The sequence below is a fragment of the Balaenoptera acutorostrata genome, chromosome 11, assembly GCF_949987535.1.
Source record: "Balaenoptera acutorostrata chromosome 11, mBalAcu1.1, whole genome shotgun sequence".
NCBI classification, from domain to species: Eukaryota; Metazoa; Chordata; class Mammalia; order Artiodactyla; family Balaenopteridae; genus Balaenoptera; species Balaenoptera acutorostrata.
In genome coordinates this window covers 21,672,326-21,791,666 of record NC_080074.1, presented here as the reverse complement: position 1 = coordinate 21,791,666, position 119,341 = coordinate 21,672,326, and the positions used below count along the sequence as shown (strand labels likewise).

Below are 119,341 nucleotides of genomic sequence, written 5' to 3'. Positions count from 1 at the left end.
TATTCCTTTTCATGGTTGAATAATATTATATGGATATACCACATTTTGTTTATCTATTCATCAGTTATTTGGATTATTTCTACTTTTTGCCTTTTATGAATAATGCCTAAGCCCTGCACTATTGAGATTGCCTTTACTACGTTCATGAGCCATCTTCAATATTTCAAGGATACTACTGGAAACATCCCTTTGGCTCACACAAATGTTGGAATGATGCCATTAAAATGGAAGAACAGGCCATTCCTTTTCTCAAAATGCTCCAGTGGCTCCCTTCTCACTCATAGTAAAAGACAATCCTGAGCACAAACTCTGAGACTTTCTTCAGTCTGTTCTGTGTCTCCTGGTTCCATCCTTTGTCTCAGCTGCCCTGCCTTCCAGTTGATATTCAACCACGCTGGGCATGCTGTCTCCTCGGGGCCTGTTCTCCTTGCTTGCCCCTCTTCACCCAGGGATCTCAATGGATCACTCTGTCACCTCCTCCAGATCTTTGCTCCGATATCAACTTCTTGGGAAAAGAACACCCCTGTACCCACACTGTGCTTTTCACATCCCATCTCCCTCCTTGCTTTGTTCCCCTTAGAACTTATTCTATCTATATATTTTATTTATTTATCTTGCTTATTGTCTATCTTCATTAAAATGCAAACTACAAAAGGGTAAGAACTTTGATGTGTTGTGTTCACTGTTATATCTCCAGCACCTAGAATTGCATCTGCCAGATAATAGATGTTCATTAAATATATGCAGAATGAATATATTTCAAATTAGGCTGCTCAGGCTATCTAAAATATCAAATTTCTTTGTTTTTGACTGGAAGGATACCCATGCAGTATGAAAGTATGTCTAACTCATGCTGATCGAAAGTTCTAATGAGCATAAGTCTTTGACTATACTTATTAGTTTGACTAATGTAAAAAAATACAGGCATTATCACTTAGATGCATCAGTTTATTTGGTAGAAAAAAATTCAGAAACTTTGGTTTATGTGGGGGGAGGTTATGGGGAAAGGGGGGTGCCTCGTGGTAAGAAGTTTGGGAACAACTACCCTAAACAGCTGTCTAAAAGGATCTTGGTTAATGCAGTTGGTTAATTACCGAGAAATTCCAGGAAAAATAAAAAAGCTTCATTCTAAACAAATGTTTATCAGCACATACCATTTGACTGGACTACTGTTCAAAGGTTCCTGTTGCAACTCTTTTTGGCAGCACTTGTGTAAAACTGAGGCAGCAGTAAGTGACAAAGGTTTTATTTATCTCCTGTTATTATCTGTTGACTTTTAAAAGGCTCAGTAACGAACAGCGGCAGATTAGCTAACCCATCAGGAAGAGTGAAGCAATGTCTTGTGAGGCCCAATGTTCCCACCAGCCGCCTTGGAGCTCTCCAAGCCAGTGAGAGAGAACATCTCAACGAACTTTTTATTATATAGTTGTGTGAAATGAGGCTCCAAAAGGGGAAGTAAGCCACACTGTTAAATAAGAATCTGCCAAAGTAAAACAAAACTAGCACTAATTTGAGAGAGTTCACATTAATTGTACTCTGATTACACTGGACATTTTCTATACATATATTACATTGCTTCATCAGTAGTGTGATCTTTGAGATAGATATTATTTTTTCCTTCTACATTCAAGAGACCTGAGACTCACAGAGGTAACTTGCCCCAAACTTTAAGTAAATGGCAGAGCTAGGATTCAAATCTCATTATTTGGACCATGAAAATCTTTGATCTCTTTCTCTGAAGTCTAGCATCTCCAGGTGGGAAAATCTCTTTCTCTAAAAGTGTCTTAGTTCCTGCCTCTTGACATTCACAAATAATAATGATGATGATAATAATAATGATAAGGGTAATGCATATTTACTGGGTGTCTACATTAGTCTAACCTCTGGGATATGTTACAAAAAGGAAGAAAAATTCCTGCCTTTGTGGGAGAAGAAAGACAATGAACATAATATAGAAACAATTTATGTAGTTTTTTAAGAAAGTGATATGTGTGGTGAGGAAAATAAATAGAACAAGCTAAGGGGCAAGATCAAATAGAGTGGTCAGGGCAAGCTTCATTAAGGTAATACTTGAGCAAAGACTTGAAGGAGCTGAAGATGCAGATATCTGCGGTGAAATGTTTGAGGCAGAGAGAAGAGCTAGTGCAAAGGTTCTGAGGTGGAAACATGCCCTATGGGTCTGAGAGACAGTGAGAAGGTCAGTATGATGACAATGGCTAGAGTGACAGCAGAGAATGGTGGGAGGTGAGGTCAGGTGAAACAGGGGCCAGACTGTGCAGGGCCTTGTAGGTTACTGTAAAGACGTTGGTTGGCTTTTACTCTCAGTGAAATGGGGGAGTCTTTGTAGGATTTGGGGTGGAGGAGTGACAGGATCAGATTTACACATTAAAAGTATCCCTCTGGCTGTTGTGGTGAGGAAAGTGAAGGGGGAGAAGGATGGCCACCCCAGGTAGGAGCCTCCTTCAATGATCTAGACAAGAGATGATGATGGCTTAGACCAGAGTGGTAGCAGTGGAGGGAGAGGGAAGTGACTGTGTTCTGGATAAGATTTGCTGAGGGATTTGATAGAGAGAGAGGAATCAAGGATGCCAGTGGCTTTGTAGTAGGCATCTCCCCATTAAATCTTCTAAGCAACATTGCCATAAGGGAATGCAGGGTTCAAGAACCTTCACAATGTGCGTGCGACACATGGCAAAATATTTTACAGCCTGAGGAGGAACCAAAATACTTTAAACTATTTCATCAAAACAATCACTCTATACAAGATACAATATTTAAAATTCTAAGTATCAAGAATCAGAATCTAGTGCTGTTATCTCTCCATTTGATCATGGTCGGAGTTACTTAATCTCTCTGAGCCCCAAGTTCTTTTTCTGTAAGATGGGGATTACTGTTCTGCTGTCTCAGTTGTGAGACAATGTGATCTCTATGGGAGCAGTGACTTTGTTTGGATAACTGCTCTACTCAGGCACTTAGAATGGTGCCTGGCACATAGTAGGTGCTCAATTAACTCAAATGACTAAATGGAAGAGAATGTACTCAAGACTTTTTGGGGAAAAAATATAAGTATGTTAGGTTTATTATTAGTGAACTAAGACAACTGCCAAGACAAGCAGCTTTGGGAGAGGCCTAAATTAACAGGGTAATTACTTTGTTTTGACTTAGCCTGTCACTTCTAGTTGTTCATATAATGGAATAATGAGGCCATCCCCTCAGAGTTTCTAGCCTCTTGTGCTCATATGCATTTTCATAAGCCAGCAGCACCTGGACAACTTATGTAAGAACAGCTTTGATGAGCAGCCTCCTTTTAATTAAGGACATCTGCTTTTCTTTATTGGTCTCATTAGAGAGTTTCTTTGCACCATGAATCTGATCACTGGTGAAGCTGATAACGAAAATAGACAAGGTACATAAAGCCCGGGGGAATTGAATTCTAATCTCAAGTCAATGAGTTAATACATGAAAGCACCTAGAATAGTACGTGGTAAGAAAATGCTCCAGAAGTACTAGTTATTCTTATTGTTATCTGTTTGTTCATTCATTCATTCATTCATTTGCCTCCTCTCTCCCTCCCTCCCTCCCTCGCTCCCTTCCTCCCTCCCTCCCTCTCTTCCTTCCATCCTTCCTTCCTTCCCAATTCACTAGTCCATTCATCTTATGGCTGTTTTCTGACACCTGCTTTGTGGCGGGTCCTGTGGTAGGTGTAGGGCATATGAAGATGAATGAGATACTACCTCTACTCATGAGATATTCACACGAAGCCAATTAGAAAACAAAGCAGAAATGGCATCTGTCCAGCCCATCTTTTTCCTGACATTATATTAATGTAGCATAAATGCCTGAGTGGGTATCCTTAAGTTCCCCAGACTTTTGAAGTCCCCTTTTCTGTTCATTTAGGAATAAAATGTCTCCAGACCCCATCGCATAGGCTGTAGGAAATTCAGCACCCTACCCAAGCTTTCTGAGGATTCCTGTTGGTCACTTCTTACTCCAGTTTCTTCCCTGCTCTTCATTTGTCATCTTGTCTCCTACTTTTTCTGTGCTAGATCTGAATGGATTGACCACAAGCAACCCAAAGCACCACTACTCAAGGTTACTATGGATAAGAGATTTTTGCTACGTGTTTTGTGTGGGTAATGGGAGATGGGGTGTGTAATTTAAGCACAGAGTAGGACTATAACTTCATATGTGATGTCAGAGTGCCTTGAAATTATCAGTCTTTCCTGCAATTCCCCCATTAGAAATGCTCCTCTTTTATACTTTAGCTTGTTGCTCTAAATGGACTCTGTTTTACTCCCTGTAATTTTCGCTTATAACCCCTCCTTCTGGTCCTTCTGGAGACTGGGGTGGGGGTGGGGGGCAAGTATGGAATCAGGAAGACGAGAAAGAAGGTTGTGGTAGAAATCCAGGCAGCCAATGATGATGATGTGGACCATGATAAGGGGAAGTGGTTAGTGAGCAAATAGATTCAGAACTTTTTTGAAGGTAGAGTTGACAGGTTTGCTGATGGATTGGATGTGGGATTTTAGAGAAAAAAGGTCAAGACGGCTCTAGGATCATTGGCTTGAGCAATAGGAAACTTAGAATCAGTAAAAGTAACTCATGTTTAATGCAGGATATCTGGGAAATATCTAAAATATAAATAAGAAAATAATTATCCACAGTTTCTATTACCTAAAGATAATTATTTTTATCTTTAATATTTCCCTGTATTTCCATCTAGTCATTTTTTTCTTCCTTGTTCTAGGCTTTTTTTCTATGAGTGTATATATGTACATAATACAAAAAATATAAATACACATATAGAGCAATGTATATGTATATACACATACAGATATATTGCTTTAACTGTACAGAATACATATTCTGCTTTTTAAAAATTCCTAACGTAATGATAATACCTCTGAGCTATTGATACCCAGCATTTCTCTGTTAGCAAGCAGCATAATACCACCAAACTTCCTTGTAGCATTATTTTTCTAATATTCTGAGTATTTCCCCATGTCATTAAATGGTTTTGGAAGGCATTTTTAATAGATGCATAATGTACCACAGTATAGCTGCAACATAATGTCTTTAGTTACTGCTCTATTGTGGATATCATTTCCATTCTCATGCTATGAAAAATAATGCTGCAATCTTTGTACGTAAATATTTGTGTGTGACTGATGATTTCCTCATGAGAAATCGCTAAACATGAAATGAGCAGGTCAGTATTTTTTAAAGGTTAAAAAAAATGACTTCTTGATTATTGATCATTTCTCAGCATTATACCTAACACATTATGATGATAAGCTGAGAGTTGAAGGTCCCCAACGGTGAGTCACTTAAACACTCACTTATTCAGTTTCTCACCAGGCTTTTAAAACCTGTGCCTGCTTCTCTTCTAACTTTGGTTAAACTGAAAAGGCTAACTATTATTAATCTGTGTTAATGAGCACGAAGAGCATTTGAAAGTCGTGTAGAAACTGATGATTATGAAATCTTTTCATCCACCTCAGTGCCCTGTATTTCGTAGGAGAAGAATTTCCTTTTCCACCAACCCTGTGTCCGTCTCTTTCCTTCTCTGCCCCCAGTCTGGCAGGGCATGGTCCTGGGCCCAATAGTAGATATTTCTAAAACTAAGAGCCAAATCTAAAAATAATGAACATTTTCTTAAACTTACAGCTTCTCCAGATTGTAACTAAGGATGTCACTCAGGATGATTACAAATAACTGAAATCCTGTAAAACTATTGGAGGGCTCCAGGTGTTCAGGCGTAGAAAAGCATGAGGACAAAGTTAGGTCTCTGGCTAAAAGGCAGTCTTAGGCTTGAACAGTAAATCCTTGCTGTACAGTTTGGATTCTGATTTGGCTTCGCAGGGGTGCAGCAAGTGTGGCTATATTATTCACCTGTAATACAGATTCACTTGTTACTGTTGTATTCTATTTTGGATCCCGCCCCCCCCCCCCCCGACCACTGCCCCCCTGCTCTCATTCATACACTCATCTTGTGATGAGTTGATGTTAATTGATTATTTCTGTCATAAGAAACATTACTATGATTCTAAGAGTCAAGGCTGTCCAAAAGGTATGTCCTAAGAGTCAAGGCTGTCCAAAGGAAGTATTACTACCTACCTCATCCCTACTACCCCAAACCCCTTCCCCCATTCTTTCCACCTCATCCCACCCACGCCTCACAGGTAACAATCTTTTTTTTTTTAAAAATTATTTATTTATTTATTTATGGCTGTGTTGGGTCTTCGTTTCTGTGCGAGGGCCTTCTCCAGCTGCGGCAAGCAGGGGCCACTCCTCATCGCGGTGCGCGGGCCTCTCACTACCGCAGCCCCTCCCGTTGAGGAGCACAGGCTCCAGACGCGCAGGCTCAGCAATCGTGGCTCGCGGGCCCAGCCGCTCCGCGGCACGCGGGATCTTCCCAGACCAGGGCTCGAACCCATGTCCCCTGCACTGGCAGGCAGACTCTCAACCACTGCGCCACCAGGGAAGCCCACAGGTAACAATCTTATTAGTTCCTGGTTTATCTTTCCTGTATTTCTTTTGCACAGAAGCATGTATGTTTTCTCGTACACTTCTTTCTTACAGGAAAGGTAGCATACTATATACATTCTTTTGTACTTGGCTTCTTTTTCATTTAGCAATATATCCCGGAGACTACTCATAGTAGTATCAGCTCATAGAAAACTACCCCTTCTTTTTTATAGCAGCATAACATTTCGTTGTGTGAATGTGTCATAGTTCATCCAACTAGTCTCCTATATTTGAGCATTTAGGTTGTTCAGTATTTTGCAGTTGTAAACAACGATGCAATGGATAACCAAATGAGTATATGTATATATATATTTTATTGTTGAAGGTGTATCTTCAAGGTAGATTTCTAGAATTGGGATTGTTGGTTCAAAAGATAAGCACATATGTAGTTATTGTAATGTGTTGCCAAATTTTCTTCGTGAAGAATTTTACCATTTGTATCCCCACTAGCGGGTATGAGAGTGCCTGTTTTTCAACAGTCTTCTTATCAGAAAATGTGGTCATAATTTTTAATTTTTATCAATCTGATAGCTGAGGAATAGTACCTCCCCAAACTCTGACTTCTGTCTCCTCAACTCAGCCAGATTGCCAAGTGAGCTCTGTTTGGCTATATCCTCCCTGCACTGTGGCCTGGAAATTGCCTCCCTGAAGAAGTTTGGCCAATCATAAGGCTCACCTCATTTCTTTCACTTTTCTCAGGGATGATAGTCCTGAATTCTATTATCCATGTATAAAAAAAAAAAAACCTTTGTTTCATATATTTTGTCTAGTTTTCTAGTTGTTTAGGGCAAGAGCATATATTCAGTCTCTGTTACTCCATCAGTGGTGGTAGCGGAAGTTGATCCAATATTCATATGATAAGATTTCCAGACACAGAGGGGAAATTACCAAAGATTATCAAACCAATTGGAAAAAAACTCTAGAACTGAATAAACACTTTGTCTTACACTGAAAGGGCCCAAAGAATTACAAGCAGAATGAATGCAACCAAATCCACTCTGTGAAAATTCTTAACTCTAAAAGAATAAAGAAAAAATGGAAAACTTCTACAAAGGGAGAAAAGAGAAAGGGAAGCTCTCTCTACAAAAGAAAGAGAAGCTGAGTAGTAACAGACTTCTCACTGGCAGAATGCTAAAAGACAGCTGACCAAATTTTCAGAGACCTGAAAGAATTTGATTTTGAATCTAAAATTCTATAACCAGGCAAATTAGAATATGAGTGATAGTAAAATTTTAAGAGAATACTGTGAACAGCTTAATAGGAACAAATTTGAAAATAAAGTTGAAGTGGATGATTTTCTTGGAAAATATAGATTAACAGAATTGATTCAAGAAGATACAGAAAAATCAAATAGACCAATATTCATAGAAGAAATTGAAAATTAACTTCAATATATACCTATTAAAAGGCACCAGGCCCAGAAGTACCTATAGGAAAGTTTTATTGAACTTCAAACTACAGATGGAAAAAATATGAAAATCTTTCTAATTCATGCAAAGAGGCTACCAGACCCAAAGCCAGAAAAGCATAGCGGACCAATGAAGGTCCAGCCAGAGACAGAAACCTTGCCAATTGTTGAAAATGATGGAAGGAATTGATAAGTAGATGTACAGTTGTTACCCAGGTAACCAAAAGGATAGAAAGAGAAGTCTAAGGTATCAGAATTGTAGCAGCTGCAGAAAGCAGTTTACACACTAGGGTGTGAAGGAATAAAGAAAGGAAGTTGAATGTATTAAAATATAGAAGTATAGAGAAGGGTCCCCATGAACGGAAACTCGGCCCTCTGAAGAGAGGCTGCTGCCACACCTGTGCTGGTGTATCTGAGTGGTGGGGATGGAGGGGCGTGGTGGATACTGAGGCTGGTTCTGCAAGTGTTAGAAAAACAACAAACTGGATTCAGCTGTTGATATGGGAAGAAACTGCCCTGGCTGGGTGAAGAAGTGTTGCCAGGATACTGCACACAGGAAAAGGAAGCAGACAGGAAGATCACAGCAAGCTGTCGGGAAGGAGCAAGTCCCTTCTTCCTCTCCTAGCCTTTGTTAGTCACAGACTAAGAAGAAACCAGTTGGCAAAGCAGAAATGTGGTTTGTGGGGTTCCAGCCCCAACATCACAAATCAAAGTATAGAAGAGTGGGCTTGGAGCTGAGAGAGCTCAGAGAGCATACACACAAAAGAAAATTTACACCCGCCCCATTTATAAATGGACGAAAAAAATCTTAACTGAAACATCAGCGTATTGAATCTAGCAATGTAGAAAAAAGTATATATCACAACAAAGTAGGGTTTATCCCAGGAATACAAGGATGCTTCGACATTCAGAAAGCTACTTATTAGCAGATGGAAGTCGATAGATCCTGAAAAAGCATTTGATGAAAGTCAATGCCTGTTCCTGATAAAATCTCTTAGCAAAACTAGAGTTAGAAAAAAATCGTTATATGTAATGGTGATACATCAGAAGAATTCCTACCAAAGTCAGAAAAGAGACAAGGAGGCATATTATCACTGCTTCATTTCAACATTAAACTGGAGGACTTAAAAAATACAATTAAATTAAAAAGAAGAAGGTATAAATATCTGAGTGGAAGAGATGAAATTGTCATTTTTAGTAAAAAGCTGATGTACTATTTTTAAAAATCCAAGAAAAACAATGGAAAAGCTAGTAAGACTGATATAAAAATTCAGAAGGTCACATACATGAGCATACAAAAAGCTAGAAACCATGTCTTTCCTGTGTATCAGTGATGACCAATTAGAAAATATAAAACTCCTGTTTATCTTACAATAAAACTATAAAATGTGTATCAAAAAAACTAACAAGATTTGTACAGAGCAATAAAAACTGTAAAATATATATGAATGAACTCAACAAGAAATGTACAGAAAGCTCTATTAAAGGACACAAAAGAAGGTTTGAATAAATAGATCTGGATGAGAAGACTGAATTTCATAAAAATACCAATTTAATTCAATCCCAATAACAATTACAGCTGGATATTTTTAAAAGGAAAACTAATAAACTGATTTTAAAGTTCATCTGATTGAAAAAATTGGGCTAGAATAAAAAAGTTTTTAAGAAAGAAGAATAACGAGGTTCTCATTTCACCACAAATCTAAACATACTGTAAGGCAATTTAATTAAAATAATGTGACACTTATGTGGAAATAGATTATTTGGTCAATGAAACAGAAGACAACATTTAGAAAGAGAGGCATACATTTATGGAATTTAGTCTATGGTAAAATTATCATTTCAATAGTGTTGGAAAAGAGAGATTATTGAATATTGATTTGGAAAAAAATAAGAAGTTTAGATCATAATTTAACACCAAGTCTCAGATTAATGGGATATGTTTAACTAAGAAATTATTAGGAAAAAAATACATGACAACATATTTAAATCTTGAAAATTAGAACAGCTTTCCTAAGCAAAACATAAACACAGGAGCCATAAGGAGAAAGAATGGGTAGACTTGACTGCAGAAAAATGGAAATTATTTTACCCAAAGAAAGACACTATATTTAAGTTAAGAAATGTATGACTGCTTAGGAGAATGTTTTTGCAACGTAGTTAACAGATATTTAGCCTCAATAACCTTTTCCAATATTAAAAGCAATCTATAAATGTATTTAGAACTTTTAGTTATTTCTCAAAAATGTACTTATAAGCCAGGCACTGTGCTAGCTCTTTGCAGACATGATTTAGTCCTCAGAACAAGAGGACTAATTGGAGTTGATATTATTGTCCCCATCTGGCAGAGAGAAAACTGAGATTCGGAAAGTATAAGCAACTTGCTTAATTTCTCACAGTTTCTAAACGGTGGAGCCAAAATTTCCTACCAATTCTGTTTGATTTCAGAGCTCTTTCCCATGACCTTTTAGTTTACCTTTAACATTTCTAAAATTGCACTATTATCTCATATGAAGTATTCTCTGACCTCATCTTTTATGCTATGGTCCTGCAGAGTATTAGCCCCTTAAATCACCCATAGCACAATGAAAGAATAAATGGATTATATGGATAGTGGAAAGTCAGCAAGTCTACAAATATTTATTCTAAGAGAAGGGAGAGGGATAACCTTATCATCTCCGTTCACAATTAAAAACTTGGCAAAAACAGGAGCTAGTAGGGAAATTTGAATTTGGCCCGTTCTCTGATTTGTTGTGTGGTGTTGTCAAAATTATTCATTAGCCTAGCTTCATGCTGACAAGCGATAATTTCTGCAGGGCCAAGTGAATTTCATGACCCAAACCCACAGGAAACTCTTAAACATGGAATCTGAAGATGCTCACTTTATCTATCAATGAATGACTCCAAACAAATTCTTGATTGGGATAATGTGGTGAAAAAAAGAATGAAGTTCCCAGAATTTGAAAAAAAATACTTTATTTAGATAAAAACCTACAGCTCCCATTTTCTACCTTATCTTTGGCCAAATATTTGAACAGAGTTGCAATAAAGGAGCTAAACTGACAGTTTTCAGTTACATTTCTTTTCATCTATTTCCTTGTGGTGCTGCTAGATTATGACTACTGTTACCTTTGTTATATGGGACTATTAACAGTTCCTGGGCTAATCTTTCTCACACCCCTTGGCAGTTTCCCTTCTTCTCTGTCTGTCATTTTAACATTGGTATTTTTTAGACCTCTACCCAAGGCCTCTTCTGCTGGTCTCATCCACCCTATAGCTCCAGTTACCAGGATGTGCAGGTGATATCCGTATTATTTAGGGAGATTTTGGTGGCAAATATCAGAGGACCCAATAATGACCTAATGATGATATTAAGTACCTCACAGAAGTGAAATCTGGAGATAGTGTGTTCCAGGGTTGGTTCAGGGGTTCAGAGATGTCATCAGGTACCAAGGTTCTTAACACCTTTCAGCTCTGGCATTCACAGAGCCATGTCACCAGTTTCTAGATGGCAGCTGAAGCTCCAAACCTCAGGTTCTCATGTAACACATTTAAAGTGGGAAGGAAGGGAGTTTTGAAGGCAGAAGAGAGCTTGCCTCTCGTGTTGCTCTCTGCTTTATCAGGGAGGAAAATTTTTCCTAGAAGTTCCTCAGTGGATTTCACTTGCCTTAGAAATGAGTCACATATCATACCAGTGACAAAGAGAAATGGCATTACCAGGGTTGACTTAACAAATTTTTATTCATTCTTTTGTGAACTGGGTACATCACTGCCTGAATAAAATTGGAGTTCTGTTAGCAAGGAAGATGGGAGGGTATGGTTGGTGGATAGTTAACAAATCATGTCAAGCATAGCACCCCAAAATCAATGTGTTCAACCCAGATCTTCTACATGAAGTTTAGCCCCATTTATGCAAATGCCTACAAAACATCTCAGACTTCTCAGATTCCATAAACTTATCATTTTTCCTGACAGTCCTCTGCCTAAACCCTGATATCCTGTCCTATTGCATGCAGACCTCCTCCTGCTTTAATGAAATGAATGGCATTGCCGCTCATTCAGTTGTCCAGAACAGGAACTTAGGTGTAATCCTTAACATCTCGTATCCCTTAACCTTCACATTTTAGTCAATCACATATTCCTATCCAATGTATCTTCTAAACATGGCTCAGATCTTGTATTTCTCTTTATCTTCCTTTCCATGGAAGCAAGCAAAATCACCAAATGATTGATCTGCCAACAAACCAACTCATTATACAATAGTTACAAAATTCACAAATTGTGTTTTTAGCATTTTAATAGACCTGTTTACCAGTTTTAATAAAAATTTTGAATTTTAGTTACTGATGGATAACACAAGTTTTTTTTTTTTTTTAATTTTTAAGTGAACTCTGTTAGTGTAGGATCCCTAGAAAAGAGAGTATGGAGCAAAATTTACATACCAATGCTTATTGGAGAAGAGGATGCAATCCTGAGGACACAGGAGGGAGGGAAAAGAAGGAATAAGGTAGAAGGAATTAGGAATAAGGTAGAGAAGGAGGGAAAACAATATAAGTTGGTATATTGGCAAGCTTAGGCACACCTTCTAAAGAAAACACTGCTAGCTAATGTGGGACAGCTCCTGAGTGGTCACGTGGCTTTACAACTTTTCAGAACTGTCCACTCTGGAAGAAGAATAAGGACATGATATTTATCTGCAGTCTTGTTTCCATCTTCTGGCTTATTGGTGAAAACCCACCTACAAGGCATTGAGTCTCCCTCACTTGCCTCTTTATTACCCAGTCCTTTTAGGCAACCACTGCCTGGGAAAACCAGAGTCTCCATGGAGGTCAGCCAGGTTTGGCCTTACACCAGACTTGCTGCCGCTCCTGTGCAGCTGGCGCAGAGGAATCCATGCCTCAGCCCGGTCCTCGTCCCTGGGGAGGCTGAGAAAATTGGAGATGTTAGGATATGAGGTGATGGTGGCAACAGCCGGGATGTGAGCCATCTCTGAGATGGCTCCAGCCTGGGAAGAAGGGCAAGTGGCCAGAGCTGAAGAGTACGTGAGGATGAGCAGATCTGGCATGGTGCGTGAACTAGACATCACATGCTGCATGAGAAACGGATGAAAGGATCCTAAAACTATTTAAAAAGTGACAAAAAAGGAAATAAGTGCATATGACAGAATTCTTTCAGCTACTCTTGATATTTTTCTGGATACTTTTGGATGTCATTTCCACCTTTTCAAAATATGATCATGTTTTTTTCACTTACCCCTTAAATGTCAGAAATCCATAATTTGGTATTCTCAGAATACCAAATTTAAGTTTATATTTATTTTTGCATGGATTAAAGACCCGTATTTGAAAAGCAAAACTTCAAAATTATTCGAATAAGATATTAAAGAATATTTTTATGATTTCAGACAGGAAAGGATTTCTTAATTAGAAGACAAAAGCACAGTTCATAGAGAAAAACAATTGACATTAAGATGTTTAAATTCTGTGTATCAAAATTAAAAGGTAGCCCATAAACTGGGAGAAGATATTTCCAATGCATATAACGAGAAAGGTTTAAGATCCCAAATATATAAAGAATAGCTACAAATCAGCAAAAAATCGAGACAACCAGTGCTAAAATGGGCAAAGAATATAAAGAGACAAGTTACAGAACTGGAAAGCTGAATGGCAAATAAACCTAACCAGTAATCAGAGAAATGCAAAAACATGAGTTACCATTGCACACTCATCATATTGGCAAAAAGTAAAAAACATCTGACTATATCATATACTAGTGAAGATACAGGGGAATAAGTATAAATTGATAGAGCAAGTTTGTAGAGCAACTCAGCAGTCTATTAAAGTTGAAACACTGCAACACTACAATTTTATTTCTAGGTACCTATCCTAGAAAACATTTGAACCTGTGTACTTGGAGTTAGATATAAGAATGCTCATTGCAGCACTGATTGAAATAGTGAAAAATTTAAAGCAACCTTCATGTCCGTCTATGGGAGAATGAAGACACTGCAGAATAATTATAAGATAGAATTAAAACAAATGAATTAGAGCCTAGTGTTGAATGAAAAAGCAAGTTGCAGAATGATGTGCATAAAATTTATTTTAAGTCTGAAAGCACACAGAAGAGTACTGTGTACCATTTGTGATTTGGTATATTATAAAAATGTAAAAATATGCGTAGGAATGATAACACACAAAGCTCATTATAGTGGCAAACTTTAGAGAAGAAGGAAGGAGAATGGGATTGGGGGTTGACAGGGCCTTCAACTACATGTAAGGTTTTCTTTCTTTCAAATAAAAAAATGAACCAAATGTGACAAAATCTAAAGATCTCTTGACTTTGATTGATTAGTGATTCCTAGGGGTTTTAAAAAAGATATTCTGTTTTTCTGTATGGTTGAAGACTTCATACTAAAAACATTTATAAAAGATAAAAATCTAAAAGAAATTAAAGTTGTAAGCTTATGAAATTTAAACAGAAAATTTTAATTTAAATGTAAACTAAATTTATATTCAGAAGCATTCATTGGAAATGGTTGGAAAAAATCTTACCCCATATAAAATGCTAACATTTTTATTTATAACCCAAAACAATAGAGATCCATCAACTTGATAAGAGTCTGCAGAATGATTCTACATGGAAAAGGAAAACAAAAAAGCAATAGAAAGGAAATGAGCAGGGCTTACTCTAATGGATAATCTGATTAGAATGCCTGTCACAGTGTTTATTGATGCTACTGATGTTTGCCAATATCTGTGTAAAGAGGAGTATTAGGATACTGATACTAGTGGCTGACACAAAGAACCAAAATAAAAGTAGCTTAAACAAGGGAAAAGTCTGTTTCTCTCTCATATATAGTCTGGGTGTAAGTAGTTCAGGACCGAAACAGCAGCACGACAGTGTCAGGGACTTGGACCCCTTCTATCTTGTTGCTCTGTCATTCTCAACACACAGCCTCCTCTTATGGTCCAAGATGGCTGCTCCAACTTTCACCATCATGCCCACAGTTCTCCAATAGGAAGAAGGTACAGAGAAAGTGGAGGACATGCTCCTTCCTTGTAAGGACATGACTAATAAGTTACTCCATCAGTTCTGCTCTTATACCATGGCTACACCTGGCAGCAAGGGAGGCTGAGAAAGATAGTCTTTTTCTGGGTGTCGTGTACACAGCTAAAAGTCAGGAGTTCTCATTCGTAGCACATAAAGGGAGAATGGATAGTAGGAAATAATTAGGAATCTCAGATCAAGTGGCAAAAATCATTCCTTAACAGCTGGTACAAAATTCTTCTTAGGGTGGGAAATGCCTTGTTTAGGGAAATATCTTTGAGTTGTTTGGGTGTGAAAATATACGCAGGGCAGAGACTAGAAAGAGAAGATAGAATAAAAGGAGCTTGGCTGTTTCTCTGCATAGGTAAATTTGGATTTTTTTCCTACAGAGAGAAGAGAGGGAGGGGTACCAAGTTACTTGACAGAAGTCTGGACTTACCAGACTTTTATCAAGTCTGCCACTTAAAGAAAGGCTCTATGAAGTTGGGTTTTATATATGGGTATGTGTGGACATCAGGAAGGAGCTGAGTTTCTGTATGAGCAAATATGGTGCATGACAGGGAGACCACTTGAGAAAGTAAACAGTTCACGAACAGAAGTATTCGGAATCACCCCTCAGCTTTCCATTGGCTTGTTGTCCTTGAACCCAATTTTGGAAGAGTTATTTCCCAAGAGCCTTCTAGGTTTTCATAGTGAATGAAGCCCTGGCAGTTCTCTTTCATGTCTCCAGATATGCCCGAGTTCTAGGAAGAGCACAGCACAGGCTCCAGCTGCAGGCTTTGCTAATCCCAGTCTGATCCTGGGGGAGTCCATTCACCCCCTGCCCAAACTTCTGTCACTGGGAGACAACATGCAACATCAAGACTCCACATCAGAACTCTGTATGAACTCATTAAGAATTTTTTTTTTTTACTTTCAACATATCCCCATTATTATTTTTTAACATCTTTATTGGAGTATAATTGCTTTACAATGGTGTGTTAGTTTCTGCTTTATAACAAAGTGAATCAGCTATACATATACATATATCCCCATATCTCCTTCCTCTTGTGTCTCCCTCCCACCCTCCCTATCCCACCCCTCTAGGTGGTCACAAAGCACCGAGCTGATCTCCCTGTCCTATGTGGCTGCTTCCCACTAGCTATCTATTTTACATTTTGAACTCATTAAGATTTGTTTGTGCATTTTGGTGAACATAGTCACAAAGAAGTCCAAACTCTTAAGTGCTGGCCATGACTTTGAAAGTTCTCTAAAAATTGACTCTGGTATTTTAAAAAGTCAATATTTTGTGGTATAAAGTTAAAACTTGTATTTAAATTGTTATTATTTAAAAAGTTATTTGTATTCTAAGACTCAGCTAAACGATATTCATTCATTCATTCACGGTGACAGGTGTTGTGGAAGATAACACAATGTATTAAATATGGTCCTTGCCCTCATGTAGCCTTTCATGAATTGATTGATTCATCAAATATTTATGGAGCATCTGCTATATGCCTGCCACTGGGTAAAAAGTCCAGTGGGGAATGAGATATATGGCCAGTCCTCAAAGAGTTTCCTATGAGTGAGGCAGACAAGGAAGTAAATAATTACATGATAGTAGGATGTATGCTATCAAAGAGGAAAGCTTAAGGTGCTGTGCTTGTCAATAGCAAATATACAACTTTTAAAGCCAGTAATTTGTGGGATCTTTAAGATGAAAAAAGCCTGCAGACTGGGAGAGCCTTCCCAGTTTTCAAAGCATCTGTGATTTCTCTGATATTGTTTACAGAACATAGCCTGAGAAAATCTTTCCTGCTAACAAGCCAGAATTTAGTTTATAATTAGACAAGAGGGCTCAACAACCAGGGGTGATGGAACATTGCCGGGAATCTTGGAGAGGACCAAGGGAAACAGCTTAAAATTATTTTAAATTTTGATGTTTCAAAAATGTCCATTTATTTTCCATGGAAACCAAGGTCAACCCACATCAGAGTGGAATTATTAAGGGTGGAATTATTTGTTGTGTCATTTACCTGCTTTAATCACAAGTAATGATTATTAAACACTTACTATGTGCCAGGCAGTGCTGGATGCTTTATATACATTATCTTGTTTTTTTTCTAAGGAGGATAGAGGGAAAGAGGATGCAAGTGTGGGATTCAAGATTTTGCCTGAATCAGTCTCTGAGTAACCATCTCATCAAAAGGATTTGTGGTAACTTAAATGTATTGATTCGTAGCCCCACTGAGAAATAGCACTAACTTGCATCATTTCCTTTATGTAATTAAGAATGCATTTGAACGAAACCTTCTTGCTGACCATCTATCTATGTAGAATGGAAACAACAGATAACTGTGGGAGAGAAATTGGCTATATAGGTATTTTTAAATCTAATCTGGGCTTTGTGAACTGTAGTCAAACAATTCATTAAAGAAACTGTTTTACCTTGCTGTTCTTTCTTGTCAATCAAAAAATGGGAAAAAAGGTAGAAAAAATAGAAAGTAGCTTCTGGACTTAGAAGGGGATGAGAAAAAATATTTGTAGCTTTATTAAGGCTGTTGGAGCTATTTCCTCTGCCACATTGTGTATTTTTTTTGTAAATTCCCTCATCTTGCTCTCTTAGCTCATGAAACACAGTTATACTGCTGTCCTTGAGTCAACCTTTCTTGAGGAAATCCTTCTTTTATTTATTTTTAATTTCAGTTTATTTCAACTAAAACCAAAAAAAAAAAAAAAAGTCAAACCACAATTCACCCTTTTCTCCTACTCCCCACCCTCTGCCTCTGGCAAATACCAATATGTTCTATGTGTCTATGAACTTGTGACCCCCCCCCCCAAGGTATATATATATATATATTTAATTTTTTATTGACTTATGTTTGATTTACAATATTTACAATATTATATTTGTTTCAAAACATAGTGATTCAAAAATTTTATAGATTATACTCCTCTGAATGTTACTATAAAATATTTGCTATATCCCCTGTGCTATACAATATATCCTTGTATCTTATTTATTTTACAGACAGTGGTTTGTACCTCCTAAAGCCCTACTCCTATCTTGTCCCTCCCCACTTCCCTCTCCCCATTGGTAACCACTAGTATGTTCTCTATCCCTGTCTGTTTCATTTTTGTTACAGTCACTAGTTTGTTTTATTTTTAGATTCCACATATAAGTGATAACATATATTGTCTTTCTCTTTCTGACTTACTACCCTTAGCCTAACACCCTCCATCCATGTTGTCACAAATGGCAAAATTTCATTCTTTTTTATGGCAGAGTAATATTCCATTGTATATGTATACCACATATTCTTAATCCATTCATCCATTGGTAAACACTTAGGTTGCCTCCATATCTTGGCTGTTGTAAAAAGAATGCTGCTATGAACATTGGGCTGCATATATCTTTTTGAATTAGTATTTTCATTTTCTTCAGACATATACCTATGAGTGGAAGTGCTGGATCATATAATAGTTCTATTTTTAGTTTTTTTGAGGAACCTCCATACTATTTTCCACAGTGGTTGGACCCATTTACATTCCCACCAACAGTGTGTGAGTGTTCCCTTTTCTGCACATCCTTGCCAACACTTGCTATTTCTAGTCTTTTCGATAATAGCTATTCTAACATATGTAAGGTAATATCTCATTGTGGTTTTCATTTGCCTTTCCCTGATGATTAATGATGTAGAGCATTTTTTTATGTACCTGTTGGTCATCTGTATGTCTTCTCTGGAAAAATGTCTATTCAGATCTCCTATTTATTTTTTAATCAAATTATAGTTGATATAGTTGCACTTATTTATTTTTGCTTTTATTGCTTTTGTGTTTCATGTCAGATTCAAAAAAATCATTGCCAAGACCTATGTCAAGGAGCTTACCACCTATGTTTTCTTCTAGGACTTTTATAGTTTCAGGTTTTACACTCAAGTCTTTAATCCATTTTGAGTTAATTTTTGTGTGTGCTTTAAGAAAGTAGTCCAGTTTTGTTCTTTTGAATGTGGCTGTCCAATTTTCCCAATACCATTTATTGAAGAGACTGTCCTTTCCCCATTGTGTATTCTTGGCTCCTTTGTCAATATATTATTTGACCATATATGCATGGGTTTATTTCTGGGCTCTTTTTTCTGTTTCATTGATGTATGTGTCTGTTTTAATGCTGACATCACACTATTTTAATTACTATAGCTTTGTAATATGGTTTGAAGTCAGGGAGTGTAATGCCTCGAGTTTTGTTCTTCTTTCTCAAGATTGTTTTGGCTATTCAGGATGTTTTATGGTTTCATACAAATTTTAGGACTGTTTGTTCTATTTCTGTGAAAAATTCCATTGGAATTTTGATACGGATTTCATTGAATTTGTATATTGCTTTGGGTAAATGTACATTTTAACAATATTAATCTTCTAATCCATTAGCATAGAATATCCTTCCATTTATTTGTGTCTTCTTCAATTTCTTTCATTAACATCTTGTAGTTTTCAATATACAGGTCTTTTACCTCCTTGGTTAAATCTATTCCTAGGTATTTTATTCTTTTTGATGCAATTATAAATGAGATTGTTTTCTTAGCTTCTCTTTCTGATAGTTCATTATTAGTGTATAGAAACATAACAGATTTTTGTATATTGATTTTGTATCCTGCAACTTTACTGAATTCATTTATTAGTTCTAACAATTTCCTGATGGATTTTTGGGGTTTTCTATGTATAATATCATGTCATCTGCAAATAATGACAGTTTTACCTCTTCCTTTCCTATTTTGATGCCTTTTATTTATTTTTTTTCTTGCCTAATTGCTCTGGTTAGGACTTCCAATACTATGTTAAATAAAAGTGGCAAGAGTGGACATCCTTGTCTTGTTTCTGATCAAGCTTTCAGCTTTCCATTGATGAGTATTATGTTAGCTTTATGTTTGTCATATATGGCCTTTGCTATGTTGGATATGTTCTCACTATACTCACTCTGTTGAGAGTTTTCTTAGATTATAAATGAATATCGAGTTTTGTCAAATGCTTTTTCTGCATGTATTGAGATGATCATATGATTTTTATCCTTCATTTTGTTAAAGTGGTGTATCTTATTTAATATTTATGAACATATTGTGTGGGAATTCTTAGGTCCTATTTTACAAATGGATAAACTGAGGCTCAAAGTATAAATTGTCTCCATTTACACTGTGAGTGGGTAAAGCTGAGATTTAAACCCAGAATCTGTGATATTCCAAGCCCTGTTCTCTTAGTCCCTAAGCTGCAGTGTGTCCCAGATGCTATCAGTTTTTACAATAAAACATTTTCGTTGTCTCTCATTTATATTTTATACTCTCCTACTTTTGAAAAACATATAATAAAAAATATAACAATAAACATATAATAGAAAAGCAGTTACAATAAACATAAAAAAGAAATCAAAAGCCCTTTGAGGCAGGGACAATATTACACTAAAATAATCACACTAAAGTAATCATTTTCCATAAATGTTTGTTGAATAAGCAAATAAATGAATTGAACTAAAATCAGAGATTTTAAGCTTAGAAATTCCTAGAAGCTAGAGCACGAGGAGAAACATGATGAATTATATGTTTAATATAAGAAAGCATATAACTTTAGTGAAACAAGTTATTGTGTGGACATTAATAACAGGGTGACATAAATGATGATATTGTTTACTGCAGTATTTCAGAAGAAACAGAAATGATCTATATATTAAAGTTATTTTTCTAATGGTTGTTAAAAAAACAGATGATTAATCCTTACGAAGCATTTCTATGAGGAGCTAAGCTAATATACTCTAGATAGGTCTCCTTCTGTTAGCTAATGTGATGATTCTGATTCTTAGTTGGAAGGAAAAGCCCTCTTCCCAGAGATGTTCCAGTACATAGAAAGAGTGTGGTGCTGGAAGGCTGATTAGTCTTGGTTCAAACCCCACTGCTTGAACTTTCTAGCCTTTGGCCTTAGGCAAGCCTCTTAACCAGCTTCAGCTTCCTCAGCTGTAAAAAGGAGAACAGGATCTACTTTGGAAAGTTTTTGTAAACATATTAGAGTAATTATATGCAAAATGGCAGGTCACAATATAACAAGAATGATGATGATTATCTAATTTTCTTTGATTCCTCTCTTTGCAGTCATGGAGGTCTAAATTAAGATTTACTTCAATTCTCTTCAGTTGCTTTTTACTTTTGTACATTTTTTTCCCATTTTGTCTCATTTATGTGAGGTAGATTTGGAGTTTACTACATAATATGCTTCATAAAGATAGGAAATGCATCACTCTTGCGCACTGTTGTTCACCCAGTAACTGGCCCAGAGCAGGGGCTCAATAAATATGCATTAAGTGAAAGATTGAATGAATGAATGAATTAGGGTAAAGTGGGAGGGCTGTTGCTTATAACTACACTCTTCCTCATCATACCATGTACCAAATATTAGAAATATTTGGAAATATTAGGAGTACATTGTACCCAAGGATACAATGTCATATTACATTGTAATATATTCTTCTAATATTATATTGCATCTGATTATGAGGTCTTCTATTTTTGAAGAGGCCGAGGGGTCTGGACCCTCCCCACACCCTCACTGGTCTGACTGATATTCACAGGCTCTGTTTTCTGCAACTGCTGAAAATCTGTTTGATTTTCAGAATCTCCTTCTCCAGCTTACTTTCTTTTATATTTCAGGGGAAGAAGATAAACTCCAGATATGATTATAACTTTACACTTTATATGTTGTTGCTATAGACACATTTTGCTCATTTTACCACATAGATAGTAGCTTTGCTTTTTCAGTATAGTTCACTCAGCAGTTAAGCCCAGAGAAGCCCACATTTGCAGATAGATGGTTTAATATTATGCTAAAGAGCAATATTTTAACAAACTATCCATTAATGGATAAGCCCACAGTTAGTTGTATTTAATCATTGGTGATGGATTCACAGAGACAATACTACCAAAGTGATTCATAGAGACTGGTGTTTAGAACTTCATTTTTTTAATCAATTGAGAAAAAATGTTAACGAAACAGGTATTCAGTACTCATAGACAGGGAATAATAAAATCACAAAGAATGGGAGAAATTTCCAAAATTTTTCTTCAGAGGAAGAGAATGGAAGGAGGTGGCATTGATGAAATTAAGCCCAGTAGTTAAAACCTAATGAGTAGGGAGTCAAGATTGCGTACGAGGAGGATGGAGAATTCACGTCTCGTCACAACTAGGGTACCCACCAGGTACCGGTGGGGAACCACAGACACCTAAGGGCACGGGAGGAACCCCAAGCGACTGGGTAGGACATGGGACATGGGGGGAGTGAGGGGGGAGGAGAAGTGGAGATGGGATGGGACTGGCGCCCCTGAGGGGTGGCTGGGGGAGGGGAAGGGATCCCATGCCTGAAGGGGGAAATTGGGGAACCATTGGGAGGACAGAGGATCAAAAGGGAGCATGGCCAGGTTTCCCCTGCCCACTTGGACCCCCAGGAACCTGCTGAGATCCTGGGCCTGATCCTCTGCCCACCTAGGCCTCCTCCAGCCACGCGGGTCCTGAGGGAGAGGGAGGGAGGGAAGGGGGAGCAAAAGTAAAGGCCCGACCTATGGGACCGGCACCCTTGAGGGGTGGCTTTGGGAGGGGAGGAGTTCCTACACCCAGGGGGACCCACCCATGGTTAGGGGTCCAGCGTCATCGGGGGAGACCCTGGGGGAGATGGTGGGGGAAGAGCATGAAGGAATGGAAGGGAACGGAGCCAGTGCTTTCCCTGTCCACTTAGGCACCAGGAAGCCTGTTGGGTGCCCGGGCCTAATCCTCTGCCCTTGGAGCCTCCCTCCTGCCATGCAGAACCCAAGCCCCGCCCCTACACCCCCACCCAGGGCCCCACCTCTACACTCGGAGACCCCCTCCAATGCGCTGGGCCTAAACCCCACCCACACACCCTCACTCAGGGCCCTACCTCCGAACTCCAGAACTCCACACTCCAGAGGCCCTCCTTTCATGTGCTGCCTCTCCCCTACCGTGCAGGTCCTAAGCAGAGGCCTCGCCCCATGCTTGAACATTGCCCCGCCTAGGTCCTGCCCTACCCTAAACCCCACCCCTGCCTAAGTTTCACCCCGCCTAAACTCCGCACCCATAGCCAAGACTTTTTTTCCTTTTATTTTTTTCTTTTCTTTTTTCCTCTTTTAGATTGGGGTTCTGTTCTAACTTGTTGATTCTTTAAATTTTTATTTTTCTTATTCTTTTATTTTTCTAATTTTTTTTATTCTTTATACTTTGCTAGTGATTTCTCCTTTTGGCTTGTTGCCTCCCCACCCCCCCACCCTTTTTTTTTCTTTTTTTCTGCTGTGGTTTTTTTTTTTTAACATCTTTATTGGAGTATAATTGCTTTACAATGTTAGTTTCTGCATTATAACAAAGTGAATCAGTTATACATATATGTATATCCCCATATCTCTTCCCTCTTGCATCTCCCTCCCTCCCACCCTCCCTATCCCACCCCTCTAGGTGGTCCCAAAGCACCAAGCTGATCTCCCTGTGCTATGCGGCTGCTTCCCACTAGCTTTTTTTTTTTTTTTATGGTCTTTATTATGTTGAGGTAGGTTCCCTCTATGCCCACTTTCTGGAGAGTTTTTATCATAAATGGGTGTTGAATTTTGTCAAAAGCTTTTTCTGCATCTATTGAGATGATCATATGGTTTTTATTCTTCAATTTGTTAATATGGTGTATCACATTGATTGATTTGCATATATTGAAGAATCCTTGCATCCCTGGGATAAATCCCACTTGATCGTGCTGTATGATCCTTTTAATGTGTTGTTGGATTCTGTTTGCTAGTATTTTGTTGAGGATTTTTGCATCTATATTCATCAGTGATATTAGTCTGTAATTTTCTTTTTTTGTAGTGTCTTTATCTGGTTTTGGTATCAGGGTGATGGTGGCCTCATAGGATGAGTTTGGGAGTGTGCCTTCCTCTGCAAATTTTTGGAAGAGTTTGAGAAGGATAGGTGTTAGCTCTTCTCTAAATGTTTGATAGAATTCACCTGTGAAGCCATCTGGTCCTGGACTTTTGTTTGTTGGAAGATTTTTAATCACAGTTTCAATTTCATTACTTGTGATTGGTCTGTTCATATTTTCTATTTCTTCCTGGTTCAGTCTTGGAAGGTTATACCTTTCTAAAAATTTGTCCATTTCTTCCAGGTTGTCCATTTTATTGACATAAAGTTGCTTGTAGTAGTCTCTTAGGATGCTTTGTATTTCTGTGGTGTCTGTTGTAACTTCTCCTTTTTCATTTCTGATTTTATTGATTTGAGTCCTCTCCCTCTTTTTCTTGATGAGTCTGGCTAATGGCTTATCAATTTTGTTTATCTTCTCAAAGAACCAACTTTTAGTTTTATTGATCTTTGCTATTGTTTTCTTTGTTTCTATTTTATTTATTTCTGCTCTGATCTTTATGATTTCTTTCCTTCTGCTAACTTTGGGTTTTGTTTGTTCTTCTTTCTCTAGTTTCTTTAGGTGTAAGGTTAGATTGTTTACTTGAGATTTTTCTTGTTTCTTGAGATAGGCTTGTATAGCTATAAACTTCCCTCTTAGAACTGCTTTTGCTGCATCCCATAGGTTTTGGGTCGTCGTGTTTTCATTGTCATTTGTCTCTAGGTATTTTTTGATTTCCTCTTTGATTTCTTCAGTGATCTCTTGGTTATTTAGTAACGTATTGTTTAGCCTCCATGTGTTTGTCTGTTTTACATTTTTTTCCCCTGTAATTCATTTCTAATCTCATAGCATTGTGGTCCAAAAAGATGCTTGATATGATTTCAATTTTCTTAAATTTACTGAGGCTTGATTTGTGACCCAAGATGTGATCTATCCTGGAGAATGTTCCGTGCGCACTTGAGAAGAACGTGTAATCTGCTGTTTTTGGATGGAATGTCCTATATATATCAATTAAATCTAACTGGTCTATTGTGTCATTTAAAGCTTCTGTTTCCTTATTCATTTTCATTTTGGATGATCTGTCCATTGGTGTAAGTGAGGTGTCAAAGTCCCCCACTATTATTGTGTTACTGTCGATTTCCTCTTTTATAGCTGTTAGCAGTTGCCTTATGTATTGAGGTGCTCCTATGTTGGGTGCATATATATTTACAATTGTTATATCTTCTTCTTGGATTGATCCCTTGATCATTATGTAGTGTCCTTCCTTGTCTCTTGTAACATTCTTTATTTTCAAGTCTATTTTATCTGATACGAGTATAGCTACTCCAGCTTTCTTTTGATTTCCATTTGCATGGAATATCTTTTTCCATCCCCTCACTTTCAGTCTGTATGTGTCCCTAGGTCTAAAGTGGGTCTCTTGTAGACAGCATATATATGGGTCTTGTTTTTGTATCCATTCAGCCAGTCTATGTCTTTTGGTTGGGGCATTTAATCCATTCACGTTTAAGGTAATTATCGATATGTATGTTCCTATGACCATTTTCTTAATTGTTTTGGGTTTGTTTTTGTAGGTCCTTTTCTTCTTGTGTTTCCCACTTAGAGAAGTTCCTTTAGCATTTGTTGTAGAGCTGGTTTGGTGGTGCTGAATTCTCGTAGCTTTTGCTTGTCTGTAAAGCTTTTGATTTCTCCATCAAATCTAAATGAGATCCTTGCCGGGTAGAGTAATCTTGGTTGTAGGTTCTTCCCTTTCATCACTTTAAGTATATCATGCCACTCCCTTCTGGCTTGTAGAGTTTCTGCTGAGAAATCAGCTGTTAACCTTATGGGAGTTCCCTTGTATGTTATTTGTCGTTTTTCCCTTGCTGCTTTCAATAATTTTTCTTTGTCTTTAATTTTTGCCACTTTGATTACTATGTGTCTCGGCGTGTTTCTCCTTGGGTTTATCCTGTATGGGACTCTCTGCGTTTCCTGGACTTGGGTGGCTGTTTCCTTTCCCATGTTAGGGAAGTTTTCGACTATAATCTCTTCAAATATTTTCTCTGGTCCTTTCTCTCTCTCTTCTCCTTCTGGGACCCCTATAATGCGAATGTTGTTGCATTTAATGTTGTCCCAGAGGTCTCTTAGGCTGTCTTCATTTCTTTTCATTCTTTTTTCTTTATTCTGTTCTGCAGCAGTGAATTCCACCATTCTATCTTCCAGGTCACTTATCCGTTCTTCTGCCTCAGTTATTCTGCTATTATTCCTTCTAGTGTAGTTTTCATTTCAGTTATTGTATTGGTCATCTCTGTTTGTTTGTTCTTTAATTCTTCTAGGTCTTTGTTAATCATTTCTTGCATCTTCTCAATCTTTGCCTCCATTCTTATTCCGAGGTCCTGGATCATCTTCACTATCATTATTCTGAATTCTTTTTCTGGAAGGTTGCCTATCTCCACTTCATTTAGTTGTTTTTCTGGGGTTTTTTCTTGTTCCTTCATCTGGTACATAGCCCTCTGCCTTTTCATCTTGTCTATCTTTCTGTAACTGTCCCCACTAGCTACTGATTTTACATTTGGTAGTGTATATATGTCCATGCCACTCTCTCATTTTGTCCCAGCTTACCCTTCCCCCTCCTCGTATCCTCAAGTCCATTCTCTAGTAGGTCTGTGTCTTTATTCCTGTCCTGCCCCTAGGTTCTTCATGACCATTTTTTTGTTTGTTTTTTAGATTCCATATGTATGTGTTAGCATATGATATTTGTTTTTCTCTTTCTGACTTACTTCACTCTGTATGACAGACTCTAGGTCCATCCACCTCACTACAAATAACTCAATTTCGTTTCTTTTTATGGCTGAGTAATATTCCATTGTATATATATGTCACATCTTCTTTATCCATTCATCTGTTGATGGACACTTAGGTTGCTTCCATGTCCTGGCTATTGTAAATAGAGCTGCAATGAACATTTTGGTACATGACTCTTCTTAAATTATGGTTTTCTCAGGGTATATACCCAGTAGTGGGATTGCTGGGTCGTATGGTAGTTCTATTTTTAGTTTTTTAAGGAACCTCCATACTGTTCTCCATAGTGGCTGTATCAATTTACATTCCCACCAACAGTGCAAGGGAGTTCCCTTTTCTCCACACCCTTTCCAGGATTTATTGTTTGTAGATTTTTTGATGATGGCCATTCTGACCGGTGTGAGATGATATCTCATTGTAGTTTTGATTTGCATTTCTCTAATGATTAATGATGTTGAGCATTCTTTCATGTGTTTGTTGGCAATCTGTATATCTTCTTTGGAGAAATGTCTATTTAGGTCTTCTGTCCATTTATGGATTGGGTTGTTTGTTTTTTTGATATTGAGCTGCATGAGCTGCTTGTAAATTTCGGAGATTAATCCTTCGTCAGTTGTTTCATTTTACCTTGTTGCAATTGTTTCAATTATAGTTTTATTTTTCATAATATATTTTTTATCTTTCTAATTTTATTTTGTTTTTTATTCTTTGATACTGTACTGCTCCTTTTTTTCTTTCTTTCTTCCTTTTTTTTTTCTTCTTACCATGACACAAAGCTTGCGGGATCTTGGTTCCCAGGCCAGAGGTTGGGCCTGACGTCCTGTAGTGGGAGTTCTGAATCAAAACTGCTGGACTAACAGAGAACCTCAGACCCCAGGGAATATCAATTGGAGTGAGGCCTCCCAGAGGTCCTCGTCTCAGCACCAAGACCCAGCTCTAATTAACTGCCTGCAAACTCCAGTGCTGGATGTCTCAGGCCAAACAACCAGTAAGACAGGAATACAGCACCACCCATCAAAAAAAAGAAATGACAAAAAAATGTTACAGATGAAGAAACAAGGTAAAAACCTACAAGACCAAACAAATGAAGATGAACTAGGCAACCTACCTGAAAAAGAATTCAGAGTAATGATAGTAAAGATGATCCAAAATCTTGGAAACAGAATGGAGAAAATACAAGAAACATTTAACAAGGATCTAGAAGAACTAAAGTGGAAACAAACAGTGATGAACAACACAGTTACTGAAATTAAAAATACTCTAGAAGGAATCAATAACAGAATAACTGAGGCAGAAGAATGGATAAATGAGCTGGAAGATAAAATGGTGGAAATAACTTTCAGGGAGCAGAATAAAGAAAAAAGAATGAAAATAATTGAGGACAGTCTCAGAGACCTCTGGCACAACATTAAATACACCAACATTCAAATTATAGGGGTCCCATAAGAAGAAGAGAAAAAGAAAGGGTCTGAGAAAATATTTGAAGAGATTGTAGTAAAAAACTTCCCTAACATGGGAAAGGAAATAGTCAGTCAAGTCCAGGAGGCACAGAGAGTACAATACAGGATAAACCCAAAGACAAACATGCTGACACACATATTAATCAAACTATCAAAAATCAAATACAAAGAAAAAATATTAAGAGCAGCAAGGGAAAAGCAACAAATAACATAAAAGGGAATCCACATAAGGTTAACAGCTGATCTTTCAGCAGAAACTCTGCAAGCCAGAAGGGAGTGGCAGGACATATTTCAAGTGATGAAAGGGAAAAACCTACAAACAAGGTTACTCTACCCGGCAAGGATCTCATTCAGATTTGATGGAGAAATTAAAACCTTTACAGACAAGCAAAAGTTAAGAGAATTCAGCACCACCAAACCAGCTTTACACCTAAAGCTAAAAGAACTTCTCTAGGCAGGAAACACAAGACCAGGAAAACACCTACAATAACCAACCCAAAACAGTTAAGAAAATGGTAATAGGAACATATATATCGATAATTACCTTAATTGTAAATGGATTAAATGCTCCAACCAAAAGACATAGACTGGTTGAATGGATCCAAAAACAAGACTCATATATATGCTGTCTACAAGAGACCCACTTCAGACCTAGGGACACATACAGATGGAAAGTGAGGGGATGGAAAAAGATATTCCGTGCAAATGGAAATCAAAAGAAAGTTGGAGTAGCAATTCTCATATCAGACAAAATAGACTTTAAAATAAAGACTATTACAAGAGACAAAGAAGGACACTACATAATGATCAAGGGATATAACAATTGTAAATATTTATGCACCCAACATAGGAGCACCTCAATACATAAGGCAAATGCTAACAGCCATAAAAGGGGAAATCGACAGTAACACAATCTTAGTAGGGGACTTTAACACCCCACTTTCACCAATGGACACATCTTCCAAAATGAAAATAAATAAGGAAACACAAGCTTTAAATGATACATTAAACAAGATGGACTGAATTGATATTTATAGGGCATTCCATCCAAAAACAAAAGAATACACTTTCTTCTCAAGTGCTCGTAGAACATTCTCCAGAATGGATCATATCTTGGGTCACAAATCAAGCCTTGGTAAAGTTAAGAAAACTGATAGGGGCTTCCCTGGTGGCACAGTGGTTGAGAGTCTGCCTGCCAATGCAGGGGATACGGGTTCAAGCCCTGGTCTGGGAAGATCCCACATGCCGCGGAGCAACTGGGTCCGTGAGCCACAATTACTGAGCCTGCACGTCTGGAGCCTGTGCTTCGCAACAAGAGAGGCCGCGATAGTGAGAGGCCCATGCACCGCGATGAAGAGTGGCCCCCACTTGCCACAGCTAGAGAAAGCCCTCGCACAGAAACGAAGACCCAATACAGCCATAAATAAATAAATAAATAAATTTAATACTTGCTACTCTAATTAGCTCCTCTGACATCTCTCTGTATTCACTATTAAAAAAAAAAAAGTTAAGAAAACTGAAATTTTATCAAGTATCTTTTCCGACCACAATGCTATGAGACTAGATATCAATTACAGGAAAAATTCTGTAAAAAATACAAACACATGGAGGCTAAACAATACATTACTAAATAACCAAGAGATCACTGAAGAATTCAAAGAGGAAATCAAAAAATACCTAGAAACAAACGACAATGAAAACACGACGACCCAAAACCTATGGGATGCAGCAAAAGCAATTCTAAGAGGGAAGTTTATAGCAATAGAATCCTACCTCAAGAAACAAGAAACATCTCAAATAAACAACCTAACCTTACACCTAAAGCAATTAGAGAAAGAAGAACAAAAAAACCCCAAAGTTAGCAGGAGGAAAGAAATCATAAAGTTCAGATCAGAAATAAATGAAAAAGAAATGAAGGAAACGATAGCAAAGATCAAGAAGCCTAAAGCTGGTTCTTTGAGAAGATAAACAAAATTGATAAACCATTACCCAGACTCATCAAGAAAAAAGGAAGAAGACTCAAATCAACAGAATTAGAATGAAAAAGGAGAAGTAACAACTGACACTGCAGAAATACAAAGGATCATGTGAGATTACTACAAGCAACTATATGCCAATAAAATGGACAACCTGGAAGAAATGGACAAATTCTTACAAAAGCACAACCTTTTGTTGTGAAGAAATAGAAAATATAAACAGACCAATCACAAGCACTGAAATTGAAACTGTGATTAAAAATCTTCCAACAAACAAAAGCCCAGGACCAGATGGCTTCACAGGAAAATTCTATCAAACATTTAGAGAAGAGCTAACACCTATCCTTCTCAAACTCTTCCAACATATAACAGAGGGAGGAACACTCCCAAACTCATCCTATGAGGCCACCATCACCCTGATACCAAAACCAGACAAAGATGTCACAAAAAAAGAAAACTACAGGCCAATATCTCTGATGAACATAGATGCAAAAACCCTCAACAAAATACTAGCAAACAGAATCCAACAGCATGTTAAAAGGATCATACACCATGATCAAGTAGGGTTTATCCCAGGAATGCAAGGCTTCTTCAATATATGCAAATCAATCAACATGATACACCATATTAACAAATTGAAGGAGAAAAACCATATGATCATCTCAATAGATGCAGAAAAAGCTTCTGACAAAATTCAACACCCATTTATGATAAAAACCCTCAGAAAGTAGGCATAGAGGAACCTACCTCAACATAATACAGGCCATATATGACAAACCCACAGCCAACATCGTTCTCAATGTTGAAAAACTGACACCATTTCCTCTAAGGTCAGGAACAAGACAAGGTTGCCCACTCTCACCACTATTATTCAACATAGTTTTGGAAGTTTTAGCCACAGCAATCAGAGAAGAAAAATAAATAAAAGGAATTCAAATCAGAAAAGAAGAAGTAAAACTGTCACTGTTTGCAGATGATATGATACCTTACACAGAGAATCCTAAAGATGCTACCAGAAATCTACGAGAGCTAATCAATGAATTTGGTAAAGTAGCTTGATACAAAGTTAATGCACAGAAATCCCTGCCATTCCTATACACTAATGTTGAAAAATCTGAAAGAAAAATTAAGGAAACACTCCCATTTACCACTGCAACAAAAAGAATAAAATATCTAGGAATAAACCTACCTAAGGAGACAAAAGACCTGTATGCAGAAAACTATAAGACACTGATGAAAGAAATTAAAGGTGATACAAACAGATGGAGAGATATACCATGTTCTTGGATTGGAAGAATCAACATTGTGAAAATGACTATACTACCCAAAGCAATCTACAGATTCAATGCAATCCCTCTCAAACTACCACTGGCATTTTTCACAGAACTAGAACAAAAAATTCCACAATTTGTATGGAAACACAAAAGACCCCGAAGAGCCACAGTAATCTTGAGAAAGAAAAACAGAGCTGGAGGAATCAGGCTCCTGGACTTCAGACTATGCTACAAAGCTACAGTAATCAAGACAGTATGGTACTGGTCCAAAAACAGAAATATAGATCAAAGGAACAGGATAGAAAGCCCAGAGACAAAGCCACGCAATGTGGTCAACTAATCTATGACAAAGGAGGCAAGAATATACAATGGAGAAAAGACAGCCTCTTCAATAAGTGGTGCTGGGAAAACTGGACAGCTACATGTAAAAGAATGAAATTAGAACACTTCCTAACACCATACACAAAAATAAACTCAAAATGGATTAAAGACCTAAATGTAAGGCCAAAGAGTATAAAACTCTTAGAGGAAAACATAGGCTGAACACTCCATGACATAAATCACAGCAAGATCCTTTTTGACCCACCTCCTAGAGAGATAGAAATAAAAAGAAAAACAAACAAATGGGACCTAATGAAACTTAAAAGATTTTGCACAACAAAGGAAACCATAAACAAGATGAAAAGGCAATCTTCAGAATAGGAGAAAATATTTGCAAACGAAGCAACTGACAAAGGATTAATCTCCAAAATATACAAGCAGCTCATGCAGCTCAATATCAAAAAAACAAACAACCCAATCCATAAACAGGCAGAAGACCTAAATGGACATTTCTCCAAAGAAGATCTACAGATTGCCAACCAACATATGAAAAGATGCTCAACGTCACTAATCATTAGAGAAGTGCAAGTCAAAACTACAATGAGGTATCACCTCACACCAGTCAGAATGGCCATCATAAAAAATATCTACAGACTATAAATGCTGGAGAGGGTGTGGAGAAAAGGGAACCCTCTTGCACTGTTGGTGAGAATGTAAATTAATACAGACACTATGGAGAACAGTATGGAGGTTCCTTAAAAAACTAAAACTAGAAGTACCATATGACCCAGCAATCCCACTACTGGGCATATACCCTGAGTAAACCATAATTCAAAAAGAGTCATGTACCACAATGTTCATTGCAGCTCTATTTACAATAGCCAGGACATACAAGCAACCTAAGTATCCATCAACAGATGAACGGATAAAGAAGATGTGGCACATATATACAATGGAATATTACTCAGCCATAAAAAGAAACGAAATTGGACTATTTGTAGTGAGGTGGATAGACATAGAGTCTGTCATACAGAGTGAAACTAGTTAGAAAGAGAAAAAGAAAGGTTCTTACGAACCTACGGGCAGGACTGAATAAAGACACAGACGTAGAGAATGGACTTGAGGACATGGGGAGGGGGAAGGGTAAGCTGGGATGAAGTGAGAGAGTAGCACTGACATACATACACTACCAAATGTAAAATCGATAGCTAGTGGGAAGCAGCTGCATGGCACAGGGAGAGCAGCTCAGTGCTTTGTGACCACCTAGCGGGGTGGGTTAAGGAGGGTGGGAGAGAGACGGAAGGAGGAGATATGGGGATATATGTATGCATATAGCTGATTCACTTTGTTATACAGCAGAAACTAACACAACACTGTTAAAGCAATTGTACTCCAATAAAGATGTTAAAAAAAAAAAAACCCTAGTGAATAATGATCTAGCTTTCTCTTTAAAATAATACTGGACCTTGTTCTGATGATAATCTGGTCTCTTTGATTAGCATAGGAGCAGAAAGGGATAATGCTTTGAAAATGGGCTTTGTTGAATAACAAAGCATTCACTGTTTTCAGCTTCATCTGTGATACCTGATCCCCAAATCTGATACAGACACACTCCCTTTGCCTGGAGACAGGAAAGAGGGGGCTGGGCTGACAACATCTTACGTCTAAAGTAATTCATCATTCTGCAGTGAGTTGTGTCTCCTCAGAGTGTCACCTTGTCTTACATCCTCCCAATATAATAGATGATGATGAATCATTGTAGTAGGAGTATGAGTTTATTTGTGAAACGTAAACTCCAGAGATCAGTATAGCGAGTTAGCTCATCTTTTGCATATTGCCCCACTCCTGCTTTTAAGACACCAACCTGAGGGCTTATATCCAAGGGGTAGAGTCTGATTAGTTGGGCTGGACCAGGGGAGAAATTTGCCAGACATGTTAAAAGCAACGCTCTCAAAAGCTATAGGCTGCATGGTCCAGGAAGGAAGATTTCAGCCACACCTACAGACATACCGCGGAGGTTTCATATCCAGAAATGAGCAGGTTTAAATCTCAGGCCAGAAACTCAAGTGTGTGGAAAATAGTTCTGTTTTCCATTCTGCCCAAATGCCAAGAAGTTAAGTTTTGGTCATTATTGGGACTCTACCCCGGTGTTGTGTCAAGATCTCACACATAGTCCAAGCTTCACCAACCACGGAACATCACCTGCAGTGTTCACCGTTGCGCTGCCCTTTGCTCCAGCCTGCAGGGAGCCTACAGCTCACTTGCTTCTGTGCCATATTCAGGGTACCTGAATCTTTGGCAAGGTTTGCACTGCTGGGCCCAGAGCCCAAACTTTCTAGAAACCCCTTGAAGCTATTACCTCAGAAGTCCTCCCCGCTACCCAAGACCAAGTCGGGCGTGAGTTCTCACTAATCTTCTCCCACTTTCCAGTCTTGGGAATAGCTTCCCTCACAAGCACTAAGCACTAGAAGAACCCACAGGCGGGATAGCAGTCAACCAGGGCACTAGCAGTGCAGGGGTGCACATGTGCACACCCCTTCACACACACACACACACACACACACACACACAGAAACCTTGAAAACAATTGATATTATTAAAAATCATTAATCAAAAGGAAAAATCCAAATTTCATTGGATTTCTTTGTTTTTGATGTTATGGATCAGTATTATTTCTATTTTGAATTATTTTCAGAGGATGGTGGTATTGGCACCATATTCCTCTCAGTGCGGGTCTCTAAAAGTCTTAATCTTATCTAGAAGGCACTTCTCTTCTTTCTCCATTCTCAGATTACCTTTTTTTTTTTTTTTAATTTTTATTTATTTTTGGCTGTGTTGGGTCTTCGTTTCTGTGCGCGGGCTTTCTCCAGTTGCGGCGAGTGGGGGCTACTCTTCATCGCAGTGCGCGGGCCTCTCACTATCGCGGCCTCTTTTGTTGCAGAGCACAGGCTCCAGACGCGCAGGCTCAGTAGTTGTGGCTCACGGGCCTAGTTGCTCCGCGGCATGTGGGATCTTCCCAGACCAGGGCTCGAACCCGTGTCCCCTGCATTGGCAGGCAGATTCTCAACCACTGCACCACCAGGGAAGCCCCAGATTACGTTTAAAATCCCCTTGAAGAGGGCTATCCTCCAGCAGCTTCTGCTTTCTTCTCAGTTGGATGACGTGTGTGCAGCAAAGAAAGGAAACACACAAGATCTACCTGATGCTTACAGTGGTGGCCTTTTTGGAGGGAAACTGGAGAGCAGGGGGACGACACATGCAAATCATCATTCCATTAATATCCTGTTGCCCTGGTCGTGGTTAGAAGTGATAAACATGATAGAAGTCAAATTTGAAAACCATCTGTACTTAGTTCGTTCGGGACCAAGGGAAGGAATTATAACTGCCAGGTTAAAGGGGGCCTGGGGGATACATGTTTATGGGTGAAATGCCCAACTATTTTTTCTGCCAGTTTATTTCAAACAACAGTGATATTTCTTTCGTTTGCCTTAATTATATAAAGAGCTCTGTCACATTAACTTTTCAACAGCTAAGATGTATTCCTTTAAGAAACAAAATATTTAGTTAATTTTTGTATTTTTGCCACTTGGACCAGGTTTTTTTTTTTTCCTATAGATATATTCTGTTCTACCCTGCCTTTTAAATGGAGAATGCAAGACATAATTTACCTCTCTTTGCAGCTCTTGAACACAATTTCTTACCTGGGCTGTAATACTAATGCACTTTTCTCGTATTTTAAGGAGTGCTTTGGTCTCTTGCATTGATGGTGCCTTTTACTTTGCTCTTACGTTCTTTTCTGGTTTGCTGGTGAGCAGATGCTCTTAGTGGGAAAACCAAGTGACCACAACTGGTGAGGATACCTACCTAATAATAGCGAATAAAGCTCTGGCCTGAGACCTGTGCCCAGCTTTAGTGCAGGGGCTTTGTGGCAGCCATTTTAATGACATAATCAACTTTTACTGAGGATGAGCTATTAAATAAATCCCAGGCACAATGTACTTGTCCTAACTAAAACTTCTTGAGACACTAAGAGATAGATACTCTAATCCCGTTTTTATTGATGAGCAAGTAGACCCCAGAGTAGTTAAGAAAGTTGCCCATTGATGCCCAATGTAGTCAGGAGTCACAGATCTAAGACTTTACACAAGCTTTGCAAACTATGGGTCACAATCCACTGGTGGGTCATGAAATCAATCTAGTGGATCAAAACCAGTATTTTTAAAAATTAGAGCAAAATAAGATAGAAGATATCAAAATAGATGACACATAGAAAGCCTAAGAATTTTCCCACAAACTTCATTTCAGCTACACATTGATAAGTGTGTGTGTGAGTACTGTGCTGTGATATGAAATTTATTTACTACTGTGGGTCACAGTCCAAAAGATCTGAAAAACTCTGTTCTGTACAGCCCCCCTCCAGAGGAGAGGCTGTTAGAAATGTGATTTTGGGGAACATGGCTGACAGTAGAACTCTTCACAGTCGAAGCAGATAGGATGAATAGTCTAATATTTATTCCAGAAAAGTTAGAATTTCATTATAAAACTGTGTACATAAAACTACTGATGAAGCATCTGGGATGTTTGCTTGAATCAAAGAGACCTTCAGGGACCATCCCAAGTAACCATCTAAATCACTTAAGACCCTCATGTTTAATAAACACCGTTTTACCGTAAAGGACAAGAGCTGCAATTTATTCAGAATTTACTATATGTTAGGCCCTGTTCTAACTTTTTTTATATACAGGATCTCTTTTAATCTTTATAACAACTTTGTGAGGTTGGTATTATTACCCACAGCTTAAGATGAAGACACTGGGATGCAGAAAACATGACTGATTCGAACCCAAGTTGATTTCTGCAGCGTCAAGTCTAATTTAGAGGGAGGGCTAGCGATACCCTATCTTCCCTTAGAATCTTTTAACAACTTAATTTTTTCCTGATGGAAAGTTTTTCTCTGAATCTAATTTAAATTACTATACTGCAGTTGAAGCCCTTTTTCTCTTTGCCTCCTTTGTGGCTGCAGAGAACAGCTGGTCACCATCCCACTGACAACGATGCGTCGTCAAGGAGGGGACAATAATTGTCCTCCTTCAGAACTGACAATCTCAGCTCCTTGAACTGTTTTCCCTTGGCCCTATTTTCCCCCAACCCTTCAATTACATCTTTGTTTCTTGCCTGTCCTTTGCGGACGGCTCCACAGCTTAACTCCTTACCCGCACTAGATGTGTGACAGGGCGAGATTCAGGCACTTTGAGTTTATGTTCCTCTGAATTTCCTTAAAATGAGCACCACTGGGCTGACTTCTAATCTGCAGTCAGCCTCAGGGGCCCCTTACAGCCCCTTCCAGGTCCCTCCACACCCAAATCTTAGCTTCCTCCCAACTGCAGCCATGCGTCTGCTCCCAACTGCAGAGGGCCCACAGACCTCCAGTGAAACTTCCCCTCATTTTGTGTTGCCAAAGTCTCAGTCACAGTCTCCATATCTCTGCCTCTCCCCTTGGAATGCCCTTCCCCCACTCTCCAAATATCCTCACAACTTCCCCGTCTTCAAAGGCTCTGCTCAGAGGCTCAGCACTCCCTGATGAACAGGAGGATGGATTCTCTCCCACCTCCAGCCAGCTGCATACCTTCTCTATTTCTCTCTAAGCTCTTTTGTCTTTCTGCCTCAGAATCTTTGTGTACATATCATTCATTTAAAAAATTAATTTGCAGTTTAATTTTTAAAATAGGCAGTATGTACACATAGTATTCAATCCAGAAGGTACAAAAAGCACACATAGCAAACATTTTTCCTAGTACCTTGTCCCCCTAGAGACTGGCAACCAATGTTATCAGTCTCATATGTATAATTCCAGACATAGCCTGTGTATCCAATTTGTGATTATATATATATATATATATATATATATATATATATATATATATATATTTAACAACTACACACATCTTTCTGTACTTTCTTTTCAATTAGTAATATAGCTTGGATACTCTTCCATTGTGAGCTCATAAAGAGCTTCCTCAACTTCATGGCTGTATAATATTCCATTCCATGGCTATACCCTAATTGATTTCACCAATCCCTGCTAAAGGACATTTTGTTTTAAGAGGAGAGGCCTTAGAATCAGATTACCTTGATAGAATTCCTCTCATCACTTATTAGCTATATGACTTTGGGCAAATTACTTAACTTCTCGGTGCCTCTGTTTTTGCATCTGTAAAATGGGAATTACAAGAGTACTTCCTTCCTAGGGTTGTTGTGAGGATTAAATATGTTAATCAATGTAAAGTACTTAGAGTAATGTATGGCGCATAGTAAGCTCTTAATAAATGTTAGTTTTTGCTCGGGTTGTTTCCCAAGTTTTGGTATTGCATTCTATGCTACAGTGCATAACCTTGAACACAGGAGTGATATCCAAATATTTAAGAACACTAACAGCACAAGAACCCACCAATCAGAACGAGGCTGGCCATAGTGCTGAGCATGATCTTGGGGCCCCTGCAATATCATGCATTACCTCTTGAGTTGCCAGGTTGCAACAAGGTCTGGGGATTTTGGGGTAGGGGCTGGATGACAAGGCACAAGTAGGATGCCAGGTGGACTCAGGTCAGCAGTATTTACCAATGAGCAAGTAACAATTTCAATATTTTAACAATCGGTACAGCAGTTCCGGAGCATACAGGTGAATTTAGCTGTGTTCACACATCATTTCACACATCTGTGCACATATCTTTTCAGTGTGCTTTTAATTTGCATTTCTTTTATTATGATTGAGTTTGAACGTCTTTTTATGTGTTTATTGGTCCTTTGTATTTCCTTTTTTGTGTTTCATCTTTTTGTGTGCTTTACCCATTTTTCTTTTGTGTTGTTGATCCTTTTCTTATTGATTTGTAGGAGCTCTTCATATATCATATGACATTCATTCTTTTACTTGACTGTGCCAGAGATTCATTGGTCATCTACAGCAGGCTTGGTGCTGTGCTAGGACTAGGGATACAGAGATTAAAAACAATCACAGAACTTGCCTTCAAAGAGCTTACAGACTAGTGAAGGAAACAGATAAGGAAATAAACCATTGCAGTAAAGAATAAAAAGTGCTTTGAGAGGGGTGAGCCTTGGTTGCTTTGATAGCACAGAGGAGAGAGAACATTTATGTTGACCATGTCTGATTAGGAATTGCAAAGGATGTACAAAGCCTCTGAGTAACAAATGCTTAAACGCTTGTCCTGTGTGTAAGGACTGATGTTTTAAATACCCGGTTGACTCCTCTGTTTCAGACCCATTTCTAAGAAAACCAGCATTATGATTTCATCATATCTGATTCTACTTCATGGTCATGACCTATATCCAGCCCCTGAAACACAAAAGGAATAGTGTAGATACATCCCCACTGTAGAGCTCTAAAAACATACTTTCCTGATGGTAAGTAGCTTTGTCTCCATTGAAGACAGATAGCTTACCGTAGAACTATCATCTAAATATCCTAAACAGGTAGAGGCATTTCCAAATATAAAATGGGCCATGTCCCCAAATGTGGTTCTTTGTTCTATCTATTAATAATCTTTTTAGCAACCTTTGGGTTTTAAATGGAGGTTGGACATAATATAGCACTCAGGCCCAGCACTGACCTTCATCTTTCTATTACATCTTTTATTTCCTTTATTGTGAACCTGCTGTGAATGTTTCACATCTAATTAACCCGTATAGCAGCACATGGCATTAAATGGGTCATCCTATTTTAAGACCTTTTTTTTTTTTAATGAGTTGAATGCAGTTTAGGCAATCTACTCCAGCTGGGGCTGGAACAATGGAACGCAAGCCTTGGGCATAACAAAAGTTCTAAACAGCTTCTCTTATGTGTTGTTCTAGTACACAGCAGAATTTTGAGATGCCATGTGTCATAAACCCTCTAAGCAGCTTGTCCTTCATCCACTGAGGTGGAGAGTCACTGCTTCAGCTCTCAGCAGTGCCAAAGAAAAGAATTCCACTGTCTTATCAGGAGGACTTCATGTTGTCTGAATTAATACACTGGACCAACTATATACTGTGTGGGACTCAGTGGAAGATGAAACTATGGGGACCTTTGTTGAAAAATTAAGAATTTCAAAAGAATGACAGCAGGGTGTTAAATCAAACATAGGGTCTTCTAAGTGAGGGACCCTGTGTGACTGAACAGGTCACTTGCTCATGAAGCAGCCCTGTGAATGGGATGCAGGAAGCTACAATGGACCAGCATAGCACAGCTGATCCCTGCATCAGACCCTTGGCACCACAGATGGAAGGAAACTTGGCTATCATCTGGTTGAATATCCTTATCTTCCAGGTAGGGAAACTGAGGCATAGAGAGATTGGGTTGATAATTTCCAAACACAGCTGGGCAGAGGCAGAGTCAGAGCTATAACCATAGACATAATGTGACTAAAATATATGGAGAAGAGAGCTCCAGACTACCTGTCACACCCTAAAATTGATCATTTCTCCTATTATATAACCATGACTTAGGTTATGTGTACCTTTGAGAGTTTTATCACATTTCTATCAACATTTTTCTACCGGAGAAAGTAAATGGGATGTGTGCCCTTTCTCTTTGCCCTTGGCTTCCTTCTCCACCTAATTATGTCCAGAATCCAAGTCCATGGGCACTGATTCAATGCTCTTTTGACTGATCCCATGCTTTTCAAACTTTCTAAACTTTGACCTTACAACTGTGTTATACTGAAATCTAGGTCGCATCAACACACACATATATAAGCGAAACAGCTCCATTAAGCAGTACTTACCTTTCTACTTGCAAAGGAAATATTTGCTATGCTATTTAAAAATACTATTTCATTGAAAACAAACAAATGCTGGTCATGACCCCCTAAATTGATTTCGGGAACAACAATGGGTTATATCACACAGTTCAAAAACCCTGCTTGAATGTGCGTGTTGATTCTCTACTGGGAGGGGTAGGTGAGGACTGGAGGCATCTCACAAGAAAGCTCTTCTGGAAAAAAGAATCACTAAGGCCCCCACGTGCTGGCAAAGGGGCAAGAAATAGACACATTTGGATCCTATGGGGGGTATATAAATTGGCACCACCTTTCTAAAGGCAGTTTACTATAGCATCTTAGAAACGTGTTCGCTCTGACCAAGTAATTCTACCTCTAGAAAACAAGACCAAGGTCATAATCACCGACGTAGCCAAAGATTTAGCTACAAAGGACGACCAATGCAATATCATTTATAATAGAGGGAAATTAGAAACAATTCGAAGCTTCAACAATAGGGAATTGGTCAAATGAGGGCATATCCCTATGAATTCAATAGTATACCTCCATTAAATTATTTTGTATATGTAGTGAAATATTTAGTAATATCAAAATATTTATGATACATTAAATGAGAAAAGCAGATTCAGAGCCGTATATACCATATGACCCTATTTTCTTATGAAAAGAGAAGACTTGGGTGTATCTATTTTTCATTAAAAGTCTGGAAGAAAATATATCACAGTTTTGATAGTGTATTCTATGAATATGTGGGTTGCAGGAATATAGGTGAATTTTATTTTCTTTAAGATTATCTATATTTTCTAATTTTTCTACATGACCATAACCACTTGTGTAATTAACAACACAACAACAACAAAGGACTCCTCCAAAAAATAGAGGGGCAGGGAAGATACAGAAAGCAAAGTGCATTTGATCTAGGATGAGCGGAGAAACTCATTTGAATCTTCCTAAGTAAAATATAGTAATGTTTTCTCTTATGGGTTACATATTCTACAAAACAGGTTGTAAGTATTTTCTTTTTAAAAAGTTTGAGCATTAGGACTGGCCATCCAGGTTCAGATGAAGGTTCAGCTGCATTCTTCAACATTTACAGGAGGGTTCTCTCTCCAGTGTAGACCCAGTGATTTCAATGAGGCACTTAGAAGCTTTTTTTTTTTCTTTTCTGACATGCCATGTGGCATGTGGGATCTTAGTTCCCCAACCAGGGATCAAACCCACACCCCCTGCAGTGGAAGCGCGGAGTCCTAACCACTGGACCACCAGGGAATCCCCCAGTGAGTCACTTAGAATAGCTGAATACAGAAGTGGGTGGAGTCCCTATAGGGCTTCTAGTTTCTGGAAAATTTCACATCTAATGGGGCCTGCCAGATGCTTCCCTTTGATTTTTGTACCACACATTTTCATGACATTTCATGTTGATCTTTACAATAACCCTATGAGATAGGCATTCTTTTCTTGTTATTATTAGGGGTGGGGGAGAAAATTAATACCCAGAGACTGACTTGCTCAAGGTCATACGGCAAGACCAGTCAAGGTCATATGGCAGGACCAGTCAGGACTCAAACCCAGGCCCCTGACACTAACACCCATGCTTTCGGCACTGCCCCTACCTCGTTGCCCTACGTCTTGAAAACGTTTTCTGTTTCTGAAAGCACAGCTTCTTGAAGGTTGTGGTGCCTTACCAGGGAAAAGCCGTTACTCAAAGCTATAGTGTAAGGACCACTGCAGACACACTGACAGATTCAAAGTTGGGGCAGAGATTTATGCTCACAGCCAGGTCTGAGCCAGTAGGAAAAGAGGCCAGCTTGGTAATCCAAGCTCTCCCTCCTTTCCTTCCTCTGTGCATTTCAGTGTCCCCCTGTGGTCACCACCCTGTGAAGCTGAGTGCCCTGGCTCTGTTCTCTGTCTCTGGTGATTACTCAGACTTCCTAGGCGGGGTTGCACCCTCGCTACACCAATATCCAAAGTTCACCCATTCTACTTCCCTTTCGCTTCAGGATCTTTTACAGTCCCTGATCTGGGGTGAACTCATTCATTAAGGTTGGGGGGAGAAATTTTCGAAAAAAAGAGGGATCCTGGAGAAGATAAGGAAGCCAACATATTAACCAAGAAATAACATCTATGAACGGAGATCTTTTTTTTTGGCAGAATGACTTTTCTACTATATACTCAATACCATTCCAGAGTTGATCACTAACAATATGTTAATGACTACCTTCACCTGTATTCTATTAAGCAATTAATTAAAATAAGCCAGTATTGAGAAGCATTTCATAGAATAAATATTTTGATCTCACTTTGCCTAGGTTGATAGTGGAACAAAATATAGAAGAAAATATAGCAGCTTTGGAGAAAACAAACTTAAATTTAAAGCCCAGCTTTCTTGCTTTGATGAGTCGTTGAATGTCTGAGTCTTACTTTCCTCATTTGAAAAATGGAGATAATACTTCTTAGCTCCTAACTTGTAAGGACAACACGTAAGAAGCCCTCATTCCCCCAATGGTGTGCTGAGTCAGCTTGCCCTGGCTCAGAGAGCCAATGGTTAATTTAAATTTTCAGGTTTTTCTGAACTGGTTGTTAAACACAGTCACTATTAAAGGTTAAATTACATAAACTTATAATTAAATACATTTTAAATCAAAGGTAATAAATACTTAAAACTCATCACATTCTAATTATTTTACTATATTTCACAACTGTCTATGCTCTCATAGCTATTCACATCTATTGTATCTGAACAGTGGAAATCCTAAGTAACAGTGTGCCTCTGTACATATCTTCCCAAGTCTGTTCAGTGACATCACACTAATAGTTTGAAATTGGCCACAATGAGACTATTTACACCATGGATATGAGCAAAATCCACAAGTCAGTACTCCATTTACTGCTTTGGTGAACGTATAACACAGTGTTTCTCAACCTCAGCACTATCGACATTTGGGGCACAATAATTCCTTGTTCTAGAGGGATGTGCTGTACGTTGTAGGATGTTTAGCAGCATCTGTGGTCTCTACCTACGAGTTGCCACTAGCATTCCCTCCAAGTTGTGACAATCACAACTGTCTCCAGATATTGCCAAATATCCCCTGGTGGGCAAGATTGCCCCCTCTTTTCCCCATTGAGAGCCACTGGTCTAAAGGGTTGGCAACCTAAGGCCAGTGGACACAATTTGGCCTGTGGATGTTTTTGTACAGTCTGTAGGCTGTACAAAAGAGGTTTTACATTTTTAAAAGGTTGAAAAATATGACAGAGACCAGATGAGGCCACAAAGCCTATAATATTTACTTTTGGCCCTTTAGAGAAAAAGTTTGCTGACCTCTGGTCTAAGTTATGGAGATGTTAATAATACAGATTATTTACATTGTGAAGAGCACACACAAAAAACTGAAGAAATGTTCTTCCAGTATTTGAAAACTGTTATTTAATTCAGCAAAGAAGCTGTCTGTGTTTCTGATAAATGAGTGAATTTCCAACCTATGTAGTATTGGAGCCGAAAGAGGGTCCGGTTTAATGAATGTAATTTGTGTAAGACTAAGAGTTTAACAGTACATCACATGTGTGATTTCAGGAAAATAAGTGTATTGGGAAGGAATTAGTGGAATGGAATGCAGTTCCGTTTGTCAAATCATGCTTGAACTGCAGCCAAAAATTGGCTACCGATAAAAGAGTTCAGCAAAACTCAATGAAAGCATTCTGTGAGAATCAGTTAGCCACCTGGAATTTATAATTCACAAAATTGTATATTTTATTATTATTTGTAAAACGTGTTATACATCTGTTATATCAGAAAATTTTAAAATAAGTGAGTGTATATGTATATGTGAGTGTGTGTGTGTGTGTGTGTGTGTGTGTATCCCCAACTCTGAGAGCTCGTTGTTAAACACTTCCCAACACATCACTGCCCCTACCTATCCTACCCCTATTTCTTCAAGGCTCCTCCACACTCTTAGTTGAGAAACATTGTCCTTCTCTTTGCTTCATGGGATCCTCTAAGCTACCTCCTGCCTCAGAGCCTTTCCTTAGCCTGAAATGCTCCCTTTTCTCCTCCTCAATACCTTTCACTCTAGATCTTTCAGATCTAGTCCAATCATGCAAATATGATTGTGTGAAATGCTCAGAGAAAACAATAACAGCTAATGCTTATATAGCATTTCTGTGTATCAGATACTCTATGTGTACCAGCACTTTGCATATATTCATTCATTTAATCCTTACAGTAACACCACGAAATGGGTAGTATTTATATTACCATTTCACAGATGAGAAAATTGAGAGATGGAAATGTTAAGTAAAAGGTCTAAGGTCACAGAGTTCATAAGTGACAGAGCTGGGATTTGAACCCAGGTGGTAGGCTCCAGAGTCCGTGTCCTCAACCCTCACCTTCCACTGCAGATGAAGAGAATGAGATCATAACACAGGCTCTCGCCATCCAAGAAGAATTTGTCTGGGAGTCTTGCAGGAGCCTCTCGGGCAGCCCAGAGCTGCAGAGCCCAGTGAATGTCATGGCAAAGACTCTTCAAATGGGCAAGGGAGAGTTTACAAGGGCTGGGTTCCCCCTCTTCCTTGTGAGAAAGGGTGTGGGTGGTGTGCTCAGTATAGAGGGAGCCCACGGGGGTAGGGAGTCTGAGCCTGCAGGACCTATACATGCTATTTAATAAGAGAAGGAAAAAACAGCTTTCCTAACAAATTTGACTGTAGGCCTTCCACTAACTTTACAATGGGGAACATTGGCGTGCACACACACACACACACCCCATGTGTGTGCACAGGCTCACTACTTTGGGAAGTTATCATTTTCTCAGCTCACTCATTGATTCAATTAAAAAATAGTTATACAGGGCTTCCCTGGTGGCGCAGTGGTTGAGAATCCGCCTGCCAATGCAGGGCAAACGGGTTCGAGCCCTGGTCTGGGAAGATCCCACATGCTGCGGAGCAGCTCGGCCCGTGAGCCACAGCTACTGAGCCTGCGCGTCTGGAGCCTGTGCTCGGCAACGAGAGGCCGCGATAGTGAGAGGCCCGCGCACCGCGATGAAGAGTGGCCCCCGCTTGCCGCAACTAGAGAAAGCCCTCGCACAGAAACGAAGACCCAACACAGCCATACATACATACATACATACATACATAAATAAAAAGAATGTAAGCAGACAAGAATAGCATTAAAAAATAATAATAATTAAAAAAAAAAAAAGTTATACAATACTTTGTCCATGAGAAGCACTGTGCTAAGACCAGGGATTGATACAGAGGCAAGTCTGCTACTGTGCTTGTCCTCCAGAAATTTTGTTCTTGTCAAAGAGCTAAGTAGGTAACTATAATGTACAAAGCCAGAGGAATTCAGGGACAATGAGAGAATTATAAATAAAGGATGAGGGGCGTTTGGTGGGTACCATAGGGACAGATGAGAAACAGGGTTGGCTTCAGGGGGGACTCATCATTTGAGATGGGTCTGTGGATATGAAAGGAAGGCTATTCAGGTAAAGGGAAGAGCATATGCAAAGGCTTGGAGGGAGGAGAGCTTGGCACAGGTGGGCAAGAGGTTGGGGGTCTCTGAAGAGACAGGATGTGAGAAAATGCTAGATAGATAGACTAGGGCTATCGGGGTGGAGGGGGCTCTATACGCCAGGCCATAGCATTTAGAGTATATTTTTTAGACCACGGGAATCCATTGGAGATTTTTGATTAGGAGACCGTCTACCAAGGTGCTGGGTACCTAGTGTGCAGATAACCAGTATTTGTTCAATTGATAAACAATAGTGCCTAAAATTTATTGGGCGCTCGCTGTATGCCAGGCACTTTTCTAAACATGTTATGTATTTTAAACTATGCATGTAATTTTCACCACAGCATGTAAGATAGTTACACTATTCCCATCTTATAGACAAAGAAACCAAGACTCAGAGAGGCTGAGTGTCTTTCCCGAGGTTGCAACAAATGGGTAGGTATCTGACCAGAGCCCTACGCTTTACACTGCTGTGCAGTTTGGAAAACAGAAAAAGAAAAGGAGAGATGAGTTATGGGGCCAACCAACAGTGTTCTTTAGAAGGGAAGCTGCAGTAGGCCCAAATTAGCAGAGGAACACAGTGGGTTGGAAATAAGAGACAGTCCAAAGATAGAATCCACACGAATCTGTTACTACTTTTTATAGAAAGCCCGGGAGAGGGAAGGGTCAAGAAGGCTCAGAGTTGCTAACTTCAGTCCCTGGGAGGTGGTAGAGCTATTAAAAGCAATTGGAGAGAGGGAGGGAAGATGATGACAATTCAGTTTTAGATGATGTGTGCAGAAATCTGGGTACTCAGGACTCTGAAAAGCAGCCTACGGAGAAGTGTTTTAAAAGGCGAGCTTCAGGGCTCCCCTGCTCTGTCACAATCCCTACCCAGGGGCTCTGGGAGTTCGTCCTGGGAATCTCGAGGCTGTCCCAAGGTTCCCTTCTATGTTTATATCATTTAGCAGGGGAAGGATTGTTAATGACTAATCTCTGTCCATGAGGAACAGAGCCAAGGCAGAGATGCGGCTGCTGGGTGGGAAGGCCGCCTGTGATCGGCCACAGCTCCTGCTGGAACTCCCTCCTCCTCACCCCACTGTCTCCTGGACGCGCCCCAATGCAAAATCAGATTCTGAGCATTTGTAGCAAAATCACTGGGTTTTGGAGAGGAAGACTGGACTCAGAATCCTCCCAGGGCTTTGAAAGTTCATCGCCAACCTAAGACAATCTGAGTGAGTATCTAATTCCTCTGGGAGCGCGGTATCCATCTCAAGGCAGCAGAGGAGAAGTTGTCATTGGAAGTTTCTCTTTAGCATCAGGAAGTTTGGTCAATGAATGAATTCTAAGTTGGTAGAGTTTGATGTAAATCCTGATAATTTTTTTAAAAGCAAAAGAAACTCTTAAAAACAAAGAAGCAGAAGTTAATGGGTCAAAATTAATTGAAAAATAAGTTGGTTTCCTTATTGAAAAATTACTTAGGAATATCTTTTTAACACTGTGGTTGCCCAGGAGAATCACTGGAGACCGTAAATTTCGGAAATGTCTCTGTTCTGATTCCATAGGCAATTTCACCTGTATAGCGTGCTGTGATTTATCAAATCCTGATGTGAATTGGGAAATATTACTAATGTCAGATGACTTCAGATCTAGGACTAGGATGACATTTAAGCTATGCTTGATTGAAATGAAATTTTTTCCTAGGAGAAGAGTAGGTTTAAAAAGCTTTCTCTTTTGACTTCTACTGTAAACGTTTCTATTGTTTTCCATTTCTCATATTAATATCAGATGGAAATATTAAAATAAGATGGAAAATGTTAGGAAGAACTTTATTATTAAAATTGTCCACGGTCTGAATGTCAGATTCAGATAAGGCATCCCTTTGTCTGCTTACTGCCAAGGAAGTAGACAACTCTTAGGGAAGCCTGGGTCATTTCTCTTAACTGAGTTTTATTTAGAAGGGAGGGGCTGGGAAAGGGGATGCAAATGACTCACGCTGGATTTTTTGTCTGAGAAACTCACCTGAGCTTTAAAGAAATCTGATGATACCACTGATGCTGCCTTAGAACCACCTCAGCGGTATCGACAAGAGAGATAGAAAAAGCCAACGCTGGGTTTTTAGCTGTGATTTTATAAAATGATAGACGTCTTTATCTCTGAGTCACCCCCCCCCCTTCAAATGGTGGACCTGTGCCATTTGCACCGCGAACTTATCTGTTTTGCTGAGAATGTTGCAATATGGCTGATGCAACTCTGAGTTAGCTGATAAAGTACTGGCCAGACTCTCTTGTCCTGAGACCCTTCGTCAGGATTTGCAGCATTGTTTTCCACCACACACCTCTGCCCTCTCGCCCAAGCTGGAGAAGGAAAGTAATGTAATCCCTGTCCTTCCTCTTATTTCCACACCTCCAAAATCTGGCCACGTGTTCATGGAATACTCAATAGTTGTGCTTGGAAGGAAAAGAAGAGAACTGTGTATGTGCAAGAGTGTGTACCAACATGTCACAGGCTTTGCCCAAATTGCCTGTTTCCTTCTCACAATAACCCTGAATGGAAGTTCTTATACTCATTTTACAGATGAGGAAACTGAGGCTCAAAGAGAACAAGTAACCTGTCTGCGGTCACACAGTTAGGAAGTAGCAGGACCTGAATATGAGGGCAGGTCTTTCTGACTCCAAAGTCTTCTCCTTGCTACCCCAATATTGTTGGAGGCTAGGAGAACTTGAAATCTAGAATGATGGGAGAGCAGGTGAACCAGTCCACAAATGTCTCAGCTTGACAGGGGCGATTTGTTAAGACCCAGCACAATTGTGAAGATTCCTAAAAGCTCTTAGGGTATTGTCTAATAACTATACCGGGAGAGAGGGAGTGGAAAGTTTTCAGCACTAACCCAAAGGTCAGTCTAGGAGACCTGATTGGAGACTTCAGTTATCAGCATCTTAAAGACTTGGTGAACCCTCCCTGGTTGTTGTGATCGGCTGCTTGTATTTCCCTTTTGGTGAATTTCCTCTTTATATCCTTTGCCAGTTTCTCCCTTGGATTGTTTATCTTTTCTGCTTTTATTTATAGGAGTTATTTATATATTGTTTGTACTAATTTTTGGCTGTTATTTGTGTTGTAAACATTTTCTCCCAGTTTGTTTCATATATTTAGTTTTGTTTATGGTGTCTTGATTTCTGTCTTCTTGATTTTAGTGTAGTCAAATTGATTCTTTTCCTATTTGTTTCTTGTTTAATGAGTCTTTCTCAATCTCTAAATTCATAGAGATCATAAAGGTGTTTTCCTATATTTTCTCCCAATAATTTTTATCATTTTAAAAATCTTTAATTCACTTGAGACTTATTTTTCAAGAATGATACAAGATAGGACCCTTTAATGTTTTTCCCCAAAAGGAATAGTCATTTTTCTTGACGTTGTTTCTTGAATAGGCCATCCTTCCTCCACTGATTTGAGCTGAATCCACTCACTACAGCACAGAGGACAATGTATGGCCGCTCAGAACACAGCATGTTATTTTCCTCCTATAACCATCCCCACTGCATGCCTTTTGCTTAGTCTAATGCCTACTCCTTTGAGATTAAATTCAAGAACCAGCCCTCCACCCTCAGGAAGACTTCCCTTATTCTCCTAGTCACATCCATGCTTAACACCCACCAGTGATTCCCACTGAGAACACACCAGAACTCCTTGCCATAGTTGACAGGCCCTAGAGAGCCGCTTACTCTCATACCTCATCTCCTACGCTGCCTCTTTGCTCACTCAGCTCCAGCCTCACTGGGCTTTGGCTGTTCCTCCCATGCCCCAAGCCCAGGCCCTTAGCACTTGCTGACCACTCTGCCTGGACTTATTTCCCCCTTGTATGGCTCACTCCTCCTTCTCCTCCACATCTCCGGTCAAATGTCCACTCTTTGGAGAGGTCTTCTAGGATCACCCTCTCTGAAATGTCCAGCCACATCACTTTATCCCTTATCTCCTTCATTTTCTTATTCGCACCACTGGAAGTCGTATTACTTGTTTACTTGCAAATTATCCATCTCATTAGAATGTAATCCCCATGAAGACAGGATCTTTTTTTTTTTCTGTCTCATCCATCACTCTATTTCCAAGACCTAGATCAAAGCCTGATGCATAGTGAAGAATTAATGTATGTTCAATGAATGAATGCCCTCACTCGTGCTCCTGAAGGGACTTGTGCTTACCTCTATCATAGCAATCCCCATACCATTTTTTTTGGAGTATAATTGCTTTACATTATTGTGTTAGTTCTGCCAGAGTGAATCAGCTATATGTATACTTATATCCCCATATCCCCTCCCTCTTGTATCTCCCTCCCACCCTCCCTATCCCACCCCTCTAAGTGGTCACAAAACACCGAGCTGATCTCTCTGTGCTATGCTGCTGCTTCCCACTAACTCTCTATTTTACATTTGGTAGTGTATATATGTCCATGCCACTCTCTCACTTCCCATACCATTTTAATTGGGTTGCCCTTACCTGACTTTTCTACTAAGCTTCTTGAAGGATCATGATTTTTTTTTTTTTTGCCTTTATCTTTCCAGTACCTGACAGAGTCAATAAATGTATATTGACTGAATAAATAGGTGAGTGAATGAATTTACTTGGCATTGATATCAGAAATTGACATTGAAATGCCATTTTTTAAAGAGTAAATGTAGTATTTTTAAGCAAGTGCTCTCTTTTTGAGACCCAATAGGACAAAAGACCACATGCCATACTGTTCATTTTGGGAGATGGTATCAGTTATCTAGTACTATGTAACAAGCCACCCCAAAACTTAATGGCTTAAAATATAATGATTTATTATTTCTTATAATTCTGTGGGTTGGCTAGGCGGCTCTTTACTGGTTTTTCCTGGGCTCATTCACATAACCGATACCAAATGGAGGGTCAAGTAGGTCTCACTCTCATGAGTGGGGCCTTGATGCTGGCTGTCAATGGGGCTAAGGGGAATGGCCCAGTCTCTTTCTCCTAGAGTACTTCATTCCTGGCTTCTTCCTGGCATGGTGGTCTCAGGACATCATTCCAAGAGGGTGAAAGCAGAAGTCACAAGGTTCTCTTGAGGTTTACCCTCAGAAGTAGAACAATTCTATTAGTCAAACCAAGTCATCCTAACAGCTCGTTCAAGGGTGGGAAAATAGACTTTACTTACTTATGAAAGGGATTGCAAAGTCAGCTTTTAGTTTGAGATGGCGTTGCTTTCACTAAAGCAATTTGCTCGAACACTTTGTGGATTTCTTATGAGTCCTTCTGGGACTCATTCCATGCCTGGAAACTTATATCCATAATTTTTGTTTGTTTGTTTGAGACAGACTTTCTACTTTGGACATGTTAAACTACTGCAAAATAATGCTGTGAGATAATGCCCCGACATTCTTAGAAGTTCTTTTACCTGGATGAGAGGGTCTCCGAGGTACCTCCTTACTTTTTTTGAGCTCTTAGCAAAGGATCTTACAGCTGCACCCATGATTTGATATCTACCATGGAGTCATTTCTTACTTTGAGACTCTTATGCCAGATGGCGAGACCAAAAATGCAAAACAGTCTTATTTTTTGACCCAGCACATCCTGGACCTTTCATATTTACTCCAAATTCTGCTTTCAAAATGAACAGTTCCTTCCATAATCCATCTCTCTCTTCATTACCTTATCATGTACAGCTAAAAATACCACCTGACACATTCACCATACTACTTGGAAACCTCCTTAATCTCAAACTGAGCCACAGAGTTACCTGGAGTTCAGTCAGAAAGAGGCTCTGCCACTCCTGAAACCAAACCAAACCAGAGAGAAACAAACAAACAAACAAACAAAAACTCACAGGTTCTTTAGGAAATTTTGTATCTTCCAAGTTACCACATGTTGGACAGTTTTGCCGATTGTTTTGTGACTGCAAAATATGACCCATTCCTCTTCCAGCTTCCTATAGTGATTTCCTCACTACTCTTCCAATTTTCACTATCAGTGTCCTCACTGCCCTTCCAGGCTCTGCCCACCTCCCAATCCCCAAGCCAAAGCCATATGTTTTAGCCTCCTTTTTTTTTTTTTTTTTAAACAGCATCCCCCTTCTAAGTGCCAATTTCTATAGCAATTATTTATTTCTTTGTAACAGCTACCGCAAAGCTTAGTGACTTAAAAGAGTAATGATTCATTAATTCTCATATTTCTGTGAGTCGGCAGGTCAGTTCCTCTGCTGGTTTTGCCTGGGCTCACTCATGGGACTCTTTCTGATGGACGACCAAATGGAACAGAAGGTCCAAGGTGGACTCACTCTTGTCTGGAGTCTTGGTGTGGCTGTCAGCTGAGACAGTTTGGGTAGCTGACTTCTCTCTCCATTAGGTTTTGTATCTGGGGCGTCTAGTTGTATTGATTTTTTCCCCCTAAATGTGTTATTTTAATAAATATCTCATGAATGAGTTTGAAGTTTCAAAAAAAAAAAAAAATGCTGCCCTGAGACTGTCATTGTAGCGTGACAGTCTCAGGGCAGCATTCCTAGACTGAGAGAACAGAAGCTGCAAGGCCTCTTAAGGCCTAGCTCAGAAGTCTCACAACATCACTTCCACCATTCTATTGGTCAAGGAAGTCACCAGACCAGTTCAAGGGCTGGGGAAATAGCCTTCACCTATCGATGGGTAGTGGCAAACTCTCATTGCAAAAGGGCACGTGGAATGGAAGAAGTTGTGGTGACCGCTTTTGCAGATAACAAATAATTTATGTAAATAATAGTCATAAAATTTCAGAAGATCTAATGAATTATTTGACAAAAGATGACAGGTCAGTCATGGAGAAAGTATAACTTTTTCCAAATTCTTGACCATTTTGACTACAGCAGATAATGGGGAAAAACTTTCCTGACTACAAAGAGTGAATGTTAAGAAGATAAAAAAACTATTCCTGGTAGTTCTCAAGGAAGAGAAATTAACAAAAGGAGATTTGGGAGGATTATTAAAACTATTTTCTGGGTGGTCAATTCACATATAAAATGTGCAGGGCTCACTGCTTAAGAGATTTCCAACAAGAATAAATTCAGTTCACTAATTAGGGCTACATTGTGGGGAAGCAGCCTTAGTTGTCAGGTTTTTTGTATGATTAAAAAAAATAATAAGTCCTACTTCAGCTCTTATGTGTGCTGTCCTTCTACATCTCTATTTACTATTGATCCTATGGCTAAACAAGACTGATTCTAAAACTGGGTATCTAGTAAGGTATATTATCCATTCATTCATTCATTTATGTATTTATTTATTCATTCATCCATTTGTTCATTCAATCAATAAGTATTAACTCTGTATCTAATATGTACTTGGCAGTGGGCTAGGAACTGGAGATCCAGAGCTCTCCTGGAGCTGATGGTCCAATGGGGAGATAGACAGCCAAATCACCAAAAAAACAAAGGGAGAATTACAACCGGACACACACTCAAAGAGGTGCCCAGTGCTATGAAAGTCTTGCTGGAGTCTTGACCGCTAGTGCTAGTCAAGAAGGCTGAGAAGCAAGGGGACTTGAGTGAGACAAATGAGTTGCCTAGTGTACAAAATGTAAGGAGCCCTTACTCTCAGGTTCATGGCCCTGGGGGCCTCTACTGCAAGTGCTTCTTTTACATCTAGTTAAAAATAAAGGTCAGCCACTCTTTGTGCCCCATTGTGTAACCTCCAGAACACAGAAGCTCAAAAAGCTGTAGAGGTCTGTTGGGTTAAAAGCATTTTTATTGTACATCACCTGAAGGAAGTATACCTTTAAATGGAGACTTCAGAAACAGCAAAAGAAGTTTGAAAAGAAACAAAATAATATAACAGGAAAACCCTGGAGAGTCTTACTTAATTTTGCATGCGATCAGCTGATGTTGAAATGCTTTAGGCAGACGTGACCTTGCAGAAATGCCAATTCACCCTCACTAGGCATTGGTGAGCAGTTAGTGACAGTCTCAGTGGGAGCATTGTGTGAGAAAGCATGAATTTAGAGTTAGATGGTGGGTTTACATCCCTACTCTGCTTCTTACTAGTGGCGTGACCTTGGAAAAGTTGCTTAATCTCTTTGAGCCTCAGTTTTCTCATTTATAATGTGTGTATATTAATACCTGCTTAGTTTATTATAGATTAAATGAGATAACATAGCATGAAAGCTGCCACATAGTAAGCACTCATAAAATGGTAGATATTATTTTAATCTATCTCCACAAAAAATGTAAAGTTTACTATGTTTTTTTTTAATAAATTTATTTTATTTATTGTTTATTTTTGGCTGCGTTGGGTCTTCGTTGCTGTGCGCAGGCTTTCTCTAGTTGCGGTGAGCGGGGGCTACTCTTCGTTGCGGTGTGCGGGCTTCTCATTGCAGTGGCTTCTCCTGTTGCAGAGCTCGGGCTCTAGGCTCACAGGCTTCGGTAGTTGTGGCGTATGGGCTTCAGTAGTTGTGGTGTGCGGGCTTCAGTAGTTGTGGCACAAAGGGTCGGTAGTTGTGGCTCACAGGCTCTAGAGCACAGGCTCAGTAGTTGTGGCACACGGGCTTAGTTGCTCCGCGGCATGTGGGATCTTCCCGGACCAGGGCTCGAACCCGTGTCCCCTGCATTGGCAGGTGGATTCTTAACCACTGCGCCACCAGGGAAGCCCTAAAGTTTACTATGATAGCAGTAAAGGCCATCTAGTTCCTATAGGGCACCTCCCTCAGAATAATGTGATCACAATGACCATATTGTTTGGAGGACATCATGTCTGACATGTGGTCACTACTGGCCACACGTTGTCCCTTAAATCTCTCTGCACTTCAGAAAGGATCTATTTTCTTAAATCTGTATTTTTGCCCTGTAAAGAATTATTGGGTTGGCCAAAAATTTCATAACATCGTACAGAAAACCCGAGTGAACTTTTTGGCCAGCCCAATACTTCAGTTTGATTGCTTCTGGGAAGACCAAATCCCTGGAAAGATAAAACCTTTTTTTCTAGAGTTCCTTTCTCTTTTCCCTTAGGAACATTCTTCCAGCCTTGGGCTGAATCCAGGGCTTCCCCTGGGCATGAAATTATGATGGCTAGAAAAAGTTTACTTTTTTCCTGCCCTTTATGAATGGACTACATAGATATCCAACAAAATGTATGCTTTGTCACCAACAACTGGGTTCATCTGAGAAAAATGTCACCAAGAATGGTGACTTTGGGCGTGGAGAGTTCATAGGGTACCAGCGCAAGTAACTGGTTTTTATCTTCATCTTCTGAGAGCTGAGATTCTTCAAAATCAGAGTCAAGGCTATTTAATTGGAGCAGGGTCTTTCCAAGGTCTCTTGCAAATGGTTTGTGCTAAATCAGAGGAACTCCATACACCATGAACTCCCTGTGACACACAGTATCTAAACAAGTACAAATTGATAACCAGAGAGTAGGAGTCCAAGCTACCAGTCACTCTGTGTCTTATCACATTAAAAACAAACAGTGCTTACCACTTCTGAAATTAATCCTGGGTCTTAAGTTAAGGCTTACATTACACCATAGTACAAATAAACGTAAAGTAAAATAAACATTTTGTCCCTGCTTCCACCCATACTCAAGGCTTAAACTTCGTATCATCAGCCTGCTTTCTCTCCTTCCTCCTCCTCTCTGTATACTGTACTCAGGTCTCTTCCTTTCCATCTCTACAGAAACCACCCTGCTATGCACTTAATCATCTCACTTCCTGAATGAGAATTTCCTGAATCTTCCTCCTCTTTCACTGCTTGCCCTCCTCATCCTGCCTTCTCGTAAGAGTAATCTTCTTGAACATCGATTTCACTGTGCCACTCAAAATCTCCAACAGCACCTCACTGACCACAGTCTGAGTCCCCAGACATTTTATGGGAAGGAATTACTTCCTCTTCAAAGCCTCAAGAGTGTGTGTGTGTGTGTGTGTGTGTGTGTGTGTGTGTGTGTGTAAGAGTATGGAAGAAACAGAGGATCCCTGTAGGAGTTTGCATATCTTTATAGATGAGGAACATTTTCACATATAGAATTTCATTCAATCTTTTTTATTATGAAATATTTCCAACACGCAAAACTGAGTCATATCATCAGCTTCGTTGTAATTACCCCCTAGTTTAAGGAGAGCATTACAGAGGCTATGGAAATTCCCTGTGTACCCGCCCAGTCATTCTGGACCACTGTTCTGAATGTGGGTTCAACACTTCCATGCATGTCTCTATAAGTTAGACAGGGATCACAAGCTTTTTTGTTTGTTTGTTTAATTATTATTTATTTATTTATTTAATTTATTTTGGGCTGTGTCGGGATTTAGTTGCTGCACGCGGGATCTAGGTTGAGGCATGCGGTATCTCTCGTTACGGTGCGCGGGCTTCTCTCTAGTTGTGGCGTGCAGGTTTTCTCTAGTTGTGGTGCACAGGCTCCAGGGCGCGTGGGTTCTGTAGCTGTGGTGCGCGGGCTTAGTTGCCCCGCGGCATGTGGGATCTTAGTTCCCTGGCCGGGGACCGAACCCCCGTCCTCTGCATTGGAAGACGGATTCTTTACCACTGGACCACCAGGGAAGTCCCACAAGCTTTTTCTATAACGGCCAGAGAGTGAACATTTTAGGCTTTGCAGACCACGTGGACTGTGTTGCAACTACCTAACTCTGCCACTGTTGTGTGAAAACAGCCATAGTCAATATGTAAACAAAAGGGCAAATTTGGTCCTGGGTGGGCTGGATTTGGCCTGTGGATCATAGTTTGCTGACCCTTGCATTAGGGTATCAGTAGTAATATGTAGCATTGTTTTGCTTATCTTTAAATTTATATACATTTTATCAAACTGTCTGTATTATTCTGCAACCTGATTCTTTTGCTCAATATGAAGTTTCTCAGTTTATCCATATGAATACTTAGTTCATTCATTTTAAGTGCTGTATAGCACTTACGAATATAGTATACTTACAGCATAATGCATATATTATTTCTTTATTGTACCCAACCTCTTGTTGATTGACATTTATGATGTTTCCAGCTTTTTACTATTGGAAACAATGCAGTAAAAATTTTGTACGTCACCCTATATATATGAACACTTATGAAGTGTTACCTTTTGATCTTTACAGCAGTCCTATTATTTAGATTTTTAAACATGCAGCTGAGGCTCAGGGTGTAGTATGGGGGCAGGGTGTTAAGTGAATAGTTGCAGGTCATACGTGAAACTATGAAAGGTCAGCACTGGTTCTCCATTCTAATGTTCCTTTTTTTAAAAAAAAATTTATTGAAGTATAGTTGATTTACAATGTTGTGTTAATTTCTTCTGTACAGCAAAGTGACTCAGTTACACACACACACATTCTTTTTCATATTCTTTTCCGTTATGGTTTGTCACAGGATATTGAATATAGTTCCCTGTGCTGTGCAGTAGGACCTTGTTGTTAATCCATTCTATATAAATAGTTTGCCTCTGCTAATCTCAAATTCCCATTCCTTCCCTCTCCTTTCTAATCTTCTCATGCTTCATTGCCCCCCCGCCCCGAATTTTTTTTTTGGCCGTGCCATGTGACATGTGGAATCTTACTTCCCCAATCAGGGATTGAACCTGCACCTCCTGCATTGGAAATGCAGAGTCTTAACCACTGGACCACCAGGGAAGTCCCATGCTTCATCCCCCTTGACATCTGTACTAGATCACAGCTATTATTTCTGTGTATGCATAACACTGTTAGCTGCGATGGGGGGTACAAAAGTAATGTAAGCTATGATTCCTGCCTTCTAGGAGTTTACAATATAGTGGAGAAGACAACAGATGAAGTTAAATCATTAATGACCACATGAGGAGGGGGAAGATAAATGACAGGGGATGCATCCATGGAGAAGTTGGGACATAAATGGAAAAAAATCTACAAAATTAAGAGTTATAAAAATACATTTGAATAAATAGAGACATACCTTGCCCCTGAAAGGCAAAACTGAATGTTATAAAGATATAAATCTTCCTACCTAAATATATAGGGGTTTGGTACCATATCAAACTCCCAAAGAAACTTTTTTTTTTAATGTGATACAAGTTGTAATAGTTTATCACAGAGAAAGAGAAGGTGAGAATACCTTAGAAAATGTTGAAAAAGAATGAACAATAATAGGAAAACATGATGTTGGAACAGATGTAACTGTATGATCAATAGAAAACTAAATTCAGTCTCAATAAAAGAAAAATTAAAAATCAGTGGGAAAGGGGAAAAGTATTCAACAAACAATTCTGACAAAATTCACCCTGTACTAAAAACTAAAAATAAAAAGCAATAAAAGTAAGCTTTAAAAAAATCTAATATATTTAACTACATACAATGCAAATCTTTTCAAGTAAAGATAATTAAAAGACAAATGAAAATGTTTTTAGTAAATATACCAGAATGCTAATACATTCAATATACAAAGAACTCCTCTAAGTCAATTAAAAAAAAAGAACACTTCCATAGAAGAATGGCAAAGAACATAAAAACTGGAAAGAAACTATCACATATAGACAATATAAAAAATGTTTTTCAATTTCACTCATATTCGAGGAAATGCAATTTAATACAGTGGGATAAGATTTGTCACTGGCAAATTAGAAAAGATTGTTGAAAGTGGGAGTAGGTAACCCCAATGAAGTTGTGGTGAGACAGGCACTCTTATCCACTGCTGGTGGGAGTGTAAATTGGAACAAAATGACAGAATGCCACCTGGCATTTTGTAAATGCTTTTCTGTATTGTCTGAATTTTCTGCAATGACCCTTTTATTTTAAAAATACTTTCATTTGGAAAATAAATTTTAACAAATTTTCAGGAAAACAGTGCATGAAGTTAGAGAAGGTATTTTTCTTTATCTGCCCTGATTCCAAACTTAATACTTTGTGTGTTAACACATACATGAATTCACCTGAATAGAAATGATGGCTTCCTGCTAGCTGGGCTTTTATTACTAACTCCAGAGAATTCTTAGGCTCTCTCTCTGCAGTTGCTCAAAGTTCATTATTTAATCAGAACCTTTACCTGTATTTCTAAGAAGGTGTTCTTCCCCTAGTGCGTGTGCTCTGCCAGTGCTGGCTAGGGCTGTTGCCCAACAATCCTGTCTCCTGTCTGCACGCTCTTTCCTCCATACCAAACTCCTTTCTCCACTTGTGCTGTGGCATGGGAGAGATTGAACCACCCTATTTGCAGAGAAAGTCTAATAAGCATTAATAATAATAGCTAGTAATAAATTTAATCCAGAAAAATTTTTATCTAAACACTTAAAATCTTAAAGTCATTAGAAATTTTTAAAATCCAAATTTATGTACAAAATTTAGTCATAGAAAAGTATGATAGAATAATCAATAATAGACATTCAACCATTAAAATGTGCTACATTAGGGTAAAATTCTGCAGGGAAGTGGAATGAAATGGGAACTTAAAAAAGGACAGGAATGGTTAAAAATTTTTCCAAATTTTAAAGAACATTTTCTTGTATTTCTTAGAAGGATGAGGAAGGATATTAAGTTGCTGTGATATTTAGATTTAATTGAATAGATCTGAGTAATGTAATGACATGTAAAAATGCCAATTTTTGCAATATGTCAGAAATTACATTTTTTGCAACTATTTTATTTTTCAGTGAAAAACTTTAGATGTCAACCCAAAAATGTGTTGAGGGAGCATAGTGTTTTTTAAAACTTCGTTTAGGGGGGAAACAAAAAAAATTCAAAGGCCACTAGAGTAGAGAATACCCATTGCTTATTCTGAACCTATAAAATGACTCCTTAAATGAAAGGGAGGATTCAAAGGGGAAAAAAAGACTCCAGAGCTAAGATCTTCCTTAGAACTTGCAGGGAGTTATTCTCCTATTGCATTTCTTCCCCTAACAAGAGGATGAAGAGTATTAGAGAAAGGACACAGAAGTAACCCTCATGAAAGAAATAACATAAGTGGAAACACTTGCCAAATGCTTGGAACATAGTAGGTGCTCATTTAAATCACTTAAGGCAATTAAGGCTAAAGCTGCCAAACCCAGGAAGGAGTTGTTAAGAGGTAAAGAAGACCCTACTATCATGGGATGTATATAATTAAGTTGATTTACATCTCCAAGGTACTCATTACAGTTATTCATAGTCTACCTATGAGGTTACTTTGATTTTTTTTTTAATTTCTTCTGTTATTTGTTTAAGGCAGGAATTAAACTTTTTCTGCAAAGGGCTAGATGGCAAATCTTGGCTTTGTGGGTCATACAGTGTGCGTTGCAACTACTCAACTCTGCCATTGAGAAAGAAGCCATAGATAGTCCAGAAACAAATGGATGTGGCTGTGGGCCAATAAAACTTTATTTATAAACACTTAAATGTGAATTTCATGTAATTTTCACATGTCATGAAATATTTTTCTTCTGATTTTTTCCCAACCATTTGAAAACGTAAAACCATTCTTAGCTCACAGGCGTTACAAAACCAGGTGGCGGGCCAGCTTTGGCCTGCGCGCAATAGTGTGCCAGACACCAGTTTAAGGTATGGGGCCCTTTATGCTAAGAGAGGGCATAGTATCAGAAGGATACACAAGAAACCAGCTATGGCGGTTGGTAAGGGAAATGCATGACAGAGCTAAAAGGAAGACTTATTTTTCAGTTTACTGTTCGAATTGCTTACCATGTGCTTGTGTTACCATTTCAAAAATGAAAGAGTTTCCTTTCTATTAAACCCCTTCAGGAATCATAAACCAACAGACCTGATTTGAGCAGACTTGGTCAACTGTCTGGATTCTGGAGGGCTTTTTGTTATTGGCTAAGCAGGGGCACCCACGTAGTGGATCTCCAGCCAGGGGTAATAACCCAAATGATGCAGAATTAGGAGAATTGGACTTTCATTCAGGCGAGAAACTAGTAAATTTTGTCCCTTTTGCCAGTAAGAGAATGAAATCCTAGTCTTGTGCCATTTCTCCAGGAAGAGCGTGCCGAGTGTCAGAGAGTTTGGCAGAACTAAGCAGTAGAAACAATTAATACAGATCATTTGATTGAGCCAATATTTCTTAGGGGCCTATTGTGTGCCAGGTACTTGAATTAAAGATGCCAAGTTTATAGGAATATATAGAGGAAAATATAAGAATCCAGAATGAAAATGAGCATACATGGAAAATATTAGAGAGTTGTAATGTGCTGTGGAAGTGTGGGGGAGCTTGGTGACCAGGATGGAAAGTTAAAAAAGACAAATGTGAGAAAAAGCACAGAGGGAAACCCAAAGTTAAGAGTCACAGAGCTGAAATCTCCTATTGTTTTTTAAAGACCAGAGCAAATGGGTCTTAAATGACAGAGGGTAACTTTGGATTGAATATTAGGAAAAATTCCTAACTTTGCTCATTTGTGGATTCCTGGAAATTATTATTATGGGAAACTGTTGAACTTTCTACTCCAAAGATAAGAGTAACTAATTAAAACAATAATTGCCTGAATTTGGGGGAGCTTTTCAACCTACTTATTATATGATATGCAGACACATATACACAATTGTTATACATAATTCATATATGTATTAAAATATACACATTGAATAGATACGTATACAATTCATATGCACATCGTGAAAGTTGAATTTCCCTAGTTCTCAGCTAGCGTATGAGTATGAATGAGGTCCCATCAATAGTGACAACTGACCTTTTACTGGCTTATTCCTCAAGACCTCCAGTTCCCTATCAGAGGCCTCCACCCCCTGCAGGTATTTCAGGAATGCCCTGGCATCTCTTTATGTTTTTTCATAATCACGTCTACTCTGGCCACTTCTTCCACTACTTTCTGTGTCCATGGGGGAGAGCAGTGCCCAACCAGTGGTCACGGTTCCTCTGCTGGGCACATCTCCACAGGTTATGGTGATACCTGGCGTGGTACTGCTGTTTCACAATTGCCCCAGAAAGGCTTGGAGTCCTCTTGGAGTCAAAACGCCACTGTGATACATGGCAGAGTTGTTTGAGGGTGAGGGTGGAGTTGAAATGAGCTCTCTCCTACTTGTTGCATTCTTTTGGAAGATCTATCTTACACTTCAATACTTCCAGACTCATATTTATTTATAGCCCTTTCCCTTCTCACCTCAGGGTGGCAAGAAGGCCTCTTGAATCTAGTTTGGGTTGGTCAAACACTGTGCCACATTGAGAATTACACATTCCTCTAAGGACTGAGGCTTTACTTTGAGGTGAAGATCATGGTTCCTGGTTCCTTCTGACTTTAGGATGGGTTTTCTCCTAACAAGCCCCTTGGCTTACTGGACAGCAGACTTTGGTAGGGCCAGGCCATTGGTTCCCAGACGGACCCAGATATGTCTGCATTCCCACAATGGACACAGCTTGTATCGTTTCACAGGAGCTGCTCTCTCTCTCATTTCTTTAACTTCTCTGGTGTATTCTAGATGTGACCTAGTATTGCCTACCTCTAAAAATTGCCCTCAAAACCACATTTTCCTCCAGCTACTTCTCTACCTCAACTCCTTTTCACACCCAGCCTCTCCCCATTAGAGTATCCTCATCTTTGCCTTCATCAACAGCTTTCAAGTTAATACGTAATCATCTATGTATTCCTGTGATTGTTTTTTAATGTCTTTTTTCCTCATTAAGCTTGATGTCATAGATTTTGGATGATTTTTTTTTTCCTTTAACCATTTTATTTCCAAAGATCCAACACAGAGGTTAGTTCAGCGTAAGTCCTCAATAAATATTTGTTGAAAACATGAATAAATGAATGAATGTAGCAAATGTAGTCTGGTGGACTACCTTACCATCAGCTGATGTCTGCTTGAGCTGTCACTTCTGCTTGAGCTGGAACATTTTGCTGAGTGAGGGAGAAAGAAATAGAGACATGAATAGTAGGGAAGTTCTAATGAAATAAATATTTGTCCAACAAATTCTCTTTCTGAGTAGCAAGTATAAGTAGGTATTTGTAAACGAAATGATTTCTTGGTGGAGATAGGATGAAAGGTTTAAAAAATCATCCTCAGAAAACAGCCTTGGAAAAAAGTTCTGATAGCATACATTTTCATTATTCAACTTTTCTCATTACTTTTTCAGGGAGGTAGGAGACATTGGAAGGAAGGAAGAAAGGAAGGAAGGAAGGAAGAAAACAAGACCTAGACATATAGCTAGAAGTGAACACTGCATCTCTTGGATTTTTGGATGCATTCTGGACATCTCCTCAGGATGAAACTTCAGACATTTTGGTGAGATTTACCACTGTTTTGTTTTGTTTTGTTTTTACCATAACTTCTTTTACCCTAGATAAATATATGATCAAGGTAGACCATGAGTGAAAATACAAGCCCCTGAAATTTTCTCTAAAAGGTGACAATAAAGATGATCTTGGGTGAACACTTTCTGAATTTTTTATCTGCTAATAGGATGCCTACTCGACTTAAGAAAGAAGGAAGGAGGAAGTTGTCTTGAACCACTTTTGTGTCTTTGCAAAGACCTGTTCAACTTTAGAATAAAATTTAAGATAATAAATCATCAATTCATCCCATTTTAATCAAGGCTTTTATATCTGTTTCTGTTTTTTCTACATGTAAAAGAAATAAAGACATAACAACACATCATCATATCTTGCCCAAATCCCCCAAGTGCTGAAACAAATGAAAACATATGGTGTTTTCCCAGATAAATTAGAGAGTATCTATTCTGAAGGCATATATCTTAGATATTTATAAGTCCAAATGAGGTACAAAAATGGTAAATGTTGAGGAAAGGTATGTACAGAAAAGCTATGATAAAATGTCTACAAAGGGAGCTACATGTGCTTTTTAAGATTAGCTTGCTCTCTCTCTCCCTCTCTTTCATAATCACCCCCCTACCCTCCCCAAACACTCTATGTATTTATTTACCTTTCAGGGGATTTTTTTGAAGACCACCATAACGAAGATACATTCTCAAACAGAAAAGTTGGGATGGGATCAAAAATGAATCTCATTGAACACTCCCACTTACCTGCCACAGATGAATTTTCTCTTTCTGACAATTTATTTGGTAAGTTGTCAAGTTCATTTGAATATTAGTAAAAACAAACTGCAATTTGGACATACATAAGAAAAAAAACCTAAGTCCAACAGAGAGTCCAGAAAATTTTTTTGTTCCTTCTAAGTACTCAATGGATGTTAGCTACTATGCAAGGTTAGAGGTAAATCAGACCTTGGATTCATTGAACCTAATGGTCTGCTTTTTTATAGATGAGGACTGCCAGACTCAGGGAGCTTTGTGACTTGTCCAAGGCCATGAGGCTAGATAATTAACAGAGCTGGGAGTAGAAATGCATTCCCGTTCTAGGGCTAATTCTAATATTATGATAGCCTGTACTAAGTTATGAAATCATGATTCTTACGGTTTAATATTGTACCTATTAAAGTCTGAGGTTACTTAGGTTATAGCTCTGCGATAGGTTTCCTTTCCACCATTCTTCTGGTGCTGCAGGAAATAAGGCATAGTGTCAGGATTAGTCATTTAAGCTGGATTGAGGACAAATTGTACTAAGTTGTTTTCAGTAGATCTGTAACTAGATGGTACCATAAAATGATCTATTGCTCCACTTTATGCATTTATAAAATAACATCTCATTATAAAGAGTCTGAATTGAGAACATCAGCAAAATGCCGGCAGGGGCAATATTTTGGGTGGGGCAGGGCAGCTTTCTGCCACTCTTAAAATAATTCCCTTCTGCATTATAACTCTGCTGGGAGGCTTGGATGCTCCCAGTTTTTCACTCTATATTAATATATCAACCATGATGGATGATGATAGTGAGAATGCAAACGCTTGAAATTCACAAAATTCAATGTGTTAAGGCACGATCCCCTATTTGGTTGCAGAAATCCCTGGGAGACATTAATCAATAGCTTATACGATTACCTACCAGTCATTAGCTTTAGTGTGCAATGGTTTATCAGGTCATTTCCAAGGAGGGGTCATTATTTTATTATCTATTTACATGTCTACCAGCCACCATTCAGTATAAGAGTATCTAAGGACAGTGACTGTATTTTATTAATCCTAGTATGTACTTGATAAATAAGAATCAAATAATAAATAATAGAGGGAAGGAGAAAAGAGGTTTAGGGGAAAAAGAGACGTTTATCAGTAACTCTCAGAGAGATCAAAGGCAGCAGTTATTATTTATGCAATGCTAGTTCTCAGACATACTTGTTACATCTATTCCGTCCAGTTGGCTTCTCTTCATCCTGTGGATACAGTCAAAGGCAGTGGGACACCTACCTCCATGTCTGGACACTTGACCATTTGCTTCTGGCCTACCTTTCTATGGGTCCTTAAAAAAATCAATGTATGGACATCTTTATAATTTGTGATCTACCCATCAGAACTCATAGGATGATTAGGACTGTAGGTGCATATCACAGACTAAAGAAAATTACACTTGAGATGATTTTTTTCACATATAAACTCCATTTCCTGCTCTGAAATTTTACGACTGCATGTTAAGATCTCCAAATCTAAACTCTGGTGTCATCATTATTAAACAAATCCATTCAGCTCTAATTTGTATATACATCAAGAGGAAAGGGTAAGATCTTTCTTACAAACTAGCCCACTTTAAGCAAGCCCATCAGGTTGAAAGTTGACCTCAGTTGTCATGAGGTGAAAAACTTGTAAGTAGACAGAGAAAAAGTTGTGAAGGAGCTGTCAAGTTAGAAGCATCTGAAAATGATTGCTAAGGAAGCACCGAGGTTCATGCTTTCTTCCAGTGGTGCTCTTCCCTCATCCCTCCTTTGCTGGACCACATTCTTTTACAGTTTCCTAACACTTCTTTTAAGGTTTCTTAGAATACATAGCACAAGATGCATAAGCTGCAATGCATAGCTGTTATTCCCAGCTGGAGCCGTTTCCTCAAATCTTCATCTGGTCCACCTCTCTTGGGAAACTAATCAGAGCCATGTGACCATTGGGACTCCTTTTTCTCTTCCCCATTAAGTTCTAGAGCCAGGTCTAAGCATTTTTTTCCCCACACCTCTTTCCCCCAGGGGAAAACATAGCTGTGCTAAAGGTCCACCAAAGGGGAGGACAAAGAGCATTTTGACCCCTTTATTCCTCCTGCCCATCTTCTTTTATGTCCTGATGACACTGATGGATTCTATGGACCTCCCACCCTGAGCTTAGGGTACAGAGCGCCAGGGAAAGGACTGTGGCTCATGGATGAGTAGCCCACAGTGCCTAAGTCACCACTCCTAGATCTTGAGATGTGCCCGAGATTCAGAAGTGTTAACTCATGGGCTCCATTAGCCAGAGAGCTGTACTCTTTTCCAGTGGTCTAACTGTAATCAAAAACAGCCATCATGTTGTTATAACAAGGGCAAGTGAGGTTTACTGGATTGCATATGGATGGCTATAATTTCTTCCAACCAAACATTGAACACTGACCATATACTGGATGTTGGAATAAAGCAGAGAAGAAGACAGGAAAAGAAACAGGCAAAGGAATGAGTAAATGAAATAATATCAGGTAGTGGTAAGCGCTATGGAAACAACAAAACAGGGTGACGTCATGGTGACTGGAAGAACGAGCCTGCTCTAACTGGTGTGGTCAGGGGAGGCCTCTGGGGAGTTGACAACTGAGCTGAGAAAGACAGAGCCAAAGGGAACATTCTAGGTGGAAGAAATAGCAAATGCAAAGGCCCAAAGTCTAGAATGACTTGGAAGGGCCTTGTCTTCTCGTTTTTATTTAGGCAAGTCGAAAGAGTCTAGAGAACTGGCTCTGGACCCCATATTTCCATTAATCAGGGCTGGTAAAAGGAGATTATTAGGCTGGGAATTCTAGGACAACCTAGAATTAGCATTTGAGTCCACAAATTGCTACAGTTGTTGTGTCAGGAAGTGGTGACTTGGACTCAGTGGTACTCACCTGACATGACATGACTTTCAAGGTGGTCGTGGGCATGGTCCCCCTTCCTGCAGGTTACTCTAAAGGTCATAATTAAATCCCAAGACACTGGGATTTAATTTAAGACATTGAGAAGGTGACATAAAGATTACTTAACAAATACTGATGGGCACTCACTAATGGGCAGTGGAGACACCAATGACCTCTTGAGTGAGATCTTTCAGCTGCTTCTAGAGAGGGCTGTGGACCCCTCACTCTAAAGGCTTTGCTCAAGAAGGGAACGCATCTCCACCCATATAAATGGTTACCCTGAAAAGCAGAGTCTGAGGCAACGACTTGTGTGCAGGCAGTTTATGTGAGAGGTCATCCATCCCAGGGAGCAGGAGCAAAGGACTGGGATGATGAGACAGGGAAGGAGGGAAAACCAAGACGAGATGAATTATGAAGATCGCTGCTGTGGGCAAGGGGAGCTTGATTCCACTGGGAGAAGCAGAGAGAATTGTCCACTGAGGCACCGGGCACGGGGGCAGTTATTAACCGACCTCTGGCTCCCATTGGTTGAGGGTCGCCCTTGGGGGCATTAACTTCCCTGCAATTCTGGGCTGTGCTTCTGCTGCTCCCAATGGAATCAAGCCAAGTGGTCTCCTGTGGCATTGGAGAAGCTCTGGGAAGAAAGCAAAGAGACGTGCAGCAGAGTGCCAACGTGAAGTGAGTCTGAGCTCGCGCGTGATTATCTGCTACAACTGCAGCTGAAATGAGAGGTGGGTCCAAGGATGTGCATCCTCACCAGAGGGGCTGCCACACAGTATTAATGTGATTTCCCCCCAAAGTCAATTGGAGTGTTTAAAGGAAAGCTAAGATGGTGTGGGGCGTGGTAGGTGAGGGGAAAAGGTGGAGATTTGCTCTATAGTTCTGTTTCCTTAGGCTGGCCCTTGTAGAAAAGAAGGAAAGAAACTTAGAATAGAATTACAGAGATGGGGCTGGAGTCACCTTGTGAGGTCCTTTAACTTATTCTGCTGCCACACATCCCTAAAAATCCAGATGGGAATCTAGCTCATTGGTAACTCAATCCACATGCAGAACGCAGGATGGAAGGACGTGGTGACCTAAGAGAGACAAGTCTGCTTTCCTTTGGGAGATCCTGAAAGCCAGGAAACTTGGTCAAAGATTAATTTAGTGGGTTAATAAAGGCTTCTCTGATGAATGAAGAAGGCAGGGTCTTATGCAATTAGTGCATAATAAAAGGTAATAATGACAAAGTCCACAGCTTCCCATGGTTTAACATAGTGAATAGGTAGAATGTGACATGTTAATTAAAATCTATGTATCCTTTTAGCAAATTGTGGTTTAAGAACTAAAGAAAAAAAAATCACAGAATTTTAAAGACTCAGTAAATAGAAAAGCATTCTAATAATAGCACAGAATAAGCAAGAAAATGTACAATCTTATGTTCCCGTACCAAATGTTTCCAGTACAATAGGTCCAGTTCCTTTAGCTTGGTGATACTGGGAAACGTTCAATGAATGTGAGTGGAAATAAGCAATGAAATTGAAAGAAATAAAGTCTCAGAGGCAACTGAGACTCTCTGAACTTCAGTTTTCTCCCCTGTAAAATGGGAATAATAATGACATTCACTTCACAGTTTGTTGGAGGATTGAATGGCTGTGTGGAAAGTGTTCTGTAAATCTCAAGGCATCATAAAGCAGTATCGCTACTCCAGGGTTTGAAATGTACTTGTTATTATTTAAATTGTTAGAATGATAAACACCACTCTACTTATTAAAGGGAGGGAGTTCTGTTAATCTTATCATTGTTGAGTGCTAAGAATTTTCAAGGAGCCAACAAAAACCAACAATATGGAACTAAATTTCTGGGTGCTCTAAGAAAAAAACACATGTTCTGTCTCACCTTGGCATTACAGCATTGCTAACAACAGCTATGGAATCCAAGAGAGGAACGGTAGGGCACAGAGCACCTTGAAGAAAAGGAGCCTGTGTACCCTCTGTCACAAGCATCCTCTTCCAGAGAACTCTGGAAACAGTGCACAGACGTTAAAGAATTCATCACTAAGAACATATTTGTGAAATGCTAAAAAAAATAAATAAATAAAGGAAAAGAAAATTTAAAAACCATGCTTCTCAGATCACAGCCATTTTCCTTGTAAGAAACAGATTACTACAGCCCCTACTAATAAAAGCTGTAACATTACAGGGGAAAAAATTAAAAATTTTTATTACTGTTTCTAGTAGTCTTTCCAAAGCCCCATTCTGAATGAGGCCTAGCAAGGGGCAGGAGGGCAGATTCTGTATAATCCTATTCACTCACACTTCATTTCCTTTAGCTACTTCTCATAACGTTATGCTTTTCTCAGCTGTTGATGCTCATTTTCTCTGGGTAGCTTTATTTTTATTGGAATCTGGTTCTTGCCTATGTCTTTTGCTTAAATTAAAAGAATCTTTCAGATGTTACAGAATCAGCTGGATGTTTTAAAATACAATTAAAGGTCTTGAGATGCAGTGTTGTGTAATATTTCTGACATTTGATTTCAAGTCTTCTTCCATCTCACTGAGTTTAACACAAGTGAATATAGTTCTGACTTGATGGGTCAATCAAAGCCAAAAGTTTCCAGAAGATGGAAAGGTACCACTGTCTCAGACAAAATGGAACGTTGCTTTAGCATAATTTAAATATTTTGTCACTACCATTTCTTATCCGTATCTCTTCCACAGACTGAAGCAGTCTCTAAGATATTTTACTAATTCCCTGTGGCTTTGGTTTTTGCTCTCCCAGGATTCTCAGATCTGGTGCTCTTGTTAGTGAGGTTAAGAAATGGGAGAAGGAAAAGAAATATCATAAGAGCCTTTCCTTATTACAACATGAATTACTGCTTCTTTTAGATAGGGCATACATAGTTTGGAAAATGCATGCAATGAGGTGCATGTTGGCCAGCTAGTGGGCAAATCCATTTGCCATCCAGAGCCTGGCTCTCAACCTTGCAGGCTAAGAAACAGGTCACAGGGGCTCTCAGAATAACCAAACTGAGAAAGGTTGACTATGAAAACAGACTGCAAACTTACACATTTACAGTGATAAAAAAAATTGTGATCATAACAGCTACCATTTCTTGAGTGCTTTCTATATGTCAGGCGTCATGCTAAGCACGTTTTGCATTTGTTAGTGGACTCTCATTCAATCCCATCTCTGCCATTTACTGGTATGTGGTCTCAGGCAAATTCTTTAACTTTGTGCAAGTTACTTGTCTTATTTAATAGAATTCTCAGAAGAATGCCTGGCACATTGTAAGTACTCTGTAAGTATTTGCCATTAATATTAATTCTCATAACACTCCTATAAGGTAGATACCATTACTATTCCCCTTTTACTGCTGAGAAAATGGAGATTTAAAGATGTCAAAGAATCTGCTGAATTTCCATAGATAGTAAATAGACAACCAAAGTATAGTCAGGACAAGGAATCGGAATTGGATGATTACGGATTCAGGTTAAGAGAACACTCCTGTTCACCTTCTCAGTGGAGAAGGTCTTTCCAGTGAGATTATTTCACTCAAAGTCTGTTAGCCAAGTCTATTCTCAGGGATAGTTCTCAGAAAAGCATTGCCAGCATTTGCTCTGGGACTTCCCTATTTTTTATAGCATCATATCTAATGCCCCTCCTTGCCGTGACTGGCATTTTATTCACATTGCCCCAAGTACCGTCTACAACAGTGCTGTCCAATAGAACTTTCTGTGATGATAAAAATGTTGTAGATTTACTTTGTCTAATGCAGTAACCACTAACCACACGTGGCTACTGATCACTTAAAATGGGACTAGTGTAACTGAGGAACTGATTCTAATTTTACATAATTTAAATTAACTTAAATTTAAGTAGCCATATATGGTTAGTGGCTACTGTTTCAAACAGCACAGACCTGTAGGGGAAAAATGTACCTTGGGGGGAAAAAATAGCACGAAGCAGTTGGTCCTCACTGCAAAAGAAGCAAAGGGATTCAATCAGTCTTATTAAGAGAACATCCTGTGTGAATTTCACTCAGCAACAAGGGTTTCCTGGGTCAGCTAAATTATCCTGCTCATTTCTTTTTTAGTATTGAAGTTTCTGAGGGCAACAGACAGGCTCATCTGTTTGACCAGTGAAAAACTCAGTAGAGAATTCTTGAAATATAAAATTCAGAGATAGTTTGTCCTGGTTCTTAGCCTTTGGGTAGCTCTTCCAGCTTAGAGTCCCTCAAGGCAAGTATAGCTCTTGGGTTGTGAGGGGGGGAGAATGAGGTTAGAAGTAAACTGAGGATTGAGAACAGCTTTGCAAATGGTGATTCTTGGTTGAGCAATCCAAGCTGAAATCGACCTAGGAACCATCATTCTTTCCTTTTTCTTGGCAATTAAGGCAAGTGTGCTTTAGTTTTTCCACCACAAGGTTTTGAGCAAGAAGACCTTGGTTACAGCCTTTGCTTCATCCCTTAATAGCTGGGTGACTTTAGACAAATCATTTAACTTCACTGAGTTGACCTTCCATGTCTGTAAAATAGGGTAAAAGATAGTGGGCATCATAAATTATACCTTCCTCAAAGGGTGCAAGTAAGGATCAGATGAGATAATGCATGTAGAACCACCTTGTAAACCTGTAAAGGCTGAGGAAATGGCTTAGCAGTGATTATCACGTTTATATAGATCACATTTGCCTTTTAAAACTGCTTTCACACTTATTATGTTATTTTATCTTCACAACAGGTCCATGAGGGAAGTAGAGCAGGAATTATTAGCTCTGTTTTACCATCTGTTGATGTAGACAAATGAGATCCACAGAAGCTGAGAGACTGTCCTAAGGTGACACAGTGTGTCTGGTTGCATTATCCCTAAGCTCAACCCTGGACCTACTGAGTCCTATTCCGAAGCCCTCCCTTCCAAAAAATACCCAACAGTCACAAGCTTGGTATCCACAAGTTATGCTGCAGAAATTATTCCTGCTCAGGAAGCAAGCCGCCCTACAACAAGAGTCCAAGGCTAAATAATTATAATATCAGTATAATGATGCCACACACTTAGCCACACACTCTGCTAAGCATTTAATAAATATTATTTTATTTAATCCTCATAATAACTCTATGAGGTTGCATGATTATCAGTCCCATTTTACAGATGAGGAAATTGAAGCAGAAAATGGTTCAACTAGGGGCAAGACAGGAATAAAGACGCAGACATAGAGAATGGACTTGAGGACATGGGGAGGGGGAAGGGTAAGCTGAGACGAAGTGAGAGTGGCGTGGACATATATACACTACCAAATGTAAAATAGATAGCTAGTGGGAAGCAGCTGCATAGCACAGGGAGATCAGCTTGTGCTTTGTGACCACCTAGAGGGGTGGGATAGGGAGGGTGGGAGGGAGATGCAAGAGGGAGGGGTTATGCAGATATATGTATACGTATAGCTGATTCACTTTGTTATATAGCAGCAACTAACACAACAATGTAAAGCAATTATACTCCAATAAAGATGTTAAAAAAAGAAAAGAAAATGGTTCAGGAATTTGTCCATGGTCCACAGAGCTAGTGAGTTCCAAGGGAGCCTACATGTATTAGTTTGCTAAGGCTGCTGTAATAAAATACCACAGACTGGGTGGCTTAAATGACAGAAATGTATTGTTTTACCATTCTGGAGGCTAGAAGTCCAAAATCAAGGTGTTAGCTGGGTGGGTTCTTTCTGAAGGCTGAGAGGGAAGGATCTGTTCCTGGTCTCTCTTCCTGGCTTGTAGATGACATTTTCCTTGTGTATCTTCACATTGTCTTTTCTCTATGAGTTTCTGTCTCTGAAATACAAATTTCCCATTTGTATAAGGACACCGGTCCTATGGGATTAGGAGGGGACACACTTCCACCCATAACACTGGATATAAACCCAGATTAGTTTACCTCACGCTGATAAGTATTATGCTTTAATGCTTCCTGACATTACAAAATTATACCAATCTGTATCCTTTTGAGAGGAACGAATGTCAAGACGTAGAACATGGCATTTGACCCCCAAATCCACTTTTAGAGCCACTGAACAAAAATCTGTCCTCTAAAAATTCCTAAATTGGAACGTGCTCCCCAAAAATGTTTATCTAAGAGACTGGTTTCCAGCTTACTAGGCAATTTGGCATCGAGGACTTTTCTCATAAACATTTACAAATATTCTGCTCGGTAATGAAGTTAATCAGTAAACCCCACAACCTCTGGCCTCTGTCACTCCTTACCTAGTCTCATTTTCAGTTGCTGTGAGTAAGCTAAGAATGGTAATGCAGTTTCCGGAGTTAGAAAATCCAGGTCAAATTAGTCCTTGTCACAGCTGCACGTCGTTGGGATTTGCCATGGAAATCATGAGCATGAAGCCTGCTAAAGGTAGGCGGAGGTTCGCAGATGCTGGCGGTGGGGCTTCTGCCACTGGACTGAGGAAACATGGGGCACTTTTGCTTGAGATTCCAGTAACAGATCTCTGTCAAAGATGGCTCAGTCAGAACCAGAAGACTGGGGTGAGAAGCTGGGGTGGTGAGATTACTATAGGGTTCCAGGCAGGTGAGTATCTCATTGAGACTAAATCTAAGTGTGTTTTCCCTATAGTTCTTCACGGGATAGTGTGTAAAATTAGCACCATTCTTCCAAGTTAAACACTAGGCAGTTCTAGCATTAATGCCTTGGACACTTGAAAAAACATTTTAAAGTACATGATTTCATGCAGTGTTTTTAAAATGGCAAGTCTCAGATCCCAGTGGGTCATGATATCTATATTGTGACTTGTGACCAGCATTAAAAATTTAGAATAGAATAGAATAGGAATACAATAGAAATGTCAGAGTGCCCGTCAAGAGGTAAGGATAAGTGTTATTTCACGGAAATTTTGTTTCAATTATTTATACATATGTATAAGTGTGTATGGGGTAATGATATAAGATTTATTTCAAACTATGCATTGTGATGAGAAAAATAAAAAGAGATCAAAAAACATTAATTTACTGAACTAGTTTCACAGTAGATTTCTCCCAATAGTCAATGGAAAATCAGATAAGTAAAGAGTATACCTTTAAGCCCGCTTTGTTTTCTCTGAAGTAAAATATAGATTATAATTAAAACATAAATAGTATAATATAATGTTGTCTGTTTTAATATTTTTTTCAGAATAGAATCTTACCTTTTGAATTTCCAGCTAAGAGAAGCTCGAATAATTTTTATAATAATTACAATTTTGAACATATTTCTGGTTGTAGACTTGGCAGCACGTTATTTTGTTTAAATGTATTGTTTAAAAATGACTGACACTTTTTAAAAAAATAAATTTATTTATTTATTTATTGGCTGTATTGGGTCTTCGTTGCTGCATGCGGGCTTTCTCTAGCTGCGGTGAGCGGGGGCTACTCTTCCTTACGGCGCGCGGGCTTCTCATCGCGATGGCTTCTCTTGTTGCACAGCACGGGCTCTAGGCGAGCGGGCTTCAGTAGTTGTGGCATGCAGCCTCAGTAGTTGTGGCTCGCGGGCTCTAGAGTGCCGGCTCTGTACTTGTGGTGCGCGGGCTTATTTGCTCCGCGGCATGTGGGATCTTCCCGGACCGGGGTTCGAACCCGTGTCCCTTGCATTGGCAGGTGGATTCTTAACCACTGAGCCACGAGGGAAGCCCCTGACACTGTATTTAGAGGTGGAAATTAGCTGGAAGGCTGGGGAAGTAAATTTTCCATCGTTTCAACTTAATAAACATTTATTAAAGATTTACACTGTGTCAGGCTTTGTGTAAGGTGCCAGGAATGAAGGAGAAAAGGGAATGTAATATATAGTAATCTAATGTATTCCCCAGGAGTTCACAGACTAACCACAACAACAAAAATGTATTGAATGTTTATGCTTAGGCACTATGCAGTTTACATTCTTTGTCTCAGTTTATCTTTATTGCAATCTTTAACGTAGATACTATATCTTGTTTCAATTACTATATTATCCCAGCTTTAAAAAAAAAATTTTTATTGAAGTATAGCTGCTTTACAATGTTGTGTTAGTTTCTGCTGTACAGCAGTGAATCAGCTATATGTATGCATATAGCCCCTCTTTTTTGGATTTCCTTCCCATTTAGGTCACCACAGAGCATTGAGTAGAGTTCCCTGTGCTATACAGTAGGTTCTCATTAGTTATCTATTTTATACATAGTAGTGTATTATATTATCCCGGCTTTATAGAGGAAGGAACAGAAGCTTAAAGAAGTTCAATGTCTTTCCCAAGTTCATACATCTAGCAAGTTGCAGGTGAACTGAATCCAGATTTGTCTACACGGAAGCGCTTGTACCGAGTATGTCCTACCACCTCAAATGATATAGCATGAAAGATAAGCCTGTAAACCAACAAAAATGATGGTACATGCTTCTGAGTGCTGCAGTAGAAGTGTGTACAGAGGGTAGGAGAGATTAATTCTACCTAGGAAAACTGGGACAGGCCTCATAGAGGAGGTGATGGGTTGACAAACCGGGTGGGGAGAGGCACCAACATCACAAAGGCCTGGCACCAGGAGCGGCACACAACTTCATAAACCAAGTCATATCATCTATTAAGAAACCATGGATTGGGAAATAAAGGAAGGCCGAGAAGGCAATTTTTCCATTCATGAAACATTTCAACAAACATTCATGAAATATTTACTAGAATCAGCGTTGTGCCAGGGATGAAAAACTGGATATAATCTGAACCCTTTATCGGGCTCATCGGAAACTAACTGTGGGTTTATGAAGAAGTGCCATCCTTTGTCCATGAACCTGATTCTCCCACTTGGGTACGCAGTGGCTCTGGCCACAAACTCCTTAGAGCTGCGCTGTCGGATATGGCAGTCGTTAGCCACATGTAGCTATTTAATTTTAAATTTAATTATTTAAAGTTACATAAAATGAAAAATTCATTTCCTCATTATTACTAGCCGTGTTTCAAATGTTCAATATTCCATATGGTTAGCGGCTACCATGTTGAAAGGTATAGAATGCTTGCATCTCAGAAATTTCCCTTTGATGGTACTCCTTTAGAGAAACTATTAAATGCTGCCAAATGACTCTCTACCCAGAAAAATGTTGCTTCCCTTTACAGGGGGTCTCAGCCTCTCCTGGAGTCCATTCAAGTGTTCGCATTTAAGAACTCTTCCCTAAACTCCCATGGAGAGTTTCTGTTATAAAGAAATCCAAATTCTCCTATTTCTTGATAAACTGATTCTTTAAAAAAATCACTCATAAATTGTATTAAAATAGAAATGAATTTACCTTTTCTGAAAGTACACTCTAAAGTTGACCAACCTTTGCCCTCTCCACATCTTATGCTCTGTCAGAAAAGTCTGTATTTGTTTACTTGGTTTTATCCCAGCCCTTGACATACTCCCACCCCTCCCCACCCCAAACATACAAACAAGAGAAAGTCTGGGGCCTCCTCTATCTGTTTTCTCTCTGTCTTGTTCACTGTTGTGTCCTCGGAACCTAGGACAGTGTCAGGCAAATTGTAAGTGTTCAATATATTTATAAGTGAAAGAAGTATCCTATAACTTATAGCATCAAAACAGACTGATGTGTATTAATAGTTACTAATTAACTATCATTACAATCAAGATTTTGCTAGATTCTTTAGGAAACAAACATGTCTTTTTATGACACTCCACTTATCAAAACTTTTTCTCAGAAACTGTATCTTATACTCAGAATTACCTTATGAGATAGCGAGGCTGGGTGTTAGTAACCCCATTTTACAGAAGAAACAGAAAAATGTTAGGCAGTTGTTCAAGGTCTCACAGTCAGTTCATGGAAATTATTCTTGTCCCACCATTTTGGAGGATGTTGTCCATGCTGGGTTTTTTTATTGTAAGTTGCCTGTGTATTTATTGTCTCTACTCTGTGGAAATTTGGTGGGAACACTGTGAAATACTAGAAGTGGATGTGCTTTGGGAATAGAGGCATTATTTAATAATATTGTGTACTGATCTCATATTCTTACCTTGTTTTGTGTTGTTTTCATATAGTAGAATTGATGTCTTTGTGAAAGTGTTCCATTTTAATTGAGATGATTCCAGATATTGATAACATGATTTGACTTGAGTTGGGACTCCATTGTGTCTCTTGATTATTAAAAGATTTGTTGAAATAATGCTCAGAGATCTTGGAATTGTCTTGTGAGGAGAAAACAACTACACATTTCCTTAGATACTACAGAATCCAGATTCTGTCATTAATTGATTATGTGACTTCAGGCAAGTTGCTTAACTTTACTAGACCTGTAGATGGAGAGAAACTGGGGCTGGGAGTGGGGATGGGAAGTTGAGTGAGGGTAAGATGGGTTGGAGGATAAAATCTAGATGAAACTAATGATTTTAATGCTTTTAGCTCTTTTCAATTGTATTCACTCTAGAAATTTTAACCATATTTAGTTATTAAATAGATCAAGACTTTGCTCATATTTTAGCTTCTCTTTTTTCTGTAATAATTCCATATTTTTATATTTTTCCATTTTGCAGTCATAAGACAAAGCACCATTGCCAAAATTTTTTGACTGTCAGATATACTGACTCAGTGCTGGTTTTATATGGATAAGTTGGGCATGAAAGAAACAAAATTGATTTTGCACAGATATTGTATCCTTTGTGTTCCATCAGTGATTTCCTGTATCAATGCAGAAAGCATTTTTTTTTCAACAAACATTAACATACATATTTTCCACTTTGCGTTGTAGAAAGGCCCTGAATTCTAATGCCCATAAACTGTTGGTCATACACTTATAGAGGTTTTAGACATAAAGAAGAACTATATCATCATGCAGCATGGAGTCTTCTCTTTACAGATAAGTAAAGGGAGGCCCATGAAGGGTAGGTAAGTACTATACAACTGGGTTCAGACACCCAGGGACCTAGGTTTAGGGAAGACTTCCCAAGAGAAGCTATACTTAAAGGGACATTTAGAGATAAGTGGAGAATAGTGAGATGACGTTCTTGGAGGGAATGGCTGTTGAGGAAAGTTCCAGGCTCAGGAAGCAGCATGTGGGAAAGGTCCTGAGTCTGGAAGCAGCAAGGCATATTTAAGGAATATGGAAGTCGGAACATGGGAAATGGCTGGAAAAGAAAGAAAGGGTAAGATCATGCAGAGTCTTGCAGGCCTAGCTATGGGTTACCTGCAAGTGGAGGCATTGAAGGGACTAACAAACTCAAGTACAGAGGGAGGAAGAGAAAAGCTTTAAAGCATCACACATTTGAAATTATCCCAGAGAGGAGCAATTCAGCACATGGGCTTTGAAGTCAGACTCAAAGTCCAAATCTCAGCTACTTAGGTGTGTAGGAATAAAGTTGCCTAATTACTCTGTGCCTCTGACTACTCAATTTTAAGTGGGGATAATACCGTTACCCACTTTATAGGATTTTGTAAGACAGAAATGACAAAAGATAGCATTTGTATATGCCTGTCCTTTATCTTTGTTTTCTGTGGATTGTTGAATGTTTTACATGTTGAATAGTTTTTTTCACTTTCCTTTTTTTCTTTTTCTTTTAAACATTCTTGTTTGTTTTCCTTTTCTCCATGTTGAATGTTTTCTTATTGGTTTGTAAAAGCTCTTTACATATGAATGATATGAATGTTTTGTCTGTCCTCTATGTTTCTGTCTGTCCAGCTATCTTTCTGAGCTTTTAATTTTGTCATTTAATCTGTTAATAGTTATTTTACTGTAAAAAAGTTAATTTTATATTAAAATTTTAATGTAAATATTTAAATATTTCAATCTTTCCTTAGAGCCTGTACTCCTAACCATATGCTAAACTGCCTCTCTTATTTATAGAATGATGACATTAATTCCAGTTTTGTTATCACTTTTGTTCAGGTGTACTAACAGAACAAGCAGCAGGTCCTCTGGGACAGAATCTAGAAGTGGAACCATACTCACAATACAACAACATTCAGTTTCCCCAAGTTCAACCACAGATTTCCTCATCTTCCTATTATTCCAACCTGGGTTTCTATCCCCAGCAGCCTGAAGAGTGGTACTCTCCTGGAATATATGAACTCAGGCGAATGCCTGCTGAGACTCTCTACCAGGGAGAGACTGAGGTAGTGGAGATTCCTGTGACAAAGAAGCCCCGACTGGGTGCATCAGCAGGGAGAATAAAAGGGGATGAGCTATGTGTTGTTTGTGGAGACAGAGCATCCGGTTACCACTATAATGCACTGACCTGTGAGGGGTGCAAAGGTAAGCCTCTTTGGGTTGGCAATTTTCTCCTTATTAAAGTTTTTCTCTATTGGTTGTTGAAATCCCTCAAACTGGATTCTTCCCTTTTCCCAAATAATTTCCCATTTTCTCATCCTCTGCTCCTACTTCTTCCTACATCTTCTCCTTCATTGGGATGTCATAGATTTCTAGGGAAAGCTTACTAGAGTATTTAGCTTGGATATAAGTAAACTTTTTCCTATTCACAACCTCACACATAGTTAGAAGGAATTTATGATTGTGGGTTTTGTTTGTTTGTGTTGTTTTTTAAAAGAAAGAGAAATTGCTGAACTCATCTTTTTTAAAATTAAGGTCAAGGAGAATAAGATTTTATTCAATAAATATTTTAACATACATTTTCATGTACTCTAGTTAATTGAGAAAGAGACAGAGGAAGAAAAACAAACAAAAGAAAACAAAAAGGAAGTAATGATAGACTATATTCAACAAATATTTCACTTAGCAGGAAAATAGATTTGTGAGCAATGCTGTAGGGGAAATCAATGAAATTGCAATCCATTTAGGATGGATAAAGTATAACACATGAAACATGAAAATAACTCAATATAAAGCCCTATGTGATCATTCTCCCGATAAGGACACAGATGATAAGTTTGTAAAATTTCAGAGGAAAGAACTTAACGGACTAGTAGATTCATGTATTTATTTTTGCATTTGTTCTTTCAACAAATATTTATGGGATGCCTACCATGTATTAGGCACTCTGTTAGCTCCCAGGACTTTGAAAGCTGATAAAGAACTGTCTCCGGAGTAGAATCTGTTGAATGGTGAGCCAGTTTGCCAGATGCCAATGGTGTTCCCAGATGCCAATGATTGCCATAAAAATAAACAGAGGACCCAGCCACATAAGAATGGCTCTAGGACATTTCAAACCTTTGAAAGTTCAAGTGATCAGATTGTCTAAAATTATATTAGTCAGCTCTTTAAAACTTGGTGTGATTTCATTAGATTTTTAAAAAACAAAGTAGTATTTATGCCCCAAATTTAAAAATTAAAACAGATCTATAAAGAAAATTTCAAAGATCTCGTTTATGGCCTTTAAAATACTCTTATCCTTTTTGTGGAGATCCAAGTCTATATGGGTAAAAGTTACGTATAAATTCTTTGAAGACATAGATTGTGTCTTCTTCAGCTCTGTTACTCCTCATAGCATCTAACACAGTGTCTGGTACATAGTAAATGTGTAAATAAATAAAAGCATAGTAAATTTGGAATGCCATAATGAAAATCCATGCTCATCGCTTCCTAGCTAAGAAGGGGTGTAGCTTCAAATCTCCTGCTTCTAAATCTAACCCCAGAGCCTCTATTATTAACCACCAAGTGATCATTCTGCTCTCTGAGCTATTTGTTCAAGGCTAATATTGACTAATTTGGTGGCCAAAGGAAGAGAATCAAGTGCTCCATTTAGGTGTCAAGGTATCGGTATTATCCAAACCAAGGGGATAAAACCCTAAAGTTAGTAACCTGGACCAGCTCACCTCCTTACAGGTGAATGCTGGAGTGAAACCTGGTTGTCCTGAGAATTCCGGGGCGTGGCAGGGTGAGTAGAGGGAGACCAGAGTGCCATGGACAACCCTACAAAACAGCGACTCAAAGACAGGCAGAGGATGAGAAGCCCATAAAGGATAGAAAATAGAAGTCAAAGCTAGGAAGCTACTAGGCAAGTGCAGGGTCAGGAGACCAGGGGACAGAAAACTGGTCTAAGGAGAACCAGTCCTCTGGGGAGCTCAGGGAGGAAAAGCTGGATCTGAACATAGGTATATTTTTAAGAGCAGAGAAAGGCAGAGCTTTTTCTTTGATTTTGATTTGAGACTTTGCCCCCATGATGACAGCAGAAGGACAAGAGTGCAAGAGCAGATGAGATAGAGCCAGGCAGGGCCCATGTTCTACATCAGGGTTTGGCAATTTTTTTCTGTAAAGAGACAGATAGTAAATATTGTAGGCTTTGCACCATAGCGGCCTTGTTGCGATTACGCAACTCTGCAAACTCAGCCATGTAAGAGTGGCTTTACTTAGCCTACAAAAATAGGCAGGACAATAAAAAACAGGCAGTGGGCCGAATTTGGCCCAGGGCCTAGCTGTAATTTGCTGACCCCTGTTCTAGACCCATAACTCTCAATGGTCAGTATCAGAATTAACTGGAAACTATGCAGTGAGAGAGCACAGCACTCAGGGTATATATGCAAGAAAAATAACCTTTTTTGTATAATTGGATTTAATCCAATTTCAAGCCCTGGTGGAAACTTTATTTCATCAATTCAGGATGAATCTCCTGAGTTTTTTGGGCCCTGGAGGTGGGGCTCTGTTCTTGGTGCTGTTAACATAGTCCAGCATCTGTTGAGGGCTGTTCTCGCTGGTCTTCGCTCACCAGTGGGAAAGGTCTCTGAAGTGCCATCCTGGCATCCTGAGCATGCTCCGGCTTCCCATCTGGCCCCACCTGCTTCCCTGCTGCTCAGATGGGTGGGCTCCTGATGCTTCTGCACCGTCACCTGGAATGCCTGGCTGCCCAGGGAAACCATATGGCCACGTCATCCGTTCCTGTGCCTTGTGGGGTGCAGGGAACCCCAAGGGCCTCCCCTGACTCTCCCCAGGAAAGAGCACAAGAATCCCTCTGTTCTAGGATTTCCCAATGATGTGGAGTTCCCATAAGCTTTCTGCAAACCCAATCCCAGGACTCAGTCTGAGGATTAGGGGGTGGGAGGGACAGAGTTCAGGACCTTCTCATGTACTTAACATGTCTTAACTCTTTGGTTGTCTGCCTCTCCCAATTTGGGGAAATTTTGTTAGCGTCTGGGATCTTGGGGCTTAGGCTTTGGTGATTGAAAAGCCAATAATTGGCTCCTTTGTGCTTTTTAGATGTTCTTTCGAGAAAACAAATGAAAATCATTCTAGCTTAGTAAATGGGGAGGAAGTGCACAGAATAGGGTAGAGTTCAAGCCAAAGAACCAGTGCCTCTGGGCCAGGCAGGCCTAACAGCTTAGCCAACTTCATCCCCCTGCCCCACACCCCTTGGATATCTGCGCTTACCAGATACAAAATGAATTTCACACCATAACTTTCCATCAGAGGGAGTATGAGCTCTGGGATTTGACAGGCATGAATTGAATCTAGGCTCTATACCTCTTGGCTGACTAAGCAAGTTCCTTAATATATTGATTAGTCAAAGTTCAACAAAGTAAGCAGAAACCAAATTTCAAGCAGAGAAGAATCAGTACAGGAGAACTTGGAAGGGCAGAGGAACAGGTTCTATGCTGAGTCTCCGAGAGGATGCTCCAAGCCACACTGCAGAACTGGTTTGCCAGGGCAGTTGGTATTCAAGAAGATGGGGGGTCAGGAAGCTAACATAAGAATTATTGACTCCAGGAAGACGGCACCTTAGTTGACCTTTAGGTATCAGGAAGTTGCCTTCACTGCAATTACTGGCTCCAGAGCCATAGCAAAGATGCCATAGCCATAGCAAAGATTACTGGCAGCCATAGCAAAGATCACGGTTAAACTTCCTGATTTCACTGGTCTCTGTTTCTGTTAGAAATACTTTAATTTTTCTTAAGGTTTTATTTGTTATAGGTATTTATGGCATCAATGAGATAAATTTTGATTTTTTAAAAAAATAACAACTGCAGAACACAAGCATAATGCCAAGTGACAATGATAGCCATTTGCTCGGCACTAGATTAAATCGAGAGCTGTCCCTCCCCCTCGGTTATCAGTGTGGAGCATATGGAAATATGCTAAGGTCTGGATGAATTTTGATTCAAACCTCAGACCTCAACTGACAAAACTGATCTGCATCTGACTGGATATTTCAAATGGCTGCATTCCCAAATAGGTCAATGTCAATGTCACTCACAACTGTCTCCATGCCAGGAAAGAATGGTAGAACGCTTAAAAGGCATTTTATGAGTAAATGGGGGACTTTTCATCCTTTGGAACTTATTTTTATATGAGATAGTGAACCAGCATTAGACTTAGTTCTGAAGTTTTAGAAAATATTCTAGAATTATTGAAACAATTGTGACATGTAGGATAGATGTAGAGAGTTTCCAGTGGGCCTTTGGTTTATGGGTTAGAGCTGAGATGCCCTGACTTACTTATAAACTTACTGAAATCCTATTTGATTTTGAGGTCTGATTTTATAAAATTTAATAATGATCCCAATGAACTCTATAGGTCAAATTTTCTTAGAGTGTGATTCAAGGGGTGGGGATTCAAATGATTTCACTGGATTGGAAGACTTTTGTTATAAAAGTCTTGGGAAGAGTAGGACTCTGAAGGCAGATAACCTAGATTCCAACCCCAGCTGATTCTCTTCCAAGTTACTTAATGTCTCTGGGCTTCAGACTTCTTACCTGTAAAATGAGGATAATAATAGAGATGAGGAGGAGGAGGGTGAGATGATGGCAATGTGATGATGATAGACAGATAAATAGCATACATCAAGTGATTATTTTGTGCAGGCTTTATCAGGAGACTTTACATGTACTAACTCATTTCATCTTCAAGAAAACCCTTTGAGGTAGATTTAAATAAGGTAATGTATGTAAAGTGATTAACATAGTCTTTGCCAATAGGAAACCCTCAATAAATGCCCGCTATTATTACTATTATCACTGGGTTGTCATGAAGAAAAATGAGACATTGGTGTTTTTTGTTTTGTTTTTTTTTGTTCTTTTATTTTATTTTTTTTAAGTTTCTTTTTTTTTTCACAACTCACACACACACACACTGTATTTTATTTTTACAAGAGATAAATAAACTGACACCAAGCATTGTAAATGGATGACCACAACAAAAGCAACAATGATTGCAACTACCCAACACGAAACACACTCATACTATGTCATAATATTGACATTCAGTCCAGTAGTCCTCCACTGTAACAGCTCCTTTACTTTGCGGTGAAAATTGATTTGTATATTTTTTGCCTCTGAGTCCTTGTGGGATTTTTTTTTTATTCAAACAGAAAGTCACAAAAATTATAATCATCCTCATCATTTCACTCAGTCCCATGTAATTAATTTTTTTTCATCTTGATCTTTTGTTAACACTTTTATGAATTCATCAGTTTTCCATTAGAGTTCTGAAAATGCTTATTCATTCAGTTCAGCAGTATAGTCAGTTACCAGAAACCTGTACTTGTCAGAGTCTTTTCCATGAATTCCTTCAAGATGAAACCCTTTTATAGGAACACATTTGCAAAAGCATCAGAGTACACCCAGAACTGTCTGTAAATGACAAAAGACTTAAAAATGACCAAGGTTAAAGATTTGATCAAAGTTCATAATAATGCAATTGACAAGGAAATTTAGTTATTTCTGAGATATACATTTTAAAGTAATAACTAGAATTATGACTTATAACATTATACCAGAACATGTAAGGTTTTTAGAAACTTCATGTAATGTCTGAAACATTTATATTAACGTATTTCCATACAAATAACCCAAAGAAAGTTTAGTATTAGTTGTTTTTTTGTTTGTTTTATTATACTGCAAGTTCTTATTAGTCATCAATTTTATACACATCAGTGTATACATGTCAATCCCAATTGCCCAATTCAGCACACCACCATCCCTACCCCTCCGCGGTTTTCCCCCCTTGGTGTCCATACGTTTGTTCTCTATATCTGTGTCTCAACTTCTGCCCTGCAAACTGGTTCATCTGAACCATTTTTCTAGGTTCTACATACACGCGTTAATATACGATATTTGTTTTTCTCTTTCTGACTTACTTCACTCTGTAGGACAGTCTCTAGATCCATCCACGTCTCAACAAATGACTCAATTTCGTTCCTTTTTATGGCTGAGTAATATTCCATTGTATATATGTACCACCTCTTCTTTATCCATTCGTCTGTCAATGGGCATTTAGGTTGCTTCCATGACCTGGGTATTGTAAATAGTGCTGCAATGAACATTGGGGTGCATGTGTCTTTTGGAATTATGGTTTTCTCTGGGTATATGCCCAGTAGTGGGATTGCTGGATCATATGGTAATTCTATTTTTAGTTTTTTAAGGAACCTCCATACTGTTCTCCATAGTGGCTGTATCAATTTACATTCCCACCAACAGTGCAAGAGGGTTCCCTTTTCTCCACACCCTCTCCAGCATTTCTTGTCTGTACATTTTCTGATGATGCCCATTCTAACTGGTGTGAGGTGATACCTCATTGTAGTTTTGACTTGCATTTCTCTAATAATTAGTGATGTTGAGCAGCTTTTCATGTGCTTCTTGGCCATCTGTATGTCTTCTTTGGAGAAATGTCTATTTAGGTCTTCTGCCCATTTTTGGATTGGGGTGTTTGTTTCTTTAATATTGAGCTGCATGAGCTGTTTATATATTTTGGAGATTAATCCTTTGTCCGGTGATTCATTTGCAAATAGAGACATTGTTTTTAAAACTTCCAGCTCTGTACCTGGCACACCTTGAGTGCTCATAAAGCATTTGCTATTGTTGTTTTGTTGATGAATTCCTATTATTTTATCATTGTTATTCTTCTCTTCATCCAGCCCCCCTAATTTGGATCATGCACTATTTTCAAAACTATCTCTCTTCCTATTAGTTAACTAATTAAGCCTCTAGCTGCTGGGAGTTTGAATTAATTAATTCAATTTTTTTCAGTAAATATTATTAAGTACCAACTATATGCCAGGCGCTATTCTAAGCCTACATGATACAGTGGTGAACAAAACAAAATTCCTGCTCTCACTCTCACCATTTTAAAGCAAAGTAGGAAAACAGTTTACATAATTGAGCTAAAATAGACAAAAAGAGAAACCAGTAAAACAAGCAAACAAAAAAGATTAAAAATACAAAAGCAATAAAATGATATCTAAAAGAACGTACAGAAAAAGGAAACGATAGAAGGGTGATTTCCAATGAATAAAAGTTGATATTTCAAATAAATATAGAGCAATGATATAAGACAAACTGAAGACAATAGAAATTAGATTTAAGTAAGAAAAAATGTTTAAACTAAATATATAAGCAATATATAAATAGGAAAGTAGTGACTAGAGGCCACTAGTCAGTATAAGCCTCCAGCTCCTGGGAGTTTGCCTACCCGGGAGTTTAAACAGCTGTTAAAGGCCTGAAAAGCCCAACCCCTGCAGATGTTACCCTTCCCCTCAATCTCCCAAGGATACCCAGTGGGGGTGAGGGTGTCCACGGATTTTTGCTTTCAACTCCTTTAGACAACTTCGTCACTTAAACATTTTGTCAAAGCAATGAGTACACGTCACTCAAAAGTCAAACGGTAGAAAAGCCCCTGCCCAACCATTTCTGCCCCAAGTCCTGTTCATCAGAGGCAACCACTGATAACCACTAGTGGTTTTGTGTTTTTGTGTTTTGCATTTTGTTTTTTGATCATTTGGATAGGCTTTATTTCCACAGAACCATCTCCCCTCCTTACAAACACAGAATTAAAGATATAGAGAAGGCATACAATTTTTAAAATAATATTCCTTTATTATGCTTTTCATATCCATGGAATTAGTAGTAATGGCTCTCTTTTATTTCTGATACTAGTAATTTGTGTCTTCTCTCTTTTTCTTGGTTAGCCTTGCTAGATATTTTTCAATTTTATTGATCTTTTTGGAGAGCCAGCTTTGGTTTCATTGATTTTCTCTGTTGTATTCCTATTTTCAATTTCACTAATCCTGCTCTAACTTTTATTATTTCTCCTCTTCAGCTTACTTTGGATTTAATTTGCTCTCTTTTCTAGTTTCCTAAGGTGGAAGTTTAGATTATTGGATTTTATGTATTTCTTTTCTAATGTATTCAGTTAATGCTATGAATTTTTCCTCTGAGCACTGCTTTTGCTATACCCCACAAATTTTGATGAGTTGTATTTTCATTTTCATTTAGTTCATTTCTACTTTTTTCCTTTGATAGCCACCTCCGTATTTTAGATGTACTTTATGTGTAACATTTCAGAAACACTTTGTTACTGAAACAGGTAGGACTAAGTGTAAGACATATCATATTTCTGTATTTCTGTAATCAAATTTAATCTTTCCCAGGCTCATAATCCCCCTGGCTGATGAGAAATCCCACTGGGGAAATATTTGGGGATGCTCTTTTCCCCAGGAACATGCACAAATCTCAGGGGTCTTACACAGGGTGGAATATTTTGGTATTAGTTGATATGCTCCTTGTTCACCTTTGAATTGATCCCTTGAGAGTGGACAACTCAGCCACCTTTTGACATGGGTATTTTATCTCAGGGTTTCCAAGGTCATGGTTATTAGTATCTTCCTGTCCTCATCTCAGAGTTATCCCATTAGAGATTTGTCACCTCTCTAGAGGCTCTTTATGGGTGTTGGTCCAATACTCAGGGAACCTGTGAGACTCATCCCATTCTCAGGCTCTGGTGAAGTTCCCCAAATCTCTTTACAGCTAAGCTGCCTCTGCTCCCCCAACTCTAAAATCACTGACCTCCACCTCCATCATCTTTGAGATGATGCAGTATAACCCTTTCAATGAGGGGTTGAAAACAAAAGCCCTATCCAAGAGTTATCTTTATCTAGAGGTAAATAACTTCAGCTTTTGTCTTAGCAAGTGAGCATAAAAAGATGGCTACCCTCTTGGGATGGGATAGAAAAGCAAAAGACAACAAAACAACACCCCCAAACCCCAAAATAATATGACCAAGTATAAATCACACATGAATCACTTGATAAATCATCCTTCACATTAAAATTCCTAAAATTGTTGGAAAGATACACATTTATGGACTCAGACAAACTGGGGAAGATAATGATTCTCGGTTATGGGCTGGACAGTTTCCACTGGAGACTCTTTATTTCATTTATCCTTATAGTGGCTCCTCGAGATAGTATTATCATCTCCTTTATCCAAATAAAAATACCAACACTCAGAAATTTGCCCAGATCTCACAGCTATGAAAGAATGGAGTAGAACTGGTACTCAAATCTGCAGGACTCTTGAACTACACTTTTTCCTCTGTACCATCCTGCCCCTCATCCTGCTGTCAGTGGCTTTCCAAAGACAGCCAGCACTAAAGTACGTACAAGGAAAGTCAGTGTTTTAAAAGTCAGTTCTGTTGGGGAAAACACTAACACAGAAAAAACAAACAAAGCCTAGATGATGGCAAATCCAAACCCATTGGTTGTCTGACAGAATGGTCTCCTGGTGTTTTCCACCAACATACTTTCCAAAAGCAGTCATAACTATAAGTTAGTGAACAACATTCACCGTGTAAAAAATAAAACATCATCTAATAACTAAGGTTATCAGTCCCTTCCACACATAGAAATGAGGAGCATCTGTCATATTTTAAAAAATAAAGAACAGCATCAAATATAGAAATTTATACATTTACAGACAAGATCTTGTTTGTTCATTATCATACATATTAACAAAATATGAGTAAATATGGAAAAAATTTTAAACCTCAAATATGAAATAAAGTCAGTCTATTATACTGAATTTTTTTTCTTTTTTCTTTTTAATTAATTAATTAATTTTTTTATTTTTGGCTGTCTTGGTTTCTGTGCGAGGGCTTTCTCTAGTTGCAGCGAGCAGGGGCCACTGTTCATCGCGGTACGCGGGCCTCTCAGTGTCGTGGCCTCTCTTTGTTGCGGAGCACAAGCTCCAGACGCGCAGGCTCAGTAGTTGTGGCTCACAGGCCTAGTTGCTCCGCGGCATGTGGGATCTTCCCAGACCAGGGCTCGAACCAGCGTCCCTTGCATTGGCAGGCAGACTCTCAACCACTGCGCCACCAGGGAAGCCCCCGTATTATACTGACTTTTAATTTTGCTCAAGCTTAGATGAACTGTGTCTATAACCATTCTGGGAAATATAGGATACACATTGTCAACTAATATAATATTTTTTTTATTACAAAATGTCAGGTAAGTGTAAAGGAGAATGTAGGTTCTGGATTTTTATTTGCAAAATGCAAACCATTAAAAATTGGATACCTCAAATCATACAGTTAATCAGAGAGAAAAACAAGGCATCTAGATATCTTCATTTCTAATTGTGGTACATATGAGATTTAAAAGATATACTTTGAGAATCTCATTTGAAAGATGCAGGGAGAGGCTAAGAAGCAGAGGTATGTTTTTGTTTGTTTGTTTTTAACATCTTTATTGGAGTATAATTGCTTTATAATGGTGTGTTCATTCCTGCTTTATAACAAAGTGAATCAGCTATACTTATACATATATCCCCATATCTCCTCCTTATCCCACCCCTCTAGGTGGCCACAAAGCACCGAACTGATCTCCCTGTGCTATGCGGCTGCTTCCCACTAGCTATCGATTTTACATTTGGTAGTGTATATATGTCCATGCCACTCTCTCACTTCATCCCTGCCAAAGGTATGTTGTGATTGGTGATCTATTTGAAGTTTATAAAACTGTTCACCTCAGAGGAACACCATACAATCATGTGTTATTATTGAACATTTAATTTTTAACCTACTTAAGCTAATGAGATAACTATTAATAGTGTGTAGACTCTCTCCCTTCATTCATTCAACAACTATTCATTGGGTACCTCGTAGGTACAGGCACCACTCTTGGCCTAAGGGTATAACAGTGAATAAAACAAAGTTTGACAGAAGAAAATAAAATGTGACTTGCTGATGGTTTGGATGTAGAGTGGGAGAGAAAGAGAAGAGACAAAAATGACTCCAAGAATTTTGGTCCTAGCAACAGGGAGAAGGGTGTGAGATCTACTGAAAGGGGAAAACTGGGGAAGAGCAGGATTGGGGATGTAAAAGCAGAAGATCCATTCTGGACAGGTTAAGGTTAAGGTGCCTGTGAGATATCCAAGTGGAGAAGATGAGTAGGTGGTTAGGTTTGTGTGTCTAGGGTTCATTAAACAGACCTGGGCTAGAGATATAAACTTGAGAGGTCTCAGTATATCAATGTGTTTAAGCTGCATTTAAAGCCAAAGGGGTGGATGAGATCACATAAGGATTCAATTCAGTTAGAGGACTGAGGACTTAGCCCTGGAGTGCTGGAATATTTAGAGGTTGGGAAGATCAAGTAAAAAGGAGAATGAGAAAGAGGGACCAGTGAGGAAGAAGGAGAACCAAGGGATTGGACTCGTGGAGGCCAGTGAAAGAAATTAACTCAAGAGGGAAGAAGCACATAACTGTGTCAAACACTGATGGTGGTTCAATGAAGGGGAGCACTGAGAATTGAAGCAAAGTGGAGGATCCTTTTCAGTGGCATGGTGGGCGTAAAGCCTGATCAGCATGGGTTTAAGAGAAAAGGGAGGAGATCAAGTAGAGATAGCCAATATGGACTACTCTTTCAAGAAGTCTTATCATAAAGAGGAGCAGAGAAACAGGGCAATGGATGGAAGGGTGGGGGTCAAGGGAGAGTTTTATTTTAAGGTGGGGTTTGTTTAGAAGGGGACCAGTCCATCTTTAGTAAAAGGAAGGAAGGCAGATTATGTGGTGCAGATACAGATAGACTGATGGATTTCATGGTGGTGCACATGGGAATTCTCTTTTGATATGTTCGATTTTCTCAGTCAAATAAAAAGCTCAGTTGTTAGCTGAGAGTCAGCGGTGGAGAAGTGGTGTTGAGAGGTTGAAACGGAAAAGTTGTAACAAAGTCTAGGACAGGAGAGGGTGCTGACTAGGGACATGACAGGATTGCCTGCAGTATGGAAACCCCACCCCAGATTTGCTGTCAGGAACACATAAAGCTATTAGTATGGTTGTGTGTTTCTTCCTGGCACATTGAGGCTACTCAAGTGTAGGCATGGAGTAGGTGAAGAGTTGGGTTTAATCAAATTCAACAGAATCCAAAGAATTAAAGGAGATAGATGTGGTACATATATACAATGGAATATTACTCAGTCATTAAGAGGAACAAAATTGTGCCATTTGCAGAGACGTCGATGGACCTAGAGACTGTCATACAGAGTGAAGTCCGAAAGAGAAAAACAAATATCGTATAATATCACTTATATGTGCAATCTAGAAAAATGATTCAGATGAACTTATTTTCAAAGCAGAAATAGAGACACAGATGTAGAGAACAAACGTATGGATACCAACGGGGGAAGTGGGGGTGGGATGAACTGGGAGATTGGGATTGACATATATACACTACTATGTATAAAATAGATAACTAATGAGAACCTACTGTATAGCACAGGGAACTCTACTCAATGCCCTATGGTGACCTAAATGGGAAGGAAATCCAAAAAAGAGGGGATATATGTATATGTATAGCTGATTCACTTTGCTGTACAGCAGAAACTAACACAACATTGTAAAGCAGCTATACTCCAATAAAAAGTAACAGCAAAAAAAAGAATTAAAGGAGATAATTTTAAAATTAAAAAGCAAATAAGATTGGTTGTCAGTGGGAAGGACGACTGGGTGTCCTGGGGACAAATGTGGGATGGAGATATTTTACTCTATATTCTTTTATATCTATTGAATTTTGATCCATAGAAAAGAATGAGCCCTTCAATAAGTTATAAGATAATTTTAGATACAGATAAGTGATGTGAAGAATGTAGAACAGAATGGAAAAAACATGGCTAGAGCACATGAAAGGTATGCTATAGATAAAGTGGTGATACTTGAGCTGACATAGAGGGTGAGAGGGGTTCTGTCTTCTTTATTATTATCATCATCATTATGATTAATTACAGCTAACTATAGTGCCTTTAATTCTGAGCTTGAGTGGGAGGTGATTTATTTTTTGGTTATTCAAAATCATTAGGCCAAATAATCTGACCTTTTAAAAATTGTTAAAAGTGATTATGTTTATTTATGTTGCTAAAATGAGGTAGATTTGTTTTCTTTCCCAGTTCAGTTATGTGGTTGAGCTGATAAATAATTTTTTATCTTTGTAAGAAAGATTTTAAAAACCATTAACCTGTAGCTTGTGCCAATCAACTTATCCACATGGTACCTGGCAACGTCTTACACCTTGATCCTGTACTTTCTGTTAATAGGTTAAGGCAAAAGGAGAAACAGACTCAGAGCTGCCTCCAGGGCACATGCCCGCAAAGGCAATTCCCAAATGAGTCTAGAAAGAGTAATCTCATTGAGTAGACAAGGAGATTCCTTGCCCACCTCTCTAAGGATGCTCTTTGTGTTTCTGCAGCCTGCTTTTACCCGTCAGGAGGGAGGACAAGATGTGCTGTTAGACAGAATGTTCTGGTCCATGTCTTCTGGGCTTGGGGACTCCTTGTTCCTCCTGGGCATTTCCCTCCCTCACTGGCTCATATTCATTGTTTGAGACTGCATGCAAATACTACTGCTATCCCTGGCTTAGCACAGGGGTTGGCAAACTTTTTCTGTAAAGGACCAGAGAGTCAATATTTCAGGCTTTGCAAGTATTAATGTCTCTGTCTCAGCTCTTTGACTCTGCCATTGTAGTGCAAAAGCAGATATGTAAATGAAGATCTTGGTTTTGTTCCAATAAAACTTTATTTATGGATGCTGACATTTAAATGTCATGTAATTTTTACATATCACAAATATTCTTCTTTTGATTTTTTGAAAACATTAAAATATGTAAAACCCATTCTCAGGTTGTGGGCCATACAGAAATATGCAGGGAGCCAAATTTGTCCTTGGGCTGTAGTTAGCCAACTCCTGGCTTAACAGGATGCTCCCTATCAGCGCTTCAGGGCCACCTGCATCTCCTTGTATCTGAACTTGGAACTTCCCCATTGCTCCTACTCCTGCATTCTTCTGCACCTGTCTTGGGCCATGTTTCTTCATAAATTTACTCTGGTTTCTGTCTCTCTGAGATTCATCAACATTTCTGATACACTGACAGAGTAGTATTCAAACATTTTTATAGACTATGTTATTTTAATGAACTTTTATTTCACACTTTTTTTTTTTTTTTTCCAGAGGGAGTATAGAAGTTTGATGAATGCCCTTTGACTACTAAGTTGTTTGTTGATTTGCCTACTTTGGAGTGACATTAGGCAACTTCCAAAAATGATTCAAAGTCAGTTCTTTTTAAACTTATTTAAGAAAAAAAAATTAGAAATTATAGTGATAAAAGTAAGTGTTGGAAAATCAGGTAGACATTTTTTTGTGGCTCTCCCCCTAAGATAAAGGGGGAGAAAACCTTAAAAGCAACATTAACAAGAACTAAATAGTCAAGAATAATTTTTATCAACTGCATCTCAAAAGTTTGAGAGTTTGCTTTTTCAAAAACAATGATCTAAAACAGCTCCTGCCAGGTGATCAGGAGTCTATTACTGAGTTCTAAAAATTTCAGCAAGCAACTCAAAGAGAGGAATTGAGATCCTAAAGTCTAAGAAATTGTGTGATGGAGCTTACCTGGTTTAGTATTGGCAGCTGTTCTCTCTAGTTTGTGCTACTTTGCAGTTCTCTACCAGTGAGACAGAGGTGGAGCAGACATCTGGAGTGGGGAGGGAGAATAGGATGTTTCCGAAGAAGTTTTGGAGATAGGGATGAAACTGCGGAGCACTTCACATGCAAAATGGGATTTGGGGAGATTAATGTCAAAAGACAATTTTTAGAAATGTAATCTCCTTACTAGAAGGACAGCATAATATAGTGGTTAAGAGCATAGAGTTTGGAACTGAGCCTATCAGTGTTCAAATCTGAGCTCTACCATTTACTATCTGTAGGACCTTGAGCAAATTACTTAATTTCTGTGTAACTCAGTCTCCTTATCTATAAGAGAGATAAAAATACGTCTACCTCATAGGATTGTTATTAGTGTTAAGTGAAACACCATATGCAAAGTGTTTAAAAGTGCCTGCTACAAAATAAGTCCTGTAAAAGTGGATGGTGGAGTCCTTTTTATTCTATGGTCTGCTGAGGCAGAACTAAAGGCAGACTTTCTTTAGGCCGTATTGGATGTTAAGATAACTAATTCCTCAGTCCTATGTGTTTGTTGCTGTTTAAAAAGTCAGGAGACCCTTAGAGGTTTAAACGTCAACCAACATTTTATTGATTTCAAAGTAATGTGTGGCCTACTGTCAGTCCCTGGAGTCCAGTATGTGCATGTGTGTCTGTGTGGGCACGTATGTATGTATGAGTTGGGAGTAGGGTATGGTATGGGTTCTATCTGTATAAAGAAGCAGAAAAGCAGGACGTCCAATATTCTGCATAACTGAGGGATCCATTTTACCATCCTATAGCTTATTCTCGTGCCACCCCAGGAAGCCCCCTAGCGCTACACACTCCCCCAAGGGCAATGCCAGCCCTGTCTATTCATCTTCCATTACCAGGGAGCCTCTGTTCCTCAGTGAATTTCCTTTCCATTCATTTTCAAATGACTTTTCTGATATGGGCTTTGTTGAATATGCACAAGATAGAGGCAGAGTTATGTGTATGGATTGATTTGCATAAGTATAAATACAGTATATGTAGCCTTATTTAAATGATAGAATGATAATATTGTGTTGCCACCTCAGAGTGAAAGCTAATTAATTCAGCTATTGAGATGATAACGATTCCTTTCTCAGTTAATACCAGAGCAAAAAAAACCTGCAGAATTGTCCTAGCACTGTTCCTTTGATTCATCGTGGAATAAGGAATTTTATTTCAGTTCATTATTGAGCTATCAAGATCTATCATGGTTTTAAAGGGAATTGTTCCTGGGAGGGGCTGAAAATTAGTGGGAAGATTGACTCAAGTAAGCTAAAGTGGTCATTGAGATCAATCATTTGGTATCAGGAAAAAAGTTCTTTTTTCTTTTTTTCTTTTCTTGTCTTTCTTTCTTTTTTTGTCTGTAGTTTCTTTTGAATTGCATGATGTGGTGTTTGCACTCCCAATATCAACACTGATCTGAAGCACAGTCTTTTTTTAGACTTTATGTGGTTGGATTTGACATTTAGGAAAATGGTAATACCTTTCCTACTGAAAGTTATACCAGCTCACAAATTCAAAAGCAAGTCTATGACTTTTTTAACCTTGACATCTCTAACTTTTTCTTCAGCCTGTTTTCATATTGAGTTAGTTATCAAGTCCTGAATGTTCCTCTGTTTCCTACCCCCCCACCACCCCATATAGGTCAGGCATCAGTCACCCTCTGGCCATAACAGCCTCTTGCCTCCAGTCTCCGGTCTCCCTGTCCCACCTTTCTTGACCTTGCCCCAAGGAGTCTTCCCAACATGCAGGTTAGGTTAGACCCTCCCCTGCCAAAACCCTCTAAAGGCTTCTCTCTCTCTCTCTCTCTACTTGATATAAAGATTCAGCTTCTTTGCTTGGAGTTCAAGGGCATTTAACCATATTCTGTCCCACTACATGCCCTCATCCAGCTCCCACTAATTCTCCCCACACTCTACCCTCCCATCAAGATGGATTATCTACCCTTCCTTGGAATTTCCATAACTCCGTGCATTTGCTCATTTCCCAGACTGTCCTTCCTCCCTCAAAGTCCATGTTTCAAAATCCTACTTATTCTCTGAGGTCCAGCTCAAATTCTAATTCCTTCATGAGCTCTTCTGTGATTCCCCCTACTTGGAATTAATCAGGGCCATTCCCAGCCCATATAATGCCTTTTCCTCGGACACTAGACTTTTAGCTGATGGGAAATTGTCATATTATACTTATTTTACTAGGACAATTTTTATTGCCTTCTGCTTGGAAAATTGTCATAACAAATGTGCAGATGTCCAAGTCTATGATGCAATTGCTGTCTCCCTTTAATGTGGCGCACCCTTCACAGGCATTTAGTGTGGCCATGAAATGATCACTTTTTCATCTACATTCCAATAATTTATTACTTAATTAGCTATCCTATCACTCTACATTTTTATTGTGCTGTGATTTTACTTCTTTGTCTTCCCCCTAAGTTGGAAGCTCTGAGGGACAAGGAATGTTTTCTTCATCTTGGTATCTCCCTTGCATTCTCTGATGCAGCTTTCAGGTAGTAGATATTTAATATTAAGTTATTCTACTCTCTTGTGATGCAAGGGGGGCAATTATAGCACAGTGGTTAAGAGCATGGGCTTTGGTGCATGACTGCCTGGATTGGAATCTTTTTAGTCCAATTATTAACCATGTGATCATGGCCAAAATACTTAACCTCTCTGTACTTTTTTCTTCATCTGTAACATGGGGACACATAATATTATCTTCATCATGAAACTGATATGGAGATTAAATAACTAAATGCAGGTGAAGTGGTTAGAACAACAGAGAGTGGGTGCTTAGTAAATGTCAGCTGTTATTCCAACAGGCTGTTAAAATAGGAAGGACACTGCTGTCTCAATTTTGGCAAAGGCACAAAGACAATAGATGCTTCATTCCAAAGTGAGTCCATCTTGCAGTGGGTAGTTAAGAACTAGTTAAATACCTCGCTTACTTTGAGGGTATGAAGTGAGCAGGAGTTGGAAATTAGAGAGTGATCTTTAAAGATTTTGGAACATGTGATTAGTGTGCTAGGAATCCCACATTCCCATTGCAAAGGGGTGGGTGGGGTGTGGCTCTCTGCCCCTGGGGGCCAGTGCTGGAAAGTATGGGACTTTTGTGAGAATTAGAAAAAGGTGTCTCCCTTCCCCAGATAAAATCTGTACCCTAAGGAGGCCCTGCTGCCCCAGGCCCAATGGAAGGGTCTTCAACAGGATCACTCAAGGAGATTGACATGTATTCCCTGCAGCTGAGGGACACTGAAGACGGGCGTCTGACTTTCACCTGAGAAGTTGAAAGGGCAAGAGGGTGGGTGGCTGACTGCTCATAGGTAGGTGGGAGCAATTTTCTCTGAGTTTGTTGGAGCAGAGAAAACTGGCATGGGGTTGAGTCCATGGAGTGGAGGGACCTCAGAAGAAAGAGGACGCAGGTGAATTGCCAAATTCTTAGATGCTGAAGAAGGAGATGCAAGCCATGGGCTAGAAGAGAGACATATTTGCCCTCAACAAGGAACTGCAGAGGAAAGTATCCCAGTGATGGGAGGAGTTCTCAAAAGAACCCAAACCAAGGTAGAAAGAGTCAGTTTCCGAAGCTTGCTAGATACAAACCAGCTTCTAACAACACCAGGCAAGTAAGATCTTTCCTGTCACTTCTTCCCCTGCCTCCCCCAGCCCTCTCCTTATTCACCACTCCACCTCGACTCCGGAAGTGTCAGGAACCATGGTCATCCAGGTCTATGGGTGGAGGAGGAAGAGGAGAAGCAGAAAGGAGGCCAGTCAGTCCCCTCCCCACCTCCAGGCAGCTGAACTGTAGCAGCTGTAGCTGTGGCTGCATCCTCTCCGGGGAGACGTTTATTTTAAAGCACGGTTGGCATGTTTATTATTATACCAAGCTGCGTATATTAAGTACTGAATTGAAACCTCAATACTCACTTCCGAGTCTGACCTCTGCATCCAGAACTGATCATTCAGTCCGCCTCTCTGCCTCAGCACAGCCCAGGAACACGGAATTTCACTAGTTTGGTTGTTTGCCTCTCTTTGTTCTCAACCAACCTGTAAACTGTAAGAGGGCAGTGATACCTTATTCACCCCTGTACCACCAGCACCTAGAGCTCATTAGTACATAATGGTCTCCCAGTAAAGATACACTAATGAAAGTAATCTATCTTTTAAAACAAACCAAGATTTTTCCAAAGAGAGGCTATAATTCAAATGTGTCTTTATTTTTGAGAAATAAATCATTAACAACAGCAGCCATCTGTACCATGCAGCACAGCCAAAAGTACATTTGTCACCGATATGGTCAAGGATGGCCTGGGTGCCCCGCAGGGGTTCATGAGAAAAATGCTCTGGCATCTCTCAATCCAAGTGTGTTGTTAGGAACCTCTTACTTCTTTCTGTGTTTCGTCCCCAGGTTTCTTCAGGAGAAGCATTACCAAAAATGCCGTGTACAAGTGTAAAAACGGGGGCAACTGTGTGATGGACATGTACATGCGAAGGAAGTGCCAAGAGTGTCGACTAAGGAAATGCAAAGAGATGGGAATGTTGGCTGAATGTATGTATACAGGTATTCGCAACAAGCAATTAAATTCCACTAAAAATCTCTTAAGGAGGCAGATGTCAGGTAACTCACATGATTAGAATTGTATGTCACATATTAAAGAAGAGACTTACTAAGCCATCTAAGTTCTTGAAAAGTGTAATGAACCACTGAAATTGTCGAAACTGTCAGCTAAAGAGCTTATTATGCACCTGAAAGAAATAGCTGTGTTTTGGTGTCCATTGTTGCAATGAATTATACGTGAAGTGAAATGGCGTTAACATACAGTCAAAATAACATGTTTTAATAAGCTACAAAGAATGACAGTCTAAATATTTCCTCCAAATAGGATTTAATATCCTTCTTATTTATTGTTTAATCAGCATAAAAATTCACAGTTGTGGGAAAAATTAAGAATGCTCTGTAAGGTGTAACTGCCTGTGAATTGTCTAAATAGAGTTTTAAAACTAGTCATTTTAAGACTCCTTTTTCTCTTAGTGCGGCTTTGAACCAATTTGTATAGGTTTACACAGGAAATTAACTACTCCGAGTTTTAATATAATTCGGTCCTTCAATCAGATAAAGAGGCACTGTATTAACTGCTGGCTTTGTGAGAAACCATAATCTTCATCAAAATTTGGAATGCATGCTAGTACATAACATATTAATTTTTCATTCTGCAAATTCTACAGACCACTCAGATTCTGAGATATGTCCTATTCCTGCTCAAAACACAAATAATAGACAAACAAACGTCACCAAGGGGATGACAACATTCAGAGAGGGAATGCCACATGAAATAAAAGCCTTTGGAAGGTGACTCCAGTTCTATTGTTCCCCAACTGCAGGCAACTGGGATGGACCCAAAGAAATAACGCGTGCAGGAGGGGGGGAAAAATAGGTCAGTGTAAATAATCCAGCTCTGGATGGATGAAAATTTTATAGTGCCTGATCACAATCTCTTCTTAGCGTATATGAAACAAGAGACTGCGGTAGGGGCTGTGGCTGGAATCCAATCTTGCAGTGGAAACACTTACTTCGATCCTGGGTGGTTCATGTTCCTCATCACTTAAATATGAACCTGTTCCAGCAAAGTCCTGAGGACATTTTTCATGACTCCACCTACAAAAGTCTATAATGTTATTTATGAAAACACAAACTTATCTAGTAACAGATATAAGAGCTTTTGTATGATCCTATAAAATAAATGCCCTGGACAAAGAAACTCTTGGAACTTCGTTTCATTAACATTGAGAGAATAAGGAAGTTAAATAGGAACATGGGAGATTGTTCTTCATTATTTTAATAGTTCTGTTTAAGTGTAAATTTATGATGATATTGTATGATTATTCAAAAGAAAATTTCAAAGTCCCCTGGAGTTATTTTCATCTGTAACTATATTCTTAATCATTTATAAAGTTCTGAAAATTAACAGGACTTTAAAATTTTTCCCTAAAGGATGTTGACATCATTTTACTCAACACGTTTACTTTTGTGTTTAATGTGAAATTGGATCTACTTCTTACAGTACAGTTATGTAAACATCGATGGAAAACAATATTAATCCTATGTTTTGAAACACTAGCTTTCAAGGCCCCCTAGGCCAGGAAGAGGGTGAGTGTCATTCACCTTTTTTATTGAATACCTTACATTTGTACAATGCTCTGGTGTTACAAATTCTTTGCAGAAAGCTCATTTTAAAAAATGACCTAATGATATTTAATCTACAGAAAACTCTGTGGGGTAAATATTATTCTCATTTTACCAAGGAAGAAACTGAGGCTCACAGGAGATGCATTTCTTGTTCAAGGCCAAGTCTTAAAGTGTCAGTAGGGCTAGAATTAGCTCTGTGCTAAATGGCAAAGGAGAACTTTTGAGCCGACCACACCTCAGCCGCCTCGTGACCACACACCCAACAGGACTTTCCTTGGATGGCGAAGATTCTCTGTTTATGTTTTCAGGCTTGTTAACTGACATTCAGTGTAAATCTAAAAGACTGAGGAAAAACGTGAAGCAGCACGCAGATCAGACCATTAATGAAGACAGTGAAGGACGTGACTTGCGACAAGTGACCTCGACAACTAAGTCATGCAGGGTAATGACAGGCCAGCGCGTCCACCATAGCCGGCGGCCACTGAGCTTCTAGGATGTTGTGACTTGGGCGGGGGGCTTTCACACCAGGGCCACAGCCACAAGCAGAATTTCATTTCAAGTGTGCATCAAGTGCTTTTTAGTCAAGAGAGTAATACATGCTTCCATGTAAAGATTCAAAGGATAGCAGTTATGTAAACATGGATGAAGTAAGATAAGTGAAAGTTCTCCATCTCCCTGATCCCATTCTCCTCCTGCTTCCCAGAGGTAACCAGTGGGAATGGTTTGGGATTTAAAACGAGTGTCGATGACATTTTTTCCCCTGTCAGTGAGAAGGGAGGCTCAGACTGGAAAGGATGTGGACTCAATAGGGGTTTGTGGATTAGTCCTTATCAAGGGGTAAAACAGGGTGAATACACATCTGTGGGTCAATAGAGAAAGGCCCTTCTCCCTGAGGTCACAAATTATTCAAGAAATCCTTTGAGTGACTCAGGACAAAATAGAGGAACAGCATCTTGGATGCTTAGCCAAACGTGTTGTGATAATTCACAGAACATTTGGAGGAATTTTAATTTGCCATTAGTTGAAAAACCAATAATCCATGATTGATTAAGTCACACCCTTCTCAATATTTATTATACTTCTGACAAAGAAAATTTCATCCATGTTTAGTTTTGCAAATATGTTATTTTGTGTTCATTTCAGAAAAAATAATTTTACTTAAAAAGTACAGTTGACCTTTGAACAACTTGGTGGGGTAGTTAAGAATGTCCACCCTCGGGCAGTCGAAAATTCACATATAATTTCACAGTCTGGCCCTCCCGTAACCTCAGTTCTGCCCCTGTGAATTCAACCAACCACAGATTCTGTAGTGCAGTAGAACATGTTTAGTAAAAGAAATCCGTGTATAAGTGGACCCACGCAGTTCAAACCCTGTGTTGTTCAAGGGTCAGCTGTATTACTTTGTCATAGTGCTTCATCAATAACACTTTGGTAAAGGAAGCAATGAGTCGACACTATTATTCACACTCATCAAAAGATGCTAATCAGGGGGAAAGAGGTGTTTGTGGTCTGAATTGTCCAGATTGATGACTCACTACTTCAGGGGTTGGCAACATTTCTGTAAAGGGCCAGATATTTTAGGCCTTGGCCACATGGTCTCTATGAGAACTACTCAACTCTGCTATGGTAGTAGTCCTGATAGGCTTCATATCCTGATTATTATTTATTCACAAGAAATACATGAAAGGAATATTTTGTTATCCCTGTTTTATAGATAGGAAAATTACCCACTTGGGACAAATTTAGTGAAATGTGATGTGGCTTGCCCAAGGAACTAGAGAAAGCAATTACACATTATAACAGAGTGCATGCACAGTTTCTGCCATATTTAGGGCTTTTTTCAAAAATTTCTGCTAGTGGTTTACTCCAGATGAGAGTACACATGGGAAACATGCCTTATAACCAGCTTCCCTGACACCTTTCATTTTTTTGCCAGTGTAGGAGAAAACTGAACTCACCCCAGATCAACAGACTCTTCTTCATTATATTATGGATTCATACAGCAAGCAGAGGATGCCTCAGGAAATAACAAATAAAATTGTATGTACAATATCTGAACATACATGGGTTTAAAGTTAATATTTTCTGGAGTTTTACTACCTTGGGGGTCAAATTTATATATGAATATGTTATTTTAAATGATTAGGGCTTAGAATTTAAGTTGTACATTTAAACTTTTTGCAGCATTAAACAAAGAGTAAGAAGTCTCATACTTAGCTTGGCAATAGTAATTGTTCTCCAAGGATCTGAAAATTTTGAGCTGGGTCTTAAAATTTATTATCTAAATATGGTTCTATAGTCTAACAATTTTATATTGATATCTCCTTCTATGTACTTATCGTTTACTTTTTTCTTGAAATTTAGTTAAAAGAAGAATTCAGTGCAGAAGAAAATTTTCTCATTTTAACTGAAATGGCTACCAGTCATGTACAGATTCTCGTAGAATTCACAAAAAAACTTCCAGGTATTTTTACATGTTGTTACTTTTCTACTACACTGTACAATATTCTTGTGACATTGAGAGGCAGTTCTGTTCATTGTAAAAAGGGAATAATGCCACATCTGCTTTATAGCTTTTTATTTATTTACTTATTTTTTAAATTTTATTTATTTATTTATTTATTTTATTTTTGGCTGCATTGGGTCTTCGTTACCGTGTGCGGGCTTTCTCTAGCTGTGGCGGTCCTGGGCTACTCTCCCGTGCGGTGCACAGGCTTCTCATTGCGGTGGCTTCTCTTGTTGCGGAGCACGGGCTCTAGGTGCGTGGGCTTCAGTAGTTGTGGTACACGGGCTCAGTAGTTGTGGCACACAGGTTTAGTTGCTCCGTGGCATGTGAGATCTTCCCGGACCAGGGCTTGAACCCGTGTCCCCTGCATTGGCAGGCAGATTCTTTTTTTTAAATTTTATTTATTTATTTATTTATTTATTTATGGCTGTGTTGGGTCTTCGTTTCTGTGCGAGGGCTTTCTCTAGTTGCGGCAAGTGGGGGCCACTCTTCATCGCGGTGCGCGGGCCTCTCATTATCGTGGCCTCTCTTGTTGCGGATGGCAGGCGGATTCTTAGCGATTACCATCAAGGAGAGCGCGATTAAAGGCTAAAATTTAAAAAAAAACAAAAAACCACGTATACAAAGTGCTGTTGAACAGAGAGAAAATGATTCCTAATTGTATCTGAGAAAGACCGGGAAGCTTCAGAAAGAATCATATTTGAGTGTAAAAGAAAATATGAGTTTTCCCAGTGGTATGAAAGAGAAAGGGCATTCCAAGTCGAGAGATCTGCTTGTGAAAAGGTAATGAGGCATGAACAAGAATAGGATTATGAGAAATGGAAGAGAAGATTCCGTGTGGCTATAGAATAATGTCTGTTGTGGGCTCCTTGGTTAGACATAAGGCAAGTTGGTACCAGACTGATAAGGATGCCCTGGATGGTAAGAAGTTTTTGGTGGCTTTTTTTTTTTTTCTTTTTGAGAGGAACATAATGAGATTTATGTTATAGATATATGGCTTTATTGGGTTTGTATAAGATGGATTTGAATGGGGAGGGACTGCAGGCAGGGAGGGTCAGTTAGTATGCTACTGCACCAGTCCAGGTAGAGGGCTTGAAATAAAGCAATAGCAGTGGGAGAGAGAAGAGGAAACAAAATGAAGAGAGACTCAAAGATTGGTAGGGCTTGATGAACAAGTGTATGTATGGGATGAGGGAGAGGGACTTATCCATAGTCATTTAGATGGTGTCAGTACAGAAAGTGGAAGTCAAGGTTCTTGTCTCCCACTGCCACTCCTCCCTCATTCTTTCAGCCACATTATCAATGCTCTCTAAGCCAATAGGTTTAAGTTGTTTCAGTGTTTTTAAAATATTTTAGTACATTAGAATCCATGGTCTAGTAGAGTATAATAAATATCTTGTATAGCAGCATAACACTGTAATATTAAATTACAGAAGGTAACTTCTGATGTAGGATTGTAATTAGACAGTTTAATTTGCTTTCTTTTGTCAGCATTATGCTATTATTTTATTAAATGTGTCATGGATAGACATAAGCTTATATAAAAGTCATAAGATGTGGGGAGAAAGTTCTTACTATCAATGAAACATTAATATTCTCTCATTTATTTATTAACAATGAAAGAGAAACTTAATTTGTTATATGCTAATTTGGCTGAAGGCAATCATGAATTAAAAAAAGATTGTGCAAGAGTGATAACTGTGGGGGGAGAACTGGGAAAGGGAGAATATGATGTTCTTGGTTGTTTATGGGAAAAGGTTTTTCAGTTCAAATGGTCAGTTGGTATTGAATCAGGAAATAATTGAAGGCGAAAAAGTATCTTATTCATAAGAAGGTAACTTATCTGAAAGCAATGGCAATATCTTACACACTTCTTCATTTCCAGTGCCTAACCTATTTCCTGAGGGAGAGAAAGAGTACAATTAATGCATGTTTAACGAGTAAAGTAGAAGGAAAAAAATTTAAATGCGGCAGGAAATAAAAGGCAAGAAAACCTTGAGAAAGAAAAAAATATCTTTTAACAATAATTATAGAAATGACAACATTATTATATATAGTAATAATAGTGATATATAATACCGGTATGAAAGGGTGTTTTGTGAAAGACCCAGCTGAGTCACTGCTTTCAGCAGTTCATCGAGCATAACCTGTGCCAGGCACTGTCCAGGGTGCTGGAGACTCAGCATGGCTCCTGCCCTCAAAGGAGCTCTTAGGTTCTCGAAGGTAGTGACTTGTTGAAGAGTCATAATAAAAGACTCAAGTTCTCAGAACAGGGGAAGGTTATTCATTATCAACAGGAAAAGAGAGGGTCAATGCAGAGCTGCTACTTAGAGAAAATGTTCTGCTGCTCTCATTGATCAGGCGTTTGTGACACTGAGGTGAAAATGAGACTTTAGGACTGATTTAAGTTTCTAGGTTATATTTTAGGAAGAGAAACAAAGGGGTGATTCAGAATCTTGGGTAGAGGGAGACAGGAAGTATAGTTTGAAAAAGCCTGTTCTTTACTCTCACAATCTGATTTTATACTTGGGGAAAAATGCAAATTATCGAAAGGGACTTAAATATTTGCTTGTCAACATAGGGGTTGAATTTAGAAGATCAATGGACTTTGATAAAAAGTCCTACCAGATACTGCTGAACTGAATGAATAAGCATTTTCAGAACTCTAATGGACAACTGATGAATTCATAAAAGTGCTAACAAAAGATAAAGATAAAAAAAATTAATTACATGGGACTGAGTGAACTGATGAGGATGATTATAATTTTTGTAACTTTCTGTTTGAATAAAAAAAGAAAAAAAAAGTCCTACCAGAGACCTTTCCAAACATCCTTAAAATCATGCCTCAGAGAGCTGGACCATCTCGGAAGGCAGGCTCAGCAGGCAGGAAAAGAAGGAAATTTTCACCCCATTTTTAAAGTTTTGTATAGAAAAACTCCAAATACATTGGTACCCATTGTAAGTAATTCAATCATGCAATTCAAACAATGCAGAAATTTATGGACCAGAAAGTTAAAGTCCCCTTCACAGCCATCTGTATCATCTTTATTATAGGCAACTATTGACAGAAGTCTGGTTTGATTTCTTTCATATATTTTAATCTATACACACATACACATACATAGATTTTTTTTTAACATGTAAGTGAGATTATATAGTACATATTTGTTTGGGGGTATCTTTTCTTCTTTAACGTCTTGCCATATATGTAAATCAGCCTCATGCTTTTAACAGTTGCATGGTATTCCATTGTAATAATAATAGTTAACATTATTTAAGTATTTGCTGTATGTCAAGAACTGTACTAAGCATTTAATATGATTGCCTCATTAATACTTCTGCCAATCCTAAGGGGTGGGTGCTTTTATAATCCGTATTTTGGAGATGAGGAAACTGAGACACTAAGAGATTGAGTACATTTCCCAAGACCACAAAGATAGTAAGTGTCAGAGACAGAATTTTATTCTAGGCAATCTGATTTTAGAGACCTTATTTTATACTGCCCTCCTATGGATCTACCATAATTTATTTAAGTAATCACCATTAATGGACTCTTGCTATGTTTTCAGTTCTTCAATTCATTCATTTATTCATTGAGCAAGTATTTTTGAATGCCTACCATCAAGGTAGTGACTTTTAATCCTTAGCATTACTCTCTTCTCTGAACTCCATTGTTATTTAATGTTTTTCTAGGGCATTTAGACCCTGATGGCATTAGTTTATCTCTATTTGTGTTTTGTGTGTCTATGTGTCTGTGTGTACATATATGCATGTAAATTTGTGTTTGTTTCCCATTCATTCATTTAGTCATTATTAACTTGCTGAATAGTCATTATTCAACAAATAATTCTTGGATACCTATTATATGCCAGGCACTTGGGGTACAAAAGTGAATAAAACAGGCAAAGTCTCTGTCCCCAAGAAGTTTATACTCCAGGAGAGGTGGCAGATAATTAACAAATAAGCAAATAAACTTATAATATCATGTCAGGCAGTAGTAAGTTTTATGAATGAAAATAAAGCAGGTAGGGACTAGTGAGTGCTATTTTAGGTAGGGTCACCTTGAAGCAGAGGCCTGCATACACTGAGGGAGTGGGGCATGGGGATAGCTGGGGAAGAGCATACACCCTGAGGCAAAATCAGACTTGTGTGTTCACCACAGAGCCAGAGGTCTGTGTGACTGGAGCACAGTAACGGAGGAGGAGGTGATGAAGGAGAAAGTGAGGTCAGAGAGGCCGCTGGGGACTATAGCATGTAAGCCTGCATAAGGACTTTGGATTTTCTGGGCAGTGTTATATTTCTTCAGGTCATCAGTTTTTTCCCATATGTCTCTGATTTTCCCTACCCCACATGCACAGCGCTGAGCTCAGAGCAGATACCTCAGCATGGCCCTGATTGGTTTTTTGGCGGGCAGGGTGGAATGCTACCCATTCTTCACATTGATTAAAGACTCACGAGTTGGCCAAATATTCATTGAAACCTCTGAATACATGTAAAATGTTTTCTGGCTTGTGGATGCTTCCATTCTGCAGAGTTGACCCTCTCTGACCCTCTCTGATGTGACAAGATATGACTAAAATAATGGCTCAAAGAGAATCTACTTTGTCTCCAATATTTCATCTGAATCAGCCTGTCTCTTCCATAGTATATAAGTATACATATTCGGTATGGACTTGATATCCTCTTTAGTCTGAACTTGTTAAATAAATCCTGCTCAATGAAGATAAAAGTCAGCTTCTATTTGGGGGAGTACAATAGATACTTATTGACTCAGTTTAACTGCTCAATCTTAAAACAATTACAAAATCACTTTATGGAAAGGATTTATCAATGGGGATGATGGTGATGATGAAATATTGTTATACAACATTCACAATTTTTGATACTGATTTGATTATCATCTTCACTCAGGGTTTCAGACATTGGACCATGAAGATCAGATTGCTTTGCTGAAAGGGTCTGCAGTTGAAGCTATGTTTCTCCGTTCAGCTGAGATTTTCAGTAAGAAACTTCCAGCTGGACATGCTGACCTATTGGAAGAGAGAATTCGAAAGAGCGGTAAGTAATTTGGCTAATGGTAAAAAGTTTGTTCCTGCAAGTAAGAATTTGTACATCCCATGAAGGCAGGCCTCTTGCCTATCTTATGCAGTTATATGCCCATTGTGACTAGCATAGAGAATGACACTAAAAAGAATAGATGGGAATTTAGTGACTTGGTTCAAAAATTCTTGTTGTAATAGCAAAATACCAAAAATACTCTTTTCACTGCATTAAGATGAAGGACCAAAGGAGAAATTTTTTAAAGATTGGAATATTACTCTGATTTTTAAAATAGCATAAAGGAGCTGGGATTATTCAGTCTAGAAAAAGATTCATTTATTCAAAATCTTCAGGTGTGAATGACTATGTATCAAACTATTATCCATCTCGATGCAAAGCAAAATAAGAAATAATACTAATAGCAACATTTATACATCATTTATTAGGTTTCAGACACTGTTCTGAATACTTTATATGTATTAGTTCATCAAATCCTCACAAAAATCCTGTAAGTTCTGGTATTATTCCCATTTTATAGATGAGAAAACTGAGACAGAGAGTGGTTAAATAACTTTTCCAGAGCCAGACATGAAGCCTGACTTCAGAAGCCATATATATTAACCACTATACTCTACTGCCTCTCAAGAAATAAAAATGAAATAATGAGTGACTAACACAATTTAACTTACTATGGAGGAATACTGTGACAGGGAGGGTATGGAGATGACAATGTATGGTCTTTGTCCTCCAGGAACTCACAGACTAGTGGGGAAGGTGTACAAGCAAGTGATTCTAAATCAATGTGCAGTGTAATAGGGACTATAAGGAATGTGTATGTAAAATGAAATTGAAGCGTAAAGACGTGCCTGCCTTCCTGTGAATCTACTTGGTGAGTCACAAAAGGCATACAAAGCTGACAATTGGACCATGGAGGATGATTAAGAACTTGTCAAGCCACAAAAGTCTGAGAAAGGCATTCCAAGAGATATAGCCATTATAACATAATAATATAGAAATTGCAGGTGCAAAGGTGTGGAGAAATGAGAGAGCATCTATGTATAGAACTCACAAATACCTTGATATTGCTGGAAAATAATATTTGTGGAGCTGAAAATGTGGTGAGTACTAGATTATTAAGGAAGGCAAATGCCACAAAAGTACCTTTAGTTCTTATATAATGGGGATTCTTGGTAACATTCTGAGCAAATATGATATGACCATAGCAGTACTGTGGAAGATCTTTCTAGCAGTAATGTGAAGGAAGGTTTGGAGGAATTGAGACCAGAGGCACGTCTCTATAAAGAGACCAATGCAATAACTAGGTGAGAAAACATGAGGGTCTTGCAGGTTAAAAATATGTAGCAATCAAAAAGAAAAAACCTTGCTTGAGAACATAAGTTTCAGAACTTGTGATACTGCAAGTTTCAGAAGAGTTCAAGAATGAAGTTTTCCAGAACACAATCTGCATGAATAAAATGCATGGCTCCAGCTCATAATAAGATACTTTACCCAAACATCAACCACATATTGTGACAATAAAAACCATCCAAACTCACATGCTGCTTCGTACTTTATTATCTACAATGATGCTTCCATTTATTAATATTTATGAATTTGTTTCTTCCAGTGGATTTTCAGAACATTGCCTCTTCCCCACACCACAGAAAAAGCTGATCTTGCAAGATGACCTTTCAGAATAACTTTTTATTTTTATATAAATATAACACATTCTTATTTCTACTGTACATTTAATTCCAGAATAACATAACATTTCAAAGTTACCCTGTTTAAGCCTACAGAACTCTTTAAAGAACATCATGTGAAATTTCTTTTCTTGTTCTTCAAATTCATACTCTTTTGTTTGCTTTTATCAAATCCCATCATATATACAAAGATACTGTCTCCTGATACACATTTACTTAGTGAGGGTTACAGGGTTTATTTATATTAATTGAGGCTTCAGAACACATATCTGATACAACCTGTGGCTGAGTTGTCTCTACATAATTCTAGTGCATCCATTTTTTTATTCCTAATGTGGTATTATGCAAAAGTCATTTATAAGCTGGAATTTTTAATAAATATCGGAATAATCATATGATACCATAAAATATGATAGAACTGAAAAGGGCTTGCTAACACTGAATGAGTTTACATTTTAGCATTAAGGAAATTAGCAATAACTTCTCACAGACTTAACAGAACAACTTGTTCTATGTTCACTTCAAATACAAATAACCTCTGAAATTTATAGTATTTTTCGGCCTTTTTTGATTCCCCGCAACAGACATGAGTGAAATATTCAATTCAGTAAGTGTTTATCAGGATGAAAGTATACCTTGTAATTTTACAATGATTTGCTTTTACATGCATCATCTCCTTAGTATTTCCAATGGCCCCTAAATGTGAGTGCTATGCTCCCATTTTATAGATGGGGAAACAGGCTTAGATAGGCTAGGTGACCTGCCCAAGGTCATACAGCTAATCAGTAGACTGCCAGGAGGTGAACACAGGTGTTCTACTCAAAGCCCAGTACTATTTCTACACATTGCACCTGTCACTCACTAAGATATAATATTTGCCCAACTGTCAGCTGGTAGGGAATAGTAAGACCCAGTAAGACATGGTTCCTGCCTTTTGGTTGAGTGAGAAAGCATAAGCAGCAGCTAGCAATTTGAAATTGCTTTTAAGCAAATGATAAAATGAATAAAGACAATGAGTTCAGAGGAAGGAGAGATGCTTATTAGAATGATGAAGTTGTAGTAGATAGTAAAATATACTGTACATAGTATATTGTGCTTACTTTTTCTGCTCTTTAAATATATATGATTTTGCTGCTTTAACCTTGGCAACTTGTGCAAAATGAAAACAATAAGAACTAAATTCTCTAATGAAGCCCATATAAGCTGATTATCAGTTCATAGACAGTCTTTGAAAGAAAGGTTGGAAATGTACAGAAACAAATGACAATATTTATGAGAAAGTTTAATTTAAGAATTAGAATTCTTACCAACTCTCATGTTGCTTTTTAAAGTTGTCACACAGTAATTTTGGCATGGGCAAATTTGGGAGTCAAACTATAGGAAGAAACCTCTTCAAAGTAAAAGAGATTATTAAAGTAATAAAAGCGTCAGTATTTCCATTGCCCCTCAGCAGTATTCCCCAAGCCTTCTGTACGTGACCAGTTTAGGACATTATGTATTTATTTATGTATCTGCCTTCTCCATTAATCTGTAAACTGTTTGAGGACTTTTCCCAGAACCATCACAGTGCCTGGCACAGATGAGGCACACAAAAATTTGTGAATTTCGTTGAGATGAATCTGGAACTTGACAGTCCAAATCCTGGCAACTCTTAAGCATCATTATCCTAAGATAAATTTGAGCCAGTAGGACTACTGGAAAGTATGTTCTTTATTAAATATCCTAAATATTTTACATTGAAAGCAGTTATTTTTTGAATTGCTACTGTGATGGCAGCTTTTTACTCAAGGCCAACAGTATGGTACAAATGACTCACTGAGTGGAGGTTAGCAATTGAAACAGAGGCCAAGGTCCAATCTCTTAGCACCAAGAGAATGTTTCCATTGTCTGAATGGCATCCTTTCCCCTAGCACATCTCACAGCTATGTAACCTTCATCGCTAGGAACAAACAAAACATAACATTGCCTAATTTAACAAGCATTTATTAATCTCCTACTCTGTCTCCAGCAGGACGATAGTTACTAAGGATACAGAGAAGAATAAGAAACATCTTTATTGGTCAGGCAGTCTGCCAGGCATTGGGAATACCGCAGTTGACTCCTGCTCTCATAAACTGGATATGGTATTTCACAGTCTAATGGGAGGGAGAGATATGAATTGTGAGAGGTGCAATAGAATTGAACATAGAGAAGGGAGCAACTAATTCTACTTCACCGTGACAGGTAAAGCTCCACAGAGAAAGCAAAATTTGAACTTGGCCCTGAAACATGGGTAGGGTGTCCTAGCCGAACAAGGATGCCTTGTATATGTGCACTTGTGTATAATACACACACATACACACCTTGGCTTTATTTTTGTCCCCAATTAAAATAACTTAAAAGAGCATAGTGTTAATTCTATCACATGGTTATTCTCTCAGAGAATATTTCTTATCACTGGACAATTAATTTACCAATCACAGACCTCTTTTTTTTTTTTAAGGCAAACAAGAAACAGAGAAGCAGAAACAATGGTTTTTTACAACTGAACATTTCCATGGTAGTCTTTGTGATTAAGTTAGAAAATAGCCCCCTCTTGCGACCAAAAATCAACTAATTGGACTTAAGAGTAAGTTTCAGAAAGGAGGAGTAAACAGGAAAACAGGAAAAGACTGCCCCTTCAGGACGATGCTATTGCTACATTTCTTAGGTTAGAAATTGCTGGCTCATAAACACTTAAAACACCCCTTTGTTTATGTTGGTGTGATTAATTCTGATTATTGACTCTAATTCCAAAAGCAGGTTTATATTTTATCTATCCTGTAGGAAAATAATTTTTTTAAACTCTTCTATTATTTATTTTCTACATTTTTCTCTATATTCACTGTTGTTCTTTACAATGTGCACAAGACAAACAGTTGTAATAAACATTTTAACCTGTTTTTTTTTTCCCCAAAAATTATCAATTGCAGTTAGATAGCTAATGGAGGTATCATCTTTGGAGGGTGAGAGAGGATTTAGAAAAACAAATAAAATAGAAAATTAGGTAGTCAAAGATGATTTCATAAATATTTTCAAATCTGTTGCCTTTAATCTTATCTCCAAACCCTTATATACTATTTAAAATAATGACACAGTCGTGAATTATTATTTTAGGTAACCACAATTAACGGGTGTAATACCCAACTATTGAAGACTGCCATTTTTTGAAGATGAAAAAGAATACCTTTATTAACAAATACAGATCTCAGCTTAGCTTTAATACCTAGAGAAAAATACTGAGGCAAATCACTGATCAGCCAATTTGTATTCATCCCTAGCAAACTGCAGAATGCAAAAGCCAAACAAAAACAAAAATGTAGCTTTGTAAACACAAAAGTACATGAGCTTAATCGAAGGTTAAGATGGAACTAATGTGTTGACCCAATTCTCCTGAATAACAACATTAATAGTTCTTTTTATGATTATTTGCTCTAACATTTATTGAGGGTTTACTATGAGCCAGGCATGGTGCTAAGAACTCTACATATATTATCTCATATAATACTACTGATATAACTCACATTTCACAGATGAGGGAACTGAGGCTTAAAGAGTTTAAGTAATGTGCCCAAGATCAAGTCATAGGTCAGCTTTTAAACTCAGGCTTACTACCTCTTAACCACTATGTTTGTTGGAAACCAGGACTAGTAGTCCCAGCCTCACACACTCCAACCCTCTGCATTTTAAGTTGTATCTCGTTTGGTCGTGGGTATTCAGTTCAGTCTGTAACAGCTGGATAGAGGGCAATCTTCCACATGGTGTCATCCCCAAGTTGCTCAACAAAGACACTGTCGTTAAGAGAGCCAACTGGGGTCGATTAAACGTCAAAGGAGAAGAAAGTGTGCTACTTTGACTAAAGAGAGAAAGGCCAAGGATTCTGTTTGAGAAGATTCTTTAGATTCATCTAAAGGTGAGGATTCAGGCTTTCTGATCCTGTGAAGTATAATATTAGATGATAATTATACTCTTTAGCATCTGGAATCCAACTTTATTCTGGTGTGTTTCAACTGAAGCTCTAAGGCTTTTAGGTCGGGCTTGGGATGGAATAGAGTAGTCTATTCTAGTGTGGACCAATTCTGGGAAACTCATTCTCATCTTAATTCATCCATAAGTCACAACACGCCTTTTTGTTTTTCTTTTTTTTTCTGTCTGCACAATTCCCCAGTCAAAGCTTTTCTGGAGTGGAGCCATGCACAGAACAGGCACCAAACTAATAGGTGTTGAATGATTGGGGGAAGTGGCACAAAGGAATCTTAAATTATGAAGAGGAGTTAAGTTATAAAGGAGAAGGAAGATATTCCAAGTAGAGAGAACATGTACAAAACTGGGCAATAAGAATTGTTTAGGGAACTCCAAGTGCCTGAACATGTCTGGAGTATAGGCTGTGTGATAGAAAGATAGTACCCCTTAGTCACAACTAAGAGCCAGGACTCTGGAGCCTACTAGCTTTGGTTTGAATCCTGGTTCCACTTCTCACCAGCTATTAGAAAGATTAAATGAGTTCTAGCATAAGAAGTGCTTAGAACAGTGCCTAGTACATAATGAGTACTCAGTAAATGTGAACTCCTATCGCTATCATGTGGGTGAGTATTGGGTGGTGGGAGAGGCAGGGGATGGGTCCAGGAGTTTCCTATGTAAAAAGGAAGAACATTTATGCCAAAAGCCATGGAGAGTTTTTGAAGGTTTGTAAGAATTGGGGAGACAGGGTGTGGTTTGAATTTTAGAAAGGTGATTCTGGAATGGATTAAAGAGGACCACACTGAAGACAGGAAGACCAGTAAGGAGGCAACTGGAGTAATCCAGATGAAAAGAAAGGAAGACTTAAACTAGGTCAACCAGATGCAGTGAAGAGGGGAGGGAGCACCAAGTGAGAGTTAGCTGGTCAAATACGCAGGACTTGACTCAATCCAGGCACTGGACTGAGTTAGAGGAAGGCTGAATCTTGGTTGTCAGGTGGTGACAATTGGATGGGTGAGGATACCAATCACTGAAAATGGGAACATCAGGAAAGGAGTGGATTTGGAGGAAGATGGGGAATTTAGTTCTATACATGGTGTCTTTGATTTTGGACACACCAAGTTTGAAGAGAAGGGCCAAGTACCATTGCCTAATAGGCAATGGATAAACAGGTTTGGTACTTCAGAGAGAGATCAGAACTCTGATAAGAATTCTAGCCAATGTATTAAGTAGAGTTTATATTTCTGGACTGAGGAACAATAAATTTTTGTTGGTTAACATGCTGTCTATGTCTTGATTATAGATAGTAATGTTAAAAAGATTAACTAAAGCCCATCTAGAACATGGTGAAGTTCAGAGATTCTTTTGGCAATTCGAGAACATTATCATTTATTGTTACACAGTAGTGACTAAAACAAAGGCACTGCCAAAATCAAAGACATACAAATCGCTGATTAGGTTATATTTTGAGGATTTTAACTGATCTTCTTTGCAATGCCTCACCTTCGGCTGGGACATTTAATATATAGTCATTATTTAAATGTGGCTGGGACGTTTATCAAATGTCTACATATGGGTATAAATATTAACATGTATGTATATATATATGTTTGTAATTTTACACTTTTCAGTCATTCAAAAATTTTACTATGCCTCTGCAATTTTTCAACTTTCCCCCATAGGTATCTCTGATGAATATATAACGCCTATGTTTAGTTTTTATAAAAGTGTTGCAGAATTGAAAATGACTCAAGAAGAGTATGCTCTGCTTACAGCAATTGTTATTCTCTCTCCAGGTAATTTCAATGTTACATTTTTATTTTTATGCCATTTGTTGGTTTTCCCCTCAAGTATAGTAGTAATATTAAAGAAAATCTTGGATAAAAAACATAAAGAGAAAGTAAAATGGCATATAATTCCACCAGTCAAATTGAACCATTGTTAACATTTCAGTGTAGTTGTTTTCAGCCTTTTTCTAAACATCATACTCATTCATTCAGTAATTTCATTTTGAACACCTTATATGCACTAAACATGTTTCTAGACATTGTGGGACATAGCAGCAAAGAAACAGGCAGGATACAGCTACATGGAGCTTACATACTAGTAGGGTGAGAAAGACAGTAAATAAAGAAATGAATACAACTAATTTTCAGGAGGTGGTAATACTACAAAAAATATAAAGATGTGGGTATAAGGAAAGAAAGTGGCAGCAAAATGCTGTTATAATCAGTGGTCAGGGAAGGCTTTTTTAAGGGGTTGAAGTTTGAGCAAGGACATAAATTATATACTTTTAACATAATTAAGAACGTACTGTCTTTAAGTGTACTTTTCCCATGTCATTAAATAATTATATTGGTAAAAGTTTGTTGTAATATGTACATCATATTCTATTGTATGATGTACAGTCATTTACTCAGTTGTTACCATGTTTTGATATTCAGGATGTTTCCAGATTTGTTGTTGCTGTTGTTTTAAACAATGTTACAATGAATACCTTTGTACATAAAATTTGTCTATATTTTTGATTAATTATTTGGGAGTAAGTGATGCCATGTTCATGATTTGTAAAGCTTAATTACAACGATAGCCTTAAACCACTTTTATACATGATACTGAGGCAGAAGCTAGTTGTTAGTTTGTTTTACCATAAGAAATTATAATTTAAAAAAGAAAAACTTTTCAGTGGTACATACTAAAGTTACACACAGTTATACCCTATAACCCAGCAATTCCAGAATAGAACCACCAGAAATGATACTTATGCCCATCATAGAGTTTACCTTGAGTGCGTTTATTACCTAGTCCAACCTCATACTGCTCCCTGCATGATGGGCCAATAAATCAAGAGACGAGGTGTTGGGACAAGGAACAGCAACTTTATTTGGAAAGCCAGCAGACTAAGAAGATGGTGGACTAGTGTCCCAAAGAACCATCTCACCCGAGTTAGAATTCAGGCTTCTTTTATACTAATAGGGGAGAGGGTATGGCTGGTTGCTGCAAACTTCTTGATGCTGGAATCCTTTGTTCTTGCAGCTGTCCAGGTATGTCTGGTCACAATGTTCCTATAAACCTCCAAGGAGATAAATGTTAGTCTCTGTTCTGCAACTTTTTATCTCTATATGAATGGAAAAGTGTTACACCTTTAAAGGTCAGAACCTTGAGAATGGGATATCTTATATATTTCAGGCTGTAGGCAACATTCTTTCACAAAAGGCACAGAGCCAGCATGACTAAGCACAAGCAACAGAGCACAAGGGTTAGAGCTAAAGGAATAGATTCAGTATGGAGTCTTTCTGGTACACATTGATTGGAAGGAGAATATAAGGAGGCCTCTGGGGGGCAGTAAAGGTCTTATAGCTTGATCTAGTTGTGATTACACGAGTCTAAATACGTGTGTGTAAAAATTCATCAATTTGAACACTTAATTTGTACATTTTAAGTGTACATTTATAACTTACACTTCAAAAACATTAACATTACTGTAATTATGCCAAATTATTACTTTTCCACTTTTTTGTCATTTTATTTTAAACTTCTAAACAGACAGACAATACATAAAGGACAGAGAGGCAGTAGAGAAGCTTCAGGAACCACTGCTTGATGTGCTACAAAAGTTGTGTAAGATTCATCAGCCTGAAAATCCTCAACATTTTGCCTGTCTTCTGGGTCGCCTGACTGAGTTGCGGACATTCAACCATCACCACGCAGAGATGCTTATGTCATGGAGAGTGAATGACCACAAGTTTACCCCGCTTCTCTGTGAAATCTGGGATGTGCAGTGATGGGCATTTCAGGGGCAGGGTCTAGCTCTTCATTTTCCTCATAATATAAATCCTATATATAACTTTCCTTTATTTCATTTGTACCTGGTTTTATGCAAGAATTCTCATCAATATTTATGTGGTAGTTATATAACCTCCACAATTGTAAATGTGGGGCTAGGTTGAAATACTTTCTCTACATTGTATTCTACAAGGCTTCAGGGAATCTTTCATTCAAATTGGTATGCCCTGTTTGCCTAATTAAATTAATCATTACTTCAAGTCTATCTGTTGAAATAGGGAAAATCTCATCTTGCTCTTCATCTTACCTTACTGCATATATTTTATTAAAAGGTTGTGTTCAATTTGGGCAATAAACTGAACATAATGGCAACAGGCTTTTCTTTGGGAACAAAATTTGAAAAATATACAACTTATTTCTTTAAATGATGAATGGCATCCTATTGAATCTGAGGGGGTAATTTCCACAAAGGTAAATTCTTAATACATAAATTGTGCTTTTCTCATCCCTGGAAGCCCTGGTGAATATTCATTCATTTTCCATAGCCCCCTGATCATTTCATATTCTTTGAAGTTCAAAGAGAATAGCATACAGAAAAGTTAATTATTCTCACATAAAACATTCCCTCAAGCAATCTCTTTCCTTAGTTAGGGTCTTGAGGCAGCATTTACAAATTCAGAGTACGCAGATAACTCCAGTGATGGGACATTCCATTTAGTCTCTTAAAAGTGCTCACTATTGGCTTTAGTGCATATAATTAATCATTTTTTGTTTGTTTGTTTTGTTTTTGGAAAACACTCCTTCCGCCGGGTGCACAGCTGTTGTATACTTCCCCCAAGGCAGGATTAGTTCATTTCCTTCCTTCATTGTTATACTGTTGCATTCTTCTCCCCATTATCCTTTGGTGAATACAATAAAACACCTATAAGTAATGGGCTTATATGTCCCTTTCTCCTGAAATCAGCCAAAATGGAGCTTGCTTAGCAAGCAAAGAGGTTTTCATATTAAAATATTAGGGCAACCCTGAAGTCCTAAAAATGGCTAGTCAGTAGAAAAGGGAGTGAGTTGGGGCTAACATTTGTTGGATTCCATTTGCTACAACAAAAAAGACTTGAGTCCCCACTAAGTAAGATATTGTTGCTAATTTCCATAGGAGATACAAAGATGATTAAGACACAGTAACTGCCTGGAGGGGCTTACAAAGAAGAGCAAAGTGCTGTGGGCTCACCTGAGAAAATCTCAAGGAGGAGGTGGCATTTCCCCTGGGCTTGGAAGGATAGTCAGGACTCCATGGGTCAGGGTAAGAGGGGAGGGGATTCAAGGTGAAAGGGGTGGCAGGAGCAAAAGAAGGGAGAAAAGGGAGTTGTGCAGATGTTAAAAGACCACAAGTAATCTGGGCAAGAGAGGGAGGGTGCACAGTACCTTTGTAAGCCACAGTTTCACCACTGCAAAATGAAGATCTCAGTACCCACCCGCTAAAGGGATTTAGCTGATGAATGAAGAGCAAATGGGACATTGCAGACCCACCAGGGAAGAGGGTGGTAAGGAAAGGACATTTAAGACAGAGAAGTAAATTTCTGAATGCCTGAGGGAGTAGGTCCAGTTTGGGGAACTGAGTGTAGTTTGGGGTTTCCAGATCATAAGGCATCTGTGGGGAAGGTGGTGGGAAATGAGCTGGGACTAAGGGGGCACTGTAGACAGAGCTAGGAGTTAATCCTGTAGGTCTGGATTTATGCAAGTGGTTAAGACCTTATAATAGCAAGTAATAATGCTTCTTATGTGGAAAATGAATTGTGATATAATGAGAAATATACATTTGGTCTTTGTCCCCAGTTTCTGACAGAGAGCTTCTAAAACGCTTGGCATTTCCTGAGCAATAGGAGCATCTTTCATTATTCCTAACAAGACCCTTTCAACCATACCTGAGTTTACGCTAATAAGGTGACTCTTGGGAATTCCCTGGTGGTCCAGTGGTTAGGGCTCTGCGTTTCCACTGCAGGGGGCATGGGTTTGATCCCTGGTTGGGGAACTAAGATAACACATGCCACTTAGCGTGGCCAAAAAAAAAAAAAAAAAAAGGGACTCTTGGTGGGCCCCTAGATGCTTCAGGATGGGGGATGGCTGCCAGAGGAACCAACCATGTGATTAGAGGGTTAGAACTCTCAGTCCCATTCCTCAACCTCCAGAGAGGGGAGAGGAACCCAGAGATCGAGGTCAATTAGCGATGGCCGATGATTTAATCATTCATGTCTGTGTAATGGAACTTCCAATTAAAAAAAAAAAAACCCTAAATGATGAGATTTGGAGAGCTTCTGGGTTGGTGAACACATCGAGGTACTAGGAGGGTGAGGTGCCAGAGCATGGAAGCTCCACGCCCTCCTCCCTATGCCCTATGTCTCTTCCACTGGACTGTTCCTGAGATGTAACCTTTATAATAAACTGGTAATGGTAAGTGACCTGCTTTCCTGAGTTCTGTGAGCCATACTAGCAAATTAACAAACCTGAAGAGGGAATCATCTGCAAATATCTTATTTCCAAATAAGGGCACATTCTGAGGTTCCAGGTGGACATGAATCTTGGAGGGAACACTATTCAACTCACTATATAGATATAATATTTTAGTGTTAATCACAACTGTTGTTATCATACAATTTTATATCATTGAATTACTTACGGATATTTGTTCATGTAAATCAATAACATTCCTTTATAATAGAACTTAGGCTTGTTTTTAATGTAGTTGGCTCTCAGATCATCTGCTGAATGAGTA

At 38.7% G+C, this 119,341-nt stretch overlaps 1 protein-coding gene across 4 annotated transcripts; it reads left to right on the top strand.

The window, feature by feature from the left end:
• The first annotated feature begins 46,809 nt into the window (after positions 1–46,809).
• Positions 46,810–116,943, top strand: NR1H4 (nuclear receptor subfamily 1 group H member 4). 4 transcript variants are annotated; one of them, XM_007165822.2, is made up of 11 exons: positions 46,810–47,176; positions 62,941–63,089; positions 63,754–63,888; positions 78,616–78,981; positions 97,780–97,932; positions 99,867–100,000; positions 101,500–101,598; positions 101,923–102,022; positions 106,976–107,122; positions 114,468–114,581; positions 116,332–116,943. In XM_007165822.2, exons 3-11 carry the CDS (start codon positions 63,810–63,812, stop codon positions 116,568–116,570), a joined length of 1,431 nt encoding a protein of 476 aa, XP_007165884.1. In that variant the 5' UTR covers positions 46,810–47,176; positions 62,941–63,089; positions 63,754–63,809; the 3' UTR covers positions 116,571–116,943. The 4 variants fall into 4 exon arrangements, with proteins under 4 accessions (XP_007165884.1, XP_007165885.1, XP_007165883.1 ...); XM_007165823.2 differs by having other exon boundaries at positions 46,811–47,176; positions 97,780–97,920; XM_007165821.2 differs by lacking the exons at positions 46,810–47,176; positions 62,941–63,089; positions 63,754–63,888 and adding an exon at positions 73,035–73,146 and having other exon boundaries at positions 97,780–97,920.
• Positions 116,944–119,341: the final 2,398 nt, after the last annotated feature.

Excerpts from the sequence above, each read along its gene's own strand:
- NR1H4 (XM_007165820.2), top strand. The coding sequence starts at position 73,038 with ATGGTAATGCAGTTTCCGGAGTTAGAAAATCCAGGTCAAATTAGTCCT. Across the intron at positions 101,599-101,922 it reads AGGAAATAACAAATAAAATT|TTAAAAGAAGAATTCAGTGC; the intron begins GTATGTACAATA and ends CTTGAAATTTAG. Across the intron at positions 114,582-116,331 it reads AATTGTTATTCTCTCTCCAG|ACAGACAATACATAAAGGAC; the intron begins GTAATTTCAATG and ends ACTTCTAAACAG.